Source organism: Lytechinus variegatus, chromosome 1 (genome assembly GCF_018143015.1).
Source record: "Lytechinus variegatus isolate NC3 chromosome 1, Lvar_3.0, whole genome shotgun sequence".
Taxonomy (NCBI): Eukaryota; Metazoa; Echinodermata; class Echinoidea; order Temnopleuroida; family Toxopneustidae; genus Lytechinus; species Lytechinus variegatus.
The window spans coordinates 92325556-92469734 of NC_054740.1; the positions used below are offsets into that span (position 1 = coordinate 92325556).

Below are 144179 nucleotides of genomic sequence, written 5' to 3' on the forward strand. Positions count from 1 at the left end.
ATCAAATTTATCAACAAAATTCATATTGTTTTACAACAATTAAGAATTGCCTGATAATATATCTACATGTACATTAAGTTATTTTCCCCATGGCATTACAGATATGAAATATACTGTGTTTTGACATGTTTGACTTTTCATGAATCAAGCAAAGTTTCAAAATACTGGCAAGAAATGTATAACAAACTGCACGCCATTACAATGAAAACAAAATTTTAAAAGATAATTTCAACATAACTATACTCTATACAGCACATAAAAAAAGTTACAAAACATACATATTTCAAAATGAAACTTGATCAGTAACCATTTCAAATTAGGCAATTCACACACTGTTACAACATGCAGCATACTATTACAAACAAGTACTTGCATAAATTACATCAAGTATTGTACACTAAGAATCATTTTGTAGGAATTTCATTCTAAAATAGACAAATAAATAATGAACAGTTGGCCCCAAAACAATAATGCATTTAGAATCCACTAATGGTGGCTGAACATGGAACTTTAATAATGGGTGCATGCTGATCATCCAGCATGTATTACAGGCAGTAATTAAATACCAGTAATGAAAATGCAAGTAAAATTGGTTTAAAATTTCACACAAATTCATCGTACAACACTTCTGAAGATACATATATGTATGTTGCTATTTTGCAATGCACCATCATATTAGAATTATTTGCTGCTGCTCTTCAAAAGAGAATTTACTCTAATATTTTTTACCATACTTAATCAAATGTCTCAACCAATTAACATAATACTTTACTCTTCTTAATAGTTTTGTTATATCTTCATATATAGGTGTTGATATGATAATCTAGTACTGACAATAACAAGATAAGAATATATGTATGTTGATACTGAAAGTCAACACATTGCAAATTCTGGCAAATTATCAGGAAAAATTACAAATCGATGTCAAAAAAGCAATATTTTTGGATTTGAAAATATTTACACATGCATCATTTTCCATAAAAACGTCTTGCATGATACAACATAAAAACAAAATGTAAGCCTGAAAGATATTTCACATTTGGATACGTATATATATATATATATATATATATATATATATATATATATACAATTGTATCATTTCATTGTTTTGGTGCAGGAAAGCCCCGAGCACCACACTTCCACGCACCTCATGGGTGCAGAAATGCCCTTGCGCAAAGCCCTTAAGCACACAACTAATGGTGTTACTGCAGTATGGTGCTAAAGGCATTCCTGCTACAATACATCATGTTTAAAAGTATTAAACATATTCCCAAGGCATTATATATAAATATATATGTATATACACATGTGTTGGTGCAGGAAAATGCCAATTTTAATGATATTTGGTTTGTTTACATGTGCAGCAGCGATAATGTATGAGTGAAAATTCAGATGAAGTTGGACTAAAAAAAAAAGCAGAAAATATTTTGCAAATACAGTACAACACTCAAGCTTATAACAGACATGAACTCCTTCCCTTCAATACAGATATCTAGGATCCATTCCATCTGTCCTGTAGCTTTCCCAATGCTTAGTTTGTGGGAGGTTTTAAGCCAAAGTCACCCCACATCCGTCCTGTCAACAGATCATGACTTTTAAGTCTCTTTACAAGCCATGAACCTAGGACCATACTACCAACCTGAAGCTGACCTCTGTGCCTTCCAATAGACAAAGCAAACATTGGTGATGCTGTCAATGAGAAGAGGAAAACACATATATGATTTTAAAATCTATAAATTATTAATGTATATAACCAGCTATTACCAAGATTACATTTTTTTCAGAATATACTTTATTGTCATTATCCCCTGGGGGGGGGGGGCACTTCCATTGACAAGTGGATACCATGCACAACCATGGGGTCTGAAAAAGCACCCTAAACACATATTTTCCATATTCTGAAAATGCACCCCTTAACAAGTATTGGCGTGTGAAACCCTACCCTTAACAAGTATTGGAAACAAATCGACACTCTTGGCAAGTATTCCCTGAATAAGTACAGCAATATTTTTATTGTTTTGTCATGGACGTTGGCCGTCGGTTTTACCTTTTTCTACATCATTGGGATTAGTACGGCACCACCTCCCGCACCTCTAAACATGTAGTGTTGACTGTTGGGGCAAAAATGGTCTCTTCTTGTAATTCATGCTCAGAGTTCCTCTCGTATCATTTAAGGTTCATCATTTACATATTATGCATATATATATCAAGCTTTGAGAAAGTATAGAGGGAATTATTTATCTGAGGTTGGTCTAGCAATTACCATATATCCTGAGGGGTGAAGAGTTATATTGCCAGTCCAACCCATGATTGATAATTCTCACAATAGTATGCCTTTGAAGGAAACACCTGATATATTGGGTTTTGTTTTATATCCTACTTTTAATAAATTAGACCCAAAATATATGCACTGAGCTTGGAGAGTCCGGTTACTTGAGTTGAATGACCTACTTTTCCCTAAGCCACCACGCACAGCGGAACATGGATTAGTGCCTGCGCCGTCACATCACAGGACATGCCTGGGAGAGACAGCTCTTCGACAAGCATGCCTGAAAGATTAGCTATGTATCTTGTCATCTTAAATAATAACATCAGAATATTTGCTTGGCAGAAAATATGAGGTCTGATGTCAAGCAACATCAAAGTTAGAATATATTTCATCACATGATGCTATCTGAACCAATCACTATATAGGATTTAATCTATGTAGGATATTAAACACGATATCTCTTCTTAAAAATAATAGAAATATGAAGTTGGTGTTATTCTTTAAGGATATAAGAGAGAAAATAATTGAATCAGTAAAACCTTCAATTCTTTCTTCTCAATGAAACTGATTGAGGAGTTGAGGTGGAGTACTATATACATCCATACTGAATTACAATATAGGAAAATGGAAGAGACTCTACTGATCATCCTTTCCACAAGATACATACGTGATTGGTATGGTTTGAGTGCACGGCCACTGGCATGTTGTAGGATATTGTGATAAACAGCCTTCCCTTGCTCTCCCGCTCTGTAAGCCATCTTCTGAATATCAGCATTGCAGCAGTCACCAACAGCAAATATATTTTCATGACCTTCAACCTGAAGGTACTGGTTGACCTTCAGGGCACCACCTTCATCCATCTTGGAACCTGTAAATAATTAATGATTTAGTGGTTATAATACTGAAAGAAAAAAAATAGAAAACATTTTATTTATTCATCTGCTGACATCCTTTCACATAGGAAAGAAAACATGAACGAGTTAGACCAATTTTAAAACAAAAGAAACAGAGGCTAAGGTCTTTATCCCTACGAAGTTTGTTTTGTCTAAAACCACAATGGTTTGGGGAAAAAAATGTTTTGCGCAATTACAATGTGCTGAAATTTTTCCTTATTTTCAGAGCTGACCTGGGATATACCGGTATTTCATAAGACCTGTCCTTTATTAACTACATCTTTGCTTTGTAACTACCATGTAGACCTTGATTTGTATCTAGGCTTCTAAAGGTCTGTTACCAAGATAAATACCATAAAGGCAGCTACCATAGTTCAAATTTCTAGATGAAATGGACCCCTGAATTTCTATGAAGACTGAAGCACTATCATCTTTCCAAGAAATTCATTCACTGAATATTCTATTTTCTTAATTCCAGTGGCATGTTTCATAAAGAATTTCAACTATAATAACTTTGCATTTATTGTAAGTAACCATAATTGTGATTAGCTGTTTGATATTTCTATGGTAGTTATCATAATGGCAAAGTTTGCTGTAGTTAATACATATCTTTATGAAATGGGTCCTAGTTCAGGCAAAATTTGATGACCAAAGGGCATAGAAAACCAGTGGATACCACTTACCAAATTCTTCTGCATAAGCTTGACTGTTGACTCTCAAACCAATGCATACAAATACTACATCAGCTTGGATGGACTTGCCTTTATCAGTTAGAACAGTAGCTCCAGAAAGGTCTCTAGGAATTTCATCCAAATTTGTTACCTTCTCACCTGCATGGAGATAGATGGAGTAGAAAGGGACATACAGATGAGGATAGAAGATAACAATGAGAAAAATTACAGGTTATTAATACTTATTTAATCAATTTATTTGAACAAAAACATGAAAAAGGGATGGACATGACCTCATATCATTTGATCCTTTAACCCCTATATGACATTTGACCCCATCATCCTCATGAAGACACATATAGTATTACCTAAGGAAAACTAAGTAGATTGTTTGGCACATTTATTTTGTGGTTGAAATTTGAATAAAAAATTAAAAGTCAACAGGTTTAAGAAATGTTGGTGGTGTACGACAAACAAACATTTTTTTATTTTGCCTAATAGACAATTTTGAACTCCAAATTCAACATAATTATGTCCTATATTTGTTTAAGGAATCTCCCCACCCTGTCCCCTCAAGAAAAGAGATACAGAGGTCAAGATAATATATATGTCATAAGTGCATGATCACTTTTATACACTTCTCTATTATTGAGTCTATTCTGTCAGCAAATTTGGGGAAAGTCGATTACCCATAATCAAACGCTTATGTTTTAATATTTCATTTTTTATATGTTTTTATTGAGTGTTTTAATATTTTTTAAGTACCAATATTATGATTGAATAATAGCTTAAAGACTTAAAAGAGTAGAAAAGGGTTTAAAGTATTATCAAGCTGGGATAAAACAACAGACCTATTCTTATTTACTTTATATCAACAGTTCAATCATTGTATTTAATAAATTTTACATTAAAACAAAATATTGTGGGGCAAAATTTAAGACTTTTTAATCTAATTCTGGCATTACCAACCAAATTGCAGCATGATTGTTGTCCATGTCTACCAACATATGATAGAATAAGCTTTCCAGGGATATCATAAACATGAAACCATACAGGAGAGCAAATAATATGAGTGAATTTGGAACCAGGGCTACAACCTTAAATCAAGTGCAGACTCTGTGGAGTCCTTCCTTCACAAAAACAATATAACCAATAATCACCAAAACAATAAACATGATTTCCTGGGTACATCTGCTGTCTAAAGTGCATTGATTTGTAATGACATATTGTCACCACATCGCAGTAAGTGTTTTGCATTACTGATCACCTAATGTATGTGTACATGTTTAGTGTATTATTCCCAATACCTACAGGGTACAGGGTAATCATTGGGGTGTATGGCAGATGAGAGGTGTCAACATAAAAAATGAAAGAAAAATATACACAACAATGGTAATACTTATATACACACGCCCAAATAGTCAACAGAGAAAGAAATCCAGTAACAAGGGCAGGATCACTGTTATAAAGTAATTCTACATAGTAAAGAAGATGACAGATAATGCACATACCAAAGATAATTTTAACATTAAGTTCTTCTAACTGCTTCTGTACAGAGGTCCTGAATGTATTGCTTGTAGCAGGTTCTACCAAACTATCCCTAGCATGAATGATAGTAACCTCCTTGTCTGGGAAATCTGTAGCTATCTCTCCGGCAATCTCCACCCCTACAGCTCCTCCTCCAATGATCACCACTGTCTTGGCAGCTTTCACCTACAATGGAATCAGGTATTTTTAAGAGTAACCTTGTAGGTCTACGCTAATACATGTGTATGACTATAGGAACTACATGTGAAAATAAAGTGAGAGGAGATGAATTATTTTCTTCATTCTCTAATACTGGGGACAAGGAGTGAAGCGAAAAGTTCTTTAGGGGCAATCAAATATGGAGAATGTATCAAGGAAAATCCATGCCTGATAAATGGTTTTCTACAAAACAGTAAAATGTATTTGAAGTCAAGTCTATATTTCTAATATGTAATTGTAAACAACAGAATATGATGTTTAAAATCAATTAAATTAAATCAATTAAATTGGACAAGCGATAAAAATGAACTCATATCCCATCACTTCTGAATAATATATGCATTTTTTTTAAAAAATTCAGTCTCCTAATAAAACAATAAAAATAAATGGACTGAACAGACGGAGGCAACTTGTATATCTACCTTGGTACACGCATCTGCATACAGATCCAAAGCCTGATTGATAGTGCAGTCATTTTCAAGTTTGCCTGGAAATGGACCGGATGTACCTGTAGCTATCACTAGATAATCATAAGGAATCTCCTTGCCATCAGAGAGAACAACATGACCTGCTTCCGGAGATATCTTACCCACAGTGCCCTGCTCAAAACTATCACCAAAGACTTCTCCAAGTGGTATCAGACATCTCTTTGCAAAGCCTGAAATCAAAGAGGGATAGTCCAAGGGGCTGGTTTACAAAAAGATGTGATAGACTTGAATAACAATCAAAATGGTATTGCAGTGATTTTGTAGTTAAGAGTTAAGTGATGATAGAAGGGCAATTTAAAGCACCTCTGAGCTTTGAAAAGTATCAGGAACCTTTTAAATGATAATTTCTAAACCGCAATATTTCTGTATATTGCTACTTTAAATTTGAAGTCATCAGTGGTAGGTAGGGTGGGGGTACATTAATTTTGAACAAGGAGAGGATTTCTGAATATAGAGTAATAAGTGATTACTTTGAACTTCCTTTTCAATATTGAATTATTTTTTAACACATATAAAAAGAGACAAATCAAATTATCGCTCTGAAATAAGTTACAATCTATTTTATCATTCTAGTACAGATGTTAAGGAAAGTTACTATAAAGTAAGAAAGTAGTGACATTTCAGAGTTTTGGTTAATGGCACCAAACAGTTACATGCAAAACAGACAGTATGCAAATGAGGGAATTGATGTCGAAACTCGCTACTTCTTTCATATTTTATTATATCAAATATGAAACATATCATTTTTTTGTCATTTTGAACCATGGTTAGATTCCTCCATGAACAAGTGGAAATTATACAATTGTTGTAAGTAACCATTAGTGATTCAGTCAAGAGTTTCCTTATAATAATAACAAAAATATTCTGCATTTTTTATAGCACTTAATACATCGGAACGTCTCTAAGCGCTTTACAGATATATTTCTACCCCAGTCATCGATCCTTGCATGCCCGCATATACAATGTATGCACGTTCTCCACTCCATGGGGAGCATTCCGACAAGAGTTCCAAGACTCAATTGCTAGGCATACTGCATACTGTGGAGGAGCCGTGGTGTAGTGGTTCTGACTCTCGCCTTGTAAACAGAGGGTCGTGTGTTCGAATCCCACCGTGGTCTGGCGTCCTTTGGCAAGGCGTTAATCCACACTTTGCCACTCTCGACCCAGGTGCTAAATGGGTACCCGGTAGGATGTGAAAGTCATTGTAGCTTGTCCAGTATTGTGTGTGCCACACAGGCGACTGACTGGAATACTCCCCAGGGGGTGGAGGATGTGCACACATGTGTGCGGGAATGACTGATTGAATCCGATGACCGGGGTAATAATATATCTGTAAAGCGCTTAGACACGTCGTTCCGATGGATTAAGCGCTATATAAAAGCGGATTATTATTATTATAGGCTTTTGCATACCGGGTAACCATTTAACACCTGGGTGGAGAGTGGCAAATTGTGGATTGATGCCTTGCCAAAGGACGCTAGGCCATGGTGGGATTCAAACACACGACCTCAGCTCTGATTACAAGGCGAGAGTCAGAACCGCTACACCACGATGCTTCCACTTATCATCCACGCTTATTATCAAATCTGCAAAAACTTAACTACTTCATCAATTTCATCTAAATAGTGAGATTGTGACACCAACTCTCATTTACATATCTCCTACAGTATGGTTTGAACATCGCTATTACAAATAATATTACAAATGTTACAAATAAGCGAAACTTGAAAATGTCATAAATTTCTTATTTCGCATCCTATAATTTATGAACTTTCAAGTTTCATTTATGATTGTATGATTTTTTTCCCCCTCTACTTAAATCAACTTGTTATTGGGGTGAACCATGGACATGATGCTTACTTGATCATGTACTCTGTCACACAGAAAGGCCACATAGGAAGAACACTTTTGGGTTTATTACCTGGTTCAACGCATGCTCTTGGTGATGCTATGGTAATATGCACGGCTTCACGTGGATCAATCACAATAAGCTTACACTGACCCCTGAGAGGATATGCCACTGCCTTTCCACCATAGCTGCCACCGATCACAACCACTGTCTTTTCTCTTAAATAAGTACTAGGTGATGACCCCATGATCTGCAGTGGAGAAAATACATATCACATTCAAGAGATTGTTGTTGATACTGTCGAGACATTCATGGATACCATGTGTTTAGTACTATCCCACACACCTTGCTGAAATCAGACCCTAAACATGTAGCGTTGGGGCTAAGAGTACATCCTTTATAACTGTATTTTAGTACTTTTAATCTATACCCTCGCAAATTGGACAATAAACACAGTTTTCCTAGCGAAATATATAGTGTACCTTTTTTTTTTAAATTTTAGTGTTTTTGACACTCTTATTAAGTTACATACGTAATGCATAACATGCCCCAACAACCTGACTGAATATTTATGACACCTCCAAACCTGTCATAATTTTTTTTTAATGACGTAGTGGCATCACGTGGGTAGACAATGACATACAAAAGTGCCTCAAAATTTGAAAATGATAATCTTACATAATCAATCATGGAAGTTGAAATTATATTGCAAAAGTGGGATAAATCTTTCAAAAATAATTGAACTGCATAGAAACCATAAAAACTGTTATACTCTTCAAAATCATTCATTTTGAAATAGAATAACAATTAAATTGATAAAGATTCTACTGCGTCAGGCCATCCATAATTGGACTCGTATTCGCTGTTTTCAAACCCTTATCAAAATTTTGATAAATTCTATGTCTAATTCATGCATAGAATTTGTTGAATTGTATGTTTCGGTATCTAAAGATTTAAACAATTTATGTTACACTATATTTTGATGATGTTTTGAATCATAAAAAAACGTATAATTATCATCCTTTTACAAAGAAAACTTTCATGGTTTACTTTCGTAAACTAATAAAATTTGATATCCAATTGGTACGCGACTCAACATTCACAAGTGATTTTTTAGTCATGAAATGAATTATTCATACATAAATTCATTTTCTCAGCAATTGAATGCTCAATTCTTCATAGTTCAAGCATTTGTGTAGACCAAAAGTCTCTGTATTTTGGTTGTTCCGCTGAACTGCATTGGCTCCACTCACCATGCTCATGTATTAAGTTCGGATGAAATAGGAAAGTGAAGATGCGCGACAGCCCAAGTAAGTCACTTTTTTATTCCCTTTTTTAGTTTATTTTTCCCAGTTTTGGTGCATTTTAGGTCAAAACAGAATAATAATCTTTCTTTTGGTACAGTTCTTTTTATATTCTTTTATGAAATAAAGCCCCGTAGGGGAAATTTTACATTATTCACCCCCTAACGGTGGCTGCATGATAGCGAGCCATCTGTGTACGAGGAGATATCAAAATAAAATTTGAATGTTAACAAAACTTCTCAAAACAAGACGGCTGCCAGATGTTTAGGTCGGCGGGTGCACTCACACAGAGGCCACACAGTGCTGTTCCACAAAAATTGCAGCTCATTGTAGCAGCTCAATGCGACCAAAACAGCTATACGAAAAATATGCGAAGCTTTGGAGCAGATTTCTTTTTTCTCGATAAGAATAAAATGGTATGCTCTGCCTTTGGAGCGGTGTTCTTTTTCTCAATAAGATAAAAATGCTATGCTTCAGAACGGAAATTTAGTGGTGGCCTCACGATAGCGAGCCTTTTGCATATGAGATATAAAAAAAAAAATTTTAAATGTTAAAAAAACTCCTTGAAACAGACGGCTGCCAGCTGTTTAGGTCGGCGGGTGCGCTCACGCAGAGGCGACGGTCATACGGCGCTCTGCTGCCACTTTTCACAAAAATTGCAGCTCATTGTAGCGACTCTTCTTCTTCCAGTCTGGTACAGTCCGCCACTGGCATATTATCGTACTGACTCAATGCGGCCAAAACAGCGTAACAAAACACATGCGAAACTTTGACTTGAAGCGGATTTCTTTCTTCTTTTTACTCAATAAGATTTATTTTGCCTTTGGAGAGGCTTTCTTTTTTCTTTTTCTCAAGATAAAAATAATATGCCTCGGTCGGAACAGAAATTTGAGTGTAAAAATGGGGTCCCCTCCACGGCACATACCCACCATGCTTTGGAGAGGCTTTCTTTTTTCTTCTTCTCAAGATAAAAATAATATGCCTCGGTTGGAACGGAAATTTGAGTGTAAAAATGGGGTCCCCTCCGCGGCACATATCCACCATGCATTATATACTGTGTGCCCACCCCCCCTCCTTCTACCCCAGTCTCGATCAGCCATTTTGTTACGATTCATCACAAAAATGGCCGATCGAGACAGGGTAGGAGAGAACTTTTCGTTTTTTTGAGGTTCCAGTTTGTGCCCAGATGTCAGGAAACTGCCACTCGTTAGACCTTCATCCATATAATCGTGGTAGGCTATTTATATTTTAACTATTTATTCGGAGAATTATTTTGACCATACTTCAAGTTCACGCACTCATCCTACGAACGAGGTTATAATATAACCTCGTTCTCGGTAGCATACAGTGCTGTTGTACAATTATACATTGCCCAATTTCTTCATATTCCTTACCAAAAACCATCCCGAATCAATCCGTCCTTTGATGTATATATCTTTTCAATTGTTATTTTGATGGGGACGCGGTCAAAATAAGCAGTATAATATAAAAAAATGAATAAAAACTCACCGATTTCTCCTACGTGAACCTCGTCCAACTGCCTCCATTACGTCTATGGTGTCCGACAGTGACAAACCGAAAAAGAAAAAATATGTCACGAAACCATAGATGCTCATCAACCCATTTGGACAACTGACCGTTGAGGTTTCGACGGAACTTTGCTCGTAATGCATTCTGGTAGGAAAGTCTTGATAGCCTCAATCAATTTTTAAATAACTTTTATAACTACTCTGTTCAAATAAAACGAAAAATGCTAAATGATATGATTAATTATAATAGAAATGTGGACAGCTTCATTATTATTCTGGACTACTGTGCAATGACGACTGCTCCAGTCATATTTTATGCATACTATGTATACTATGTATACATGCATACTATGTATGCATGTATGATGTATATGTATAACACTTTATTTAGGGGCGTGGACTCGATGTTCGACATAGAGGGACGTCGATTTTTTGTTCGACATTTGGGAGTGCCGAATTCATGTTTTACTTAGAGGCGTCACGTGATGCTGAAATACCTAAAATTATGCAATTTTGAGCAGTTTTATATATAATCAAGAACGTGTTTTGCGCCCATAGGTCGAACATAAATCCGGTGCCCCCTATATCAAGCTCCAATACGACACCCCTAGGTGGAAAAATAATTCAGCGCCCATATGTCGCACTTCAATTCGACGCCCCTCTATGTCGAACCTCGATTCGACGCCCCTAGGTCAAGAGTTATACATATAGTACATTCATAAATATTATACTTAAATACATAAATAGACACATAACAAAACAAAATAATTAAAAAAGATATAACAAGATGGCAAAAAAGGGTGACGAAAGCCTTGAATGCAAAAGTTAATACCGTTGAACACATGAATAACAAAAAGAGATAGAAAAGGGTATAATAAAATATTGATATGCAGGTATATACATTTGGTACTTATCTACGAAATTGTGTCATAATAACTTAGAAAGTTTTGACAGTGTTTTGGGAATTTTAGTATTAAATAGACTGTGCATTTTTAAAGTGTTTGGACGTTTGGCAAACTGACAGGGAATATATTTTCTTCTGTCTAATTTGAAGTAAGAACACTCATATAAATAATGAAATTCATCACCAATCTTACCAAGGTAAACAATACTGATTATGAACAGGACAATCCAATGCATGGAGTGTCACATACACACATTTTTTCACATTCCTCACATTCTTTCACAGGCACCCTAACTCTTTACTTTGGCGGTGGTACCAAAGGTTCGTCTGCTATCGTTTTCAAGTAACACTGAGATGAACAACCCCTACGTGAAAAACAAAAAACAAGCGAATTTCACATTATATCGCGCACAAAAAGGGGGAAATAGAGCAAAATGTTATTTTAGAAATTTGAAAATTTACTACATTCAGTTATTTCATATAAATTTCTAAATATATTATGGGGAACAGAAAATGTTGGGGATTTTAGATCTGGTGCTGCCAAAGCGATTTTAACACATGATATTATGTTATCGCAATATTACAATTAATATTTTCCCATGGGCGCAACGTATTATGATAATTGTGAGTTTGGGCGGCGCTGACGGGTTATCGCTTAACTGAACCATGAAATTCATATGCCTTGGCAAGTATTCCCTGAATTGACCCCCTTAAGAAGTATGCCTAGTAATATTTCAATCACGGACGTCGGTCGTCGGTTTTACCTTTGTCCTTTGCCTAAATTGGGTTTAATACGGCCCCACCTCGCGCAAATCGGACTCTAACACGTAGTGTTGGGCAAAAAGTGCATCCTTTATAAAACATTTAGTCTTAATTTTGATACCCCCTCAAATTTGACCCTAAAAACGTATAGCTTTCCTAATGAAATAGATACCACTTTTATAAATTATTTTATCGTTTTTGACACCCTTATTACGTTACGTACACATGGTATACATGTAATGTGCCCTATCTTGAAAAAGACATCCTTTTAACGTGTTTGTTTGGTCTCGCATGGTATCTCGTCAATATAAGTGCCCCCAGGACCGTACCCCCAGTAAACTCTAATGTTTTGGCATATAATAAATGATGATTAAACTTTTACTTTATTTCCGCTTTATTTTTTGGCAGATTGACAAGAAGGCAACAAAAGTGATTGTTGTAACGCCCTTACTGGCTATCATTAAGAATCAGATGAATGCATGGACCAAGAACGGCATTGCAACGATGCATTGGACCAAAAATGCATCTAAAGAAGGTTATCAAAGTATGTTTCATCCCATCTCCGACTTGTAGAGTAATAAGCAAAGCACATATGGGGGGGGGGGGGTAACGGGAGAAAGGTTATTCTTGGTCGCCATGTATAGTTGGAGGGACTCATTTAGATTCTGACATGGAATTTGGATCGGGGTGGTGCATGATTGAGTGATTGTGGAGTCTGATGAAAACTTTTTTTGGGGGGGTATACTTTCTCGAGCACAAAAAGGTTTATTATTATTATGACTTCACAATATATCTAGGCTTCCCATTTTGAGAGAGCGACCGATCGGATTCCGGTTTTGATGACAAAATAGAATTTAAGAAACGAAGAATGAAGGCGATAAAATTTAACCTGATATCTTCGGCATGGAGATTTGTCATGTCAATTATTGATAAGCACTGATCAATAAATACTCATTTTAGCCAAACTTTAGGGATTTCATTATTAGAACTTTTCCGAACCTGGTTTCTTTTAGTTTATTCTTTAAAAAGTCTAGGGGTGGAAAACAAATATTGTGTATTCTGCACAAACATTATTTTTGTAGCCCGATGCGGTCTGGTTATCTATGAAATATATAGAGAGAAATCAGTTTTCAGGAGAATGATCAATTATTAATCCACAACAATGTCTTAAAACGAAATAATGAATGATAGGTGTTGGATGAATGTCTTGTAATGTAGATTTTTTTTGTATTTTATTATATGACATTAGGTTTATTCCAATTTTTTCCTCCACGAACTAGAAAAATTGGATTGACAACTGACATTTAGTGCATTACATATTTATTGCTACAACTTATTCATTATTCACAGTATGAAATAATTATGATAAAACGGAAAGTAGAGATGTGACATCATCAGCCCACCTAATGAATATTCATGACCACTCTTTTCATAAAATATTACTTAACTTTAAAGTTCAATAACTTTATTTGTTATCCGATTTTGATGAAATTTTCGGCATTAACCCCCCCCCCCCCCGCTTCCGCGGCCCCTGCTTGACCAGTGAACATTTGCACCAGTGCTTTTGTCTGGCAATTACACGTTTTGTGCCAAGGTTCAAGCAACTTGTTGCTGACAGACTGTCACTTTTCCTATATTGAAAGTGACCAGGAGACTGACATCCTTGTTAGAGTCTACAACAGACATGCTCTATTATTCATTCTATTTTGACTACAAAAATATTGATACTTTCAAGACATTATCTGTCTCCCCATTACCAGATATGTATAGGTACAATGTCAATTCCTTTTTAGCAAAGTACAATTTTGTTATCATTAATATTTATTTATTTCTGCACTGAGACCCTCAACGCCATTATGTTAGTCTTAATATATCAGTAGTTGTTTGACAACTGTTTTAAAGTTATGTCCAGTAATAAATTAAGTGAAGTATAATTTGAACTGTATGTCCTCTCCGTTCAAGTAACTATGTAACTAGGAGTTACATCATTTGTTATAACTGTAAATAACTATAAATACATGTATAATGTTAATTTAGTTTAGAATTAAAGGAACACATATCCTTTATATAATGAGTATGTTAGATTATTTTATCGAGTATTGTTTACATTAGTTAATAACATAGTGTGAATGTTGTTGATTGATGGTGTTTGATTATGTGAAGTGTAATTATTACAAAGTAAAATGATTACCACATAAGTATTTTCTAAGTTCTACCTCTGTAGACGGACAGGGTGTGGATTCTTTTGTATAAAAAATCCTTCCGCTGTGCACTGTTCTGGGTAGTGTTAAGTTAAAAGATCCTCCCCCACCCAAAACGGTCCCGTGCTACAAATACATGCAGCTTTCGCCTGTATATAATGTTATTTGGTTTGGCCAAAAAGGCATAACAACGAGGGAGGGGAGAGAAAGGATAGGAGGGAAAAAGTGGTAGAAGAAAAATACTGTAATTTTCAGACTTTAATACTACGCATTTTCATTATTATTAAAAGTTCCTCAAAAAGCATGTCGCCTTCGATAAATTATGTAAGTAAACATTTTGGGAGGTTCATAAATTTTTGCAAACAGTACTTAAAATTCCAATTTCTAGTTCTGAATATAAACAAAAAAGTCTGCTTCGCTCTCTAATTATTTTATCACTATCATACCCCACCCCGGTTCGACTGCCCCTGTGTTATGGTGATTAGAAATTAGTTCCAAGACAAGGATTTTAATTTTTCTGTCCTCATTGCATTTTTTTCAGATTAACATCGGAATAATAAAAGAAAACCCGAGCACAACATCTGGAATGCACGTTATACTGAATGAACTTGTGAAGTACATTCCCGGGGACTTCCCAATATGTTTCCACGGTGATCAGAAAACTGTTGAGGCCATCAACAAGGCAAAGCTTGCGGCCGCGATGGTCCCTACCAAAAAATATCGACTAAGAGAATTTCATCCGATCCCCCAGGAATTCCATTTCCGGTCTCTTGTGATGAAGGTCTGCATTATATATTTCGTAACCATCATTAATGTATGCCTAAAAAAGAAATGAACACAATCACTCAGTTTATTTTCAGTTCGAATTAAACAAAATTCCATAAGGTTTAGACAGTATCAAATTATCATTTTGGAATTTTAACAGTTCAGCATTCTCAGTGTGGGCGATGTGATGCTTTCATAGCGGCCCCATAGTTAAGAATTTAGTCTTAAATGGCATACACGTATCTTTTATTTTCTACTATAACTCCGTTGGGCCTACTATGTCTCCATTCGAATTGGCTACGATCAAATCGACTTTCTTATACATGCAATAAAATATAAAGAAAATACACAATGTCATATTGGTATTTGTATATTGCATATCAATAACAAGTTTTTACTTTGTAAAAAGACCCCTAATATTTCAAATTACGTCTTGGGGATAATATTACGCACATATTCTTATATATATTCTTATATTCTTATATATTCTTATATATATATATATATACATATATATATGTTATGATAAAGAATTTATCTATCATTACCATCATTATTAACTTAATAATGAGAAATTTAATCTTGAAGTTTATCATAATGATTTCGTCTTTTATTACTACTTTTGGTTTATTACCATATGCATTTATATCGTATATAAATATGTATTACTTTTCTGTTGCCACGATTCTTTGTTTACACCCTCACCCCCCCCTCGCACGACTGGAATATTCGTTTTTTTTAACAAATCAACTGCGCCTGCGCACAACCTGTATGACGTCAGCTCGAATTCCATGAAAAGTCAGTGACAGACGACATTTGTTTCTCTTGCAATTTTGTCGATTTTTGGCGATTGTTCTATTAATTGGTAAGTTGATATATTTGTGAAGATCGAGTATTATTATTGGTGATTACATTGTGTGGTAATTGTTTAATGATTGTAAATTGGAATGACATGTCTGACCAATTTTGTGAATTTCGAGGAGCAAGTTTTAGTGAATATTTTCTCTGTTCTAATACTACGTCACGGTGGTATTCAGTGACGAAATGTCATTCTGAGCACTTTGAAATATTATGAGTATGTTCAATATTTTACTCTTGTACCTATTCATATCTATTGTCGTTTAGTGGAAATTCATATTATGAATGTACATCATTTTTGCTTTAAGATGATCTATTTCATATTCTTATCTTGTAAATACTCTATATCGAAATTATTGAATATGTGTCAGTTAATTATCTCTTTTCATTTGATTTATTACCGTTACGGCTGGCTTGTTAACATAAACATTGCAGGTTGATACATTCGCGCAGCCTTGTTTTCTGTTCAAAGCGCACACAAGTTCTGCAGCGCGTATAATATGATTAAGCGTTTTTTAATGATTTAATGAAGGAAAACAATGAATGTATTATTATGTCATGACAATTGTTATCCTTATATGGTTACATTATCGTATATCTATTATGACGTCAGAGCATTATTGTTGCGTAATCATATATCTATTTTGACACTTATTTAAAGAATTACCTTATATGGTTACATTATCGTATGTTTATTATGACGTCAGAGTATTATAGTTGCGTAATCATTTATCTATTTTGACACTCATTTAAAGAATTATTTTGATGTCATTTCTCATTTTGTATTCAAGATGTCCACCTTTAATTGATTCTTAATTTGAGTCAGACGAGGAGGAGTTCAGCTTCAATTTAACAGATAGCGTCAGGTAATTAATTAGAAAAGTATTTTGTTTATGATGCTTATGTAAACACACAATTTTACGAATCATATTCTTGTACAAAATATTTATTATTTCATTTATCTTATATGAAGAGATCTGTTTAAGTATAATGTTACTGTTTCTTCGATTGTAAATGAAGTTACTGTATTCCATGGAGTGATTAAATTATTTCATTCTTTGCATTTATTTACATTCAACAGGTAGATTCTGCGTGGGCAGTGTTGTGTGATTTGTAATTCTAAATTTGTTATTTATTAAATGTTGAATCAAATCTGTAATCAAAAATCAGTTTTCTTCGGTCTTTATCATTTCTGATTTTATCTTTCTCCCCCAGCTTTCCTTGATTGTATCCATAACCAGGCTAATTCTTTGAATGCTCTTATGAATCAGTAGTGTACATAACATATATATATATATTAACCACTGTTAATTTCTTTTTTACTCCATAAAGGACATTATCACAGAGTTGTACGCAAACTCCGCTCATACGGAAAAGGGCACCTTAAAAAACATCCAGAAGGCATTTGGCCATCGCTCTGTAAACGAACAAATGTCCAGTTTCAATCATACTGATAATTTTCTCTTGGTATGTGTTCAATCGGTTGCTCGAACAAGTACTAATGTACAGAACCGTGCAAGAGATTACTTTTTCTTCTTTAAAAATATAATAAAGTGAATAAACAAATAAAATTAATAAATTGATTACATGTAAACCAAATTCGTTTGTATTTTCCTCCCTCAGAAAACATCTAAAATAGGCGATACACAATATTATCATGATTGTGTTCTTTAAATAAAATATTTGAACCTCTGATCAGCATGACCAATAAAAATGTTCTATGTATTCTTTTTAACTTGATCTAGTTCATATCTACGTCGTTTGTAGTTGCCTTCGCACATGAGATAATTCAGGAACTGGCCGAAGTCAACAAAGATCCAGACCTCGACTCAGTGGCTGACGAAATTCTCAGGACATGGTTCCAATTACCCATGAATCAGGTGGCGGATACCATTCATGCAACCACCGAAGGATATGACGATAAGGCTAGCTATGCTTTTGCAAAGAAGGTGAAACTTTTTTGAGAGAGATAGAGCCCAATCTGAATCATAGAAGGGAGTGAGGGGATATAAAATAATGACGAATTTTATGGGGGTGCAAAAATTATTCAAATTGAGCAATATCATACATAGTCCTTCCATCTTATACATAAACCAGGACCCTTGGAAAGATATTTTTCAGAGGGGGGGGGGGTGCTGATGTAAATTTGAAAGGGAAAAAAAGCGTTTCATAAAAAATAAAGGTCTTTTTGACCTATAAAGAGCGTTATTAAAGTTTGCTGAACAAAATACAAGAGATGCGTATCTATCTCGATGATAATGATAATAATGGTGATGATAATGATAATCATAATAATATCTGAGTTGTACTGCATCAAATCCAATCTGAATGTAATGACAAATATGATGATAATAATTGTGATAATAATAACACATCAATGGAGTATGCATGTATACTTTTCAGAACTTGATGGAACGTCGATGCTTGAATGTTCAAATGTAACTTGCAAGGAAGGTAGATGGTTTCATATGGATTGTGTCATGGTGTCAGACGGGGAAGAAGAGACCGACTGGTTCTGCAGTAAAGAATGCACAGAATCTGGTAATGGCCAATTCTGTATATGCAGGAGTAAAGATGGGGGCATTTTAAAGTGGACTTGTTCGAACAGTTCCTGTGAGAAGGGGAAGTCCTTCCATCACTCCTGCGTGAGATCGACAACAATCTCTCACGGTAAATCTTAAAACAAAGGGCCTATTGGTCCAAGACTCCAACTGCAAGTAATGAAACAGGGATTTAATCCCGTGGGGAAATATCCCCGCTCCACCTTTCGGTGAGGTGTGATGGCATGCCATCCCCACCAAGACAGAAACAATATATTTTATCAAGGAGCTCTATTTTGAAGCTCCTTGACTTTATTATCACATCTTGTCAAAACGTAACATTTTGCTCCACACTGCGCTCATATAAGAATTGTCCATCGGACAATGTTCCCTACACAAATGTATAGCTTTATTTTAATATCCTTTGCGTCATGAGAGTATCATCACCTATATGATTATCCTTTTTAGACAAAGACTGGTTTTGCTCGCCAGCTTGCGGTGAACAAGATGATGAGTTGCTCTACTACCTGCAGCATTGTACATTTTCCAGCTTATTCAATGAGTGCTTGAGGGATGCTGAACGTGAAGGTATTAAAATAATGCATGCAGCCGAGTGCGTTAGTGGAAATGCAGAGCACACAAGGTTCTTTATAGATAGGTGCGGCACTGCGCATGAGCCGCTTGCGGCGAGTGCCCAGTGTGCATCATCTGAAGAAACCGAGCTTTCTCTGCATTTACTTTAACACACGACAGAGCGAGTTTGTTTTGTTTTATTTGTTTTATAAAATAGCAACACAGAAAAAAAAATCAAAAAAGTTATACAGTTACAATTATAATTATGTACATCGCCATGAATATTCAAAAGATGGGCTGACAATGTCAGGTACATACTTTGCCATTTTTCTGATGTTATCACATAAAACCATCATTATTTTGAATTTTCATATGCGTGAATGATAATTGTTTCCCTATCAACAAAATGAGTTGCAACGATTATTATCTCATGCTTTAAATCAGGTGCCGAACCAGTTTTACATTATTGGGAATGAATATGATCATATAATAAAATGAAAAGGAATAAGTGGGCAAATTATATCACCACCTTGCTCATTTCATATTCAAGATGAAATGCAATGGAAGAAACTCTTTTCCCGAAATGATATATCTTTGTTGACAATTTAAAATTGTCTGATTTTCGAAGTAATTTCCTTTTTGCTCTAATTTCATCTTGTTTGGTCAATTATATTTTTTCAGCCTCGACCCCTTTAAGAAAAGCTGCCCACTCATTAAAATATATGCTGTACCGTAAAAGTATTAATTTGCTCATTCATAACATGGATATATAAATGCTCATTGTTAGGTGATGGTGAAGCATCGCGCCGTTATTGGAAATTGTACATGCCTGACCTATTTTGTAAGGGACACAGCAAGTATGTTGCAATCGCACATCAGTATCTTGCAGGTAAGAGTGTCCAATGCACGAATGTGAAAAAAATAATAACTTACCCTCATTCAACGGGCTAGTCGTATAAACTTTGCAGTGTAATATAAAAAAGACACCATCACTAGATTATTTTGTTTTGAGCGGAATTGAGATTGTGGCCCCGAAATAGAACACTTTCAATCTTCAGTCATTTATAGCCAAAGACCACAAAAAACCCATAAATTTAGTTATCCTGACACAGGTATATAGAATTGGTCAACTGGTCAATCATATTAATTCTGACAACAGAAAACGACTTGTATGATATAGAAAAATGGTTTTAACAGTATGGGACCTGCTATTGACTAAAATGTTATTACCACTGTTAAAACATCTTATGATTATATACATTACACTATAAAACATCAGGCACTGCAGGGTTTTATCCACCGCGCATCCAACAAGAAGCAGTGTACAACCGCACTGTGAATCTAAGCGGCGGAGCTGGGAAAAACAAGGCGATGGATTTCCAGATGGAAACATTCAACCACCACCTGAAAGGCAAGTTCATCATTAAGTTCAAGCCCACTAAACAAAAAGAAATTGTCTAATTACGCTCAACATCTCCCATGAATCTGACGCAGATATCATCCGAAATCGTCCATACATACACATACATATCCTAAAAATGTCAGCACATTGAGTGATTTCCATAAAGTCGAGGTTGGTCTAATCTCCCTCTCACGTCCTTGGTCTAATCATGGAGCTACCATCCGAATTACATATGGGTACCTCTAAGCTCTTCTATATGAAAGCAGCTCACCGCGGTCTTTTTAAATTAGCACAGCCACATTTTACTCGTCCTCTACCGGCCACAGTTATACGTTCCAAGAGTTAACGCCCTATGATTGTGTGCCGAATCCATTTGTCATGATCAGTCCATCAGAAATTTGACGGACACCGAAAGTTTTTTAACATAAGGTTGAAGGTTGACATTATTTCCAGATCAGTCTGTATGAAGTTATTTATACCAATCAACAACTATTCACAACCGTTATTCTATAATTTGTTGATTTATAGCATCATAGTGTAACATTTTTTTGGCAGCCATGACACAAACACACAAATAAAAAGCAGATAAAGGTCCGATGACGAAAAAGTATTATATGCCACGAAGAATAAGTTTTCAGTCAGACATTAACTTATTTTATTGATAGCATATTTTTAATCTGCAATTAGCAAGAAATTCAGCGATTAGTTTAAATCCAGAAAACATGAATGATAAAAGTATTCAATAGAGATTTCGACGTGATAACATTTATTTAGAAATGTTCAGAAAATATATCAGCCTTACTACCATAATTATGAATATGCATAATACCAATAGTTTTATTTTATCAGCGTCGATAGCCCAGTATATGACCTCGGAAACTTCTTAAAGGTCAAGTCCACTGAAGGAAAATGTTTACTTAGATCCATAAAGATTGGAAAATGTCATCCAAATCGGATATAAAATAAGATTTTTGTATCATTTTTACAAATAGTTGCATGCACAATTTAGTCACATGCAAATGAGAGAATCGATGATGTCCCTCATTCACTTTTTTTTCTTGTTTGAATCGTGCAATATTTCTATTTTTTACAGATTTGACTATACGGACCAATTTGACTTAACCATAATAAATCAATGTTAAACAATGGTAATTCCACAAGTTCAGGGAGAAATATAATATTCTATGTAATATATATAGTTTTATATAATAAGATACAAAAAAAATAGTGAGTGAGCGATGCCATCAGTTCCCTCATTTGCGTACCGACCGGGATGTGCATAGTACTATTTTGTGAAATGAAACGAAACTTAAAAATGCCATACCTTATTATCTGTCATAGCTTTGTTATTTTACATCCGCTGTTGATGTTATTTTCATTGTTATGTCTGTTGAATGTGTCTCTTTTTATTCAAATCAACTCTTTGTTGGGATGAATTTTTCTTTTAAGGACAGGCAGAACAATTATTTTGGGTTTCATCTGTGTTTTGAGGATAAGGGGGTAATATGCTGGCACACAAAAAAGAAACAAACAAAAAAAAAAGAAAAGAAGCAAAACCCCCCCAATGTTTTACGTGAATGCCAATTTAACAAAAATCTGGAAGAGCTTTCCGATGGCATTTACATACATGTGCAACATGAGACCTGTCAAATCGGGACCATAGACCTGTAAGAGAGCTTCAAGTGACCACATTTCTAACAACGGCCTTTCATCCTAATTGTCTAAAATGAAATTTTATTCCACTTTACAGATTCCGTGCGACAGTTGAAAGGGAATCAGACCCATAAAAGTCTGAAAAGGGCAGGCAAACTCGCCGGATGCCTAGGAGCCCGGATGGAGGAAGAGTTTGCCGAAGATGTTTGTCTTGGAGAAAAAACAAAATCCCGAAAACCGAGCCCAAGATTTTCGAGGTATAAAGAGGATGTAATTGAATTCCAGTCAAGGTACGGCTACCTCTTCAAAGAAAAAAAAGGAAGAAAAATGACCTCTGTTAAGATAAAAGCAGTTGGGAAGCAGCTCTCATCGGATGAAGCGTGCGCCATGAAAAAGACATTGGTGAAATTAAGTAAGCAGTTTGATAAAGAAGCCAAGATGGCGCAAATTGACGCCCCTTACTATTAGAATTGAAGCAGTGAGTTGTCCAAACCACCATGTGACGATATGACAAAACACCATTCATATGATAACAACATGTTATGTTCCTTGGCAGTACGTGTAAATATTATATCCCTCGTGATTTACGCCAGTGAAGTTAAGACTCAGTGAATCCGTTGTGAGTCGATTTTCAAAGAAATTGTTTCTATATCACATGAAACAAACGTTTCATAATTGTTTTCAAATCCCAAATCGACCTTTTAAACAGTTTGGTCGTTTCTAACATTTGCTTGTTTATTATTTAGTATTTTCAGCAAAACATACCGTATGAATTTCAATAAAATACAATTTTACGGTATATTATGACTGTTGAAGAATATTGGATAACGATTGGTTAATTTTCTCTTTATGCTCATCATGTGTCACCTAAAAAAACAAAAAGTTTTCCAATGAACTTTTTTACAGCGGTTTTTAACTTTTTTTTTATTAATTGCAGTAGATATAAAGGAAGAAATGAATAAATAAATAATGAGACCTATTTCATTTGTTTTGTATCAGTGCATTATATTATTTTCAAATATTCAGCTAAACAAAACTTATGTGTGATATAACATGGCGGTCATTTTATATCGCTGTTTTAAATTGGAATCACAAAATTTACTTTCTGCTGATGTCTGCTCCAAAGACTTTAAGTAAATAAATATCATATGTTATTAATGCAGACGGCGAACTAAGACATAAACATGACAAAACTGATATTAAAAGTTTATTTTGTGATTTAATTCTACCTTAGAACATTTTTTTACAAGAATGATATAGCAATACATATCTCTGTGTCTATAAAAGTAATCATAATTATGATTTATGACTTTAAAATAAAGTTCATCATTATGATAATGACAGTTTGTATTAGTGTTCTAGATTATACTTGTAATCATTCAAAAAGTCTCTTGTTATAATATTGAAAACTGAAACAAGGAAGTGAAGATGATGCAACGAGAGAAAGGGTTTGTCGCTGAAGTGAGATAAATTGTATGAAGCGAGAAAAGGAGAGGGGGAGAGAGAAAGGTACGGAGAGGGGGTAAGGGGGCTGGAGAGGTGAGCGAAGAGGTGAAGTCTAACATATAAATTTTGAATTATTCAAAGATTATTAGTAGAGAAGTGAGAGGTGGCATGCAGTTTTGTGAGCTATATACCAGTTAAGATCTTTTGCTTAAAAACTTCGAAAATTCCCCTTGTATGAAATAAAAAAATAAAGGAGAAATTCAGTTGTTTCGATTTAGTTCATTTTCTGGTATGGGTCTCTTGATGAAGAAGCCTCTTTTTCTTTTCTGATTTTGAACTTGAGGATAGAAAAATACTTTTAACACAGTTAGGCATTAATTTCCGAATTATAAATGTGACAGAACTTCGGAATAACGAACTTTACTGTGGGTCTAATCTGGGGTGAGTCCAGGGTTTTTGAAAGGGGGAAGGGGCAGTTTCTTTTACAGAAAAAAATAACAAGCCCCGGCCCCCCCCCCTCTCCTACATGAAGAAGATTTATGCAACGAATAATTTCATAATTTTCATAAGAGCTCCTCGCTATACAGTATGAAGTTTCAAGTTTGTTTTCATTGATTTAAAATCCAAACCAAAATGATTTTCCTTAATAAATAAATAAGGTTAAAAATCTCTTACCAAGAAGGCTATTTAGTGGTAGACTCCAAATTTTCAAGGGGAGGGAAGTTTTAAGTTAATTTTATTGATTTCAAATCAAACCAAAGGATTAAAATCAAATGAAAAAAAAGGTAGACAAATTATCACAAAAAATGGATGCAAAATCTGTTCTATGGCTTTCGAGGGGTGGGCACGAGACTGATGTGCTCCCCATCTTGGATAAATGAAATAAACTCATTAAAACTAATTGGAACGTACATGTAATTATCATTATGTAATAATAATAATAATAATATAGGTATATTTACCCAGGGAAGCCGCTTCAGTTCCGAAAACTGTTCTCCCAGCGGGCCCTGCTATTATTATTACCCCGGCTTTAGCTGGATTGCCTAGGCGCTCAAAGCATTCAAGGAATTTTTTCCTACCGGGTACCCATTCATCTCACCTGGGTTGAGTGCAGCACAGTGTGGAGAAATTTCTTGCTGAAGGAAATTACACCATGGCTGGGATTCGAACCCACGACCCTCTGTTTCAAAGTCCGAAGACTAATCCACTGGGCCACAACGCTCCACAATTATTATTATTATGTTCTGTTTCATAACTTTGTAATTATGTTCTGTTTCATAACTTTGTATTGAGTTCCTTGCCCCTTTCATTCTTTTCATATTTCACTCTTAGATTTACATTTATTTATTTCCTTCCGTTCAACAATTTATTTTTTCAATATAATTAAAGTAACAATACATATTCAATATAATGAAAATGAATATTTAAAAACAATTTGAAAAAAAAAGATAACCAAAATAATAACATTAATAATTATCCTTTACAATGATAGTAATTAACAAATAGAGAGGGATCGAGAGAAGAAGCAATAACCCCCCCCAAAAAAAGGCATCATATTTCCTTTCAGTTTCACCATACGACAAGATGCAGTTCATTATAGAATAATTATAGAATAAACTAAGGTGATGGCGCTACAACTATTATTCTTGTGTATAAAATAATAAAAAAAATATTGTGTGTCAGGGGAGAAAGAGACTACTATCGCTGGATATGGAGACTCGAAATAGAATCATCACCGGAAACAGATATTTGTGGAGAGAAACATTTTTATACAGCTCTGTAGCTAGCTATGTCAGTGGTGTGGTCGCTTCTGTTAGCTTTCTTTCATTGAGCACAAGAGGGCGTGTTACATCCTACGTCACAGAGATACGATCTTACGTAGAAGTCTATGCGCTACTGACAATCAAGAAAAATTTCCTGACACATTCCGACGATATGTGAAGGAGTCTTGCAGTGACTTAAGGGAACCACTCCTAGTACCAATGAGGTCCAAACATTAACATGTATGGACCTCATAGGCGACATTACCCAAAAATATGGGTTAGACAATGCTGTTCTGATTTCCAACCCAAGACTTTGGTAAATGTACGCCTTAATACAAATTGGAGTTACGTGATATGACTTTCATTTGTTTGGGAGACATTAAAAGTATTAATTAAGTAGTTCAAATTAAAATATATTATCATTAAACTTACATTTCAGGCCCTTTTTGTTGATTTTCGGTGAGCGTTCCACACAGCTGCGACGAGTGATCAACTCCGAAGTGATACGCGAACTGGTCAGCTGATCGGTCAGCTGATCGGTAGATTATCTTTTTGTCAGACGTTCATAATTTATGTAAAGCGTATCAATCTTCAGTATCTTGATTCCAAAGTATCAGTATTGCAGATAAATATCATTATTGATTGGAATCAGTGGCGGATCGGGGGGGGGGGGGGGTGGGGGTGGGGGTGAGCATTTCTGCCCGATCCCCCTATTGAGATTTGTAGTAAATATTTTGGAATTAAATACGTTGTTCATACTAGTTATGCGACCCCTCCCTTATGATGATCACAGCATTATTTGTAATGGGGATATTTCGTTCATAATTATTCTTGTCTCTTCTTTCTCCTTTTTAGCCTTTTTTTGCTTGTTAAAACCTTTTTTCCTTTTTTTTTTTTTGGGGGGGGGGCTCGCCAAATTTTACGTGGGTCAAAATTACCTTCATTTTTTTAGTGACAATCTTTTTCATTTGTCCAGTTCTACGCGAGACAAAATTACCTTCGATCATTATTATAGTTAAAAACTTTTTTTTATTTTTTATTTATTTATTTATTTTTTTTTTGGGGGGGAGGTTGCCAAATATCACGCGAACGTTTGTCAGCTTTTACAGTTTTATTCGACTTATAATCAAATATTAAATGGGGCTTACCACAGTTTTTTTTAAAGTCAATTCATAAGAATATTCCTCCTCGGGATTTGAGCTTTCTTTCATGAAATATCAATTTTTTTCATGATTACCAAAAATACTTAAATTTTTTTATCGGTGTATGCCTATAAAGCTTTAGCTCATGCGTTGCGCCTGCCATATTTTAATGCTGATCAACTTTATGCTTTTAATGAATTCCTAAAAACAATAAATTCTCAGATCATCAATTTTGTCGCAATCGAATAATTCGATTGCGTCTCTCTATCAGTTTTGAATATTCATAAAAAATATCAGCTCGTGCTTTTTGCTCATAATATTTTGATAAGTAAATTCTTCTCTTATATAATCGAGTCGGATAGATAGATAACTAGAGAGAGAGAGTTGGGGGGGGGGTCCCTCAGCTACTTGTCCTCGCTTATTTGTTATTATTTGTTATTATGCTCAAAGTGTGAGAGCTTTGTGTTTTCACATTTTTTTCTTTTTCAACCTTTTTATTGTCTCGGAGCTTCCCTCTATTTCTTTACACTATATTATAATGTAGTCCTGTTTCAATCATTGGCGGCGGAAGCCCCAAATTTTAGGAGGGGACAACCTAAAAAATTTTGACAAGCAAAAAAAAAGGCTCTCAACCCAAACATTTTAGGGGGGACGTAGGAAAATAAATTGACAAGCAAAAAAAAAAGGTCAACAGCAAATTTAGGGGGGAACGTCCCCGCTTCCGCCGCCTATGGTTTCAATTCTTTTTTTGTTCTCATTTCAATGAAAACATCATTATTAAACTGACGTACATGTAGAAGACTTTATTACGAAATTTTGACATTGTTTTGTTTCATTTGTTTGGCTTTCTTTTTTTCTTCTCATCTTCTTTTTCTTCTTACTTTTTCCCTTTCCTTATTTTCTCTTCAGTATTTCATTCAGGTATCCGCCAATTTATACAACACCAAGCATATAGAGGCGGATAATCAGTGAGGGAGCATGACGGTGTGCCGCTCTAAAAAAAAAGGAGGAATATTGGAAGAAAAAAAAAAGAAGAAGGGATGGGGAAAAAATAAAGAAAAAAAAAAGATGATGATGGCAATGACGATGATGAAAATTATCTTGGTGATGATGATGGTTGTGGTGACGGTTGTGGTGATGATGATGGTGATGCTAATGATAGTGGTGATGATGATGATGACGAGATGTAATTTTGTTATTTTGTCTTTGAAAAAATTAAGTAGTGCAAAGTTGAATTCATTTAAAGTTTATTATGAAAATAGCAGAAAAAAAATTGGTATGCGTTCGAGGAAAATCCATCCCCCACCAATCTTTTTCAAAGGTAAGATTTTTTTTTTGCCCGGGGGGCCACTTCCATTCACGAGTGGATACCATGCGCGACCATGGGGTCTCGAAAAGCACCCTAAACACGTAATTTCCATATTCTGAAAATGCACCCCTTAACAAGTATTGGCATGTGAAACCCTACCCTTAACAAGTATTGGAAACAAAACGATACTCTTGGCAAATATTCCCTGAAATGAACCCCTAAACAAGTACAGGAATGTTTTATTGTTACGGGTCCTTCGGTCGTCGGCTTTACCTTATTTGGTTTAGTACGACCCCACCTTCTACACCTCGCGCAAATCGGACTCTAAACACGAAGTGTTGGAGCAAAAAGGACATCCTTTATAAAACATTTTGATTTTGTTTTATCATCCCCGCAAATTAGACCCTAAACACGACGGTTTTCCTAGCGAATTAATAGATACCCTTTTTTCGTTATTTTTTTGTTTTTGACACCCTTATCACGTTACGTAGGTAACGTGCCCTATCGTGAAAAGGACATCCTTTTTACGTTTTTTTTTGGTCGCGCATGGTATCCACTCGTCAATGTAGGCTAAGTGCCCCCCCCCCCGGCCCCCCGGGTTTTTTTGTGACGGCGTAGGCCTTTGCAAGCAGCTATTATTATGGTAAAAAAGTAAATGAAATATCAAGAAATACATGATAATGATTTTTATGGTACATTTTAGTAGGCCTATATCAATTCATACTTGTTATCAAAAAGAAAAAAGTGGGTCGTTACGGACCATTAAAAATGGGAAATTTGGGCATTTTATATTTAGGATAGAGCAACTGCTCGTTATAGACGTCACAATAAATCAAGCATTCTAAATTCTATCAACTCCATTTTTTGTCAAATAACACCTTCATCGATATTTTGAAATGATTTTTCTCATATTTTCATCATCTTTTTATCAGGGTGAAATTCCCCTTTAATTTACAAAACAGATTCGCAAACAATATCAAGAGTAGTGGGAGGCAAGGGTGGAAATCTAAGGTAGGGGACCAGGGGCTGGAAAACAGGCAAAAAAAAACAAAAACAAACTAACAAAAAAAAAAAAAAAAGGAAGGTTTATCACCCCCAAAAGAAGGTCGTCTCGTCCAAAATACATGTTTTACTTCGATTTAAATGATGTGGGCCTATTTCTTTCCATCATATATAAAAGAACAAAAATAGTAGGGGGACATTTGATAATGTGCCCCTACTATTTTGGGTTAGGGGGAAGTGTCCCCCTGGGATTTGCGCCCATGTGGGTGGGGGGTGCTGCACCTCCTTTCGGAATCATTATGGAACAGTGTGAATAGTCGCTGTGATTTCGATCTCATACCTATAAAAAAAATAGAACAAAAGAACGCCTTGACCACAGGCCAAAATGCCTAACAATTTTTCCGCGGCATTAACAACTCTCGTAAGGGGCGCTCCATTTATAAATAGAGTTGCATGTGTAGCTGTCTATGGCAACAGAATCCATCGCAGAATTGAAGCCAGAAGCGTGGGAATTTGGCAGAAAATTCAAGAAAAGAACCGGTGAGTACCGATTTAAGAGTAATTATATATTCATTAACATTTATTGAATCATAAGAATAAAGATTTTTTACGGAAAGAAAGCTTAGTTCTAAGCTAGGGCTGCCCAAATGCGCGTGAGTGGAGTCTCAGTTTCTTAACACGGGTAAGTATTGCGGTGTCGCCTAGAGTGCTTGCAGCTGCAGTAAATGACAATATATCGTTATTTCCAGGAAAAAATACAAGAACGACGGAAGGAAGATCAACGTTTGGTTGGAGGGGAAAGACTGGTAAGTCAAACTCTCTTACTTTTACATTTTTTATACAAAACTTTGTCTATTACTACGGCTCACATGGCTCTAGTCCCGTCCCCTACCTTTTGCTGTATGGCAAATGGTCGGGGACAACCAGTGAGCTGAGTTCACGCTAGTCCGGTGAGTATGGTCAATTACACGGTAAGCTCTGAGTCCTGGGGCCGATTGCACGAAAGGGTCTTTGACTTTGCAAGGACCGTCTTTCGTGTCGCCCATCTTTTATGATGCGCCATGTGAAACGCATTTTAAATAAATCATCTGCCAACGTATTTCATTCGTCTGTTAAAATAAACAAAATATTTATTTATAAAATGTGTGATATATCATAAAATTGTATAAAATTTGATTTAAAAGCAAGCTAACGAATCTTATTCTTTATCATAAATTTAAGAAACACCCCCGCTTATAGCGTATCATAAAAGATGGGCGACACGAAAGACAGTCCTTGGATTTGGAAAGACCCTTTCGTGCAATCGGCCCCTGGGCTCCCGCCCGCTGGCCTGGACCTGGGTCAGTTGGCGTTGAGACTTTGGTCTAAGTTACTTTGGTCACGCTTATCGCATATATATGGAAACACAACATGAATTTGACGAACAGAAAGTTACAAGTACAAAATTGAAAGACGGTTCGGTACTTACTTCTCACCACTACTATCCTAGCACTGAATACATGTAGATCTATATCCAATTTATTGAAGACAGAAAAAAATCGGAGAGGTGCACTGGGTCCGTCCGTCGAATGTCTGATTGAAGGTCACGTGCCTCGTCACATGATGCGACCGTCCAGAGGCGACTAGTCTGCAAACACAGACTTAAATTTTACAGTTTAATAATTCCATTCTAGCATCGGGAGCAAAGGCGGATCCACCCAGGCCTTCCAGGAGGGGGGGGGGGGGGGGGGGGGGGGGAGAGAAAAAGAAGGGGAATGAAGAAAAAAAAATAAGAAGGGAAAAGAGGGGAGAAACTAGGATCGGAGACGCATGAATGAAATAAGATGAGGGGTAGACTTGGAAAATATTTTTTTTTCATGTCACTATATAGTATCATGTCTTGATCTAGATGTAATACAGTGCAGGACCATTGGGTATAATGCACTGGTTAAGTTATTCAATTTTAGGTCAGATTGTCAGAATGTAGATCAGCTAGCGCTTCACGCTCCCATTTTGATTGGTGAGTTATATGTATCTCAATATTAATTCTATATACTTAAAATCCCCATTTCATGACAGTTTATCAAAGATTTCGGCTTGCGATTTGCACTCACATTGATTATTGAAAATATATTAACTCATGCATCTTATTCATAACACAAAAGTGTTTTAAATGTATAGTTTTCAGGACATGATATTAAATTTTTTTTAGATTAATAAAGATATCAATTTAATAATCAGATTGTCCCTTTTCAGAAAGGAATATCAACTAGTTTCATCTCACGCTTGGGAAGAGAAATAGAAAGATAGTGATCATTATCATTACATGTCAAAACTCAAAGTAATCATAATGAAACATTTCAGCACTTTTTAAACTGTGATCCATATCCACCTCACAATTTGCCTACAAAGTGCTTAAAATACAGAGCTTGAATTGACCTTTTCAAATCAGAATATCAAATAGTGAAGCTCGTGCTTCGCACTCGCTTTTATGATTTTCATGATAAACAAGGCATAAGCGATTTTGTGTCTCGCCCTCTTTTGAAAATAACCAGAAATATCGTGATTTGCGAGGGCATGCAACAGATTTGTATCAAAACTTCATTGTAAAATGGAAAAACACTTGTCATAAGAGTCTTGGAAATAAACTTTAATATTGACCTCAAAATTAACTTGGACCATACCATGTGACCTCCCTAAACGCAAGTCCCCTAAGTACATCTACCATCTAAGTTTGGTTGAAACGTAATATACAGTTGCAGACGTCAAAAGAGTCTTGCACGAAAACTTTAACGTTGACCTGAAAATGACCTTACCATGTGACCTGCGACTGCAGCATAACATGCAGGTCCCTTAAGTTTATCTACCATCCAAGTTTGGTTGAAAAGTGACTTACGGGTTAGGTGTCATAAGGGAATCTTGCATGTAAACTTGAACATTGACCTGAAAATGACTTTTAACCCTACCATGTGCCCAAATTGTTAGAATTTAGGGCAATATACAAGAAATAAAAAAAATAGATCACTCTTCGCGCTAGCACTATTTAAATAAGGCTTATGGGATTATTACATATTTTTTTTATTCATAAGAATAATTTTGAAGTCACTACTATGACTACCTCTTCAAAGAAACAAACATAAATCAACTTCGAGCGGCCGATCGCGGAAAATGTGGCTGAAAAAAAAAATATAGCCCGCACCCAACCCACCAGTGGCGAAGGCTGGATCCACCCCTGGACCCTGGTGTTGTTGGATCTATTGCACTTTTGCTTTCAACCAGACTTAAATGGAGACAAACCAATATAGGATGTACAGTTTATATACACATTTATTAAAGGTTATTAGAAATTGATAATGACGAATACATGAGTAAGTATGATGGTGACTGTACTCTGTAGCTATATCTCTAATCTATCTGCATGCTGGGACAATCTCTCAAGTAATCTGAGTTGGGTTCAGACGTGAACTCCTTTTATATTGATTCGGTCAAGACTCTCTACAGCCAAACAGGTGACGTACAGATTGTTGCGGTCAAGTCAAAGGTTGACCAACACCCATTTGGCCTTAGATTCTTGACCAGACCAATATAAAATGAGCTCACTTCTGAACCCAAGTCAGATTTTGATTCCAGATTGCTCAGAGATTGTTTCCAGCATGCAGATATATAAGAGATCGAGTTTTAGAGCTACAGAAGAGTTTAAATATTATATTTCAGAGTTGATCTTCATCTTCAGAGTAGTCACCATCAGACTTACATGTGTATTATTTGTCATCATCAACATATTTACAATCTTCAATAAAATGTATACATGAACTGTACATGCTTTGTATTGCTTCGTTTCATTTATGCTGGTTGAAAATAAGAGAGCATTAGATCCAACGACAACATAACAATAGCCGTGTAGAAAATTTATTTCACCTGGCTGCATATATGTATTCAGTACAACATCAATATCCAATAATAGACACAAATCCTTCATGAATGCTTTATACAAAGATATGATTTTAATAAAAACATAATTCCAGATTCAATGTAATGTACAAGGAAGCGATCAATCATAAAACTTCCTACTCTTTTCTTCAAAATGAGTCAATGAATGGGGAATGTGGAAAACACATTACATGTTTGAATAAAATTGATTATTAGTTAACAGTTATCAGTACAAGAAGTCCCTTTTCCTCATGTGAGCAATAATCGTACTCAGTTATCCAAAATATTGAGCATTCTTTGTCACTATGAAAATAGTAAAATGGGATGAAAATGCACAGCTTCTCAATGCATTGTCCTCAAGTATCAAGTAAAAAAAAAATCCTTTAATTACCATAAACTATAATGTAAAAATAGTACAACTGGGGCCTATCTTTAGTTTTGATACATACAAATCAAACTGCGATTGATTTAAATTGACGTAGTAAGAGAAAGGACTTATAGCAATCACAATTATAGTATGATTTTAATCCATCTAAGCTCTTTGTAAGATGAACCATTGTTTGCCATATGGATATTGTTAATGCATATTCACCTTATTTTATAGGATATCAATTAAAAGACATTCTTTGGTTTACCACATTAATTATGATGGTAAAGCGTCAAGTGATTTTATGAACCGGCATAAACCTAATTTTGGTCAATTTTTTTTCAAATGATTTTTTTTGCATATTCTGAAAGCCTGTCATAAACTCTCTAGAATGACAAAGTTTCAGATCCAAAGTCGCATCATAAAAACAATGAGAGCAATTTCAATTTTGCATGAAACAACAAATACCCCTCCTTTGAATTTACCAAGTTGCACAAACCATTCTTTCTGTACTGTAGCAGTCTCCGGAATGGCACACAGAGGTCAATAACCAAACCTAGATATTGCGTGTATGCTGCACGTATGCATTTATCGATTTTACCAACTAGGACAAACCGTGGTTTGTGCAGCTAAAAAACACTGCACTTGATACACATGGTTTTACAAAGTGACCTAAACCCTGTTTTTCATAAAAAAAATAGCAGTTTCTGAAATGCATCTTGGCGCCTCATTTCAAATATTAAATAGAATAAGAATATATTCTAATTGTGGACAAAATTTTGCATTTCATGAAAGGATTGGTGTAAAAAATTGCTCTGCTTACTTACAAAGTGTAAAATTAGGAGCATCAGAAAATCACCCAAACTTTGAACGCCATCATCTTTAAAGTGTATTTGTGCCAGTTTGTAAAATCAATAACGAAATCAGCTTCTTTGTTTGCTCTCTGCAATGTGACGACAGAGGAACAAAAAATATTTGGAGGATTTAATCATTATGGTACGGCTACATACTAGTTATAGTGCTGGTGTAATGCAACTCAACTACATCAAGTTCATATCGGTTATAAAAGATGAAATAAATTGAAGGATAATCCTGGTTAAAGTGAAAGCATTATCATGATCAAAAGAATAAAAGTAATCTTGCTAGATTTAAGACAAATTGAACTTTCTTTGCCATTTTCATTTAAGAAGGAAATCATTATACCATGTTATAATAAAAAATACATAAATGATGGATGTTACAAATTTAATTGTATGTTATAAGAATATCAACTACTGTATAATCATTTACTGGTAATTCCAATGTTGCCAAGAAAAAGGAAGAAATCCAGCATTGTAAGTCAATTTACCTGGTCTGCTTAATAGGGGATCATCTGTTCCTACAGGATTATAAGGTTTTGCTGAATTCTATTGGTTGTTCATCACAATATATCAAAGAAAAGCACTTCAGCCTTTTACACTGAAGGACTGAACAAGCACATTTTAAATAAAATAAAGATAAAATGGAAATTCTTTGCTTTAACTAAAAAGAGAAGAAAATAAACAATAAAATATGTACACAGATTTTAAGAAGCACTTAGGCATTTGAACTTGATAAAAGTTATTAAATACAATTATTTACCTTTGGCAAACTGAAAGCTTACAAATTTTCCATTTGTCTCCATGCCCTCTGGACACCACTACACATAAAATCATACCAGAATCATAACCTAATTTTAGTGAATACTGAAAATATCTTTGACATAGTCTATGGCTGTGGAAACAGTAGCCTCCGGGACACCTACCATTTTGTTTTGCTGCTGATTGATGCATAATTGGTATTAACTTGCATTTAAACTATACACAAGCTGCTTCAAGGCTCAAAACACGGAAAAATTTGTTTCCATTAAAGCTCCAAATTGATGATTCCAGACAGACATCTTAAAAGACAGAAATCTGTAATCAACACTTGACAATGCAGCATAAGTTGGCCATGTTTCATAAAATATGAAGTTACAAATGCGATAATCTACAACATATTTTCTCTTGGCCAATCAAATTATATGATTTAAGTTCTACATGGTTTATGAAACAGGGCCCAGATACATTGAATTGTATTCTTTGCGATAGAATCAAGGTTAAAGTGTAGAAGCAGTATCATAAAATTATGCATTTACCTAAAATGATGAAATAATCAAGTGTAGAGTAGGAATTACACTTGTCATGAAGAATTACATAACTGTGTCTGGTCAAATTTGAAGCTTTGAAAAAAAAAAGCTGGCCACATTTATGCTGTCCATATATGCTGATATCACAGAATGAAAGTGCTCAAAGAATATATGACCTCCAATAAAAATTCAGAATTTTATTAATCAGCTTTCAGTCATCTTCTGCTACACTTTTCCTCTTCTTCTTTTTCTTCTTTTCTGAACTTGGCTGCAGGAAGTAAAAGTAAAAGGAAATTGGATTATAAGATAAAACTTTAATAATCATGTTTCAGAGTTGATAAATGATAATATACAATTTCAAGTTAAAGAAGAGCCCTATAGCAGATTGTTGGTGCATGGAGCATTTACTTTCAATTAAACAATATATATTATATTGCACAAGTTGAATATTTTCCAGTTTAATGATTCAACAAGATTATGCAAAACAAGTTTTATAGCCCTTCTAATTAGAACTTTTCCCAAGTTGAACAAATTTCTGAGGTCCTACAATATTTGCCTTTAGCAAAATTAACAGTATTCACCTTACTTAATTTGTACTAATTGTAATGACAATGACATATATATAAACTATATAGTGTAAAATCACTGTGTCCTTAACAAAGAATAAACATTAAGACAATTCAGAATTAATTTATAAAGTGTCGTAAAATATTCAATAATGTAAAGTATGTTAGGTAAAGCTTTGGCCCATGAGATTTCAACAACAAAAATGGTCTCTCACAAGTTTCAACAAACTAAAAAAGGTCAAAATCTACATGAGAATTCTCTATTAATTATTCACTTCAAACTTAGTCATGTAAATAAAATGTTGTGTAAGCAGAAATTAACAACTAACAACATATATAGGTCAATGTGTACTTACTGTTTCTGGTTCAATAACTTCTTCTTTTGGTTCTACTTTAACTTCCTGATGTTTCTTCTTCTTTTTCTTCTTTATCTCTGGTTCAACAACTTCTTCATCTTCTTCTTCTGGCTCTTCTTTAACTTCCTGATACTTCTTCTTTTTCTTTTTCTTCTTCTCTGATGATGGTTCAGGAACTGAAAAGAGAGAATAATACCAAATGATTTCAGAGACAATCTTAAGTAACTGCAGATATCATTTTTAACAAATGGAATGCCTCTGGCAGTCTTGCCTGCATCACATGATTCAAAATAGCAGCAGTGCTGACTTTAAAATTAAAGGGGAATGAAACCTTTGGAACAAGTAGGCTTGTGTTGAAACAGAAAAATCAAATAAGAACAAAGAAAGTTTGAGAAAAATCGGACAAATAATGTGAAAGTTATGAGCATTTGAATATTGCAATCACTAATGCCATGGAAATTCTCCTATTGGAAATGCGACAAGGATGTGTGATGTCACATGTGAACGTTTTCTTTGATTGACTATAAAATACCCCCCAAATTTCTCTCTTTGCTTTTTCTTATGGTGATACAAACTCTTTATCCATAATGTATTCTTTAAAAAGCTGTATTACATACCCTCCTATAGAAAGAACACATGATCTACTGATAGATGTGATAAAAGCGGCAGTTTAAGTGAAATATATACTAAAGTAATGGGGAGAAATGTTCACAGGTGACATCAAACATCTTTGTCACATTGCCGATGTGAGGATCTCCTTAGCATTAGTGATCACAATATTCAAATGCTCACAACTTTCTCATTATTTTTCATATTTTTCTCAAACTTTTGTTAATCAGTTTCTTTGATTTTTCTATTTTTACACTTTCTATCTTGTTTCAAAGGTTTAATTCTCCTTTAACTATTGAATAATAATTCATAAAAAACACCATTCATGATTGTCATTTTTCATCCTTGCCATGAATGAACATGCATCAAATGAGAAATTCATTTAAAACAACTTTTGGTATGTAACAAGATATTCTAAAGATAACATCTTAAGTTGAAATGATTATTATGTAGTTTTGAATACTCAATAAAAACATTGCTTCTTTCTGACTTTCACATTCATCCCTTGAACCAGAGCGACCCCCATCCCCAAAATTTACAAAGCCAATTGTTTTATTGATACAAATTATTGACCTTTTAATGAAATCAATACTTTCATCAGAAAGAAATGAATGAAAGGAAACACAAAAATACAATCTTAGGATAATAACCAATGCAAGGCAAGTACTCTTAAAGTAGTATCAATGTAATATAGTGAACTTGATAATGAGTACAGAGTTCAATCTTGATGTTTGCCTTACCTATTTCCTCCTCTGATTCTTGCTTTACAACTTCTTCTGATTCTGAGACCCTCTTCTTCTTTTTCTTCTTCTTCTCTGGTGGTGCTGTGGTCTCCTCTCCATCATCATCTCCATTTAGTTCTTCTATCTTTCTTTTCTTAGGGACAGATGGAAGAGTGGAGTCCATACCAGGGTCATAGGTTACGACCTCACTCTTGTGCTGGTATTTCTCAAACTTGGCCTTGGCTTTCCCTGTCCCTGAAATCCGTCTTTCCTGGAAGAATTAATTTAGCAGTATAACAACTCAGGTAAAGCTCTTGATTAGATTGATTCCTCCAATTTTGAGGAAAACCAACGACAAGTATGCCATCAATGGTAACTACAATATACGCAATATACTTGAATGTACGGCCAAGAGAGGATCGGGATTTAAATTAAGGAACTCAAATAGACATGATCTAAAAATTTACTATCAACTGAATGTTTATTCAATGGATCAATACTTATCTTTGAGCAATTGTTTATGATGTGACCTTCATATCTGCCTCAGAGGTAGTGACGAAGTTGTGTAGAATAATCACAGACAAATCATGATTGTACACAGTTCACATCATAGGCAGAAAAGGCACACAAAAAATGCTTTCTAGGATTATAACAAATCCATCATTGTCAGGCAACAAATATAATAGCAAAAACACTATGTACATTTGTATCACAGAGCATTAATGTGTCTATGTGTGCTTGTGGAACAAGATCAAAGAAAAGGTCAGAGAAGACATGTTTTAAACTATAGATCTAAATACACAGTAAGAGTGTTCTTTGAGTTTGGTATATCATTTGCATTATTTTCTTTCAGTATAGTTTTTATCAACTAGTGTCAGTGAGTTTGGGAGGGTATTTAATTAAATATGGGCGACACGAACAAATTTCTTTGCATGAGTGAAGGTGTCTCTATCCTAAAGCCATTTTTTTTTCAACTACAGACAACTTATATCGTGTTTCACAAATTCCCACACTGATCCACTCTCTGATGAATGAACTGAACTTACTTCTCCTTGTTCAAGACTTCTTAATCTTGATTCAATCTTGGCTCTGCTCTCCAACCCTAACTCACAGCTTGCATCATCTCCTAAAGCATCATATCTGATTGCTAATGACGTTTTGGCCGCTAACATTCTTGACATCTATATGATAAAAAAAAAAGAAGTGAAATCGATATATATCTCTACCTATATACATACATAAATAACTTACTGGTAGTATTTCTGAAACTAAGCTCACAAAGAATGCTGCATCAACTGTTCACTTTTGTCCTCATAAAGGATGGTAAAACTGAAATTATTTCATTCAGTCAAGGATGAAGTGGAGTTGGCATTAAAGTGGATAAAAACCTTGCTCCCCATTCATCAAGATGGGATGTATGACTGAGCCTGCAGTGTAATGTGCCACTCCAATAATTAAAGTTTATTTTATTTCCAAGAACAATTCCTAACAATATCTAGATCCAAAACCTTACTGGAATGATTCATCTCCACTTTGTGCTTCAAATGAAGAGATTAAATGCTCTATATGTATCATGAAATGAGTAGTTCACAAAGTTAAAGTGGGAAAATGGGTGTCGGATGTACAAATTGAAACTGCCCCACCCCCATGAACAAAGAGTAATAACATTGCTAATTATTCATACCTTTCCTTTGTTCTTCGGATTGCTTTGACCAACCAGTGATGCATGATAGATAAGACCATATTTGGGTGTGTCTTTCTTGGTCTTAAGTGCTCTGAATAAGGCCTTCTCAGCACCAAGGATCTGAACCGTAGAGGCAGGATGCTTGGCAAGATTCATCAGTGATCCTGGAGAAAAAGAAAAACACATGAAACGGGGCTCAATAAAGAGTTATTCTCTCCACTAGATTCAGTCTTCTTGTCTTAATACCAGTCGGTCTGATTCTGTATTTGTGCTAGATCAACATAAAATTGCCATAATTCTACAAATGATAAATGGGGTTTAGTAAAGCAGTGAGGGACCACAAAGTTATTACAAGATGAGATGGTATTAGAAAGGGATGAGACCAGTGGCGAGAGCCAATATCTGACCACTGCCCTGCGTTTCTGTGCGTTTTCTCTTCAAATTTTACGTACATGAATAAGGCACATGACTTTGAATTTATGCAACATTTTAGAAAGATAAAAGCCAAGATTTGCTAGGAATGTGTGAACCCCTTTCTTGTCACCACATATCTTAATTAAAAGCAGTGTTATCAATTAAAGGGGAATCTAGCCTTGGCCATAGAATGTTGTGTTGGGAAGGAGAAAAATGAATTAGACAGAATGGTGAAAGTTTGAAGGAAATCGGACAAGCAATAAGAAAGTTATAGCTGCTTCAAAATGGAGATCACTAATGCCATGTAGATATCAAATTGGCAACTGGGTAAGTAAATTATGACAAGGGGCAAGGACAACTTTCCCATAGGCCATGTACTTTATTATCAGGGATTTGTGGTTTTCTCCTAATTACCCATATTCCCCTGGGGCAGTAATCTAAATTTAACCCAGGTAGTATATTGTTTAATGTCCTCATGAAAGAAAAATACAATTTGAAATAAAACTTTTGGGGAAAATGACATTTTAGCCATAATATGTATTGAAGTACATGGAAGAGTAGTCCTTGCCTTACATCACTATGACATCACATAAGCGGCCAATTTGAAGTCTCCATAGGTATAGTGATTACCAATATTTACAACTTTTAAAAATTCATAACTTTCTTGTTATTTGTCCAATATTGTTCAAACTTTCACCTATCAACTTGTCTGATTTTTCTTTTTCTTATAAAAACAAGTTTTTATTTGGGTTGGATTCCCCTTTAACGATTTTAATATGATGCAGGACCTGGGGGTGAGTAGGGCTACGTTTGAAAGTAATAGAATGCGACAAATTGAATTTAACAGTAGATAATAAAATCAAGCTTCATGGAGCAACTGACCTGCATGTGATATCAACCTCGCACCAACAAGCTCTCCTACCATAGTTGTGAGGTTAGGTGCAATGGCAGCCATTCTGTTCTTGAGGTAGTCATATAGCTGTGTCCTGTAATCAGTAATCTCAATCACCTTCATGCAGAGAAAGAAGAATCAAGAACTTAATGATAATAAAAAAAGTGATTTTTGGTAGATGTTTTTTCCCTTGCCAATACAGAAAAGTTGCATCTATGCATGTCTTTGCCTCCTGTGCATTATTCTACGTAAGCTATATTCTCAGATATATCTACTCCTAATGTAATTTTACAATCACTAACAAAATTGGCTTACAGACAAATGGTACATCAAGGCCTAGGAACCCTTATGTGTTGCATCAGGTTCAAAACAATTTGATGGCTAGCACTCTCGATCAGCAGAAGACTAGAACTCTTCAGGTCAAACATATGGGGACCCTACCTTGATTCATGTCAATTATAACTTTAGTCTCGTCCAGATGTGGTCAAAGTTCAGCAAACTTTCAGTGAGACGAATACCCCATTTATACTTATCAATGACTATTATATTCTACAAGCCCCCCCCCCAATATTGTCCTAAGTTGAATAAACAATGCACATCATAACAAATTCATCATATTATATATAATAAATTCAGTATGAGGCAATGGGTTTGTCCACAATACTTCTGCAACTTTTAGCAGACTTAATTTTATGTTAACCTTAATTAGGAATATCAATTGAGAGACTGATGACCTTTTGATGCCTTAAACCCAAGTGAAATTGAAATACAAAATGTTGCTAAGCCTTGTATCGCCACAACCGGAAGAGGCTTTGAATGCATTTAATCTCAGACGTGTACTTGAGATATCAGAGTTGATATCAAGTTGAAAAGTATGACTGGCCTGAATTGATTGCAACTCTTATTCAAAGAGGTTCCAGAAGTAATTCAAAACTCAACCAAATTACTGTCTCTAAAATGGTAACAATGGATTTGACCTCAAGTAGGCCAGGATATTTTGGTACCCCCCCCCCCAGCTAGTTAGGGTTAAGTCACAAGGCCAAGAGTTTGTTTAAAAAGCTTGACTAGAAAAAAGATCATAAGAGAAGAGTATTTTCAATTTCCATTTCTGTCTCAGAGGTAGTGACGAAAGAGAATTTGTGATAATCAGCATGATTTCATATTTCTACATTCTATCTGCATCATTGACAGAAACGGTTTTCATATAATAAAGAATACTCCTCCAAAAAATAGACACATCTGTATGTATAGGCTTAGTCCCTTATCTTCAAATGTAACCTTTGAGGGACAAGACACATCACCATTCCTGAAATTCCAGGGGATAATTAGTCTTCTCACCTGTTCACATAGGTACTTTATGTTTAGGATGTCTTCTTGAGATACTTCTGTTCCCATGGAGATTTCAGCGGCCAATTTTAATTGCTCTTCAAGTTCCTCAGGGAGGATTTCTGAGAAGTCTGTTTTAGCTGCATTGGTTCTCACACCTTCAGAGGAAAGGATAAATTACCCTTGCAATCTTAGTCAGGGGGAATGCGTGGGGACAGTAATAGAGATGGCAAGCCATTACAGACACTCACTACACTTGGAATTACAGTCTATTTAATATACCTTAATCAGGACATGAATGGCCTGCCATAGACAATATCAGATATCAATCAATATTAATCTTTGTGAAACATCTCCAACATTTTTTACATTAAAACATGACATGCCATGGAAAAATTGGCTCTATCAGAGCTGCCAACCTGAAAAAGAACATTTCAGTATTTTAAAGCCGAAAATCAATATTTCGGTGAAGAAATCAATATTTTCAAAAAAATACCATAGGACAAGACATAAAGCTGAAACTTTAGAAATCAGTATTTTAAATGAAACTATCAGTATTCTTCTAATTTTTCAGTACTAAATACTGAAAATCAGTACTACTTGGCAGCTCTGCTCTATTTAAAAATAAAAACACAATAATAAATAAATGAACACAAAAAATCTAGAAAGACTAATCTGAGACTAATACATGGTGCCTTTTAGCAGTAAATGTTTCGATGGAATTGTTGCTGCTTGTAGAAGTGATAATATAGGTGCGACAGTGAAATGATATTCATACGAAGCTTACCTAAATATACGCAATTACATTATACTCATGATAAAATTAGCTACAGAAAATAAAGATCACTTCTTTGATCTCGAGACTCATTAGGGAAGTCAATGATCTTGAATAACTTACCCATATGTAGTACTGTCTTTGCAAATGCTAGATTGTCTGTGATGATTTTACCAAGCTCTGGGAAATGCCAGCCATACCATTCTCTGCATCTCATCACATAATTATTCAGCTCTTTGTCTAAGTCATCCAATAATGCTAAGTGAAAAGAAGGGAAAGGAAACATTTATAATCATATTCCGGAAAATTTCACATGTATTTCAAGAGAGCTCTATCCTATATGTGGAGCGTTGTGGCCCAGTGGATTAGTCTTCGGACTTTGAAACAGAGGGTCGTGGGTTCGAATCCTAGCCATGGCGTAATTTCCTTCAGCAAGAAACTAATCCACAGTGTGCTGCACTCAACCCAGGTGAGGTAAATGGGTACCGGTGGGAAGTAATTCCTTAAAAAGCTGTGTGCGCTATGAACGCCTAGCTTAGCAGGGTAATATAGAAGCGCCTTGAGCACCTAACAAGGTGGATATATAAATATAAATACCCTATATTATTATTATATAAACACAGGGCTGATACATATTATTTGTATACTCATTTCAATTAAAAAATCTGGATGCAGTGTCACACAATCTACACATATTTTCAAGTGTTTCAAACTTTGCAACTCTTTTCAAACTCTACAACTCAAAGGAGTTTGACCACTCATTCCGTTTAACGATAATGGCAGGGTTGGTATATTTCTGTTTTTTTGTCACTGACCAGACATTGTCTAATATTTGTGTTGAAAGACAATAGGAGACATCTATATTTCCCACTAATTGACATCATAGGCATTTCGCAAAGATATTAGTATGATTTAGAGTCACACGTTGATGCTGATGCATATACGATATGCAACAATCTTTTGAGTGCAAGTCTTCTTCGCATGATCTGACCAATGCGGTCATACCTTTTGTACAGCATATAACTAGACATTTAAGTGCGACTCTTAAGTCATACTTAAATCTTTGTGAAACATCCTCAGGAAATAAACCTATGGTAAGGTAAACCCTTATCAATAGCAACATTCATACTTACATATGGCTTGAACGATCATGGTGTCCACTTTGTCTGGGCTGAATTTTAACTTGTACCTTGATAAACTGAAAGATAATATACAAAAGGGATTCTATTATCTAAAAAAAATCCCCCATTACATAAACAATCTTATACAACCCTTCCCCAAACTACATATACAAACAAGTAATATTTTATTCAAGGACCAACTCCTTTAGATCTGTTGGTTGCAAGAAGCACAGCCAGTCAATCTTTTGTATCTCTGTAAAAAATTTTCATCACAGGCGACAGAACCTTGAACCTGAAGAGAGTGCCAGTCCTTGTTACAGACAATGATGTGATGTATCGGCTAGGTTTGAATAAGACACAAGGCTGACTTTTATGACCGATTACAATGATCATTATGTAAGATCAAATGTACAAATCAACCGTGTGATCAATCATAAAGCTTTGCATTACAGGTTCCATGACATTTGCCCTTGCAACAATAGCTCCACTGTAAATTCCATGAAAGGAATGACCAACTTTAACCCTGGATTTAACTCTAAACATAACATAAAACCTTATTGCAATCCTAACGCTAACCGTTAACCCTATATCTTAGATGGAGCAACTGTCAGCGGAGCAAATGTAGTGTCACCCTATAACGGCCCCTTGTCAATGAAAAAAGGAATTTTCCCAAATCAATTTTAGATAAAGCATCTTAACTTACCAAGTCTTTTTTTCAGTAAATACATAATGTATTTATCTTGGTCCTACTAATAACCTAACACATAGGCTAGACTGAGTGACACATCAGTCCCCTGTCTGCATTTTTTTACCGAAACCAAACAATCAAACTGGGGCCTGATCTCACTCATCAGTTCTTAGTCCTACCAATAAACTAACCTGTGAGCTAGACCCAATGTCATAGCAGTCATCTCTCTTCCAGGTAGACCAGGAACCAAACTATCAAACTGAGACCTGATCCCTCTCATCAGCTCTTGGATTGAAGAGTTATGGACGCAACTCATGCTAAGTTTATCCTGACATCAATGAGAAAATAATATTAAATGAAAGAATAAAACATACAATATCCTAGTACATGTATGCATATAGCAGCATTTTATTGCACTTAATATCCATCAATAGGACTACATGAAATCAAATTAACACTATTTTCTTAAAATGGAACAATAAAATATTCTCAGTATATTCAATGTCTCAAATATTCAAAATTCAATCTTGAAACCAATTGAAAGCAATCACAGGTCCATAAACCTACCCCAAATACATCATTAATTTTTTGAGGGAGCCAATAACTATAACTTTTTAAAACCTGTCTTGATAGACATGTATTTCAAAATCTGCTGATAATCATGAAAACTAATTAAGATTATCTCGCATCCTAGGACATTCCTGACTAATTTACACATCTACTACTCAGTGAAATACATGGTAATGATTGTCATATTTTCCCTCATGTGAATGCCTCTATTGAATGAAAGCAAGGGCAATTGACATGAATGAAGTGTCTATGGTGAAGAGCTTACCTTGATAATATTTCCCAGCTTGGCATCAGCGACAGCAAGCTCTGCTTGAGCATCTTTGGCTACTACTTTCTTCAATATCTTTTTCAGTCCTTTGCCTAGCTTGCCTTCAACAAGGGCGGTAGCAGCTGAAAGTAAAAAATAATAGAAATAATTACATTTATATAACACTTCATACATTATGTTTCTTAATGTAAAAGACAGAATAATTCATTACCAAACAGTGTTGACAGATTAGTTAAAGCACAAGTCCACCCCAACAAAAACTTGATTTGGATAAAAAGAGAAAAATTCAACAAGCATAACACTGAAAATTTCATCAAAATCGGATGTAAAATAAGTTACGGCATTTTAAAGTTTCGCTTGATTTCACAAAATGGTTACATGCACATCTCGGTTGGTATGCAAAATTGAGGAACTGATGACATCACTCACTATTTCTTTTGTATTTTATTATATGAAACATTTTTATTTTCTCGTCATTGTCATAAGAAATGAAGTTTCATTCCTCCCTGAACAGGTGGAATTCCATTATTTTAACATTTTGTGCTTCAGGCAAGGAGGTCCTAATCGTCAAATTCGTAAAAATTGAAATATTGTATCATTCAAACAATAAAAAGCAAAAGAAATAGTAAGTGACATCATTGACTCTCTCATTTGGATGTAACTGGCTCGTTCATATAACTACTTTGTTGAAAATAAGCGAAACTTTGAAATGTCATAACTTTCTTATTTTACATCCGATTTTGATGAAATTTTCAGCATTGTGCTCGTCTGATTTTTCTCTATTGATTCAAAACAACATTTGTCTGAGGTGGACTTGACCTTTAAGGGGTGAATTCTGATTTCACTTGCCAAAACCAGACAGTCATAAAAATTTATTATAACTTTTAAGTTATCATAAATCTGGAAACCAACTGCAACCTCTGACTGCAGTCTTTGAATTTAACTTGATCTGCATTTTTGTGTCATTTACTCACAAAAAAATGTTTAAATCTGTCCAATATTATCTACGTTATTGAGTAGAAACCATTTGGGAGATATCCGTCTGACAGGGGCAATGCTTATTATGCCCTTTGGAATTTTCTGCAGGGAACAAAAAAGCAGGAATGTCTCTGGTAGAATTGTATAACCATACTCTTTCCCGCCATATATTCTGTCTCAGAGGTAGTGACGATAAAGTATGATCTTAATCACTCTTTATCATAGATTACTATGTATGCATCATTGACAGAAAATATATGGGGGCTGTTTTACAAAATTGTCTATAAATTTACACATGACTTTACAAGTCAACTTGAACATGCTCTTGTGTAAAACCTTATATGACGGTGGGGGGTCCCTTCAGTCCTCAATACATTTCAAACAGCCCAGTCCTTTAAGGGTTATATGAGATAACCCTTATTTCCCCGGTATCTACAAAAGTGTGCCTTAAATTTCTATAACCATAATCAAATTTTATCTAATTATAAGCTTTGAATTCAAATGATCGTTATCAACAATTTCAACCTACAATATGGGACTTAAAATATCACCAATGAATGGCGGTTAAAAGTGAAATCATTTACATTTCTACTTTAATCATCAAAGATATTAAAATGACGATAAGGACCAGTATGTTCATGAGAGATTTACCTGCCAAGGCTTCAGTTGTGTCTTGAAATTTCTCAAACTGTTTTAGCTTCAGTCTATAAAAAAAGGCAAAACATGAAATCGTAACATAAATCACCACTAGGTTTCCTGATTAAAATTAAAAACAATCAAGAGTGTACTACATGACTTACTTCACACATATTCTCTGCATCTACACACCATTTGTATGCACATGTCAGATTATGCATTTTAAGATCCAAGTGAAAATTAATCAAATACCCCTTTACATTCCCCTGTTTGTACATGTAAATAATCAATAAAGCCCATACAATTTTATTTTCAGAAATCAAGACTACTCATATAGCCTACAGTTTAAATCACAATAATTCATAAAAACATATTTAAAAGATGCAAGCTTAATTATTTAAAGTAAGACTTGGTAAATCTTACAATCAAAATGTCTTAATTAAAAAAAGCTGGGTCCTTCACCTTTTTAACCACTCCTTGTCTCATATCCATTTAAAGCAACTTAACACGCAAATACTTGATTGTACTTCCAAATATATCTCAATCTATAACCTTTTGAACTATTTTCTCCAGAAAATTATTAACATTATCGAGACAACTTCACACAAGGCAATAACAAATTAATAGTCAAATTTGAATTTAATGACGGTCAAGACACTTTTGTAAGATTTGTACATTACAATGATAGTCACATGTAATTTGGATAAGTTAATCTTTACCAAAACTTTAGAAAGGCTTCCTCCTTTTTCGTCTTCACATATCAGGAATACAATTTGAGTAAATTTCCAATTGAAGTTCCAAAGTGTGTTATACTTACACCTTGCTTGCTTGTTCTGGAGAGTCAAACGATTTGTACAGATCATCAACCTTCTGAAGTTTCTTCTCATCAAGAAGCTGCAATAAGTAAAATATTTTCACAATTTTTTTTTGTAACTTTGATGTAAAATGTTGATTGTAGTAAATCGTGTTCCATAATATATCATCTATTCATCACTATGTTTATCAATAAAACAAGAAGCAATTATCACTGTAGAAGTACTTTTGGACCAGCGCCTCTACTGTTTAGATCTAGATCTACTCATTAAAGAAGTTCACCCTGACAAAAAGTTTATTGTAAAAATAGCAGAAAAAAATAATAAAAAATATTGCCAAAGGTTTGAGAAAAATTCATCAAATAAATAAAAAGTTATTAGAATTTCAATTATTTGATTTGTGATGTCATATGCGAGCAGCATTCCTACATAGCGAATGGTAAAAAATCAATGAAATGTCATTTTCTCAGAAAAATTGAAAATGGTTTTCACTGAAACTTTTGTATATCAATAGACAAATCATTTCACACCCGATCATGAAAAGAAAACAAAATTAAGTCATCAGGAACCATACAAAATTTGAAATTCATACATTTTATATTACATAACACATGGGGCAGCTGCTCGTTGAAGACGTCACAAATCCAAAATTTGGAACTCTAATAACTTTTCTACTCTTTAACGGATTCTCCTCAAACCTTCACCAATATTTTTACTATTTTTTCTGCTATTTTTACAACAAAGTTTTCTTCAGGGTGAACTTCCCCTTTAAGACCCAATAAAATGCTCAAAACAAGACATTCTTTTTCCCACCAAATTGGTGGAAGGTTTTACCCATGGGGGCTCATTAATAATTATAATAATTATTTATAATCACATATCAAATTTTAAATAATAATTCTTATCTATAAATTGTTCTTCAAAACTGCATTTTCCATTGCACCACACAGTATTCCACCAAAACAAGTGTGCAATTCTCTATCACTTCGTACTAAAATCGATCTAGAATTTCACTTTCCTATATTTTCTAAGAATTATGAAAGATATTCTCGGAGGATCTATTTTGACACCGATACCGCACAGGTAAGCAAATTCCGATTACTTCTTGCTTTTCCGTCAAATTCTTACGAATTAGCCGCTTGTTCACTGCTACCATCCTGCCTGTGGAGAATCTACAAGTAGGACTATGGTATGCCAATGCTGTATTGAGCACACACTTTAAAAATCATTAAAATTTCAGTTTTGTGACCAAAATTACTAATTTCCATACAGTTGCAATTTATTTTTCATTAGTAACTTGGGAATAATTTTTGTATTCACCAAAGCGCTCAAAAACTTGAATTTTGGGCATATTTTTGTGTACGCCCTCTATTGGTAGAAAGTAACATGGCAAGAAAATTTTCATTTTTCAATCTCTATTTTTAATTAAGAAAAAAATAATTTAGAAAATAAAATTTACATAAGTCAAGTTGTATGATGAATAACTAATAAAAACTGACAGTGTAAGTAAATCAAGCATTTGTCCCATAAAAAAAAAGAGAAAATACGCCAAACATTGCCACCCTTATTTTGCCACACATGAAGATGTAACTGAGAACAAGGTTATATCTAGACCAAAAGCTTCGGTCTCTGTTATGTTGGTTGTTCAGCTGAACTCCGTTGGCTTCATTCACCAAATACAGAGACCGAAGTTCTAGCGCGATCTGTACAGGGGACTCAGTGGCCATATGTTTATGTACTTTAGATCGGATAAAACGGGGAAGTGAATTTGCGTGACAGCCGAGGTAAGTCACTGTTTTTGTTCTTTTAACTTGATTTTTCTCCGTTTTTTGGCACTTATTGCCAAGAGGGAATATTAATTTGCATTTTTGTCGCGTTAATTTTCAAAATTTTTATTCATTAAAAACAAAAATTGAAGAGCCCCGATGGGGGGATTTTGCATTGCAAGTCCCCTAATGGTAGCTGCACGATAGCGAGCCGTCTGTGTACGAGAAATTAAAAAAAATGTTAAAAAACTCGAAACAGACGGATGCCAGCTGTCTAGGTTATATCATAACCTTGTTCATTGAATGAGTGGAATTAGCGTTGATATGGCATCGCGTTCGTTGGAGTTTTTGTAGTCTACAGCAACGCGCACAAAGTCAATAGATTTCTGTGTTTCAGAGTGTCGCGTGAATATGCATGAAATTGCCGAGTCTCAATAAATTTCTATCGATCATACTGGAGCAATCCGATTACGAACCAAGACCATTTCCGGCATACAATGTGACTGGACATTATTGCTAACAATACTTTCGCATGCAGTTCAAAGGAATCATTTTGGTGACCAAGTAATCATGATGTGATCTGTGCGATTGACGTCACTGAACTTCTGAAGACGTGACGATGAAGTCTGCACTCCCCTTTCAGTTTCATGCCTTAACTAATGTTTATATATTTTTTTAAATTAAGAATAAGAATTGTTAAGTTAGTTCCAGGCACCCCAATCTTCGACTTTGGTGTGGCACATAGGTATAGACCTTATCGCAAATAGCGTTTGTCGCCTATGAGGTCCATACATGTAAATGTTTGGACCTCATTGGTACTAGCCATACATCACGTCTCGAGATCTAAATTACATCTACAACCAACACAAATGTGAAGCAATGGGACTGAACTAAAGAATGCTTCTTTCTAGTTAATCACCAATATACACAATCCATTTCATGCGGCTATCACATCACTTCACATATAAGTAATACAAGTTTAGCTAATATGCAAAATATTCTACCTTAAAAATGGCATATCCTGCCGGTGATTCAAAGAGGACCAACATAATTGCAAGCTTTTCGTTCGTGGTTGAGAATTTTGATCAGCCCTCGACGACCACGCGGTACTACCGTAAACTGCAGTGCATATGCATGCGCATATGGCCTGTACTATACTGTAGCCACATGTGTACGTACTACGTGTATCTTGTGTAAAGAAAAAACGCAGCATGTGTAAAGAAAAAACGCAGCATGTAGCTCAGCTCCTAGTCTGGTATTCAGACCCATCATTGTCTTCAATTTTGCTACAACTTATCAGTCCACAGTGATGTTCGTTAGAAAAAATATAGATTGGTCTCGAATTTCAGTAAGTCAGGCGCATATCTGGTCTAGTGACTAGCATGTACATCTGAGTCACATATTTTTTGTATTGGACAGTGTTTATTTCTCATATAACTTTAAGGTCAAGTCCACCTCAGAAAAATGTTGATTTAAATCAATAGAGAAAAATCAGCCAAGCACAATGCTGAAAATTTCATCAAAATCAGATGTAAAATAAGAAAGTTATGACATTTCAAATTTTCGCTAATTTTCAACAAAATAGTTATATGAACGAGCTAGTTACATCCAAATGAGAGAGTCGATGATGCCACTCACTCACTATCTCTTTTGTTTTTTATTGTTTGGATTATACAATATTTCAATTTTTACGAATTTGATGATTAGGACCTCATTGCCTGAAGCACAAAATGTTAAAATAATGGAATTCCACGTGCTCAGGGAGGAATGAAACTTCATTTCACATGACAATGACGAGAAAATATTTCATATTTCATATAATGAAATACAAAAGAAATAGTGAGTGAGTGATGTCATCAACTCTCTCATTTGGATGTAACTGGCTCGTTCATATAACTATTTTGTTTAAAATAAGCGAAAATTAAAAATGCTGTAACTTTCTTATTTTACATCCGATTTTGATGAAATTTTCAGTGTTATATGCTTCTTGAATTTTTCTCTTTTTATTTAAGTCAAGTTTTTGTTGGGGTGGACTTGTCCTTTAAATCCTTTGACATTACAATAAATGACAGCTCGGGCTTATAATTCTGATCAATTTCAGTTTACTTTGTGTTTTATATATATATATATATATATATATATATATATATAGTATATAATTCTTCTTTCTGAAGAATTAAGGACAAGTCCACCCTAGTAAAAACTTGATTTGAATAAAAAGAGAAAAAATTCAACAAGCATAACACTGAAAATTTCATAAAAATCGGATGTAAAATATTTCACAAAACATTTATATGCACATCTCGGTCGGCATGCAAATGAGGAACTGATGACATCGTCACTCATTCACTATTTCTTTTGTATTTTATTATATGAAATATTTATATTTTCTTGTCATTGTCATAAGAAATGAAGTTTCATTCCTCCCTGAACACGTGGAATTCCATTATATTAACATTTTGTGCTTCAGGCAAGGAATTCCTAATTCGTCAAATTCGTAAAAATTGAAATATTGTATAATTCAAACGATAAGAAACAAAAGAAATAGTGACATCATCGACTCTCTCATTTGGATGTAACTGGCTCGTTCATATAACTATTTTTTTTTAAATGAGCGAAACTTTGAAATGTCATAACTTTCCTATTTTACATTTGATTTTAATGAAATTTTCAGCATTGTGCTTGTCTGATTTTTCTCTATTGATTCAAATCAACACTTTTCTGAGGTGGACTTGACGAAACTAATTAAAGTGGAATATTTGAGCATTCTTTGACTATTCTTCATTTAGTTTGATTATTATTTTCTTTCTGTGACGGGGGACATACTTCGTTATTTCATCGTGTATAATCATTGGCATCTGTCTGTCTCGAGAGACAATAGAGTTTGCGCTGGTAGTTTCTTCTGGTTCCGACTCATAAAGTGCAGCTCCTGCGATGACTAGATAGTCCAATCCTTGGAGGCAAGTCTTGTTGCAGTTGCTCCCGCAGTTGCTGCATACAAATGTCACTTGTATATATTATATATGCTAATTTGATATGATTATGACAATTGTGCCAGGTAAAAATACCCAAGGTTGCCAAAGTACCATCCAAACTGAATTTAATGCAATACCATTTACAATCAACCAAACCACCAAGTATGCAAACTGGACTATGGGGGGGGGGGGGGGGGCAGTCAAATATTTTGCTGTCACATGCATGACAAAAAAAAATCACATTTAAAGGTGTACTTTTTTCAGTTTTGGACGTGGGCCACATGTGCACTTGTTAAGGGTACTATCAAAAACACTGATTTAAAAAAAAGAGTGGTTTTGAAAGACTGGTCAATAGTCAAACTTAGGATCAAACAAATTTAAACATATTTTTTCCAAAGTTTTTTTTTTTAAGACTAGCCAAACCTGTGTAGGGTATGCTTTTCCTCAGGCTCATATTCTGGAGAAAACTTGTTTAGGGGCCAAAATGTGCAAACAAAGTCTGCAAAAAACTTGTTTAGAGAATTATTTTGCACACAGAGAAACACTCAATTAGGGAGTATTTGGAAATAATTTAGTCATGCGTGTGTACAGCATTGTATTTGACTGGCCCCAAGGACAGGGTACCCATTTTCTTTATCCTTGAACTACAATAGAAGTTTAATGGCAGCTATGCCAAGGGCTAGGTATGTGCTAGCTAATGCCAGTAGTGCCATATCTGATCAAAATGATTAATATGTAAGATCCCACTATTATCATTGTTTTAAACATGCCTACTGACCACAATTATTTAATATGAAATTTTACTTTAGTCCATATCAATTCACACACACACACAGCAAAAGGAGAAATTTCAGAATTGATTTTTGAATTGGTTGATTTTCCTTTTGCCCATGCAGCCATCAATATTCTAAAATCTCTCACAATTCATATCAGTTCTTTTTCTTTATCTCATGGTCCTCTTGTGATTTGAAAATCCTCTTTTTCTATTCCGCAATGCATCTCTTCCTTACAACTCATATCATGTCTTGCCAATAAGAATTAAACCCCATGACTAAACTTCCAAACCCCTTCTCATGCAACTTTAATAATTCACTAACCATTTTTTTTCCCTCAGATGTCTTTCTCAAGTTTGTCACTTTCATCTTCCTTTTCTCTTTTCATCTGCTTCATTATACACCTTTTTTAAAATAAAGACACGAGACAAAGTTTTTGAGAGGCATAATAATCTTTTTTTTTATATATCAATAATCTTTTCATGGCCCCTATATAAGAAATAAACAAAAAATAACATGATATCATAAGAATGAATAATAAAGTAATGTTGAATAATGAATAACAAATAATACAATAATAACAATATTGAAATAATAGCAATAACATCAATAAGAAAACAAAGTAATAATAGTGGATAAACAATAATCATGGTAATGTAAAAAAAAATGTTCATAATAACAACAATAATGTGTAATAAAGAGTCAATTCATTTTATTGTTACCATTCCTACCTGATTGCTTGTGTAAAGAGAAGTCATGGTGTGATTATATCTCCAAGCAAACGATGACGCAAGAGCGCCCAATCTGAGTCGCAATCAGCCCCTATCACTTGCCAGTAAACTGACCAATGACAGGGGCTGAAAGTTTTCCAAACTGGGCGCCTCCCACGTTCCCTGCGTCATCGATTGCTTAGGGATAAATCGCACCATGACTGCTCTACACACACGCAATCAGACAGGAATGGCAACAATATCACAAAATGACAGGGGCTTTTGATAATAATAAAGTAATAACAAAAAAGGAATTAATTGTTTCATTGTTACCACTCCTACCTGATTGCTTGTGTATAGACAAGTCATGGCGTGATTATATCTCCAAGCAAACGATGACGCAAGAACGCCCGGTCTGAGTCGCAATCAGCCCCTATCACTTGCCAGTAAACTGACAAATGACAGGGGCTAAAAAGTTTCCCAAACCGGGCGCCTCCCACGTTCCCTGTGTCATCGATTGCTTAGGGATAAATCGCACAATGACTGCTCTACACACAGGCAATCAGATAGGAGTGGTGACAATGTCACAAAAAATGCCAATAATAAACCATAATAATATTGCAACAAAAGAAATAAACAGTAATAAGATCATAATATGAAAATAATATCAATAAATGCCTCCATAACGTAACAAAGCACTGATACAGTGTATAAAATATATATCATGTCAGTAACGAAAGTTACTTATAGACTTAAACCTACATACCCAGACTTACTTACATACCCAGACTTACTTACATACCCAGACTTACTAACATACTCAGTGGTAAAAATACCACAAAATAATGAAAATAATATCTCAATAATATTGCAAAAAAATTATAAGGCCATTATGAACAAAAGTAAAAGGATTTAATTGTTTTATTGTTACCACTCCTACCTGATTGCTTGTGTATAGACAAGTCATGGCGTGATTATATCTCCAAGCAAACGATGACGCAAGAACGCCCGGTCTGAGTCGCAATCAGCCCTTGTCACTTGCCAGTAAACTGACCAATGACAGGGGCTAAAAAGTTTCCCAAACCGGGCGCCTCCCATGTTCCCTGCATCATCGATTGCTGAGAGATAAATCACAACATGACTGCTCTACACACAGGCAATCAGACAGGAGTGGCAACAATATCACAAAATCATCCTCTTATTGCAAAAATAATACAAATAATATCTGAATAACATTGCAAAAAATGATAAGGCCATAATATAAAAATTAAAATAACAATAACAAAGTAATAATAAGGAATTAATTGTTTTATTGTTACCACTCCTACCTGACTGCTTGTTTATAGACAAGTCATGGAGTGATTATATCCCCAAGCAAAAGATGACGCAAGAACGCCCGGTCTGAGTCGCAATCAGCCCCTATCACTTGCCAGTAAACTGACAAATGAAAGGGGCTAAAAAGTTTTCCCAAACCGGGCGCCTCCCACATTCCCTGTGTCATCAATTGCTTAGGGATGAATCACACCATGACTGCTCTACACACAGGCAATCAGATAGGAGTGGTGACAATGCCACAAAAAATGCCAATAATAAACCATAATAATATTGCAACAAAACTAATAAACAGTAATAAGATCATAACATAAAAATAATATCAATAAATGATCATAATTAAACTAAGCACTGATACAGTGTATAAAATATATATCATATCAGTAACAAAACTGACTTACAGACTTATGTACATACCCAGACTTATACCTACATACCCAGACTTACTTACATACAGAGACCTACTTACATACCCAGACTTACTAACATACTAAGACTTAACTACAATGAAATATAAATAAATAATAACAAACAATACAATAATATTATACCCATGTGAGCAACTGTTTCTGGAGTACAACAAAAAGAGATAAAAGATTAATTCATTACATAATTACCACTCCTACCTGATTGCTTGTGTATAGACAAGTCATGGCATGATTATATCTCCAAGCAAACGATGACGCAGGAACGCCCGGTCTGAGTCGCAATCAGCCCCTGTCACTTGCCAGTAAACTGACAAGTGACAGGGTCTGAATTGTTTCCCAAACCGGGCGCCTCCCACATCCCCTGCGTCATCGATTGCTTAGGGATAAATCGCACCATGACTGCTCTACACACAGGCAATCAGACAGGAGTGGTAACAATGTAATGAGATCATCTTTTACTCATCAGAAAAAAAAATAACAGTGGCAATATTAATAATAATGAAAATAGTTACAATAGTGAAAAAAATAATAATACCAAATAAAAACCCCAAAATAATAATAAAAACAAATAAAAACCCAAACAATAATAATAAAACCAAATAAAAAACCCAATAATAATAATACCAAATAAAAACCCAAACAATAATAATAAAACCAAATAAAAACCCAAACAATATTAAAATAACCAAATAAAAACCCAAACAATAACAATAAAACACAATAAAGTAATAACAGTGGATAAACAATAATAATGAAACCAATAATACCAAATAGCTGCAGCGCTGCAGTGTAAGGAAGGAAATAATCCTGCTATGCAGATACTGGGTGAAGTGCAGCACAGTGTGCTTGCTAAAAGAAAACATGCCATGGCTAGGATTCTAACCCACGACCCTCTGGTTTGAAAGACGAGAGTCAGAAACACCACACCACAGCGCACCCATCATGGGAAAATAAAAAATCCTCCTTTTCGGATACTCATTCACCTAACCTGGGTGAAGTGCAGCACAGTGTGCTTGCTAAAAGGAAACATTCCTTGGCTGGGATTCTAACCCACGACCCTCTGGTTGAAAGATGAGAGTCGGAAACCTTACACCAACACGCACCCATCATGGGAAATTTGAAAATATTGATAATAGTACCATGAAAATAAAATTCCCAACAATAATAAGAAACCACAAAAAAGTAATAAAGTAATAACCACTACATCAGGCAATCTGACATGCTAAAAATACCCTCCAAAAAAAATAACCCACTTTTTTGCAAAAATAACAGTAATAATATCTGAGTAATAATGCCAAAAATAATGCCACTATTGCAAATATAATGCAAATAATATCAGAGTAATAATGCAAAATATAAAATGTGAAAATAACAATGCCACTATAACAAAAAAATGCCACTATTGCAAAAATAATGTAAATAATATCTGAGTAATAATTCCACATATAAAAAGTGAAAATAACAATGCCACTATAACAAAATAATAATGCCATAATAAACAATATCTGGAATAACAAAATCATCCTCCATTCTCAATAATAATGTAATAATAGCAACGTTCAGCAAAATTTAAGTCAGTTTTAAATAACACCAAAAAAAAGCCACAAAAAATTGAAAATAAATTTTGATGGACAACAGACACACAATAAATAAATAAGAGACAATAATTATAATAGATTCCATAATAATAACATAATGGAAATAACAATTCAAACAAATAACATAATATGGGACTAATAATAAGTCACATAATAATGTCAAAAAATGACAGCAACAATATAAATAATTACAATAATAATAATAGCAATAAAAACAACAGGAAAACCTGAATGAAAAAGTTTCATCCAACTAGGTTAAAGGTAATGCACAGTGTCGATCTCCACCACTTTGGTGGAAAAAATAATTTAAGAATATACCTGTTTGGTATTATACGTAGAGACCTGATACAGTGATATATGATCACCAGAAACTGCTTTAACAAAAGCATTAAAAAAACACATGCATGCACTTTACATGTATGTATAATGTGCTACTATCATATTTTTCTCAATATTTGCTATTTGCTGTATTATGATAACATAATAAGCCTGCAAATATTAACATATCCACTGTGTGAAAGATGGACTAAACATGCTTGGGGGAAAAAGAATATTACTAACACAAATGGATTTTCGGTATAATTCTCATAACATAATAGTGCATGTTGACAAGATTGAAGGCTAACATAAATTTTAGCCGGAAAATACACGTATCAGGTCTTTGCTGTCTGAGATGGATTATATCCATCTTTTAAAAAAATGACACTATATGGATTTGCTTATCTTATCTTAAATATGCTATTCAACATTGTAAGCCTAGAAATATCAAGGTCTACATTGTGTGAGGGATGGACTAAATATACATTATATCCATCATGTAAAAAGACATTACTCCATATGGATTCTGTGTATAACCATGGAGACGTCACTCTTCATAATGATAACATATTATCTTATCTTATGCATAATAACAATTGCATATTGTTGACAAGATTGTAGGCTACCGAAATAAGCCTCAATATATGAACATTTCCACTATGTGAGAGATGGACTAAACATTCATTAAATCCATCATATAAAAGGGCTTTTAACATCAAGGATGGATTCACAGATAACCATCAAGCCCAGATTTTAAATCCTTTATGATCAAGGAGGATTACTATATACTCTGATCACTGTGTGATCCAAATGACACTGTGCATTACCTCATCTCGATTAGGAATGGTCAGTCAGAATTATATATGAGGGTTGCTTTTGAGACTTAGGTATATATATATATATATATACAAACTCTGCCATTATGTCTCATAAAATGCCTGCTCTGCACCCTGGGGTTTAATGGTGTTAGAGTCAATATTCACAAACTCAAACCTTAGCATTTTGGGCTTAGCTGTGCACTGACGGGGGGAGGGGGGGGGGCACTCAGTATATAATGCATAGTGGGTATGTGCCGCGGAGGGGACCCCAATTTTTACACTCAAATTTTTCCGTTCCAAGGCATAGCCTTTTTGTCTTATTGAGAAAAGAACAGAGAAAGCTGCTCCAAAGCATAGCATCTTCTTTGCATATATTCCGGTACGGCGTTCTGGCCATATCGATCTGCTACAATGAGCCGCAATTTTGTTAAAAAACGGCCGCAGAACAATGTCCGACCATCGCCTCTGCGGTAGTGCTACCGGCGCCCGTGCCACCGAGCTAGCTGCATGCACGTTTCATAGGGATGCATACGCACTCACACGCAGGCGACCAGTTCCAAGGACCCCCATTTTAACAAATTTTTGTAGTTCCGAAGCCTGTTCTGAGGACCCTCCTTTTTACTATAAGCCTGCTCCAAGGCCCCCGTGGCACATACCTACTACTTTTTTGGTCGAGTGCCCCCCCCCAGGCTGTACATTGCCTGAATCCCGGGGAGGGGGGGGGGAACTTTTTCCATTGAAGAATGGAATACCATGCAAGACCAAAAAACATGTGAAAATATCGAACAATATATGTACGTAATGTAATAAGGGTGTCAAAAACACTAAAATAATGAAAAAAGGGCATAATTTTCACTCAGAAAACTATGCGATTACAGTCAATAGTCCAATCTGTGAGAGCAGAAAAAGACTAAAATATCTGTTTGCCCCAACACTACATGTTTAGGTTCCGATTTTGCTTCTAATACTTGTTAAGGCTGGGGTGCATTTTCAGATCATGGAAAATACTTGTTTAGGGTGCCTTCTGAAACCCTATGGTCATGCATGGTGTCGACTTGTCAATGAAAGTGCCCCCCCCCCCCCCCCCCCCGGTTTAGACCAAGACAATCTTCATGTCTTACCAATGAGCTAATTTTTGCCTAAATATTTCCTTGGTAGAACATGTTTTTTTTCAGAAATACCGAACAGAGAAAGTAAGAAGAACATGAATATGATAAAAAAGTAAAGCGAATCTAAGAAAATAAAAATAGGTAAAATTAAAAAAAAATGTATGAAAATAAAAAAAGGATAAAAGACATTAAAAATTAAATAAAACATTAACTAGTGGATCTTCTCTGATGGTCTCTCCTGTATTACTCAATGCAATATAGCAGCAGTGCCTTTGAAAACGACTATAAAATAACTATTCACAAAAACACCATTCGTATGATATTCATTGACCCTAAATTACATTTGACCTCGATCGAGTGACCCAAGTCTTGTTCAAGACAAGAAATGATATTTGATTACCCCTATGTCCACATTTCATTAACTTTATCCATAAACTTTCAAAGTTAAGATGGCAATTCAACAATTACCTCTCAATAGACCAAAGTTTATCGACTTTAGATGACCTTTGACCTTAGTCATGTGATGTGACACTTGCATGGATGTTCGGTGATACTTGATTACTCTTTATGTCCAAGTTTTAGGAACTCGATCCAATGATATTTGATTACCCCCATGTCCACATTTCATTAGGTTTATCCATTAACTTTTAAAGTTAAGATGGCAATTCAACAATTCCCTCTCAATAGACCAAAGTTTATTGACTTTAAATGACTTTTGACCTTAGTTATGTGATGTGATACTTGCATGGAATGTTCGGTGATACTTGATTACTCTTATGTCCAAGTTTTAGGGACTTGATCCAATGATATTTGATTACCCCTATGTCCACATTTCATTGATTTTATCCATAAACTTTCAAAGTTAAGATGGTAATTCAACAATTACAACCAAATAGGCAAACGTAAAAAATACTTTTTAAGTTATGACATTTCGAAAACTTGAACTTAGGTTAAGATTTCAATGTTGATCCCTCCCCCCTATGACATATTTTTGTTTTGTTATTTGTACATCTTACTTTAGTAATCCTTCATATTTATCTTATTTTTGTTTTTATTCAATCCAATTATTCAAGTCAACTTTTCTTTGGGTAGACTTTACCTTTAGGTGAATAGTATTAAGAGTGTCTATATTTTATATCATACATGATAACTTAGGAGTAAGAAAATATAACCTGATTTCATGTGACCTGAAACTTGCATCGAATGATCAGTGATGCTTGATCACTTTTATGTCCAAGTTTTCTGAACTTCCTCCATATACTTCAAAAGTTGTAATGATATTTCAAAAACTTGAGCTGAGGTTACGACTTTAATGTTGACTTCCTCAACATGCCATATTTTGTATCTTATTTTTGTAATTCTATATATTCACCTTATTTTCGTTTTTATTCAATCCATTTATTCAAATCAACTTTTGTTTGGGTAGACTGCCTTTAAATGAATTGTAGAGCGAGCATCTCTATATCATATTATATAAGATAACTAAAGAGTCAGAGAAATACAACTTGATTTTATGTGACCTGAAACTTGCATGGAATGTTTAATGATACTTGATTACTATTTTGTCCAAGTTTTGTGAACTAGCTCTGCATACTTTTTAAGTTATGAAGACATTTCAAAAACTTAACTTTAGGTTAAGATTTCGATGTTGATTCCCCCAAATGACATGATATTTTCTATCTTGTTTTTGTAATCCTATATAATTACCTTACATATGTTTTCATTCAATCCAATTATTCAATCAACTTAAGTTTGGGTTGACTTTACCTTTACGTGAATTGTATGAAGATCGTCTTTTTATTTAAAAATCATACAGGATAACTAAACAGTCTGAAAAAATATAACCTGATTTTATGTGGCCTGAAACTTGCATCAAATGTTCAGTGATACTTGATTACTCTTATGTCCAAGTTTTATGGACTTGCTCCATATATTTATGACGTTTCAAAAGCTTGAGCTTAGGTTATGACTTTGATGTTGACTCCCCCAACATGCCATATTTTGTATATCTTATTTTTTTGTAATCCTATATATTCACCTTATTTCGGTATTTATTCAATCCATTTATTCAAATAAACTTTTTGTTTAGAGTCAGAAAAATACAACTTGATTTTATGTGATCTGACACTTGCATGGAATATTCAGTGATACTTGATTACTATTTTGTGAACTAGCTCCATATGCTTTCTCTAAGTTATGATGACAGCTCAAAAACTTGAGGTTAAGATTTTGATGTTGATCCCCCAACATGACATATTATGTTTGTCCATATTTGTACATCTTTTTATATTTTTGTAATCCTATTCAAATCTTATTCAAATCAACTTAAGTTTGGGTCGACTTTACCTTTACGTGATTTTATTAAGAGGATCTCTTTTAAATAACATTACATAGGATAACTAAAGAGTCAGAAAAATGTTACCTGAATTAATAATTTATGAGATAATTCAATGTATCTACCCATTATATTAGTTCATTCATGAACTAATAAGCTGAAAGAACATTTATACACAAATTATTTGAGCACAGCGACCACATGCGCCCACTGTCGATCGTGCGTCCTACGCCATAGTAATATTCTGAAAAAGCTAGCATCACAAGCGAGGTAGGTATGCCAAACCAATGGGAAAAGCTCCCAGCCAGGACTTGGGCAACATCATTCTGGCCTCCTCAGTCGAGGATGGACTACTAATGAAGGAGCTTTCTGACCAGCCAGGACATGGCCGACGAAAATCACCAGGGCTCTGGCAAAGATTCCATGCCTTATCCTCCTAGATTTTAACTAGGTCCAAAGGAACAAGGGAGCCCTGGGGAAACAATATTAGCAGGCCAAGCCAGACTAGAGATGGAGAGAAAAAAACCACCTCTAACAGAACTAGCCTCCATCACACTGGGTACAGGAAAAGCTCCGGACTGGCCAGGACTTGGTCGACGAAATCCTGGCCTCTTCAGTCAAGGATGGACTACTAATGAAGGAGCTTTCTGACCAGCCAGGACAGGGCCGATGAAAATCACCAGGACTCTGGCAAAGGGTCCATGCCTTATCCTCCTAGATTTTTAACAAAGTCAAAAGGAGGAAGGGAGCCCTAGAGAAAACAATATCAGCAGGCCCAGCCAGACTAGAGATGGGGAGAAAAAAAACCCACCTCTAACAGAACTAGCCTCCATCACACTGGGTACAGGAAAAGCTCCGGACTGGCCAGGACTTGATCGACAAAATCCTGGCCTCCTCAGTCGAGGATGGACTACTAATGAAGGAGCTTTCTGACCAGCCAGGACAGGGCTGATGAAAATCATCAGGGCCCTGGCAAAGATTCCATGCCTTATCCTCCTAGATTTTAACTAGGTCCAATGGAGCAAAGGAGCCCTGGGGAAAACATACTTTCAAACACTGGCAGGCCCAGATTATCACAGCCTCCGTCCCACTGGGTAGAGGGGTTCCCTTCAAGCCAAGCCTACAAAGAAGTGGGGGGGGGGCAGTAGGCTGGTAATGGCCGGTTCGGGAGCACCAGGCGAGTGGGGGGGCAGGTTTTGTTTGAAGCAACTGTATGCGAGTCACGAGATCTCGCTCATAATAGCACCAAGGCATTTGGCAGGAACATGAAGATACCTAGTGTCACAGCAAGGAAGAGCGGGTCCGTGGGTACCTAACACCTAAATAATGAAAAAGTACAAAGGTAGAAAGAAGAAAGGGCAAAATATAAAACAAAAATGCAATATTCAAACGCAATTGCCGGGAGTGTACTGATAATCACAAACACGTCCAATACACAACAGCTCCAATGAATTGAGAGTAATATTACTATGGCAACAGGACACATGGTCTACAATGGACATACGTGGGCACTGAGAATTCATTTTAGTTATATGCAATCAGCTTACTCAATGATGAACAAGCATAAAAAATAGATACATCTAATTATCAAAGTAATGTACTTCTTTCTTATATCTTTTATTCCTTTATCTTAAATTTATTTTTTCTTTAAGGTTAAATGTTTTCTTATATAAATTGTACTTTTTATAATTTTTTTTATTATATTTTTAAAGTAGATATATCAAATTTTTGTTGACTTGTATTTTTCTGTACCTAGATATATCTAATTAATAAAGTATTGGATAAAGGATATTTTTTTATTGTACTTTTTCTTTCTCTTAATAGATATATCTAATTATTGAAGGTTGTACTTCTTTTATGCATTATTTTTGCTTTAAATCTTAATATTTTATTCTTTAAGGTTAAATATTTTTTTTGATAAATTGCAATTTTTCTTTTATGTTAAAGTGTTTTTTCCTTTGTTGAATTGTATTTTTTTATTAGATATATCAATTTTTTGTTGAATTGTACTTTTTTCGTAAGTAGATATATCTAATTAATGAAGTACTGTACTTCTTTTCTTTTACGTGTTATTTTATCTCAAAGTTTATTTTTTCTTAAAAAGTTTTTATTTTTCAATTGTAATTTTTCTTTCTCTGTGTTATTTTTTTATATTGAAATTTACTTTTTCTTTAAGGTTAAGCATTTTTCAAAAATAAATTAAGTATTTTTCAACAAGTGGTACTTTTTCTTTTATGCTAGATTGTTGTTTTTTTTTGCTCACTAATGTTTTTTATATTTTTTTTGGGGGGGAAGTAGATATATCTAATTATTGAAGTATTGCACTTCCTTTTTTTTTCTTCTAAGTGTTATTTTTGTCCCTTTTTAAGTATTATTTTCTTTCTTTTTACCTTAAATTTTTTTTCTTTAAGGTTATATGTTTTTTTTCTATAAATTTTACTTTTTCTTTTATGTGAAATTGTTTTTTCCCTTTGTTAAGTTGTATTCTTTTTAAAATAAATGATATCAAATTTTCGTTGAATTGTATTTTTTTCATAATTAGATATATCTAACTATTGAAGTATTGTACTTCTTTTCTTTTCATTTAAGTGTTCTTTGTTCTTTAAATATATATTTTTTTTCTTTCAGGGTAAATGTCTTTGTTTTAGAAATTGTACTTTTTCTTTTATGTTAAATGGTTATTTATTTTGATATTTTTAAAATTAGATATATCAAATTTTGTTGAATTATGATTTTTTGCAAGTAGATATATCTAATTATTGAAGTAATGTACTTCTTTTTTCAGAATTTTTTTTTCGTTCTACCTTAAGTTTTATTTTTTCTGTAAGGTTAAATGTTTTTAGTTTTATCTATAAATTGTACTTTTTCTTTCATGTTAACTTACTTGTTTTTTAATTGTTTTGTTTCTAAATTAGACATATCAAATTTTTGTTGAATTGTATTTTTTTTCATAATTAGATATATCTAACTATTGAAGTATCGTATCTCCTTTATTTTCATTTAACTGTTCTCTTTTTTCTTTAAATATGATTTTTTTCTTTAAGGCTAAATGTTTTATTTAATTGTACTTTTTCCTTTACATTAAATTGTTGTTTCCTTTGTTAAATTGTATTTTTTCTATTATGTTTAATTGTATTTTTTTTTCATCTACACATGTTAATATCTTTGTTTTCGTCAATTTGGATTTTTATTAAAGTTAAAATGTACTTTTTTTCTTAAATGTTGAAATCATTTTTTAAATGTTAAACTGTACTTTTGTTCTTTTAAGTTAAACTGTATTTCTTTCTTTTGTGTTAAATTATATATCTCCAAAAATATTGCCAAAATATAGTCAATTTCTTTGTTTTGTAGAAATTTTGTATTTTTTTTTCAATGAGCTTTGTCAGGGATAATTTTTCAAACATTAATAGAATAAAATGAATCAACTTAAACTGGCAAAAGTAAGAATAATCTCACATAACACAATTTGCTTTGACTTTGTACAAGAAATCACTTTTGAGCCATTTGGGGTTAAACATGCACTTACAAAAATGTTAAGTACTTTTGGTACCGCAAATTTGGTAAAAAGTCACACACAAAATTGCAGAAGAGGGTCAATTTGGCGACACCCCTGTTAACTGTCTTCTTAATTTAATAAGTGTACTTTGTCACCAGTGACTTTGGTAAGGACTATCTCCGTTTCCATGGGCATTCCTATTTCAGTATTGTGATATTTTCAATACAAATCATGTATCTTTCATGTCAAATCTTGAAATTAATTTAATCCAATATAGAAATATTCCTAAAGGTGATTACTACCTGCTACCCCATGTCGTTACTATGGCAATCAACTTTCCAACATAATTGAGAAATCAATCTTGCATGTCCCTTAGACAAATATTTTGGCCAAATTTCATAAGCAGTTGTCACAAATTGAGGAAGTTCTACAATCATCAATGTGTTTTCTTTAGTATAGTGCCATAATAAGCTGCTAACAAAGAAATACAATTTCTGACACATTCAAAACACTGTGTCTTGCACATTAAGACCAATGAGTGTGTTCATTTAATGAAAATAGGTTATAAACTGAAAAAAAGTAGTGTGATATGCCAGTTTTGTACAATTCATTGCTGTAATATGCCAATTTCAACTTTAACTCACATCAAAAACGCTAATAGAATGCTGCAGATCATTCTTGATTTTTTTTTTGCCATTTCGAACAAATATCTCAAAATAAAATGCCAAAACAGTATCAACTTCCTATGCATTTTATTGCTAGCTGAATTTTGCATGTATTTGTTTGTTTCTTATTAAAAACCTTTGTTCTACAATTGACTTTTTCAGTGACCCATGGCAGCACAAAATAATCCCATTTAAACAAGCAAACATAAATAATCATACACTTATCATTTTTGGTTGAAAAAAACAATTATGTTTTTTCATAACTTTAGAGTTGAAATGGATTTATAAGAATTTGTAGATGTGTGTTCGATTTTCTATAGAAAAAAATAGGTCTCAAAAGATGAACAAGACTTAAAAGTAAAATGCTGTTGAGCAGTGCAGTACAAAACTTTGTGTGGCAGCATTATTGCAAAATTAACTAGAGTTTGAAGACTGACGAAGTTATCAAATTCTCAGGTTTTTAGCCAATTTTTGCCGAACCATATTGCCAAGGCAGCACAGACAGGAAATGTGTAATTCTCATCTTTTTCTCAAGACCAATGTGTGTGCTAAATTCTGTGAGAATTGGTAAAAGGAAGCAGTTCAGTCAGTAATATTTGTAAATGTATACTCCTTTAAAAACTTCTAATTAGAACATGAATTTTATAAATTTGAAGAACAATTGAAACTAAATAATTCCCCACTAGGGGTAACATCCCTCTTGATACCACCCCCCCCCCCCTCATCCCCCTCCTTCTCAAATCAGTTCCTCTGACATTGCCCATTCACCATTTACACTTCCCCAGCCAACATTACACGATCTCATAACAGCCTGATTGTGGAAGAATACATAAAGGGCTTTGGAATGACCTTCCCATAGAATCGAGGGATGCCTGTCATTCGAATCACTCAAAGCTTCCCTCAAAACTAACCTTTGAAATAATTTGCTTTTAGATTTTAAGTATAATCTTGTCAATATCAAACAAATATTCCTGTATTTCATCAAATTGGCAACTGGGTAAGAAAATTATGACAAGGGGACAACTTTCCCATAGGCCAGTACTTAATTATCAGGGATTTGTAGTTTACTCTCAAGTAACCATTCACATGGGGCAATAAGAAAGAAGAAAGAGTTTGAAATAAAAGTTTTGAAAAATGAAATTCTAGCCATTTTATGAATTGGTACATGGAAGAGTAGTCTTTGCCTTACATCACTATGTCATCACATATGCGGCCAATTTGAAGTCTCCACAGGTATAGTGGTTACCAATCATAACTTCATTATGATTTATCTGATACTGTTCAAACTTTCAGCTGTCACATTTTCTGATTTTCTCTTTCCTCTAAAAACAAGATTTTATTTGGGTTGGATTCCCCTTTAATATCTTATGTCAAATCTTCCTCATCAAGACTTCAAGTTTTACACTTCAAGAAAAGCAAAATCCTTGGAAAGGAAGATTAGCCTGTTCATACTTTGGTATTTCTCCCAAAATCAGGTTGTGATGAGATCATGCAATGTTTGCTGGGGCTCTCACCCTCACACACACCTTTCAGGTTACTGGCGCCATATCCTCCTCCTGTACTTCTACTCCATAAGGACAGTCTCTGACAATCCATGATCCAATGACACAGAAGGCAGTCTGCATTTGAAGCCAACAAATGCTCTCCTGTATCCTGCTTATGGCCTACAACTGATAAGACCCAAACAAAAGGTTAGACACTGAATGGATGATGCAAACTTCAATGAACCAAGGTTGTAAAATAGTCATGTAAAAACGCATTTGCCCCCTTTTGGCCCTAATTTCCGTACCGTAAAATCAATCCCTACACTAAAAAAAAAGGCAGAAAAAATTGAATAAAAATCTACAAAGTATACTTACCCACTTCCACTCTGCTCCTCCTTCACAAACGTCATCCCTCTTCCCATGCCATTCTACCCTCAGTCAATCTCTAAACCAAGTCTCCCACCTACTACATTATCTCTAATTGCTAGCCCTATACTCAATGCTTCCATTCCTTCCCAAAATGATTAATCTCTACATTAAACATATTTCCTATTTCCTTTCCATTATAAGATCATACTAATGACCAGCATGAATCAACACATCTCACTCAAAATGAGTGATTATTAACAAAAATGCATATGAATCATTATCATCTAATGTCGGCTAACATCAGTTTAATCTTAGTGGAATTGATAGCACAAATACTCCTATATTGCTTTTCTATACTCTGGTTAATGTAGGAAGATACCTAATAACCCATACTGAGTAGAGTGTCCCGATTTTAGGTCTGAAATCTCAATTTTTGTTTCCATGGTTAGTGCACATGGAGTTCAATTCAAGATATCCCCCCTCCTTTCATATCAAATTCTTAAGATAGATAAGCAATGTCTTTGCACATAGATTTCATCTGTGGATAAATATGAATTGTCATTGCATAAGAGTTCATCTCCACATGGATATTCCCCATCCTTTTCATGTAGACTACTTCTCCAGATAAATATGCATTGTCCTTGCATTTTTTTTTGGTGAAATGGAGATGTAGAACAAAGTCTGGAATTCTGCAGGCTTTGAATTCTATGTGGATTTAAGTTTGATTACATTTGTTATGTAGTTTGGAGCCTAACCGATTAAAATAACATCTTAAAATTAAATTCTTTGACTTCTAGGAAGCAGCTGAGCTCCGAGAAGAGGTATGGAAGTCAACTGAACTTATTAAACGGTAGACAAGTATTTGCATGTTAACTTTATTTTACTTGGTCTTTGTATAAGTGATTAAATTATATTTTTGTACAGGGACTGCTGATGCAACAAAAAATTGTGATGCCATTTATTAGCTATAACGGTTATTTTGCCATGATAAGTAGGATTGTTTGTTTTCCAAAAATTAAGCAGTTTTCCCTGTTAATTGCATACTTTCCAAGCTTAACTAAACTATTTACGCAAACGTATGTGCATCACACGTGCCCTCACCAATTACTTTCCCACCAGTGTGAGACATATAGCTACCATCGGAAATCTAGGACATATTGCTACACAAAGAGAGAAGACGGGGGAAGGGCACTAGTAGATATATCCAATTATCATGTAAATAATTAAATCATTTTGCTTTTTCGAACTTATATCAATGTATCTATATGTTATGCCAGACCAGCATGGAGTACCAGTATTCATTTGCCGACCTGTCCTCAAAAGGAAAGAGCTTATGAAAGCTGGCGGCAGAGATTACTGACTCAAGGGAATAAAAGGCAATCTGTCTTGGACAGAAGCATATCTCTCTAGTAAACTACAAGGAAGAAGTGACATGGCATCCAAGAAAGTCAACAAGGGAGACGACCTAGATGAGTGCCCAGCACTGACAATTTAGGCAGTGCTTACATCTTTAATGAAATACCCCTGAGATACCAAGTAGAGACTGAGTGGTGTCAATGCCATGGAAGGGATGGGGCTAGAAAACACTGATGTAAGTAAATAAAGGGTACTATTACAGGTAGTAAGACTATGTCCTATACTATCACTTTCAAGCTACAGAAAAGGCAACAAAATTGGAAAAATTGACCAATTAGGAAAAGCAAGAAGCCTAAGACAAAATGAGTGTCCTTCATCCTCACATTCTGTGGGCGGATCATGGTCTAGTGGTTCTGACTCTTTCCTATCAAACAGAGGGTTGTGGATTTTTAATCCTAGCCAAGGTGTATTTTCCTTCAGCAAGATGTAATGCATTTCACCCAGGAGAGTGGAATGCACTGAGAGCCAGTGATGGCAGCTCGAGCTAATGCTGAAGTAATATAGCAAGCGCTTTGTATCCTCAGGAACAAAAGCTATATAAATCCAGCTATCATATATATATATATACTGTGTAAAGAAATGGATGGAGAACAATGGTAGGCGTAGCTTAAATCAAGGTTCCCCAGAGTTATCTACCCTTTGGAATAATCGGTGATGCCGAAAAAATGTCTCTGCCGGGGAATCGAACCCGGAACCCCAGCTTTGAACGCCGGTGCCTTAACCACTAGACCACAGAAACGGGTTAGTGGTTAGGCCGACCCTGATCCAATTGACCGTCAGATAGACAGATTTTCGACACCATACCAATTATAATTTCCTTTGTCGGGTGAAGTTGGGTTTTGAACAATGACAAGCCGCCATGCCTCAGCTGGATCAAAGCTATTGCTTTGATACAAAGCTAGTGCTTTGATACAGTACACGTATGGGAGAAAGTATACAAATGTGTGTGAAGCTATATATACATGTATATACATTCATATATAGCCGCAAATCATTCCTCATCCACCTAGTGTGAGAAATAGGGCCAAGTTAACAGCCTTCTCCCTCAGAGCGTCTGTGCCGGAGAGGCCTGTGAGGGTGTACTCGAGAAGGCAGGGCCAGCGAGAGATAAGGTAAGAATGGAGCAGGGTTCAACTAAAACAGAATTGAGCATTTTCAAGATGAGAGCACCTGATCAGAAAACTGTGATAAGAGTAGTAGGGTCAGTTAACAACCAATGATGATCAGTACATGACGTCGCCGAATCCACGAAGTGGCACACGCGACCGTTGATGCATGAAATCACTTTTCGAGATAAATGCGATTAAAGATTTTTACATTTTCAATTGCTAGTTGCTATAGGATTGTGAAGTTTAACAGAATAAAGAAAGCACATACCACTAGCCAAGTATTTACTCATGCTTCCCATGTAAACATTATATCGAATGAACATCAAATCTTGACATAGCAGTGATTCAAACACAAGCATGACAAGTGTTGTTTTGTAGAAAATATTACTTCAGCGTGCGTAGAAACAGCGTGCACGACACGTGTGTGCCATTTCGTGGATTATTTAACAATGGATTTTGAGGCTTGTGTAGCTTTTTCACTTTGATTATCTCATTAATTAGAGAGAATTGGGTTCTGAATTTCAGTGAAATAATAGACCATGACTACAGAATACTAAAACTGAAAGAAACTAAAAATTGACTTTTCATGTGATTTTGGGACGTTGTGCCACTTCGTGGATTCAGTAATGATAAGAGGGAATAATGGGCAAAACAGTGCTATAAACTGAGACAAGTTTTGAGTATGAATTGTATTTCAGCTAAAGATAAGGAATTATTCTCTCCCTCTTTTTATTACAATTACATGTGCTTCAACCAGATAAATTACATCCAGTCATAAACTGCCTGTTTCAAACAGGCAGAAATTACAGAGACAAAGGCCAGGAAATCTTGATCATTAAAAAGAGCCCTGAAAATGAGCTGGTATGGGCATTCTTCTGTCCTAATTCTTGTACATAGCAGCTCCAGAGACTTGCAAAAGTCAGTTGTCTGGATTGTCTTAGAGCCATAGCTGCAAAGAGCCTTATTTGTTTACTTGCATCCAGTAATCTCATCATATTGAGTGGACACTGCCTAACCGGGAGGGGGAGTCTCTTTGAGAGGAGAAATACCGGTAAGCCACATTTCTACCATGAAATAGTGGTCTGAGCTGGGTAGCAAGAAGAGGTTGTAAGCAGAGTAAGTCAGTTTGGGAGAGCAAGGCTTCACTCAAAAACTAAGAATGCCTGAGAATAATCCAACCAAGGCAAAAGACCTTAGGAGAGTGGTGGGTGTGGGTGCCAAGCTCCAATATACATGTACACAGAGCTCAAGAATTCATCTGCAGGATAAACCTTGCCCACAGAAGAGCTCTCCTTCCTAAATCTAACCCTGTCCAAACGGATGAAAATGTGTCTGTGTCTTACCAGCGGAAAAATAGTCATGCCCAAAGATACTGTTGTGTAATGTTGTGGGGAGGGGGAGGGGGGGGGGTAAAAAACACTGCATTGAAAAGGGGAGGCTCAGTTTAGACCATTGACTTTTGAATTCTATGATTCATAAAGGCAATGTACAGGACCACCCCAGTCCAGTAACCAATGGGTTATTGAAATCATTTTTGGTTCATCACTAATTATTGAATTATCCTTTTCATCCATGAGGGGGAAGATGGAATCGTCATCAGATGGCCCATCCATCTGCCCTTCATCTTTACAGTATGGCGGAGAGCTCGAGCCACCTGTCTCCGCAATGGCAGTAAATCTGAGGGTGGCCAGGTTTGGAAAGGTATGATAAGGGTCTACACAAATCAGTTGGGACCAAGATAGCAGACAAGGCCTACAAGAGGAGAAGTGACCAAAACAATGAGCGGTTCAGGAATAATGGACTCATGACCTTAAAGGAATCTGCCTAGCTGTGGCATGGGGTCAAAATAGGGCTTTTAAGACACCAGGATCAGGACACACAGGAATTGACCCATAATGTAATTACACAAGTTTGAGAACTAAAAACTCACTCATCTTTCCGTTCACCTGTGAAAAAGAGCTCACCAATATATAGGGTAAAGGATGCCTTGTCCTCTTTCATTTCAGTTCTCACAATTTCTAACATATGCAGAAACAAAATCTTGCCCATCTTTACCACAAGGCCAAACTTTTTGTCAAATATTGGAAGTACTGGTGAAAAATTGAAGTTTTTCACACTAAAATATTTTCACTTTTTTTTTGCTATGATATAACCATTTACCGCAGCAACACAATTTCAAACACATGTACACAAAAATGTGTGCCAAATTTCATGATCCCAATAATCACACCTAATTAAACTATGGTAATTCTTTTAGCCATAATATGTTACCATCCAAAAACAACTTTTGACATACATTTATTCAAAAAATATGTCTAATTACCTCATTACCATTGTTTGGGTCAAATTTCATGACTGGAGCATTGGTTAAAACCTGAGGGAGTACTTTGATCTGCAAGATTTGAAATGGACCAACCACCAAACCAACCATCTGTTCAAACACTAGTTGCTATTGCTATATAATCCTTCAAAATAACTTTGGCAATAATTGACAGAAATTTACTTCTCTTGGCTTGAAATTTCCCTCCTCCAGGGCATAGCCATCTTGGAACAACCTTGACCAATGCAGAATCTGCCTGTGTCATATCCCAGCAATCGGAATGGGCTGGTTGAGTTGGAACACGAGTCCAGCTCTCACACTCAAAGCAGGATGCAATTTTCTCTGGTATGGACCAATGCTGCTTTTCCACAGTTCAACTCCTTATTCAGACCCAATGGTAAGTGGACAACTGACAAAAAATGCCCCAAAATCAAAAGATACATGCAAATTAGAATATGCAAATTAATTTACATACAATTCCTGAAGAATAAATTGAAAAAATTGAAAAAAGTATGTCAGTTCTTTTTGTTAATCATGCGAACATACAAACTAATTTATTAATATGCAAGAGGTCAAGGGCAAATAATATGCAAAAATGCAAACTAAACAATTTAGATGAAAGAAGCTGAAGCCTACTAAGACAGAATAAAAGGCAATAACATCAAGAAGATAGTAACAAAGCCAATGCCCAACCAGGCATCAAGGAGGTCTGACGACATACCAGATAAAGAAAAGAAATTATGGCTTAACAGTTTCTCTTAACGATAGAATGGGCAAAATAAGGTTCCTAAACCTTAATACTATAACCCTTGAAAGGAAAAGGTTAATGACAAAACTATTCAATATCAAAACAGAATTATATTACAACCAATTTAAAAGACAACCTGGCTGCATTTCTGTATCTGAAGGTGGATGGAGAATGAAAAGGAATAAATGGTGACTCATTCTGCTGATGGGTAGATAACTGATAGGGCGCAAGTGACACCTCAAAGATTGTGTTCATTCTTCAGGTAGGCATGTAAGTTAAGAACCTAACCTAGCAGGTATTAAAGTGATAAATGCAGACCACTATTCAAAATGACAAGTCATATGCACCTCTGTATATAGTCCACTCCTACAAAGAACATACCTCAAACTTTGTTATTCACCAACTTCCTCATAAATCATAACGACATAAACTATCCTGAAGGTGTGTGGAATAATTGTATGATCCCTGCACAATTCAATAATTTTGTCAAACATGCAATTTATTTGAGAATCCTAGAGCAAGGTTTAAAAATAGTTTGTAAAAAGAAGTGCATACTCACGTTTAGCCCTGAAGTCCACAAAGCCCCAATGACCTACTCTAGGTATGTAGAATACTATTTGGATAATTTTTTTGAAGTACAGCCTTGCCAAATATTGCCATGTTACAGAAGTCATGACATAAAAAGGGTGTATTCTACATTTTTTTGGCCAACCCTAAAAATCCCATAAAAAATAATGGCAAATGCTTTTAAACATGACTTTCTTACCACCCTAATCCAATGAAATTTGCTTCTCATCCATCCAGTGTCGAAACCTGATGCCTGGGTCCTCACAGTCTAGGTGACAAGCAGGGTACAGGAGAGTAATTGATGACCTCAAAAAACAGAATACTTCCTGCATCATCTTCACATGAAATGCCAGAGATTGCCCTGATGGAGTAGAAGAAAAGAGAAAAATATTAACCCTGGTAACCCATAGGGGCATGAGGGTGATATGTAGTATGAATATGGACCAGAGGTCTATGTCAAGAGAACCGAAGGATTTTTGTTCGGGGGGGGGGGCAAAATCAAGAGAATCGGGACAAACATGATCTTACACTGGTGGATTCAGATGGGGGGTGGGGATGTACACCCCTTTTAGAATGAAAGATCAATTTACGGATAGCTTCAGTGAAGAAAAAGACCATTAGGGTGACAAAGCAATATTTAAGGGGTTGTTTCCATTTTAAAATTTTTTTCCAAATTGTTTTAATAGATTAAAGCATTTTTAATCTATGAAATTTATTTTTCATGTCCTAAATTAGAATTATGATTTTTGGCTAGATTTAGTTTTAAAATAGACGTTTCCCACATGTATAGAAAATCAATTTTGCACGTCTTTACCCCAAGATGTACGTATATGGCAACTTTCATGTGCAGTAGCAAAAAAATACAAAAGGGATCCTTAATAAGATTTCCCGGTTTTGGACAATACGTGGGTACCATATATGCTGAAAAAAATTCTTTGGACAAATGCAAAAATATGTACTGCACATCTTTAGCTCACAACAAATGAGTAAGCCAAATTTTATTAGGAATTGTTTAAAAACTGATGTAGTAGTGTAAACTACAAGATTTTTCCTTTATTTTTCTCCCTATATGCTGTTACCATGGCAACACAATATCCAACACACATAAAGAAGTCTTGCACATCTTTACATAAAGACCAATGGGCATGTTAATTTTATCAGTATTGGTTAAAAACTGAGATTTTTACCTAATTTTAACAATATATTTTGAACATGGCAACACAATTTCCGACACATGCGGAAAATATGTCTTGCAAATATAACATCATTCTGGTGACAAAGCAAATTCTAATGGGGTTGTTTTATGTATTATTATACTTTTTCAAACATGAATCGTTCAATCTATGAAAAAATTGAATGTCCTGAACTATAGTTATTATGATTGACAGATTGGTTTGTCACCAATATGGCAATTTATGAAAAAGACCATTTCTGTTACAAACAAAACAAATTGGTTTTGTTTTCAAACATTTTTCTTCCTTATAAAACAAAATCTATGAAGTTAATTTTTTGAGTCATGATTTATTATTATGATGTTTAGATAGCCTTAGTTCTGAAAGACACGAGTGACAAAGCAAAATAAATAAGACCATTTTAGGCCCCATCTTACAAATAGTTACTACTGATCCGAACAATCGTAACTCTATGGAAGTCCATCAGTGTCATAATTTTTTTGCACAATGTCCTTTGTCTGCAAAGAAAAGTGCTAAGAATTTTCAAGAAAACAATGAATGCATGAATATACATCATAGCTAGAAAATATTTTGAACAATCATGCATAACAGAAGTTGACATTGCTGGCCGTCCATAGTTGTGAATGATCAGATCGATTAACTGTTTGTAATAAGGGGCCCTGATGACAAAGCTATTGAGAGTGGGTTTGTACATTTGGTTGTGTTTTCAAAAAAATTGTGCTTTATTAAATATGAAGCTTTAATCTATGAAGTTAATAAACGCCCCTGCGGATTTCATTTGCGGGGGCATGAAAAGTTTTGTTGTATTGTTTTCATTTTTTATTAGTTACATTTTTTAACATTATGCTTTTCAATATAAAATTTGATTTTTTTACTCTATGATGCTAACTCTTTAACATGCTGAACTGTAATTACTTTACATGCTACTATTCTTGTTTGTCTATCAATGGGTGGTCCACAAGGATATGGTGATCATGACTTTTGTGCATTACACTTCATCAGGTATCTGTTGAGCACCCAATATGAGACGAGCAGGAATAGTAGCTAGTATCATTATCTGCAATGAATAATTTTCCTAGCCTTGTTTTAATTTATACATATATGCTTTATAGCCACCAGAGTTCTAAAAAGACGATTTTGGTGACTAAGCACGTTCATAAAAAAAATTGTTTTCAAACATTGCATTTTAACAAGACTTGAGGTATCTAATCTAGATGAAAAAAGAATTAAATGTCCTGAAAGAAAATTATAATTTACATATAGGTTCATTTAACAAAAACAAAAGCCATTTTGGTGACAAAGCTAAAGTTTGTGGGATTGTTCTTCATTTTGTTAATGTTTTCAAACATTGAGTTTTTAAGAAAAATGAAAGAACCTGATCAAAGAATCTAAGTTTTGAATGTCCTGAAATGTAATTATGATTTAAGATGGCTTCAGTTATGAAAACTAAAAAATAGTGACAAAACAATATCTTGTGGATTTGTTTTTCATTTTTATTAATGTTTTCAAACTTTTTTTTAACTGGAAGCATTTCTAATCTATGAAGTTATTTTTCAATACCCTGAACTGAAATGATCTTTTTGATAGCCTTAACTCTTTGAACCATGAATTATTTGAAACGGTCGTGACTTCCATTCACGAGTGGATACCATGCGCGACCATGGGGTCTCGAAAAGCACCCTAAACACGTAATTTCCATTTTCTGAAAATGCACCCCTTAACAAGTATTGGCGTGTGAAAACCTACCCTTAACAAGTATTGGAAACAAAACGATACTCTTGGCAAATATTCCCTGAAATGAACCCCTAAACAAGTACAGGAATGTTTTATTGTTACGGGTCCTTTGGTCGTCGGCTTTACCTTATTTGGTTTAGTACCGGTTTAGTACGACCCCAACTTCTACACCTCGCTCAAATCGGACTCTAAACATGAAGTTTTGGGGCAAAAAGGACATCCTTTATAAAACATTTTAATTTTGTTTTATCATCCCCACATATTCGACCCTAAACACGTAATTTTCCTAGCGAAATAGATACCCTTTTTTCATTATTTTTGTGTTTTTGACACCCTTATCACGTTACGTACGTAACGTGCCCTATCGTGAAAAAGACATCCTTTTTACGTGTTTTTTTGGTCGCGCATGGTATCCACTCGCCAATGTAAGTGGCCCCCCCGGGCCCATAATTATTTGCAGATATCAAGCTTATCAGCAAATTTAATAAATACATGACATTTGAAAAAGCTTTTCTCATGATTAAAACCCCAAGCCATGCCAGCGGCACCATCCGCTGGTACCCCACCTGCCCAAGTTCACATTGCCTTAAAATGACTGCTTTGACTGAAATAAAATTTGTGTGTTATTGCACAAGCCTCAATATATATTTTGGCCATTGTTTATGCTAAAAACCTTACAAATGAAAGTCATTTATCAATTATAAAGTGATGGTACTGGATGAATATCTCCAGGGTGAGTTCATTTTTAAAAGGTCACATAACATATAAAACCTTAAGTTGCTTTTTGAATGACATGATGCTGTTATTTCGGCTTTCTGTTCAAGGTGTTAATACTTCTTACATAGCGTTGTGATTGATACGATCAATCGCAACTATGGACAGCCAGCAACGTCAAAATATAAACTGTATGTTTGTTCAAAAAGAATTTAATGATAGAAATGTATATCCATAAATTCCTTATTTCTTGACAATTTTGTGTGTTCTCCAACAATTATGCAAATTTTTGGTAGAAAAATTATGACACTGATGGATTTCCATCGAGTTACGATTCAATTAAATCATAGCTCTTTGTAAGACGGAGACCAGTTAGTTCACCTAGAAATATATTGACGAGATCAACATCGCGGAGATAGATCCTACTCTCTTTTAAGTTTATTTTATTTTTTCTTCAAAGCAACTTGGAAGAAAGCACATCATCCGCATTGCAATGTCCTGATACGCGATGGGTATGTCTACGCAGCCACTGCTCTGTTGCGTATCATCATAGATACACAAGATAAAGATAAAATTTCAAATTTTATCTGAGAGATAAAATATCATCTCAGAATACCAATTTCATTTTAAGGGAAAAAAATAAAATATTTTACAGATAAAATTACCTCAGAATACTGCCCCTGATTTTTGAAGCTAACTTTGAATGTCTTTACCGGAAATTATGATTTTCAGATAACTTCAGTTATAAGAAAAAACATTTTGGAGGAAAATATAAATTTTGTGGAGTTGTTTTTCATTTATATTTTCAAAGTTCTAACATTATGTTTTATTAATCTTACGGCTTTTAATCTATAAAGATATTTCTAATGTCCCAAACTATAATTGTTTTTGGATAGCTTTAGTTCTAAAAAAAGACCATTTTCGTAACAAAGCAAGCTAGAGTATCTTTTTTTTATTTGTGGTTTTGAAACGTTGTACTTTATGTCTTTATCAAGACTTGAAGCTTTTAATCTATGAAAAAAGAATGTCCTGAAGTATTACGATTTACAGATAAGCTAATTCATGAAAAAGACCCTTTTGGTGACTAACCAAAATTTTGTGCAGCTCTTTTTTTATTATGATTTTTGTTTAATTTATTCCAATATAGGGAACATTCTATGTAGAAGCTTTTAACTAAAAGAAAGCATAGTCTATATACAACTTGCCATGTATTATTACAAGCCTCCACATATATTCTGGCTGTTGTTTATGCCAAAACCTTATAATGTCAGTAATTTAACGACAAATAAGCTTACATTATCAAATGGATATCTCCAAAAAAATTAAAGGATCATCTGACATTTATAAGCCTTGATTTTCGAGAAACATGACTTGATGCAGGTATTCTAGCTTGCAGGTTCAAATAATCAATAAGTTTTAAGACCATTTTTGTGACAAAGCAAATTTTTCTCTTTGTTGTGGGGGGGGGGGGCTCATACATGGTGCTGTAATAAAAACTTGAAGCATTCAATCTATGAGAAAAAATAAATGTCTTGAACTGTAATTATAATTTAAAGATAGTTAAAAAAACGTATTGGTGACAAAGCTAAATTTTGTGCGACTGTCCTTCATTTTTTGTTATGTTTTCAAAGTTGAAGTTATTTTGTGACAAGAATTTTGAGGTGTTCTTATTTTAATTTGTTTATTTTATTTCAATATTAAGGATTTTTTTTTATATGTAACAAATGCTTTTAACTAAAGATGACTTTTGTTTTCTCATTTGCATTTTTCAAGATAAATAACATGTGCTCCTTGTTTTGCCATTTAAATTTTTAGATAAAATGACCCTGGATAAGGAAAAAAACATTTTTAAGAGCAAATCCACCCAACTCAAGTTGATTTGAATAAAAACAGAATGACCAAACGAGAAAAACGCTGTATTTTATAAGAATTCTGAGCCATTCTTCACTCTCACTATATGAAGAAAAAAAATAAGAATTGCATGCCATTTCTGCAACCTATTGGGATTCAATAAAGTGGCTTCCTTGTGGTCAAAACTGCAGAAATAAATATTGTATAAATGTATTTCATAATAAAATATGAGATTTCCGGAGTTCAGCTTGGTGACATTTATACTGTATATGCCTTTTGGTGATATTTCTCAGCCGACAACCCTGAACCTCATTAAATTGCCAGGCAGAGTTTAAATAACATAATATTGTCATAATTTTGACTGGTTTGGTTTTCTTTCCAAGAATTAGGGTCTTTCGGGGGAGGAAATTATTTTCTGGTAAAAAATGATTCTAAAAATTGCTTAAATTACTGTCTTTCCTCTCTGCCCATGCTTGTCAACCTTTTCACAGAATAGAATGGAAATTGCCCATTTTTAATTATTTATCATTTCAAAACTTTTACTATATTCAAAATTCAATAGTCATTATTGTTATTTCCATGTTCTATTACCTCACATGAAATCACTAACTAATCAAAACACATGTCATTATTGTCTATTTCAAATTATATCTTTATTTTCATTTATATGTTCGTTATAAGCTTATTTGAATTTTTCATGATTTTTTTTCATTTCTTATGTAATAAAAAGGAGTGATGGTATAAAATCTTTAAAAGTATTTAAAAGAGATAAAAGGTGAATTGGGTATCCCCTAGATAAAAACAAATAACAAGTGATTTAAAAGAAGAGCTAAAAGCAACTAAGAAATTAAAAAAAAAGAGTTAATTTTTTTACCCATTACTTTATCAATGGTTGTGTTGAATTGTTGCCTTTTGGTTGTTAAAAAGAGAGTTAATTTTGTTTACCCATTACTTTATCAATGATTTTGTTGAATTGTTGCCTTTTGGTTGTTAATTGTTCCCTTCTGCCATTCTGTAATTAATGACATTGTCTCATATAGAACTAGTTTAAATTTTTGTACAGGCTTCCTGGGATCCATGCAAATATCATACACACAAAACTATATGAGCCAAGGTATAATGACTGCAGAAGGGTAAGATGAAAATATGTCACTTTGACCTTGGCCTTCGACCTTTTTACCTCAAAATAGGCTTCCTGGGATCCATGCTAGTATCATACACACCAAATTATATTAGCCTAGGTTAAGTTCATCTGAGTTATCACGTTTACAAGGACTGCAGAAGGATATGATGAAAATATATCACCGTGACCTTGACCTTTGGACCTCAAAATCGTAAGACTTCCTGGGATCTATGCTAGTATCATAGATACAAAATTATATGAGCTTAGGGTAAGTTAAGATGAAGTTATCACGTTTACACGGAAAAATTAATGGAAGGACGGATGGGCGTAAAAAAGAAACATGTAATTTTTTTGGCCCAGATTACAATTCCAGGCATTGAGAGAGAACATACATGTAAGGCAGATTTTGTATTGTTTTAGTAAGCAACCCTCAAAAACCAATTTATATAGTTGTTATCTGACTGAATGAATAATTACCAATACCTTAAAAGAGACTTTAGGGATAGGGGTTACTACTGGATACCAATATGCAAAACATTCCAAAGATAAATACCTTTTGTCCAAGCTTCATGAACAAGCTCAATACACTTCAAAGTAATGAAAACATTTCAAAAACTTAACCTGAGGTTAAGCGTTTGATGTTGATTCCCCCAACATAGTCTAAGTTCATTGACCCTAAATAACATTTGACGTTGGTCATGTGACCTGAACCAAGGCAGGATGTTAACCGTTACGTCCAAGTTTCATGAACTAGGTCCATAATATACATATATATACTTTTGATACCATCAACCACAACATGGTCAAAGTTCATTGACCTTGGCCATGTGACCTGAAAATCATGCACACTTATTTAATTACCCTTAGTCAAGTTTTATGAAATAGGCATATAATCATGATGATATTTCACAAACTTAACCTTGGATATGATTTCAATGTCTTGCAGTCTTGCTCTGATATGTCCAGGGAAGGCAAAATTTATTACATGACTTTACAATAAAAAGGAGATAGAATTACTAAAATCAGCTAAAATAATAAGTGATAATTAAAAAAACAGTTAAAATAGTAAAATTTATGAAAATTATAAAAAAATAAATGTTAAAATTATTCAAAAGCAGGTATAGGTAATAAGTGAACATTTCATTCATTGAAAAAATCAAGCCACGGGGCCAGGTTCCACTGACCGATGGACACAAAACATATTCACAACGGATATAGTGGAAAAGCAAAATTTCGCAAGTGGCTTCATCTGTTTTCATCCTCTCCACACAACGGACGAAATGGGCGAACAATGAAATCACAGTGGACGGATGCTTGATGGATATAGAGCATATGAAATATGTATGCAAATAGTACACATTGATGGATAGCATTTTCCAATGGATGGCAATATTCTTTTCCAAGTGTTTTTAAAAGGAGATATAAAACCCAACTTCTCAATAAAGTTGAAATGATGTATAATCAGGTTTTTTTTTTATAAATTATCGTTGATATATATATTTTTTGTCATTGTGTCATAATTTGTATTTCCCACTTTTATGTTCAATGTTTATAATATCATATATATTCAACTTCCAGATGTTGACAGACCAGTTTGTTATTTGGGACTAGGACAGCAATGCTGTTCGAAATATAATATTTTAATTGTCAATATATCTTGTAAACATATTGATCAACATAACAATGCTGAATATCTGGAAATATGACTTGATTAAAAAATAAATTTAATATCTTTATATATTCAGACAAAGATGCAAAAAAATCATCACAAAAGGCAGAAAACTGAGATTGAATATATCTGATCTTGTTACACAAGTAAAAAAAAAACCCTGTAAATTGCAGATGATATAGCGTTAGATTTGTCTTTATTATAAAAACAAGTGGAATGCCTCTGGCCGTCTCACCTGCATCACGCGGTTCAATATAGCAGCAGTGCTGACTTTGAATACTACTCTAACTCGCACAAGATGTTCAGTGATACATGGTTACTCTTATGTCCACTTTTTATGAACTAGACCAATAAACTTACAGAGATATGATGGTTATTCAACAAAAAACCCCAACATGGCCAAAGTTCATTGACCTTACATGACCTTTGACCTTGATCATGTGACCTGAAACTCGAACAGGATGTTCAGTGATACTTGACTACTCTTATATGTACAAGTTTCATGAATCAGATCCATAAACTTTCAAAGTTATGATGGTAATTCAACAGATACACCCAATTCGGCCAAAGTTCATTGACCTTTGACCGTGGCCATGTGACCTGAAATGCGCACAGGATGTTCAGTGATACTTGATTACTCTAATGTCCAAGTTTAATGAACTAGACCAATAAACTTTCAAAGTTATGATGGTAATTCAACAGAAACCCCCGATTCGGCCAAAGTTCATTGACCCTAAATGACCTTTGACCTTAATCATGAGACCTGAAACTTGCACAAAATTTTCAGTGATGCTTGATTACTATTATGTCCAAGTTTCATGAATCAGATCCATAAACTTTCAAAGTTATGAGGGGAAATCAACAGATATCCCAATTTGGCCAAAGTTCATTGACCCTAAATGACCTTTGACCTTGGTCATGTGACATAAAACTCACGTAGGATATCAGCGATAATTGATTAATCTTATGTCCAAGTTTCATGAACTAGGTCCATATATTTTCTAAGTTATGATGACATTTCAAAAACTTAACCTCGGGTTAAGATTTCGATGTTGATTCCTCCAACATGGTCTAAGTTTATTGACCCTAAATGACCTTTGACCTTGGTCATGTGACATGAAACTCTAATAGGATGTTCAGTAATGCTTGATTAACCTTATGGCCAAGTTTTATTAACCAGGTCCATATACTTTGTCCTCAGGTTAAGATTTGATGTTGACGCCGCCGCCGTCGGAAAAGCGGCGCCTATAGTCTCACTTTGCTTCGCAGGTGAGACAAAAATTGGTTTTGAAAAAGATTTATATTAATTTTGAATAACGTGAAATTCATAGCTGATCATGCGTTTATAAACTAAGTCTTAATGTTGACAGACCAGTTTGCTATTTGGGACTGGGACAGCAATGCTGTTTGAAATATAATATTCTAATTGTAAATATATTAATCAACATAACAATGCTGAATATCCGGAAATATATGAATATCTTTACGAATTTCAACAAAATATGCAAAAAAATACTCAAGCAAAAAGCTTTGGAATTACCTTACACATTTTTATGAGAATCCAATTTGAATCATGTTATCATTTTAAATTATTTTAATATCAAATTAGGATGGCAGTCTGTCAAATCAAACCGTAAAATAAATTAAAATATGGGACACAAATCCCTTCAAACTAAGTAATATCTCGTCTAGAGAAGCCTTTCTAATATTGCTATTATTGCAAAAAAAAAGTTTTTTTAACAATCTGAAACTAAGTGCATCTATGGAAAGTTCAAATAAAGAGTTAAGTTGCAAAAGGGGTTAGGTCAACTCTGAGAAAAACAACGTTTTTTTATTCTCACTTATTGCAATATTCTTGAGAAACTAGATTGTCGTGATGTATTACCCTATCATGTGAACATAAAATTGGGTATAAAAGAAATCTACCTCAAATCAATTTTTTTCTATATATTTTTTTAAAATTATCATTGTGGACCTAACCCCTTTTGCAACTAAACTAAAATGGACCCAACTCCTTTTTAAAAAAAAGGTGATTTTTCTTTGCCATTTTAGTTCACTTTTTAATAGGAATTTCACCTTTCCTTTGGAATCATCTTATACTAAAATCTATACATTAAGACATAAAAATCTCTCGAAAAATGGACCTAGCCCCTTTTATAAGTGAGCTCTTCAAATACAGAATTAGGACCAAACCAGAGATACTAAGATTTTGAGATTTGGGGGAAAAAATAATTATAAACCTGTATAATTCAGTAAAATAAAAAATACAACGCTTGTTTTCAGTATCATTTGAAATCCTCAATTATGAATCACTACCAATATGACTTTGTACAACTAAATTTCAAATAATGCAGATTTAATGAGATAAAATAAAATCTCTTTATTATTTAATTGTCGCATGCAATATTATTTTTGAATATGTGTCAGTTCATAGTGTTTATTGATGATTGTATTATCAATAATTATTTGATTATCTATTCCTTTTGAATGCAAATGAAATGCTTGGGGGAAAAGGTAAAAAAAAGAGAAAAATATTGCAATTACTCATAATCTTTCCAATCACAAGGAAATTTCTCATACCTAACAGCAAATGCTGCCGAAGAACAGTTTGTATAAAGTCCTTATCAATGAAAAAGTCACCCTAATTGAAAAAATAAAAATGGGCATAATCTTTTTCACATTCTTAGGCTTTAGTCTCCATCTGCCAGATGAAAGTTTAAATTTGAGACTCTTATGCTTCAGTGAGCATTGTCCATTTGTGTAAAGCTCACAGAAACTGGTTTGCCCAGAAATTAATTTTACATTGAGTCAATGGGAAAGGCAAAAATACAAAGTGACCGTGCTGCATATTTAACATCCTGGGGGCATTTTCGTTCAATGAAAATGAAATTTCATGCCTGGGTAAACAAACTTTTAGGTTCTTTAAAACATTTGGATATGATGACATAAAATGAAACAAATGCAATGTAAATAAAAAGTTCATTTCAGACATCTCAACCATTTAAAGGGGTGTTTCAATTTCATACTTCATGTCATACTAGTTTCTTGATTCCCCAGGCATGACAAGAAATACTAAAAGAAAACTCAAGCCTATTACTTTGTGCACATCACTGCTCCAGGTAAAGCAGATATCATTGCAATGGTACAGTTTTGTGCAGGTATGGGGGTGAAGCTTGAAGGAGTGTTTTGGTGACCCTCATGAAGCTCTACCAGATGGATGAAAAAAAATTGGTCAACAAATTAAGTAGAAGAGGCATTTTCTGTGATTTATGAATAAATTTTGAATAAATTAAAATGATTTTCTACTAAAAATGTCAAGATTCTGTGTAGGAGTTTAGTGAATATCATGACGTTCACCAGATGGAAGAAAAAAAAATCAAAATTGGTCAACAAATAAAGAAAAAGCTATATATGTGAATTTTTAAAAATAAGCATACAAATTTTTCTAGTCAAAATTGAGTAGAAGTTTGGTGAACCTCATGAATCTTTACCAGAAGGAAGCAAAAAAATCAAATCGGTCTAACAATAAAGGAGAAGCAATTTTTGTGAATTTTGAAAATGCACATTAGCATATTAAATGAGTTTTGAAATTCTCTGAAAAAGTTTTGAATTCCCCACCTAATGCTATCATGTAGAGCAAAGAGAAATGGGATCTGACTTGAAATGACAAAGAAACATTTGAAAATTAGATCAACAAATGAAGAGGCATTTCCTGTGATTTATGAATTTTGCATAAATTAGAGTAAATAATTTTCTCCTCAAAATTCCAAAATTCTGTGTAGAAATTTGGTGAACTTTACGAATCTCTACAAGATGAAAGAAAAAAAATCAAAATCGGTCAACAAATAAAGAAGTATTTCATGTGAATTTTATAAATGCGCATAAATTAGCATTTTCAATGAGTTTCAAAATTTTGTGTAGAAGTTTTGAATCCCCCACCTAGTGCTATCACATAAAGCAGACAGAATTAAAATCCGGCGGACTTGAAATACAAAGAAGCATTTTGATATTGTGGACGGACAATGGATGACGGATGCCACGCCATGACATAAGCTCATCTGAGCTATAAAGAAATTAATTGAATGGAAAGAGACCTATATCATGAACTAGATCAAAGTCAAAGTTATGAAATTTCATCAAAACACTAAAAAAATGTCAAAGTTCAAGAGCGCAAAATTATGTATGACCGTAGCCATGTAACCTGAATGGAATACAAAACAATTACTAATACTTGAATACTTTTATATCCAAGTTACATGAACTGAATTGGTGAAAGTTATATCATTTAAAAAACTTTACCTAGTTTAACCCTAACTAGGCCGGGCTTTTTTGGGGGGGTTGGGTTGATTCAACCCCCCGAGATCTCGTGCGCTATCGCACGAGCACCGCAAAAATTTGCAAGCTGGTAGTGTGTGATGTAATTTACAAGGCTGTATGGTAAAATTTTCAAAAATAATGAAATTTTATTTTATATTAATTATGCTAATTTATGCATAAATCATACTTTTTGCTCTAATTCACTAAACAAAGCTCCTAGAATGCTAATTTTTGGTAAAAATATTCTTCCTAGCATTCTTAACAATCACAATTGAAAAAACTTCGTTTTGGAAATCAATTTCTTATGTATTTTATTGTTTTATGAATTTCTTATGTATTTCTTTGTTTTTCAACCTTTTGTTTTTCTTTGTTTTTTCACCAGATTTATTGCACAACCTTTTTTATGCTAATATCAATTGATTTCAGCTGTGTAAAGTATAAATAATCATATCTTTATGAATAAGATGACAAAACTCAATTTTGACTTTGTACACAAAATCACGTTTTGGAACAATTTTTGGTCTGACATGCACTTACAAAATGTTACGTAATTTCGGAACCACATACCAGGGTGTCGTAAATTTGGTCTCAAAAATCCGCAAGACTTAAAAGTATAAACTCTGTGAGTGGCGCGGTCAAAAAAATTTGCGCGGCGGAATGATTGCAAAAAATGTTGAGGGGGGTTGATTCAATCCCCCTGCCATTTTAGGGTTAAGATTTAAATGTTGATACCACAACAAGTGGAATGCCTCTGGCCGTCTCACCTGCATCACGCGGTTCAATATAGCAGCAGTGCTGATTTTGAAAACTACTCTAACTCGCACAATGTGTTCAGTGATACTTGGTTACTCTTATGTCCACTTTCTATGAATTAGACCAATAAACTTACAGAGGTATGATAGTTATTCAACAAAAAACCCAACATGGCCAAAGTTCATTGGCCTTACATGACTTTTGACCTTGATCATGTGACTTGTAACTCGCACAGGATGTTCTGTGATACTTGATTACTCTTATGTCCAAGATTCATGAATCAGATTCATAAACTTTCAAAGTTATGATGGTAATTCAACAGATACACCCAATTCAGCCAAAGTTCATTGACCTTTGACATTGGTCATGTGACCTGAAATGCGCACAGGATGTTCAGTGATACTTGATTACTCTAGAGTCCAAGTTTAACGAACTATACCAATAAACTTTCAAAGTTATGATGGTAATTCAACAGATACCCCCAAATCGGCCAAAGTTCATTGACCCTAAATGACCTTTGACCTTAATCATGAGACCTGAAACTTGCACAAAATTTTTAGTGATGCTTGATTACTATTATGTCCATGTTTCACGAATCAGATCCATAAACAATCAAAGTTATGATGGGAATTCAACAGATACCCCCATTTGGCCAAAGTTCATTGACCCTAAATGACCTTTGACATTGGTCATGTGACATAAAACTCACGCAGGATGTTCAGCGATAATTGATTAATCTTATGTCCAAGTTTCATGAACTAGGTCCATATATTTTCTAAGTTATGATGACATTTCAAAAACTTAACCTCGGGTTAAGATTTCGATGTTGATTCCTCCAACATGGTCTAAGTTCATTGACCCTAAGTGACCTTTGACCTTGGTCATGTGACATGAAACTCTAATAGGATGTTCAGTAATACTTGATTAACCTTATGGCCAAGTTTCATGAACTAGGTCTATATGCTTTCTAAGTTATGATGTCATTTAAAAAACTTAACCTCAGGTTAAGATTTGATGTTGACGCAGCCGCCGCCGTCGTCGGAAAAGCGGCGCCTATAGTCTCACTCTGCTTCGCAGGTGAGACAAAAATGGTAAAAGTTCATTGACTGTAACTGTCCTTTTTCGTGTGGCCTGAAAATCAAGCAAACTGATGAGTGATACATGATTATTTCAAAGTTTCAGGGAAAAAGTCCATATACATTTTAAGTTATGAAATTTCAAAAACTGAACCTTAAGATTTAAAATTTGGATATATTGCCGCCACCATCAGAAAAGTCGCACCTTCAATCATGCTGTGCTCTGCAGCCACAACAATGAATTCATTTGTTTTCCCTAAACATTTCTTTGTTTATCAACTTTTTGTTTTTTTATTAATTTATATGGAAATCGTTGCCATTTTTATTCTGATCTAATATCAGATAAAGTTGATTAAGCTTCAATCAGAAATATATTTGGCTAAAACACAATTTACACTAGACTTGTAAATGAATTCATGTGAGCTTTTTTAGCAACTTTGGGTATGACATTCACTAAAATGATGAATATAATAAAGGGGTGGCAAATATGGTTTCAAAAGTTGCACAAGTCTTAAGAAATATTCACTGGAATATTTCACTGAACCTTCAAACAGCCTCATATCACTTTCCCATGATAAACAATGACAAGAACTGTTATCCTCTCCAAAGAATGAACCTATTTGGCCTTCAGTCACTTTTGACTGTAATTGAAAAAAGAATCTGTAAAACTAAGCCTGCTAAATATGAGCACTGTAAACAGTGCACATACATAACATACATTTCACAAATTCACTTTCAACATCATACACTCACAAACATTACCATCAGCAGCTGGTACTTTGAATCTTTCTCTGTTTGCTCTCTGACTTCAGGGGTGTCTCCATATAAAGTCCATGTTCCGATTGTACAGAAGGAAACCTATAGTTCAAGTCACCAACACTTTCCCAAAAGCCTCCTTGTCACTTTAACCTGATGAGACTAAAACAAAAGGTTAAACACTGCATGGATGGTACAAATTTCTATGAATCAAACAGCCAAGAAAGCCATGTGCAGAAAACAATAATCCTGTGTCCCAAATTTTCTGCTGTTAAAAAAAGTCCCTAAAAGGATAAGGAATATGACTTACCTCTTTGTCCTTCAGCTTCAAAAAGTCCACAATCCCTAACCAAAGAAACATTACTCCATTGCTAACTCTTTTCATTCCCATCTCTTATCCTTTATTTACAACACCATCATAAAAATTATTCTCTTTCCATCATTCTAAACCTACTAACTAGTATCATCCCCTACTAGCCCTATACTTCAACATCAATAGGGCTAAGCAAATCTCTATCTAAAATACAATTTTGTAAAAAAATAAAAATAAAAAATGAATGGAAAAATAGAAGCCAGACTAGTGTATAGTACTTAAGTCAATCTAAATTGTGGATGAAGCAAGATCTCCATATGACTCAGTCACGTTGAATTAAAGCTAATGTACTTTTCATGACTAAAAAGCAAACTGGAATCAAATCTAAAAAGAATCAATCACCCTTTTAATCAAACATATATATATATATATATATATATATACTGATCAAAAAACAATTCATTAAGGAGGCTTGTAGCACATGGAACACTGACAAAGAAAATGAAAAAAAAAAAAAATATGCATTTAGCTCTATTTCAACTAGGCTACTTCACACCAGAAGGAGGACTGATTACCCCCCCCCCTTTGGCAACCAATCAGATGATCAGGTTGGGTTAATCTATCATGAGTTGTAGATGAATGGCATATGTAGCCGAAGATGGACAGATACTGATAATGTACGTGATAACTTCCACCCCCCCCACCAAAAAAAAAATCTCCACAAACGGTGATAAGAATTGTGTTTGTACAATATATACATTTTTTTCTAATCTGGGTTTACTATGAATAAAATTATATGCTGAAAATAACACGATTTTCCAGCTCCCATGCAGACAATAGCACAAATATAATCTTTCATCACTCACTGGAATTCCTGGCTTAATACTCATGGGATCTTATGCACTCATACTTGCTGCTCCGTTCACCGACAATTTAAGGGACAAGCCCAGTCAGCCCATTACTCACAGGAGCTCTAACAAATAAGGGCACCAGCCCCCAATAAGAAGCCAATCAGACAAGTGAGTGATGACAAAATAAGATTTATAAAGCTGGCTTAGCATGCTGTTTGCCTTCATTCCTGACCCAGGTCCATCATTCACAGGTCATGATCTCCCAACCAGAAATAAAAAAAAAAACTTTTCTCCTCCCCCCCCCATAAAAACATAACTAGGCATGGTGTTTACTAATTTACAGGTTACCATCGTCCAGTTAGGAATGAAGAAAATATTGTTGTATAAATTGAATAAAAATAATATAATCCACCTCCTGACCCCCACAAACCAACAAAACCTGGACCCCCCCCCTTTGCAAGCATCCCAACAGAGTTGACTGAGCATGCCGTTCACCTACAGATTAAGGGACTTTGCCCTGTAGGCATCATTCACAGGTCACCATCTCCCAGTCAGGCATAAAAAAAATCACTTCCCCACCCCCACCCTCAAAAATCAAACACAAGTCACTGGGCATGCTGTTCACAAAAGAATCAGCATTTACTGGTTATCTTGCAGTTAATAATAAATTATTATTGATACTTATTAATGACTTAATACTCATATAATTCCATCCCTCCTGCCCCCCTACCCCACATGATCCAAAGAAATCAACTGACTGGGCATGTTAGTTAGGAATAAAGATATTATTGATACTTAATATTGAATAACTTCATAAATACTCTAAAAATTTGATAATTCCTACCCCAACCCCCCCCCCCCATCCCCAAAATTAACTGACTGGGCATGCCGTTCTCCTACAGTTTCAGGGACTTGGCCCGGTAGGCTCATCATTCACAGGTCACCATCTCCCAGCCAGGAATAAAAAAAATCACTCCCCCAATCCCTCCCCCCCCAAAAAAAATATATTAAACATAAGTCACTGGGCATGCTGTTCACCGAAGGATCATTATTTACTGGTTATTCTCTAACAGCAGTTAGGAATAAAGATATTATTGATACTTAATATTGAATAACTTCATAAATACTCTAAAATTTTGATAATTCCTACCCCAACCCCCCCCCCATCTCAAAAATTAACTGACTGGGCATGCCGTTCTCCTACAGTTTAAGGGTCTTGGCCCGGTAGGCTCATCATTCACAGGTCACCATCTCCCAGCCAGGAATAAAAAAAATCACTCCCCCAACCCCTCCCCCCCAAAAAAACCAAAAAAAATTATTGAACACAAGTCACTGGGCATGCTGTTCACCAAAGGATCATTATTTACTGGTTATTATCTAGCAGCAGTTAGGAATAAAAATATTATTGATACTTAATATTGAATAACTTCATAAATACTCTAAAAATTTGATAATTCCTACCCCTAACCCCCCCCATCCCAAAAATTAACTGACTGGGCATGCCGTTCTCCTACAGTTTAAGGGTCTTGGCCGGTAGGCTCATCATTCACAGGTCACCATCTCCCAGCCAGGAATAAAAAAAATCACTCCCCCAACCCCCCCCCCCCCAAAAAAAAAATTAAACATAAGTCACTGGGCATGCTGTTCACCGAAGGATCATTATTTACTGGTTATTCTCTAACGGCAGTTAGGAATAAAATATTATTGATAATTAATATTGAATAACTTCATAAATACTCTAAAAATTTGATAATTCCTACCCCAACCCCCCCCATCCCCAAAATTAACTGACTGGGCATGCCGTTCTCCTACAGTTTAAGGGTCTTGGCCCGGTAGGCTCATCATTCACAGGTCACCATCTCCCAGCCAGGAATAAAAAAAATCCCTCCCCCAATCCCTCCCCCCCCAAAAAAAAATATTAAACACAAGTCACTGGGCATGCTGTTCACCGAAGGATCATTATTTACTGGTTATTATCTAGCAGCAGTTAGGAATAAAAATATTATTGATACTTAATATTGAATAACTTCATAAATACTCTAAAATTTTGATAATTCCTACCCCAACCCCCCCCCCCATCTCCAAAATTAACTGACTGGGCATGCCGTTCTCCTACAGTTTAAGGGTCTTGGCCCGGTAGGCTCATCATTCACAGGTCACCATCTCCCAGCCAGGAATAAAAAAAATCACTCCCCCAACCCCTCCCCTAAAAAAAAACCAAAAAATTATTGAACACAAGTCACTGGGCATGCTGTTCACCAAAGGATCATTATTTACTGGTTATTATCTAGCAGCAGTTAGGAATAAAAATATTATTGATACTTAATATTGAATAACTTCATAAATACTCTAAAAATTTGATAATTCCTACCCCTAACCCCCCCCCCCCATCCCAAAAATTAACTGACTGGGCATGCCGTTCTCCTACAGTTTAAGGGACTTGGCCCGGTAGGCTCATCATTCACAGGTCACCATCTCCCAGCCAGGAATAAAAAAAATAACTCCCCCAAACCCTCCCCCCCAAAAAAAAAAAAATTATTGAACACAAGTCACTGGGCATGCTGTTCACCAAAGGATCATTATTTACTGGTTATTATCTAGCAGCAGTTAGGAATAAAAATATTATTGATACTTAATATTGAATAACTTCATAAATACTCTAAAAATTTGATAATTCCTACCCCAAACCCCCCCCCCCCATCCCCAAAATTAACTGACTGGGCATGCCGTTCTCCTACAGTTTCAGGGACTTGGCCCGGTAGGCTCATCATTCACAGGTCACCATCTCCCAGCCAGGAATAAAAAAAAAACATTCCCCAACCCCTCCCCCCCCAAAAAAAAATATATATTAAACACAAACCACAGGGCATGCTGTTCACCAAAGGATCATTATTTACTGGTTATTATCTAACAGCAGTTAGGAATAAAAATATTATTGATACTTAATATTGAATAACTTCATAAATACTCTAAAATTTTGATAATTCCTACCCCCCCCCCATCCCAAAAATTAACTGACTGGGCATGCCGTTCTCCTACAGTTTAAGGGTCTTGGCCCGGTAGGCTCATCATTCACAGGTCACCATCTCCCAGCCAGGAATAAAAAAAAATCACTCCCCCAACCCCTCCCCCCCAAAAAAAAAAAAAAATATTAAACACAAGTCACTGGGCATGCTGTTCACCAAAGGATCATTATTTACTGGTTATTATCTAGCAGCAGTTAGGAATAAAAATATTATTGATACTTAATATTGAATAACTTCATAAATACTCTAAAAATTTGATAATTCCTACCCCTAACCCCCCCCCCATCCCCAAAATTAACTGACTGGGCATGCCGTTCTCCTACAGTTTAAGGAACTTGGCCCGGTAGGCTCATCATTCACAGGTCACCATCTCCCAGCCAGGAATACAAAAAATCACTCCCCCAACCCCTCCCCCCAAAAAAATTATATTAAACATAAGTCACTGGGCATGCTGTTCACCGAAGGATCATTATCTACTGGTTATTCTCTAACGGCAGTTAGGAATAAAGATATTATTGATAATTAATATTGAATAACTTCATAAATACTCTAAAATTTTGATAATTCCTACCCCCCCCCCCCATCCCAAAAATTAACTGACTGGGCATGCCGTTCTCCTACAGTTTAAGGGTCTTGGCCCGGTAGGCTCATCATTCACAGGTCACCATCTCCCAGCCAGGAATAAAAAAAATAACTCCCCCAAACCCTCCCCCCCCAAAAAAAAAATTATTGAACACAAGTCACTGGGCATGCTGTTCACCAAAGGATCATTATTTACTGGTTATTATCTAGCAGCAGTTAGGAATAAAAATATTATTGATACTTAATATTGAATAACTTCATAAATACTCTAAAAATTTGATAATTCCTACCCCAACCCCCCCCCCCCATCCCAAAATTAACTGACTGGGCATGCCGTTCTCCTACAGTTTCAGGGACTTGGCCCGGTAGGCTCATCATTCACAGGTCACCATCTCCCAGCCAGGAATAAAAAAAAAACATTCCCCAACCCCTCCCCCCCAAAAAAAAATATATATTAAACACAAACCACAGGGCATGCTGTTTACCGAAGGATCATTATTTTACTGGTTATTATCTAACAGCAGTTAGGAATAAAGATATTATTGATACTCAATATTGAATAACTTAATACTCTAAAAATTTGATCATTCTTGCCCCCCATCCCCCCTTTCTTAAAAATCAACTGACTGGGCATGCCGTTCTCCTACAGTTTAAGGGACTTGGCCCAGTAGGCTCATCATTCACAGGTCACCATCTCCCAGCCAGGAATAAAAAAATAACTCCCCAAACCCCTCCCCCCCCAAAAAAAAAAAATATTAAACACAAGTCACTGGGCATGCTGTTCACCGAAGGATCATTATTTATTGGTTATTATCTAGCAGCAGTTAGGAATAAAAATATTATTGATACTTAATATTGAATAAATTCATAAATACTCTAAAAATTTTATCATTCCAGTAAGGAAAATAAACACTCCCCTACAACCCCTCCCCCCATCACTGGGAATGCTGTTCATTGAAGAATCATCATTCGCAGGTTACCATCTGACAATCAGGAAAAAAACCCATTATTGATGAATAAAGTTAAATAAATACTCTAATAATCTAATCCCCATGCTCCTGCCAACCAACCCAAACAGCCTGCCCCCCCCAACCATCCCAAAAAAGCTGACTGGGCATGCCGTTCGCCTACAGTTAAAGGGACTTTGCCCGGTAGGCACATCATTCACAGGTCACCATCTCCCAGTCAGGAATAAAAAATATCACTCCCTCACCCCCCTCCCCCCAAAAAAAGTCACTGGGCATGAAATTCACCTAAGAATCACACTTCACACTTAATACCATCCCATCTCCCAGTTATGGATACGTACTTTAAATACTGAAATAATTTGATAAATACCCTCCCCCTGGCAATGAACCTAACAAACCGACCCCCCCCCCCACAACCATCCCAACAAATCTAATTGGCCGTACTATTCACCCACATTTAAGAAAAATTATGCCCGGTAGGATCATCATTAAAAATTCAATATTTCCCTGTCGAGATTGAAAAAAATAACACTCCCAAATTTCCCCCTCCCCCTATTAAGTCACTGGTTAAACTCTATAACATACAAAACAAATCAGTAGACGAAAGAGAATATAAAAACAGGGTCCAAGTAATAAATGCATACTTACCATCTGTTCCCTTCTGAAAAGGTCTTTAAGAAGAATGAAACACCAAAATTTTGGCAGATAATCTGATAATATATGAACTTGTTCTAGGGGAATCTCAAACCATTGTCAACGATCACTTATCTTCGGGGAGCTATCTCTCAAAAGGGGAGAAGAGAGATTGATCACCTTAGTAAATAATCAAATAGTAATAGCTGAAAGATTTTAGAACAGACCCACATTGTAATATCAGATTAAATGTCAATGTTTGGCAGTTTCATGCTTCTTAGAGAAATGCAATCCATCTACACAGAATCCACACAGCCCTTTTATTTTATGTTTCCCTGCAACATAATTTACAAAAAAAAAACCATGGTTTGCAAGAGGGTGACTCATAAAAAAAAAGCCCAAGGAAAATGTTTCATGCTTTAGGCAAGAAACAACCAGAAAAATGTGGATTCTGTAATTTGGCCCAAACCCTGAAAGACCATAACAATTGATGCACATGACTTTCTTACCAGTCTGATCCAATGAAATCTGCTTCTCATCCATCCAGTGTCGGAACCTGATGCTTGAGTCCTCACATTCTGGGTGACAAACAGGATCCAGAGAAACTGTTGATGACTCTAAATACAGATTTCAATCTGAACAATCTTCACATGAGATCACAAGAGATACCCCTGAAAGTAGAACACAAGAAAATAAAGATTAAATCAACTGACCAATGGCATGTAGGTGAGGGGATACAATCTGAAGGAAGAAAGCCTATAGGAGCACACCCTGGACAGAATGCCCCAGGGGGCCACTGCCATTGACGAGTGGATACCATGCGTGACCAAAAAAAAAAAATTTTAAAGATGGGGCACATTATGTAAGTAAGGTAAGGGTGTCAAAAACACTGAAATAATTTTAAAAGGATACATAATTTGCTAAGAAACCTACATGTTTACAATGCAAAAGACAAAATTACCTTATAAAGGATGTACTTTTGCCCCAACACTACATGTTTCAAGTCAAATTTGAGGGAGGTGTGTCGTGTGGTATTAAACCCATTGAAAGTAAAGTTAGGGCCAACATCTGTGATCATGTCCGCGAGAACGCGCCATAACAATTAAGATATCATTGTACTTCACGTTGTTTAGGGGGTCCAATTAGGGAAATCCTGTCAAGGGTACCATTTTGTTTCTGATAATTGTTCAGGGGTGCATTTTCTGAACATGGAAATTATTTTTAGGGTGCTTTTCAAAAGCCCATGGTCATGCATGGTATCCACTGGTCAATGAAAGTGCCCATCCTCCACCCCCTGGTGCAGAAGGTTAACACCGCCTTGGCATCATCATATACTGGGGAAGAATTTGCACTAACAGCAGAGGTCAATAGCCCAATTGCTTTCGACTGACATATTAAGGAAACTGTTCTTTTTCAATTGGCATATTTTTGTCATTTAGTAAGATATAATTTCACAGGGTTGTGTCCTTTTGTTATTTCATGGCATTATACACTGCTATTGAGTACAACCACCCAATTTTCTTCAAAGAATTTTTACCAGATTCGAGCTGTTTTCTTTGCATATTCAAGTTAATACAACACAAATGAAGACAAGTTCATTAATAAAATACAGAATAATAAAAGTGGAGCGCCTATTACATATTGAATACACATCGCATTCAATAAAGCAGCAAGTGCTGACTTTGAAAATGACTATAGTATAATCATTTACAAAAAACACCATCCATATGATGATAAATACTATGTTCATTGACCCTTTATGACATTTGACCTTGATTGTGTGACCAAAAACTTGTACAAACAAGACAGTCAGTGTACTTGATTTCCCCTGTCTACATTTCATGAACTAGATCCAAAAAACATTCAAATTTGTCATTGCAATTCAACAAATACCCCTAACATTGCCAAAGTTAATTGAACTTGGTCATTTGACCTGAAACTCATGCAGGATGTTCACTGATGCTTAATTACTCTTAAGTCGAAGTTCCATGAAGTAGAGTCATAAAATTTTAAAGTTATGATGGAAATCAACATAGACCCCCAGCATTGGCAAAGTTCATTGACCCAAAATAAATGTGACCTGTGTGTGTCATGTGACCTGAAATTTAAGCAGGATGCTCAGTTATACTTGATTACCCTTGTGTCAAAGTTTTATGAGCTAGGTCTGTATACTTTCTAAGTAATGGTGACATTTCAAAAAATTCGGTTAAGATTTTGAAATTGACTACCCCAACATGGTAGAAGTTAATTGACTCTAAATGACCTTTGACCTGAGTTACAAGACCTTAACCTCTCAAAGGATTTTCCATAATATATGGTTATTACGTCAAAGTTTCGTGAACAAGACCCATGTACTTTCAAAAACTAAACCTTTGGTTAAGATTTGTTGACAACGCCACTGCCGTTGTAAACGCAGCACCTAATGTCTCACTTTACATGTAGATACTATGCAGGCGAGACAAAAATCATGTCCTACACTTCATCGGCATGATTTTTGAAAATTGTACTAATACAGTCTAAATCCAGCTCTACTGGCGTGAAAATTTTCAAGGTAATGATATGATCAGCAGCCAGGATCTTAGAGAGGGTTACACTCATCCCCCCCCCCAAAAAAAAAACGTATTTGAATAATTACACCATTAATAACTATAAAAAAATACATTTTTAATAATGAAAAATCATAGTATTCAGTTTTGTGCACGTGCATATTTTGGAGGTGATCACAAAATCAGAGTGGCTGAGATCTGAACTGGGGGTCAAATTGACCCCTTTTCCTCAAAACAAAGCTGGTCATAAATAACTTAGTTTACGTAGTGTTACAATGAACAGTAACGGGAGGTGCATATTTTTTCAGTGCACCATTAGCTGACTTTTTTTCAATTTTTTTGAGACGCAATTTGCAACACCCAGGTACACAGTTCCGAGAGCAACCACCATTTGCTAAGGGCTTGTCAGACCAAAAATTGCTTTTGCAACACACAGGTACACACTTCCGAGAGTAACCACCATTTGCTAAGTGCATGTCTGATCCAAAATAAATTATGTGGAGCTAATCCCCCATCTTGCAACAAAATTTAAAACAATTTTTAATTGAAGCCCAGTTGACAGTTTTTAACAGAATTTAAATTGATGAGGAAATGACAGAGAACAAGCGATATACGTGATTTATGAAACAAATTCGTATACATTAGCATAATTTTCTAGTCAAAATTTCTAAATTCTGTGTAAAACCTTGGTGAACCTCATGTAGCTCTCAGTTGAAACAAAAAAAATCAGTCAACAAGTAAATAAGTATTTCTTCTGAGTTCAATTAGCATATTCATGAGTTTCAAAATTCTGTGTAGAAGTTTTGTATCCCCACCTAGAGCTATCATATACAGCAAACAAAATTGAAATTGATCAATATTGAAGGAGAAAAAGCATATAGTGATTTATAAATAAATTTTGCATAAATTTGCATGAATAAATTTCTAGTCAAAATTTTAAAAATCTATGTGGAAATTTGGTGACCCCCATGTAGCTCTACCAGATGGAAGAAAACACTAGATATTTGACTTTTTTAAAGAATTTGGATGCCCCCACTTAATGCCATCAAAAATTTATTCAAAATGATTGAAATATCGTGCAGAAACCAATATATAATGAAAAATTTTAGACCTTTGACCTAAAGACTCACCCTTCCCATAATAATATCTGACAGAAGATATGACAGTCAGGTCATTCGATTTGACCTGACTGCATTTTCGTGTCATCTACCAAGACACCAAACATTTTAAATATCTAGTGAATATTTCCAAAGTTATCATGCGGAAGCCAACTCACATATATAATGACCTGTGAGCTTTGACCTGTGGACTCCGATTTTAAATGTAGCCTGTATTTGGGTGTCATCTCCCAAGGCACCAAACATTTGTAATATCTGGTGAATATTTCTAAAGTTATCATGCGGAAACCAACTCGCATACATAATGAGCTGTGACCTTTGACCTACAGATTCCAAATTCGAACTTGGCGTGTATTTTGGTGTCATCTACCTGCATACCAGTTTTTTTTTTATCTGTTGAATATTTCATAAGTTATCAGCCAGAAACCAAATTGCATATTTTATGAACTGTGACCTTTGACCTGCGGCCTCTGAATTTGAACTTGGCCTGAATTTTGGTGTCATCTACCTACACATCTAACATCTTCAAAATCCATTACATATTTTTCAAGTTATTGCACGGAAACCGAATGGGGGACGGACGGACAAACAGGGGCAACGCTTAATGCCCCCTTCACAAGTCATCTGCGGAGGCATAAAAATTCAAAATCGGGTAACAAATAAAGAAGAGGAATTTTCTCTGATTTATGAACAAATTTCACATAAATTAGTATAATCATTTTCTAATCAAAATTTCAAAATACAGTGAAGTTTGGTAAACCTCAACCAGATGGGAGAAAAAAATGAACATCTGTCAACAAATGAAGAAGCATTTTAAGTAAATTTTGAAAAATATGCACGAATTAGCATAAAAAAAATTCTAATCAAAATTTCAAAATTTTGTGTAGAAGGGTTAAATCCCCCGCCTCGTGCTAGCATATAAAGCAAACAGAATTGAAATTGGACTTGAAATGATGAAGCACTTTGAAATATTTTTTGGATGACGCAACTCACACAACGGCATTTTTTTAAGCTCATCTCGCCCTTCGGGCCAGATTAGCTAAAAAATTAAAAGTATATACAAAAGGAAATAATAGATTTACAAAACACTTAAATACCTATTAGGAAATAAATCATGTTTGAATTTTTTTATAGATATTGTTACATTGAAAAAAAATATTAAGCAAAATAGCATTCTGCTACACGTAGTTTAAGTGAGTTAAAGGCAAAACCAATAAACTTATCAAAAATAAATAGAGTTCAGAATTTCAAATTACAATCTTGGGGTAATATTGTAAAATCCATTTTATATGTAAAATAAAATATTTGATCATAATTAGTGACATAAAATAACCCTAAAATCTCTCTGAAATGTCTGACTTTGTATTCTGAGTACTAGTTTATCTTCATTTTACATGTATCTCTATAAGACACACCTATTATTTAAACAATATCCAATGTATACTATCTCATTCAACCAATGAAAATCCAGTCCGCCAGGAGGAATGTGGCAAAGAAGTGACATTGCCAAATGAAAATCAAATGTGCTTGCGCTATATTAAGCTAACGCATCTTTACAGGGATTTTTTTTTAAATGACAATAATCTGTGTAGGAATGATTAGATAGGTGATGGATACAAGTACTATGTAAGTATGTCCACGCAAGCACTGATCTGCTGCATGTAGATACACAGAAAAAAAATCAGTCCTATAAATTCATATAAATTTAAGTTGTAATTAAGTAGTATTTATACTATTTTTCTCACTTTCTCTGTTTGACATGCATCAATGCCTTCTAATTGGAAATGTAATTGTTAAAGGCTTGGTCCCACTACACTTGATGATGCAGAGAGGATGTAAGACGTAAAAGATTCTTGCCCTCCATTGGAAAATGTTATGTATCTGTCGTGTACTCTTTGCGTACATGTTCCATACGCTCTATATCCATCGGGCATTTGTCCACTGTGATTCATTGTTCGCCCATTTTGTCGATTGTCTGGAGTGGGCGAAAAGGGATAGAGCCACCCCAAAATTTTGCTTGTCCGTTGTATCCATTATGAGTATGTTTGTGGCTGTCGGCATGGAACCAGCCTGAGGCCTTAAGCCCTTTCCAATAGTGATGTGCCCCATAATATTGATTCATCATGGCCATTTTTTAAATCACTTTCTTAAAAAGGATTTACCAAAGTATATCTGAATATTAATGCCAATATAGTTGACTTTAGAGATATATATGCTAAAGAAATAGTAATAAAGGATGCTGCATTTCATGAATGCGATGAACAGATTTCAATTCTGTAGCCAAACTCAGTCCAGAGAGATGATGGTTTGATCATACAATTAAATTTGCCCTGCTATAAATCATGACAATTTTAATTAAATCAAGAGCTGTCTGTCATCGCTATTCCTTACCACAACTATACAAAAATATTATATTAAAAAGAGCGAATTTATGTATTCTTCATTTTAAATTGATCCTACAAAATTGAAAGATTCTCGGCAGAGTCACATTTAACACAGGGGTTATATCCAGCAACAACAGATGCAAAAAATTGATCAGTTTCTGATCAATGGTTTTAAAGGCTTCACCCCATAAAAGCCTCAACAGTTTTCAAACATTGAGTTCAATAAATATAAAGATTGATTTAAAATGAAAAGCAAGGTATCCAGTAGTAACCCCTTTCAAAATTAACCACAGTGTTCCATATCTCTAAGTGATTCATTTATAGTACATTACAGAGACGTCAATCTCCACCTGAGTAGACTTTCATTAATGTTACTACCCTGTTTGGCGTTCAACTATTAAAGGGATAGAGCCTCGTTGATCTGGCGCTGCACAGCGGCTGCCAGGCCAACAATCAATTGGGCAAACTGGTAAATTTTTGAAGTATTTAATCTATGTATATTTCGAACAATATGGATTTTCTTTTTTTTTCTAACTTGTTGAACATTTCAAAGTCAAGGAGAGTAGTCAGGTCCGACAACCTGTCAGACAAAAATATTGATGATCTCATATTCATTTTCACCAAGTATCACTTTGACCAGATCCGAACATGCTATGTCATGTTCTTTATTTGACTTACAGTAGGTAGAACACTGTGGTTTACTTTGAACCCTATAACCTAGTAGGATGAAACTTTTGTCATATGTAGTTCTATTGCCCATCAAAAAAAAATGATCACAGTGACTTGTTTGTGATAAAAAAAATGCTTAAATATAAAAGAACATAATAAAATAAGTGGCAACAAATAATTCTCCAGAAACATATTGCTCACATGGGTAGTACCCTGAATAAAGTCTAATTAAAAAAATTTACGACAAACCCCCAAATCCCCCTGACACCCGCTCCCACCCACTCCACCACCATCACCGCCCTACGGATAAAAAAAAATCTATTAGGTCCCCCCCCTGCCACCACAACCCCCTGCTCCTCCACAACCTCCTCGACCTCTTCCCTAATGACATATAACATAAATCCGAGCTCCGTCGCAGTCCTCCCCCTAAACTCCACCACCTCCCTTGCCCATGCCCGCCACTCCTCCCCCCCTACCTCCTCCTCCCCCCCTACCTCCTCCTCCCCTCCCACATCCTCAACCACCTCCTCCGCCCCGACCTCCATTACCCCCAGATCCTCCCCTCCCTGCTCCCCCAGCACCTCCCCTACCACTCCCTCCCCACCTCCCACCTGCTCTACCTGCTCCACGTGTCCCTGTACTTGTGCATTATCTCCTTGTTGCATGTTGTCTGGAAAAGAAAAGAATAGATATCATTATCATTATTAATCTCATATTACAGGAGCACAAAGTCAACATCACAATGTTATCAGTTCCAAGCTGAACAAAATCACCCAGATAAAACATGAAAAATACACAAAATTTAACAAGTGCTTTATTTTTAAAAGCATTTAGAAAAAAATAGTAAGAATAATATAAATATTCAGGAATTGAAATAGAAAATATGAAAAAATGAAGAACACAATCAATGTGTGAATCGATTCACTTATTAAAGTTCAACCAATACTGATAATTGAGATCATAACAATCAAGGTTATGTTAGATTTAGAAACAGAAAAAGCGAAAGCGAAATATTGAGTGAAAATCAATTCTATTTTCAAGATTTAAAATAGAAAAACAGTCATTTTTGCCGCGGCAATATTTTGATTTGAGAATTAAATATGTAAAAACGTGAAAACAGCAAAAGGTTTGTTTTTTATTTTGATTTTTAGTTTTCCCTTTGAAAAACAACAAATTGAATTGAAATCTCTTTCCTTCTTGTTTCGAAATTAGACACACAAACTAGAGATGCCTGGCTGGTTGCGCGGCCGAGCACATGTATCCCCCGAACAATATATAGCGATATATAGAGCTCACACAGATATTTGACAAATACAATTGTCATGGCCACAATGACCATGGCCACATTTTGCCTGTGGGTACCAAATTTGATGACAATAATATGACATAGCAGCAGAACTCTGCAGTATCACCTGTTAGGGAATACAATTATAGAGTAATCTGGATATATTTTATAAACCTAACCCTAAGACTCCTTCCCCCCGACAAAAATGATAGGCATCTTCATTTCACCTTCTTATTGCTTCTGTGTGCCAACTGTTATGACAAACTGGAAGTTACAGGTTTTACCAAATTTTCCACAAAAATGTGGATACCATGGCAACCATGTCTCCAACCACTTCAAAATCATTAGGTGTTTTGCTTTACCATAATGGACCTTCATGACAAATCAGAAGAAATTGGAGAAGAAATGCAGCCAGTAGAGCACTCACAAGGATATCTCTGCTATTTTCACAAAAACTCTTGAAAAAGTGCAACACCTCCGACTGTCCTCCGGCAGTCTCGCCTACATTACTCTATTCGATATAGCAGCAGTGCTGACTTTTAAAACAGCTATACAATTATTCACAAAAGGAAACACTCATATGATAATAAAGTACTATGTCCATTGACCCAACATGACCTTTGAACATGATCTAAGACAGGTGCAAAACAATCATTCATACTTGATTACCCTTATGTACATGTATATGTTTTATGAACTACATGTGTAGATCCATAAAGTTATGATGTCAATTCAACAAATACCCCTAACAAAGTTCATTGACCCTAAATGTCCTTTAACCCTTTGCGTGCAATGGGCTTCCACAAAGGCCCAGCGAGTCATTCTCTTAGCTACGATGAGCTTCTACAGAAGCCGAGATTTTTTTTGTTTAATTCGATGAAGTTTTCAGCTTTTTCTAATTGTTATGCACTAAAACCTCTGCCACTATTTCCTTAATAAACCTATTTCGATAACAGCATGAAAACAATATACAGCTACAGGGGGAAAAATCCCGAAAATAGGAAATCATTTCAACTTTACCCAATTTTTTTGTTGGAGTCAGACGGGGAAGAATAAATTTGGTGACGAGCACGTACACACACGCAAAAGGCCTGATCACGTGATTTGATCCACATCGTGCACTACCATCTTTTTCTGTAAGATCGTCACGTAATAACCAACGCGTTTATTCACCATTTTCATCTTATTATTTGTTTCATCAAGGAGATTTCACTCTAGAATAATATATCCTTGGTTTCATCGATCGATTATATTTTCAGAAAAACAAAAAAGCTTGTAAGAGAGTAAGGTCTTAGTGCTTTGAGTTGATCTTGATACACTTTTGAACTTTTTCCCTCCCCGCATCATCCCTCTTCTTTTCATTATGTTTGTCTACTAGCTGTTAAAAAAAAAGAGAAAAGAAAGCAGTTTAGCACACCATTCATCTTATGCTCTTTTCAAAAGGGAAACATATGTATTTCATGATATCCGCACTACCCAAACAAAAGAATGTCTCGGCGGCCACTCAAACAAATTCCTTCCGAAAAGAGCGAGAAACAGTTGGCCAACGACCTGAACAAAAGGAAGATTAGTGTTTATCAAGAGGATGACTTATTGAACGCCTTTCGTACTTAGCAATACAAAAAGATTTTATGAATACTTTTTTTCTTTGCATTTCGACCAACATACCGGAACTAAAAACAACAAACTTTGTCTCATTTACCAACAACACGTATAGTGCTTATGACATCCATCAGTGATTCATTTTAATTGCATAAAAGCGCTTTTCCCTTTGTGATAAGAATGAAAGAACCATTTAGGGAAATTATAGAAAAAATGTTCAGATGTCACGGACAACGAGAGAGAATGAGAGACAGAGATAAAAGGGTTAAAAGACAAGTGCTCTTTTGCTAACATTCCATGAATATCCACTTAAATGAATAACATGACTTTATTTTTTTGTTATAGATAAAAAAAAACCATGTTTGTCGCAACTCGGTCCTCAGCCCCTTGTCAAAGTGATGACTTTTAATTTTCATGTTTGACCTACCCCCCCCCCCTCCATTTAGAAATGTTCTGACCTGCACTCTAATATTGCTTGTTTGTCTCCTCTCGCCGATTTTCTGTTTTTTTCGCCAATTTCTTTTTTTTAGCCGGCGAATAGCGTGGTAGAAAAGATTCATTTAGAAAAAAAAAACGACCTGCACCCGTATTTGTTCCCGTTACTGCAAACAAACATTTGGGTCGCTTAACCCTGGTTAGCATCAAAACCAAAATATATGATTTCTTACATAAAAAACAGGGGCCGCTGAGCGTTTTTGATAATGGAGGGGTTCAGCCGATAGTGGGAGGGAGTGGACCGGCCAAAAGAAAAATCACAAATTTATATAGACTTCGGATTTTGTGTACATGTTTTTTTCTCAAGGGGGTGAGGACTGAAACATCCTACCAACTCCATCGCCTCTGTACTATTAGATTGAATGATTAAAACGATAGAGACAAAAATTAATTCTATTATGATTTGTTTTAATCATTTATTTATTACCATGATTACTTCATATATTTTCGGTTGTGAAATAATGGAGACAAATAAAAAGTAGAACAAAACGAAAGAACAAATAAAAAACACTTGTGATAGTGGATGTTATACATGTAGTTTATTTAAGAAAAAATAATTTCCCTTACTTTCAGTAGTTGCTAGCATGGCTCTTTTTGAGGGAAAGTAAGACAAAGAAAGAAACGCAGAAAGTGACAAGGAGAGAATGATTTCAGACTTACAATTTTAGTCACTTTTACTCATATTACAAATCGAATACTGATGCGCAAACTTGAGGACGAAAATTATTTTACTATTACAATAGCTGCGTGAAAAATCGAATTAAATGAGACATATAATTTACGAAAAACTCTATTAAAAATGACTTTTAGTGAAAGATGGAGGCCTCTGTCTTGCCTTAACCCTAAGCCCTAATTTCACAAAAAATAGTTTAGTCGTGCATTTTTATACGATGATCATTATCATCATATTTCGTTTTGCGATATCTATCCACATTATTGAAATAGAGAAGGGAAGATGAGAGAGAATTTATTGTGAAAAGACAGTTACAATATTTTTCGGGACTTTATTTGAGAATCAGGGAGAACCCCCCCCCTCCTGAATACCAATAAAACACATAATTAAAAAAAAAAAAGAATGATAGATTACTAGTCCCCCACCTCAATTTGTAATTCACATCATTTTATAGAATGAATTTGTCATGTTAGGTTTTGGAAGCTCTTCATCCCATTCTCTCGTTCTCTGCCAGATGAATATTTTTGCACTGAAAATTCGACAATAGCATAATCAGTTCAAATGCTAAAACTAATAAGGAACTAAAAGTTTCCTCACTGGAAATTGAGGAAATAGAATGAGAATTTACGGTGAGGCATCCACCTATAAAAGCACATTTGTTTGGCGTGTCCGACAAACCCCTCTCAATCTTCCACCTACCCCCCCTGTTACACCCACAAATGTAATAACCGCCCACAAATGTAATAATCGCCCACAAATGTAATAACGCCCACAAATGTAATAACACTTTACCCACAAATGTAATAACGCCCACAAATGTAATAACACTTTACCCACAAATGTAATAATTTTTGATCGCCCACAAATGTAATAACGCCCACAAATGTAATAACACTTTACCCACAAATGTAATAATGCACTTTACCCACAAATGAAATAATGACTTTACCTACAAATGTAATAAATTTGAAGTGATTTTTGGCGAATTCGTTCTAAACTAATATCCTATAGTAATGCGTTCATATAGCACAAAAGTTCAAGTCTTTTTCCAGACCCGGTTTTTCAAAATTATAATATACGTCCAAAGTCTTTTTACCAGACCCGGTTGTTTAAAAATTATAATATACGTCCAAAGTCTTTTTTCTAGACCCGGTTAATTCAAAAATTAATGCAAGTCCAAAGTCTTTTTTTTCAGACCCGGTCGTTTCAAAAGTTATAATATACGTCGGTGAGGGGTAAAGACAACACTCTAAGCCCAAGCATTTCAAGTGGGTTTAATTTTGAAGATTGGTCTCAGCTGTCATTTTTTTCAATATTTCTTTATCTTTAAAATAACCGGGTCCAGACGAAAGACTAAGCATAATACTCGTGTTATTCCACAATAATAAGAATATGAGTCTTTTGTTTTTAGGATTGTTTAAATCATTTTTAAATCAACGGGTCTGGAATAAAGACAACGCTCTAAACATGTGCTTTCCTACATGCATGGTCTTAATTTGGAGGATTGTTGGTTCTTAGATTCGTTGTTGGGGGTTGAGTTTTATTGATTTTTTTATTCCTGAAATAATTGTGTCTGGAGGAAAGTCGATCTTCGACAATCGGTCTTCATGTTGTTCCACAGTAATTAGATTATTGGGTATTCGTTTTAGAATATTTGTAAAAACTATTTTGTTTTTCAAATAGTAACCAAGTCTGGAGAAAGGATGTCTGCTTTACCCACGCGTTATTACAATGTTTTGTAGGGGTAGTAGTATTATTTAAAAAAGACATATTTTTACTAGGTGAAACCTTGGAAATTTGGTCTTAGATTCGAAGTTTTTCAGTTACTTTTTTTTAATAGCCGGGTCTGGAGGAAAGAGTACGTTTTAAAACTCGTGTTATTCCACGAGAATAAGAATATAAGGTCGTATGTTAGAAGATTTTTTTCGTAACTGTTTTAGGTCTGGAATAAAGACAACACTCTAAACCTCTTTTAAAACAGGTTCTTAGGTTGAAGGTTTGTTTGGTCTTAGACTTTGATTTTTTTAAATTCTTACTATTAGCGTTTTTTTTGAAGAAAAAATGGTCGGGCTGAAAGACTACGCTATATCCAGCATTGATAAGATTATGGGGTCTTTATACTATTTTTAAACTGTTATTCATAATGTTTAAATAACAGGTAACCGGGTCTGGAGAAAAGACTACGCTTGATTCTCAATTTACTCTTAGTGCATATATTCACAATATACACCGTATAAGTTGAAACAACAACAAAGACATTAATTCCACCAGTTTTAATTAACTGGGTCTGGAGAAAAGACTAAGCTCGATTCCCATTTTTTTCCACAGGAATATCAATATCGTATCTTAGCTTGGACTTATATTATACATTTTGAAATAACTGGGTCAGGAAAAAGACTTTGGACTTATCAAAATTCTTGAAACAACCGGGTCTGGAAAAAAGACTTTGGACTTATATCACAATTTTTTTAAACGACCGGGTCTGGAAAAAAGACTTTGGATTTATATCATAATTTTTGAAACAACCGGGTCTGGAAGAAAGACTTTGGACTTGTACTTTGATGTTTTATTAACCCGGTCTGAAAAAAAGACTTTGCACTTTTGTGCTATATGAACGCATTACTATAGGATTTTAGTTTAGAACGGATTCGCCAAAAATCCCTTCAAATTTATTACATTTGTGGGTAAAGTCATTATTACATTTGTGGGCGATCAAAAATTATTACATTTGTGGGTAAAGTGTTATTACATTTGTGGGCGTTATTACATTTGTGGGTAAAGTGTTATTACATTTGTGGGCGTTATTACATTTGTGGGTGCAACACCCCCCCAAAAAAAAAATATGTTAGCAATTTTCCTATTTTTTGGTCAGTTTCTTCTTTTTTGCCTTTTCTTTTTTTCTGGCGAATAGCGTAGTAGAAAAGGATCCATATACAAAGGAAAAAAAGACAGGTTCACCTTTTATTTTTCTATACAGCAAACATACCATTGAGGCGCTTATTCTGGTAAGCATCAACACCAAAATAATTGAAAAACATGTATAAATAACAGTGGCCGCTGAGCATTTTTGATAATGGAGGGGTTGAGCTGAATGTGTGACGGAGTGATCCTCCCCCCCAAAAAAATATCATAAATTTATGGACTGACGCCTCCTACCGACTCTAACACCTCTGTACTATTCGATTGAACGATTATTAAGATAGAGACAAAACGGGATACAAATCTTTCATGATTTATTTTGTTTTCGGTTGTGAAAAAACCCAGAACGGTTAAAAAATGAATAAAATGGAAGAACATAATAAAACACTTTTAATTTGGATGTTACAATTTCATTACATGAAAATAATTTACTTTCTCTAATTGTGATGAACAGTAGTCGGTAGCATGGTTTGGAGGGAAAAGGGAGATAAAGAAATATGAGATGTAGAATGAGAAGAGGAAAGCGTTGGGAGGTATGATTTCAGATCCACTATATAATTTGATTCACATTTAGACCCTTCACTCTTTGAAATTGCAACGGAAAACATATCAAATACTGGTATGCCATCTTCAAGAACATGTTTTTTATTACAAACTATAATTTATGAAAGAAAATACCAAAGACGATTTTTAGTGAATCGTTGAGGCCACAGTCTTGCAGCCCCCCAAAGTCACAAAATAGTTTCGAACTTTCGTTGCGCGGTGTTATCATCATCATCACACTTGCAAGGGAAACTTCACGCTTTTTATTCATTCTGGAAAATAAAGGTATTTGGTATGTTGTGATTTCACCCAAAACAGATTATCGTTGTAATTATACACTTTGCAAGTAATCTACAATTAAGAAAGAGACCATTCATGAGTAGCGGGACAATAGGCAATGAAGAAAGCACCAGAGCAGACAACAAAGCGGTATCGATCGAACCTACCCTGTCTGCGCGTGCTGATTGACCTTACGCATTTTTATACACAGTGCCTATTGACTTGGGAAAAGTGAAGATTGTACAAAATAACACAACTTTTTCCTCATAAATTTCTTAACTATTCTGTTGATTTGAGAAGCAAAAGCTTTATTTCTAGGAAGAAAAATGTCTGATCTTTCATCTTTACTAAAAATCCTGAAAATACATCACATCAGTTTGGCGCAATTAGCAATTGATTGGGAAAACACCGCCTCAGATCCAAATATCAGCAATGTACCAAAACGGCTACGCCGCAGAGAGAAGTATCGGGATTCGCAGGTCCGCATGCAAAGGGTTAATTTTGGTCATGTGACTAGAAATAAGCACAAGATATTAAAGGATACACGGTTACTCTTATGTCCCAAGTTCATGAACTAGATCTATAAACTTTAAAGTTATGTTGACAATTCACCCCAACATTATTAAAGTTAATTAACCATATATGACCTTTGACCTTGATCACGTGGCCTGAAACTCGTACAAGAAGTTCAGTAATACTTGATTACCCATATGTCTAAGTTTCATGAACTAGATCTACAAAATGTCAGTGATGATGACAATTCCACAAATACTCCCAACATGGTCAAAGTTCCTTGACCCTATAGAAGTGACCTTTGACCTTGGTCATGTGACCTAAAACTCAGGCAGGATCTTTAGTGATACGTTATTATCCTTACGTCCAAGTTTCATGAACTACATGTAGGCTCATACACTTTAGAAGTTATAACAACATTTCAAAAGCTTAACATTGGTTAAGATTTTGATATTGATCGTTTCCCCCAACAAGGTCATTGACCCTTAATCTTTGGCCTTGGTCAAAAACTAAGGGAGGATGTTCAGTAATATTTAATTACTCTTATTATGTCACACTTTCATGACTTTCTAAGTTATGATTACATTTAAAAAAACTTAACCTTGGTTAAGATTTCAATGTTGACGAAGCAGCCGTCCGAAAAGCGGGCCTCTAGTCTTGCTCCGCTATGCAGGCAAGACAAAAAAAAATTATCTAATACCTTGATTCATAACTGCTCAAATACTTAAAGGTCAAGTCCACCTCAGAAAAAATGTTGCTTTGAATCAATAGTGAAAAAACAGACAAGCACAATGCTGAAAACTTCATCAAAATTGGATGTAAAATAAGAAAATTATGACATTGCAAAGTTTCGCTTATTTTTAACAAAATAGTTATGAATGAGCCAGATACATCTAAATGAGAGTCGATGTCACTCACTCACTATTTCTTGTCTTTTATTGCTTGAATTCTACAATATTTCAAGTTTTACGAATTCGACGATTAGGACCTCCTTGCCTAAAGCACAAAATGTTAAAATAATGGAATTCCAGGTGTTCAGGGAGGAATGAAACTTCATTTCACGTGAGAATGACGAGAAAATAAAAATATTTCAAATTTCATATAATAAAATACAAAATAGTGAGTGATGTCATAAGTCCCTCATTTGCACACCAACCAAGAAGTGCATATAAATGTTTGGTAAAATGAAGCGAAACTTTTAAATGCCATAACTTTCTTATTTTACATCCAATTTTGATGAAATTTTCAGTTTTACATGTATGCTTGTTGAATTTTTCTCTCTTTATTAAAGTCAAGTTTTGTTGGGGTGGACTTGTCCTTTAATACAATTGAAGTCAGGCTCAAATGGATTCGAATTCTGGTCTAAAGTTGTAGATTAACTATGGATAGCCAATTTTGATATTTTGACTCTCATATCATATTTTGACTCTCATATCATTCTTAAAGAAGTCCACGCCAGATAAATTTTATCAAGGGGATTTTCATCAATAGGAAAAATTAAACAAGCACATTGCTGAAAATTTCATCAAAATCAGATTTAAAATGAGAAAGTTATAAGTTAAGTTTGACTTATTTTTCCCAAAACAGTTATGCATAAGTCACTGACATGCAAATGACAGGGTCGATGATGTCCCTCACTCACTATTTCTTTTATTTTTATTGTTCGAATAATACATTTATAATATACTTTTTACAAATTTTAAAATAAGAAGCCATTGAGAAGGTACAGAAGAGAACAATAAACATGATCTATGCCATCAGAAACTGCTCATACACAGAGAGATTAAAAGCACTCAATCTTCTTTCTCAGGAAGATGACAAGGAAACAAGATATTAAAAATAATCCATGGTTTTGAACAGATTCCACATAAGTAGTCGGGTAGATATGATCAATATTGCATGACCATCAAGTTGGGTATGACTGCAATTTTTTTTGCTGGAAGTTGTAGCATGGGGTATCTAATAAGCCAGTTCGTAGTTCCTTTCTGCGCATGATCAAAAGATTCTAGGCATGATCAGAAGGTCATTTGTACTAAAGTGACATGGAGATTTAAATTCTAATGAGATAAGCACCAACTTTCATGTCTTGATTATTCATATATTCTTTTGAATTGACGTTTTCATTTAGATCCACAAAAAACAACAATGCTTTCACGAACGACTGGTATTTTCACAGTTTGTCAAGTATATGCATTCAAAGTAGGAATGCAACAAATACCTTCATTAAGTGTTCATTGATGTGCTATTCTAGTCACCTGGTCTATTCAATTTCTTCATCCTGCTATGTAAGGCAAGCTTACGTAATGTCTTGCTTTGAAATCTGCCTATCATGATGAAAGAAATGAAAGGTCATTTGACCAAAATTTCCCATGAAGTAACTACGAACTGGTCTATTCAAGAATCAGATGGGTGCCAACTGGGCACCCTTGGGCATTTTTTGTTATTGACATCATAGGCCAGGCCCACTTTTTCACATACCTCTTAAACATGAATTTCATATTTTACGGAATAAACATGTCATGTTTGGTATCAAATTAAAGCTAATGTAAATTTATGGATCAATGGACATCTGAATTATGCATACATGTAGGTCAGTTAAAGGTCATTATAAGTCAAATTGCCTTACAAAATGTAAGTTATACATGAAATGCGGAACACGTTTTAAATACAAACAAGTTGGATACTTGATGAACTAATTGGCAAAGGTTAAGGTGGGCTGATGATGTCTCATCCCCATTTTCCATTTTCTTATGTTATTACATAAAATCATACTTTTTTCATTATTTAATACTTTTGTAAAAAATATGTCTCCCTATAATGAAATAAGTTGCAGTAAAAAATATCTTAATGCAAAAAAATCAGCTGTCAATCCATTTTTCTAATTCTTGGAGGAAAAATTTGAATGAACCCAATTTCATAGAATAAAATACAAAAGAACAAGTGGAGCTGTGACAACATCAGCCAACCTAATGAATATTCATGAAAACTGTTTTCACAAAATATTCGTGGGTTCGAATCCCAGCCATGGCGTAATTTCCCTCAGCAAGAAACTGATCCACAATGTGCTGCACTCAACCCAGGTGAGGTAAATGGGTACCGGTAGGAAGTAATTCCTTAAGAAGCTGCGTGCGCTATGAACGCCTAGCTTAGCCGGGTAATATGGGAGCGCCTTGAGCACCTAACAAGGTGGATATGTGCGCAATATAAATATCCTATATTATTATTATTATTTCAAAAACTTAACCTCAGGTTAAGATTTCGATGTTGATTCCCCCAACATAGCCTAAGTTCATTGACCCTAAATGACCTTTGACCTTGGTCATGTGACATGAAACTCTAATAGGATGTTCAGTAATACTTGATTAACCTTATGGCCAAGTTTTATTAACTAGGTCCATATACTTTCTAAGTTATGATGTCATTTCAAAAACTTAACCTCAGGTTAAGATTTGATGTTGACGCCGTCGCCGTCGGAAAAGCGGCGCCTATAGTCTCACTCTGATTCGCAGGTGAGACAAAAATCATGATTCTATGTAATAACATAAGAAAACGGAAAGTGGAGATGTGACATCATTAGCTCGCCTAATGAATATTCATGACGACAAAATATTGCTAAACTTTAAACTTCAATAACTTTATCATTTGTTATCTGATTTTGATGAAATTTTCTGCGTTTTGCTCAGTGAATTCTACTCTATGTATTGAGATATAAACATTTTCAGCATGGACCATCCCTTTAAACAAAAAGTTACTCGACTATCAACTGTCCACTTCACTTCCTCCCCTATCAATTTCACTTCTTCATTTCCTCTATCCACTTTTTCGAAAACTCCACATGGTGTACCGTCAACCACATCCGCTATTGGAATGTTTTCTTCTTCATAATGTTACTTAAAGAACATTATGAACTTTTGAATTTGAAAAGACATTCATTAGAATTTATTTTGGTTCTGTTGTTACGCTTTTTCTGCTTAATACACTCCTTGTTCTGACAGGAATTAAAAACTTATGATGATTGTGCTCTCTCGCGTTGTCCGTGTATGCAAATGTACATAAATAAATATTTCTGAAAGGATATTGCATGAAAACTGTAATTTCTTGTATTCTGAGTTAATATAAGTGTAATATGCAATTTAATTATGCAGACACAAAAAAAAACATTCCAAAGCGATCGTTTTGCGCGTAGATTTCATTAGGTTCTCATAAATTATGAGCATAGTCTTTCGTAATGAATTCTATGTTTAATTCTCAAGAAATGTATTTTAAAATGCTCATAGAAACGCAACTTTTATACTCCATTTTTACACAAAGTCCTTACCATGGGGGGGGGGTCCCACACCCTCTCCCGCTCGATCGCTTCGGTATCTCACGCTGTCAAAAATATTGTGCCCCCTTCGGGATTATTCCCCCCTAAAACTGAAAGTGTTCCAGCGCGCCAGCACACATACATGTATGCCTGAACATTTTTTATATTTCCATCTAAAAAAATGAGTTTAATGGACGTTTTTACTAAGGAACAAGATATATATGGAACAAAAGATTATTGCATATCGAAGTGGGAGTTCTATTGAGGTTTAGAACTGAAAAAATGGACATTCTATTCACCTATTTTATCATGAAAAGCATGGGTTTTTGCTACAGAAATGATGTGAGCGCAAAGCGCGAGCTGAAATTTTTTATATTCCAATCTTAAAAGCGGATATTTTGAGCACGATTTTAGATAAAGAACGAGTTGTGTATCTCAATCTCGCTTGCTGATTTCTGTGTAACATTACAACCTTGTTTTATTTTTTGTCCATGCGGAATTATTGGGGGGGGGAAAAACAATATGTTTGCCCCCCCAATATTTTTATTGGTGGGTGATCGCCCCCCCCCTACCCCCCAGGATCGACGCCTCTGCTAACAGGGTTGCTAAATCTGATTTAGCTCTGCCCACTTTTTACACTGAGTTGGAGGGATTCACGTACGTGCCTTATTGCCTCAGTAAAACTCATACAAATTAGCATATATTCAAATTACACAAAATCAACCAATGAAAATAAAGAGAATGGAGAAGCCAATTGAAAGTGGACAAGTCTAATTCATAAAAACAACCAATAAGAGATAGGGGAAGGAGATGATTACATAATAAGAATGTTGAACAAAAGAATCAAATGTGAGAATGTAATGAATGAACACATCTGAATAGGAAAGGAATGACAGGAGAAGCAGGTTGAAAGTCAAATATAAATGGATGACAACAGAAGCATCAAGAATTTAAATTAAGCTGAACCACAACTAGAAAACAAAATGTCAACATAAGTCCTACACTAGCAACAATATTTTGATGAGATCCTTTTTCTTCCACACTAGTGTAACCAAGCCTTGAAATAAGCGGGCGCTGAGCGCAAGTTCGCGCTCATAACGCCATCAATTGCGTCCATGAAGCCCCAAAATCATCAAAATTTTGACGACCGGGCGCAAATATTTTCCAGGTAATTGCGCCTGCCATGAGTGAGCAGTGAAGCCATATCATACATGTAATTTAAATATCTGTAAAGCCAAAATCAAATAACTTTCAATTTACGATAAACACAGTTTAAAATTGCCAAGTGCATTTTTTTTTGTACCATAAAAAGTGAGCTACGTCCGTCTTTTTTTCCCTGTAATACATGTGCGCGCGTTCTTTCGGTAGCAGTTTTTCCATACTTCACCATGTGCAATTTCTAATACACACATTTCCAGTTGGAATATAACAATTCTGTGATATTGTAATTCGAATTCCACAGGAGATAAATCCCTGTTCACAGCACATACGATGTGCAAGTCTTTTATCCTCACAGTCGCCGACCTTGCTTGTCAAAACGGAGCCTTAATAATCCAAAATAAATTAGCTTATAGTTGTAAATTGTAGCTTTTTAATTTCTTTTTTCCTGGAGAGGGGTAAATATCAGACAATAAATAATCAAACAAGGCTCCATCTAAAAAAAAATAGGACGCCGCGTGCACTTGAGTGTGGTGTTAGCAAGCCAGTTTTGAGCTCATGTCTGCCTGAGCTCTAGGTGAGAATTTTATCAGTAATGGCCTAAGTGATGGTGATTTTCCGTTTGAGATAGAGTTTAGATTTCATGTTAATTTTTGAAAACTGTCAAAAAACTTTATTATTTCTTCATTGTGATGAATATTTAAGTTATTAATGAATACATTTTCACCGAATTCAGACTCTCCCAGAATGAAAGGCATTTTCTGTGAAGATCTGCGTTTTCAAATAACTTGTGAAAAACTTAAGGTACGTGAACCTACAATACATATGTACATAGCCTGTGGCTATGTGCTGGAATTTGAATAGACTGAGTTATTTATTGATTTTGTTTCTTAATTTCTTTAACATAATTTATATGCAATCCAAGTGCACCTCACAGCCACAATCACACACAAACACTCACCCACTCCCGTGATTCAAACCATAAACAAGTGGAATGCCTCTGGCCGTCTCACCTGCATCACGCGGTTCAATATAGCAGCAGTGCTGACTTTGAATACTACTCTAACTCGCACAAGATGTTCAATGATACATGGTTACTCTTATGTCCACTTTTTATGAACTAGACCAATAAACTTACAGAGATATGATGGTTATTCAACAAAAACCCCCAACATGGCCAAAGTTCATTGACCTTACATGACCTTTGACCTTGATCATGTGACCTGAAACTCGAACAGGATGTTCAGTGATACTTGATTAGTCTTATGTACAAGTTTCATGAATCAGATCCATAAACTTTCAAAGTTATGATGGTAATTCAACAGATACACCCAATTCGGCCAAAGTTCAATGACCTTTGACCTTGGTCATGTGACCTGAAACGCGCACAGGATGTTCAGTGATACTTGATTACTCTTATGTCCAAGTTTAATGAACTAGACCAATAAACTTTCAAAGTTATGATGGTAATTCAACAGATACCCCGATTCGGCCAAAGTTCATTGACCCTAAATGACCTTTGACCTTAATCATGAGACCTGAAACTTGCACAAAATTTTCAGTGATGCTTGATTACTATTATGTCCAAGTTTCATGAATCAGATCCATAAACTTTCAAAGTTATGATGGGAATTCAACAGATATCCCCAATTCGGCCAAATTCTTTGACCTTGGTCATGTGACGTGAAACTCATGCAGGATGTTCAGTGATACTTGATTAACCTTATGTCCAAGTTTCATGAACTAGGTCCATATATTTTCTAAGTTATGATGACATTTCAAAAACTTAACCTCAGGTTAAGATTTCGATGTTGATTCCTCCAACATGGTCTAAGTTCATTGACCCTAAATGACCTTTGACCTTGGTCATGTGACATGAAACTCTAATAGGATGTTCAGTAATACTTGATTAACCTTATGGCCAAGTTTTATTAACTAGGTCCATATACTTTCTAAGTTATGACGTCATTTCAAAAACTTAACCTCAGGTTAAGATTTGATGTTGACGCCGCCGCCGCCGTAGGAAAAGCGGCGCCTATAGTCTCACTTTGCTTCGCAGGTGAGACAAAAAAATCTTAAAAATTATTACTTTTTTCTAAATTTGTTATTTGATCTGAATTCTCTCTTTCTCCATCTCTCTCTCTTTTTTTTAATTTTTATTTTATTCATTTATTTAGATTTTTTTTGGGGGGGGTTCATTGATCATGGTTTATCAAAGACGAAAAATAAATAAGCCCATGTGTGTATGGTAATTGTAAGGGGATGTGGAGTGAGGGTGTCAAAACACTTAAACATTTAAATCTGATTTCTTAAATGTTTGAATAAGCCCAATACTTAGCATATGCTATTCATTTACTAATTAAAAAATTGCAGGAGCTGCGCTTACTATAAACAAATTTGCGGTGTGGTTCACGGTTATATATATTTTTTTCAAATTGCCCCTGGTTCCAGAAAATTGCCCCCGGTTCCTGTAAAAAGCCCATGAGCCGGGGGCAATTTAAAAAAAAAATTGCCCCCGGCTCACAGGTGCTTATTTCAAGGCTTGAGTGTAACTGGACAAATGTACTTGCAGAATATTTTTAATATGACTCAAATATATCAGCCCTCTAGATTTGGATTACTTTTTTTCTGAAATGCAATGTATCCCGTTCAAATTTTTTTTTTTAAATGCTATAAACCAGGGTAGGAGATAAATTTTATTTTAGGGGCTATTTTTCTTTTCCACATTAGGGCGATTTCAGAATTTTGGGCCATTTCTTTCATTTAAAGGGCTACTTTTAGAGAAAAATTCAACAAGCATAACACTGAAAATTTCATCAAAATCAGAAATAAAATAAGAAATTTATGACACTTTACAGTTTCGCTTAATTTAAAAAAAGAGTTATATGCACATCCTGGCTGGGATGCAAATGAGGCGATTATGACATCATCCACTTACCATTTCTTTTGAATTTCATTGTATAAAATATGAAATATTCTAATTTTCTCCTCATTATCAAGTGATTAATTCCTCCCTGAACATGTGCCATTAACATTGTTTAATGTTTCAGTCCAGTTGGTCCTTATTGTCAAAGCTATAAAATATGAAACATTGTATAATTCGAACAATAAAGAACAAAAGATATAGTGAGTGATGGACATCATCAACTGACTCATCTAGTTGTGCATACATGTATCGCTGATTTGTGAAAAATAAGCGAAACTATAAAATGTCATAACTTTCATATTTTACATCCAATTTTGATGAAATTTTCAGCACTATGCTAGTGTGAATTTTCTCTACTCTTCAACCAGAGGGAATGTCAGCATTTTCCTGGGGTGGACTTGACCTTTTAGAGTAAAAAGTAACTGTGCAGTAATACAAATACTATTCTTCTGCCACAGTAGAATATGATTTTTCTAAATAATCTTGAATTTTGTTTGGAACAGATCTTGGGGCAACTCTAGAAAGAATGGTCACCACAAAGCATGCATTGGGGGAATTTTAGGGGCTTTGAGGCAGTCATGAGGTCAAAATTGCCCGCTGACCTCATGTATTTCCTACGCGGCTAAAAAAAAAAGGTCGCTTACGATTTCGGCTCAATTTGAAGAGTTTCATATCCTCTTCATGAATCCAAATGGTGCTTTTATGGAAGGTCCCCCTTTTCAAGTCAGAATTTCAAAAAATTTTCAGCTCACATTTGACATTATGAGATACCTAGCTATTGTTAACTTCACACTACTAGATTTTTTTTAATGTGGATGCCCCCACATTAGACAAATCTGGATCTGCTCTACAACATCCAAGAATCATATACCATACCACTCTGAAATGTGCTCCAACAGGGCCTAAATTACTGCACTCTTGCTTTTCTATAGGGTCCCATACCTCATTTGAATTTTAAATCAAATGAATTTTTATTTCTAGCTTTGTCTCACTGCCTCATATCTGGAAAAATGCTATCCCACTTTGACTTAAACTTAATTGTTACAAACAGAATTCTAATCAAACTCCAGGTCATTCGTTTGTATTATTTAGGAATTATGTTAGAGTGACACATGTTATGCTCATTTTATTGATTTTGTGTACACATACATGAAATGAACCAATCTTGGACTTTATAAAGCCTGATTGTTTGTGGAAGATTGTAAGTCAGTTATTTGTGGATTCTCACTTTGACAATTAAATACAAACCAAAGTCTTTGCTACATGTAATGTACTGTACATGTCAATAAAATAGTACATGTAAAGCAGATTTATAAAAAGTTAATTTTCATTCCAGTGCTTTGTTTCTCCCATCAAAATAGTGATTTAGGAAGAAATCAAAGAGGGTAAGGTAGCGCACCCTTTTTAAACAGATGCTCTAGTTTAGCGTCGCGCAATTCAAAATCCTTTGAGGAGGGGCGGATCCTGCTTTGCCAATAGGGGGGGCCCTGGAATTTTTTCAGCCATATTTTCCCCGATCGGCCGCTCAAATAAGATTTTTGCCGGGATTTTTTGTTTCTTTGAAGGGGTAGTCCTAATGGTAACTTTTTAGCTTTATTCTTATGAAACATAAATGTATAATACCATAACCCTTATTTATATAATGCGAGCGCGAAGCGTGAGCTAAATTTTTTGGAAATCTTATGTACTTTTTCTTAAAATTTTGAACATTGTGGGAAATGTTTGTCTTCCTGAATAAAAAGATGTGTATGCAAGTTAATAATTACTACGAACGTAAAGAGTGAGCAGAAATGAAGTGATGGAGGAATTAGCCATGAAGACGTTACACATTTTTAAAAATCAAGTAATGCGAGCGCGAAGTGCGAGCCGAATTTTTTTGACATTTTTACCTAAGGAATGGAAATTCTTAGCACGTTTTGTTTAACAGAATAGGTATATAATTAAACATGCGAGCACGAAGCGTGAGCAAGAAATTTAGAGATTTAGACCTACTGAACAAGACACTCTATTCAATTAGTTTTGTAAATCATGAAAAGGATGAGTAAGTGGGGATCTTCCTTACATTAATAATGCGACCGGTAATGCGAGCGCGAGCAGAAAATTTTTGTATACGTTTTGAACTGCTCAAAATTGTACCTGTTATGGACTGCTTGCATTTAGCCATGAAGACGTTACATATTTCAACATTCAAATATTGCGAGCGCGAAGCGCGAGCTGGAAAATTTTGACCTTTTTTTACCTGAATAATGGAAATGCTAAGCACTTTTTGTAATCTTGGAAGGACTCTAAGTATTTAAACAAAACTTCATTGATGCGAGCACGAAGTGCGAGCGGAAAAATTCTGGACACTCTATTCATGTTTTGTAAATCATGAAAAGGATAAGTTATTTATCCGCGAGCAAACACTTTTTGATATTGTGATCTGAAACTGGATAATGATTTAAATAGAGAACAATTTGCATATCTGATTTATGCGTGTTTTAGACTTCGACCTAGAATTTGGTATTCTAAGTACCTTTCTTATCATGAAAATCAATAAAGCGAGCGCAAAGCGCAAGCTAAAAATATATGATATTCCCATCTAACAAAGGGTCAATTTCAGCTCTGTATTGCAAACACTTTGTGGGAAAATTGTGAATCGTGATGGATGACAGTTAAAAAAGAGCTGATGTATTTTATTATTATTACTTTGAGTTTTTAGGACCGGGACATTATGTCATCATAAGAAAATGATGACTATCTTCCTATTTCTCTTCCTAAGCATGAGAGCGCGAAACTTGTTAATATTATGGCCTGAAAACTGGACATTAAAAGCACTTTTGTAATTATGCATAAAATGCATGATATCTATCAATGCGAGCAGAAATCGCGAGCCGAAATTTTTGATAAACTGTCATCAAAGTAGTTTGATTTAGAAATAATATTGGGATACATAACTCACTAATCAAAATGCTAGCGTGCAGCGCTAGCTGATACGTTTTGACAATCTGACCTGAATAGGGAACTTTTTGAGAACTTTATGGAATGCAGGAAATAATAGGTACAAATCAAATTTTGCGAGCGCGCAGCGCAAGCAGAAAATGATAATGTTCAGACCATAACACAGACATTTTTACAGAGCACTTTTTTAAAATCAATTTGTAAATCAAACAAAATAATGAAAGTTCAATTTCCCAGCTGAAATATGTTTTGTATATTGACTTCAAAGTTTGATATTTCAAGCTCCATATTGAGCAAGATATGCAAATCCCCTAAAAGACAATAAGAGCGCGAAGCGCGAGCGAAAATTTTATATCCTAACAAATAGAATTTTCACAAAATTATTATCAAGGTCTTCCCCTCATGTTATTTTATTCAATCATGTTCCTTTTCTTATGTTTGCCTTTCTTCTTTTCTCCTCTCTTTTCCCTTCCTTTTCTTTTTTCCTTTCTTTTTCCCTTTGTTCTTTTTTTTTGCTCCGCCAATAGGGGGAGGGGGCCCGGGCCCCCCCTTGGATGTAAAAATGTAAAAACTTCTCTGAAACAGCAGATTTTTCAGTCCAATGATCCACTTGTTCACTGCAACGACCCTGCCTATATGGTGAATCTACATGTACATGTACATGTCGATCTATATGCAACATACAACATGAATTCAAAATAATTCTTTAAAATATCACTTATGGAACCAAAAATACTCAGTTCCGTACAGCTATGATTTTTATTATTAACTTGGGCAGTGCGTGACACTGGCACTGATCCGACGGTAAGACCGTTAAAAATTCCTGTCGGACCAGTAACTTTTCAGGAAAAGCCAGATTTACTGGTCCGACATGACAAGATTATAGCCTATCTATCTGATTCAAAATGTATTTACTTCTCTTTTGTAAATTATAACAAGTGGAATGCCTCTGGCAGTCTCGCCTGCACTACACAGCTACTGAATAATTACGCTATTCACAAAAGAAAACACTGATATGATAAAAAAAAGTCCATCGACCCAACATAACCTTTGACCCTAATCATGTGACCTAAGACATGCATGTGCAAAACATACTTCCTTACCCTTCTATCTACGTTGCATATACTACATATGTAAATCCATAAACTTTAAAGTTATGATGCCAATTCAACAAACATACCCAACAAAGCCAAAGTTCACTGACCTTCGATCTTAGTCATGTGACGTGAAATGCATACAAGATATTCAGGGATACATAGTTACTCTAATGTCCAAGTTCAAGGAACTAGATCCATAAACTTTTAGAATTGTGACAATTCCACAAATACCCCAAACATTATCAAAGTTTGTTGACCCTAAATGACCTGACATTGGTCATATGACCTGAAACTCATGCAGGATGTTTAGTCATACTTGATTACCTTTATGTCCAAGTTTCATAACTACCGTAGGTCCATATACTTTCTAAGTTATGATGACATTTCAAAAACTTAATCTTGGTTAAGATTTCAATGTTGCCGATGCCGCTGTCGCCATTGGTGAAGCAGCGCCTATAGTCTGGCACTACAATGCAGGCGAGACAAAAATTATTCACAGGTTACCGATTTAAAATAAATTGCACCTGTGTGGAAATTAGTATTTTGGTTAATAAAAATTAATATTTTAATTAACTTTTTAAGTGGGTGTTATGCACTGCATATATTGGCAGTGCCAGGTAAAAATTGCAGAGGTAGATATGGCAGAGGTAACCCAGCCCCGATTTTTTTTTCATTTTGGCATTGAATAATAAGTGACATTAAAATATTTTGGAACAAACAAAGTTGACTCAAACTCCAGTGGCTATAGAGCAAACTAACACTTCACAAACATTTCTCTTCATACTGCAGAACAATTTGCCATTCTTCTTGCTCTTAAAGAGTGCATGAATAAATCTTCTTCCAAGGATCCATGCAACAAACACCGTCTTAAGAGAGGAAGAGGGAAAAGAAAGAAAACAAAGGAGAACGGAAAATGGGGAAAAAGAAGAAAAAAGAGGAAGGAAAAGAATATTGAAAAAGAGAGGAAGATGGGAAGAAAGGTCAGAGAAGAGAGAGAGGGAGGAAAAGAGGAGAAAAAAAGGAAAGTAAGGGGGGAAAGGAAGAGAAGAAAAACAAGAGAGAGGAAAAGAGAGAAAGAAAAGACGGCAAAAAGAGAAGAAAAGGGAGAAAGAAAAGATGGGGAAAAAGACAAGGGGGAAAGGAAGACAAGAAAAAAGAGAACAGGGGAAAATAGAGAGAAGAAAAAGAGAGAGAGGAAGAAGGAACAGAAGAGGAGAAAAGGGGAGAGGAAGAGGGGAAAGAGAGAAAGAAAGAAAGAAAGAGAGAAAGAAAGAAAGAGAGAAAGAAAGAGAAAGGAAGGGGAATGAGGATAAGAGAAAGAAAACAAAAAGAAAGAAAAGGAGATGGGAAAAGAAAGAGGGAGATGTTGACTCGGACGTCGATTTGATGTTTGAACTAGGCGACGCCAAAATGACTTTCGAACTATGGGGCGCCGAACTGATGTTTGAACTGGGAGGGGGCGCCAAATTGATGTTCGCATTATGGGAGTGCCGAACCGATGTTCGATCAAGCGGGACACCAAATTGATGTTCGAACTCGGGGAGCGCTAATTTCAATTTTGACCATAATGTGACAAATAAATGTTTCAGAGGGGGAGGAGGGCAAAGTTATATTCACATAGGGGCGCCAAGTTTATGTTCAACCGAGGGCGCCAAATTGACCTTGAACTTAGGGGGCTTCATGCAAATTCATTTTCGACGGGGGGCGCAAGATTGTTAATATTGCCTGTTTAGAGTGAAATATATGTCCTGCCCAAAAAGCTTAAATGCGGCTGAATTAAAATATTGCGTTTTTACGATATTAGACAAAAACAATGTTTAGCAAGATATCCTGTTCAGGATAACAAAAAAGGGTCATTATCAAATTCAGCTCGCGCTACGTGCTCGCAATATTTGATTAATGAGGTATGCATCCTCTGCATCAATCCCACATATAAGTGTGTTTTTCAAGTCAATAGGCCGATCCAAGGGGCAAAGATTTTGCCCCCCCCCCCCCATGGTGGCGCAAAAAGGGTTAACAGAAAAAAAGAAGAGAAAAAGGACAAGCAATTAGAATAGGAATCCTTAAAAGAGTCCTTAAAAAAAGTCAGTATATAAAAAAATTGAGCTTGCGCTTCGCGCTGGCATCAATGAATTGTTTAGTTATATACATGTACGCATCCCGACCTCACAGTTTTTTATGCGAACGAGAAGCACAAGCTGAAAATATTTGAAATTCTAACCTGACAACTGAAAATGTATTTTTCATTTCATCATTATAAAATTTTTCAGCTAGCTCTTCACGCTCACATTCATTTGTTAATAGATATGCATTGTGTTCATCATAACAACTACTAACATAGGCAGATCCAGGGGGCCCGAGGGCCCCCTACCCCCTATTGACAGAGCAAATAAATTGGGAAAAACAGGGGGAAAAAAGTGGAGAAAAGGAGAAAAAAAAGAAGACAAAACATAAGAGGAAACGAGTGAATAAAATAAGGTCACGAGAAGACTTGGAAAACAATTTTTGAAAATATTTAATGTCACTATATTAAAGTTTCACTAGCGCATCGGGCTCGCATTGCCTGTTCGGAGAGACATAGGCTGATATGTTGTTTAAAAAATCAAGTTTTGATATCAATATACAAAACATAATTCAGCGCGGACATCGATCTTTCATTATTAGGTGGTCTGTCTATGACAGATCACCTATTGTTTTCGTCAGAATTTTCTTTATTTCTTTCTTTCTTCTTTCTTTATTCTTGGCACCTATGTTTGTCGCCAACTTTTCTCGGAATTGGCTGAATCAATTTGGCTGATTTTATCGTCATACATAGAATCTATCATAGAGACGACATACTAAGCTTTTCAAGGTCATCTGGTCATGATGACGTCATCTACGCGCCATTTTGCAAAATTCTTCATTTGATCATATCTTCATTATCAATTATAAAAAATTAACAATATTTACATGACATTAACTTCAGGTCAAGAATCAACTGTCAATGTCATCAAAGGTCATGACGCGCGCATCAAAGGTAAAAAAGTTGTCCAAATGGCCTATAAAAATTTTTGGATACGTTTCAGGTCATTTTAAGCATTTCAAAAATTTGCGCGCGCGTTTCCGCGCATAACGCCTGAACGCAACGCAGAAACACCGTTTTTTTTTTAACATCATTCCATTGCTAATGAAATTCTGAGCAATTTGATACCCAATTTAGCTCTCTGTGGCCAATAGTAACGAAATTAACACCCGTTAAAGTTTGCAGCACGTGTGCGCGCGAGCTCTCACTATAGGCCATATATGGGCAAAAACATGCCTATTGAAAATTCACTGTAGCTCTTTAAATAGTCCATTGACCCCCAATTTTTTTTTATATATCGATAGAGTATTAGTTGTAGATTTGATTTCATGTCACCAATGTCCCTCAATATGATCATGACGTCATCAAAATGGTGCCTAAACTAAAATTTCATTTTTTCAAAAATGACGTTATGAAGTTTATGCAAATTTGGTTGTAACTTCTCGAATATAGATTATTTTTCGCCCAGATATTGATACGTTATAGGTTAGAATGCAGAGATGCCAACTTTTGGAAATCAGAATTAGGGAGGATTTGCAACCGCCACCAAATTATGTGCGCATAGCGCACATCTCGAGCGCGGAGCGCTCGACCCTTGCGGCCAAGGTCCAGCTCTGGGTTTCTAGATGCTCTCTGGTGCAATCTGACCCTTATTTTGGGGCATTTCACATGTTTTGAAATAAACATTGTTCCCACTTTTTTAACATAAAAAATATCAAACATGTCAAAAATGCATTTTCACATGTAAAAAATAATGAAGGGACAAATGAAGTACCTGTCATGCCTGTTCAACAACAATAATGAGGAATTATCACTATCGGCTATAGGCAGGTTGTGTTCCACTATATTAAAATCCAGTACAGAAAAGCTCAGCGCTGGTCCCTTGCTTGGTGAAAAAACTGAAATAAAGACAACAGGGTACTAGTGGACCTCGAAGAATCACGAAGATCTTGTCTTCGCAATTGTCCGTAGGCCTAGGCCGTTTGCTCCCGAACGTTTGTGCTTCCGAATTATCATCACGACGTCCCTGCTAAACTGAAATGTCCACGCTGCAAATTGCGCAAAATGCATGGTAAATTCCTCTATCCGAACACACAGGTTCTGGAGACTGTATTCAGTCTTATACTTCTGAGACAATTTCTTAGTCTTCTTTTCGCCATTTCGTGTCAATATCAACCCATCAATACGCCGAAATCACACACCGATATTCCACCGCACGACTCGACAAATCCAGTGGCCGCGAGCGCACACGCCTCGCGAAGCTAGCCGGGCCTACCGGCCTGGTGCACAGTGGATTCCCGTTGGGCATATCACATGCACCAGCTTTTCGCTGCTCCTTATTTGTCTACCTTTCACACAGAATTAAGTAGCAGCGAACGTAATGGAGTTACTACATGCTAAAGTTAGCAGACGATACATGTCCTTCCAATCCAATTTGATGATTTTGATCAATGCAAAAAAATCGTAATTTCGGGAGGATAAGGATGGTAATCGTAAGGGCGGGAGTTGGGATGAATTTTCGGGAGCCTCCCGATGAAATCGGGAGGGTTGGCATCTCTGAGAATGTACTCCTTCTCCTCAGTTAACATCAATTTTCATTTTGAGAATTGCATCATGGCGTAAAACAGCGATGAAAAGAGGCTTGTCATTTTTCCTCATTTTGCGTGTAATCTCTATGGGACATGACTTTTTCTCAAAACTGGATTCGACATTCCTCTATTTCGTGAGCCATATCTCCATTTTTTAGTGTCTTGTTTCCCTGAGCTTTTAGTATGATATAGCTGAGATCCTAAGCTTTTGCAAGTGTTCCCTCCATTTTTTGATCAGATGCCGGGATCATGCCCATTTTTCACTTACAAAATTGGAATTGTAAATCTCAAAATTGCTTACGTGTAATCTCTATGGGGAATATCGTGGCTCAATGGATAACGCATTTCACTTGCTTTCTCGAGGGTGTAGGTTCGAGTCCTGGGGTAAACAAGATGATTTTTTTTCCATTTTTTTATTTTTACCACCTCGTACATGATCCTTTATGAGAATTTAAAGGTACAAAAGTTAAAATTTAGCAAGATAAAACAGATTATAATTAATTTTTTTCATATCACATGTATTGTCATACATCAACGAGACCCTTTTACAGTGCTTTATCATCTCCCATCTTCCACAAGTATTCTATCCATAATCAACATTCAGTTGTCATCATGAAGATCACATTGATCTGCATGAACATGGTAATAGTGATCATGATGGCAATAATAAAGACAGACCACCTAATTCGTCCGCATGACGAATTAAAATCTAGTTTTGTTTGATTTACCAATTTGTTTTTTTAAGTGCTCTTGAAAATGTCCGTTTTATGATGTGAATCAACATTTGCAACATTTTGTGTGCTCGCACTATTTGCCAAGTAGGCCTACCTAGTACCTATTGTCTTTTTGTGTTTCGTATAAGATTCTTAAATATCCCTTTTCAAGTGTCTCGATTGTAAAAAAAAGGCCTATTTTGATTGGTGAGTTATGTATACCTAATTCTATAACAAAGTACTAAATTCCCCCATTAAAAAATTCTGGATCGCGATTTGCACTCGCATTATTTGCTAAAAATATAGCAACCAATGAGTCCTATTCATGATTACAAATATACTTATAATATCCAGTTTTCAGGCCTCATGCACTGTCAACAAATTTCACACACTCATTAGGCTTAATAGATTAATATGAAATAAAATTTGTATGAATTCATAACTAAATTGTCCCTTTTTCAGAAATAAATATCGACAAGTTTTAGGAAAAGAAATAGAAGATAGTCATCAGTCTTATATGACAAAATGTCCTTAGGCCTAAAATGTCTCGATCCTACCTTAAAATAATAACATATCAGCTCGCGCTTCGCGCTCGCATCATTTATATAGTGCTATCAAATTTCCCTATATACACAGTGCTGTAAACAGTGCTTAATTTGACCCTATATATCAGAATTTCAAATATTATTTTCAGCTCGGGCTCTGTGCTCGCATTATTGATTTTTATGATGAACAAGTGGAATGCCTCTGGCGGTCTCACCTGCAACACGCGATTCAATATAGCAGCAGTGCTGATTTTGAAAACTACATGTACTGTAACTCGCACAAGATGTTCAGTGATACTTGGTTACACTTATTTCCATGTTTTATGAACTAGACAGAGATATGATGGTAATTCAACAAATACCACCTGTGGCAAAAGTACTTTGACCTTACATGTACATGACCTTTGACCATGATCATGTGACCTGAAACTTGCTCAGGATATTCAGTGATACCTGATTACTCTTATGTCCAAGTTTCATGAGTCAGATCCACAAACTTTCAAAGTTGTGATGGTAATTCAACAGATACCCCCATAAGGTCAAAGTTCATTGACCTTTGACCTTGATCATGTGACCTGAAACTTGCACAGGAAGTTCAGTAATACTTGATTACTATTATGTCCAAGTTTCATGAATCAGATCCATAAACTTTCAAAGTTATGATGGTAATTCAACAGATACCCCCAATTCGGCCAAAGTTCATTGACCCTAAATGACCTTTGACCTTGGTCATGTGACATGAAACTCAGGCAGGATGTTCAGTAATACATGATTAACCTTATGGCCAAGTTTCATGAACTAGGTCCATATACTCTAAGTCAGGGGTTCTCAAACTTTTTTCTTTGAAGGGCCAGATTAGACTCCAAGTAAACCTAAAATTGCCAGGGTGAAGTGGATACTTAAAAAAAAATGTGCGCAAAGTGCAATGACCCTTGCGGTCGGGTTCCAAGATGCTCTCTTGTGCAATCTTGCCCTTGTTTTGGGAGCATTTAATCCAACAAATTTATGAGAGTTTAATATGTTTTGACTGTCATTACTTTTATTACATGGATACACAATGTAATCATATATGAGCTATGTTTCATATTGTGACTTAAAAATGATTGAAAAAACAGCAGTCTCGCGGGCCGGATCGAGAAGTTCCAAGGGCCGTATCCGGCCCGCGGACCTTAGTTTGAGAACCCCTGCTCTAAGTTATGCTGTCATTTCAAAAACTTAACCTCAGGTTAAGATTTGGTGTTGACGCCGCCGCCGCCACTGTCGCCGGAAAAGCGGAGCCTATAGTCTCACTCTGCTATGCAGGTGAGACAAAAATGAAATGTATTCAGAATGCCATGATTCTGTCTAACTCTAAAACACGCACACGCATGTTTTTTGAGATACAAAGCTTGATCTTATTCAGGATGTGCTAAAATTATCCAGTTTCAGATCAGAATATCAAAAAAAATTTGCTTGCTCTTTGCGCTCACATTATTAATGTAGGAAAATACTAAAAATTACCCACCCTTTTTCATGATTGACAAAACATGACTTGAGTGTTCCATTGGGGGATTTGAAATCTCATCTTTTCAGGTTGGAATATCAAAAATGTTCAGCTCGCGCTTCGCGCTCGCATTATTTAATCGTTGAAATATGCATCGTCTGAATGGATAACTGCAAAAACATACCTAACAGGTCTCTTTTCGACCAGGCCTGAACGAATATTTAACATTTCTGCTCGCGCTTCGCGTTCGTGGTAATTATCTAGTTACATAAGCGTCCTGTTCAGGTTCACAAACATTGTCCAGAATGTTCAATTTTCAGGACAAAATAATGAAATTTCATTTTTAACTTGCATAGGGTTTATGAGATTATTACACATTTATGTTGCTCATAAAATAAATCTAGAAAATTACTGTTAGGACAAGGGTGTTTTCCCCCCCCCCCCCAAAAAAAAGAGAGAAGACTAAGAAAAAAATATTATTATTTATTTAGGCCTTGTGTGATACCTCAGTGTGTTTTTAAGAATAAAATCTCAAATTTTCTTTAACCTCTATCCCCCCCATTTCATTTTTTTTATCTTGGTGCCCTTGCTCCCCCCCCCCCCCGTGCACCCATGCTGAATAAATATGCCACTGATGAGGAGAATGAGTCGAGATTGCCTTATCCCCAAGAGGTAACCATTAATATTATTGAAGGGTATACTCAGGCTGCGTTTATGCGACCTCAACCCAGAATCATGATTTGAATCACGATTTGAATCATGATTCAAAACAGCAACATGAATCACGATACGACAGAATCAGCGTTTATACGACCGTCTTTCTAACGCTGTTTCTCCCTGAATTCGGGCCGATCCAGTGCGCATCACAGTGCGCAGTTTGACCCAGGAAGTATAGGTCAACATTTTCGCGCGTGTTTCTAACTTCACGTCCGCTACTAGATTTTTGCTGCCGCCAGAGCTAACCGCAATTGTTCTGTTAATTTTGTCTCGACAGGCGGTGCCACATCTCTGTTGAAATCCCTCCCTCGCAAGCGCCACTGAAAGGGACTCGTCTTATTTCTGTGAATCCCGGTAAGGGATGCTTGTGCGTCAGGCTGAGCCGAAAGCACAAGCAGAGCCCTGAGTTCGTCGTCAGTCCAATATGTGCCTTTGGAACTTGAAGCAGGGTGACCAGATTTCACAAAATGAAATACGGGACAATTGACAAAATGGATCAACAAAGATACACATTGTTAGACTTGTGAAAAATATAAAGAATTGAAAGGGAGGGTAAACGAAAGAATGAAGGAGAGAAAGAAAAGAGATGAATTGAAAAGAAATAAAGAAAAAACGAACTGAAGGGGAAAATGAAGAGAGAAAAAATAAGAAAGTTTGAATAAAAGAAGGATGAAAGAAAGAATAAAAGAGAAAAAAGGTTTCCCTCATTCTTTGAAATGAATATAGAAAGAAAGAAAGAAAGAAAATGAAAGGAAAGGAAGACGAATAAATGTGTGAAACACAAAATAAAGGAGAGAAAGGAAAAAAGAAAATAAGAAAAAAGGGTGGAAAAAAACGAATGAAGGAAAGAAAAATGTCTCATTCTTTGGAAGAAAGGAACAAAGAAATTAGAAAACAGGAAGGAAGGAAAAAAAGGAAGGAAGGGAAAGAAATGATAAGGGAAAAGAATTAGAAGGAAATATAATATAAATAATGAAAGGTGGAAAGAGAGGGAGGAAAGAATGAGAGGAAGAGAGAATGAAAGGAAGAGAATATAATAGGAGAGAAAGAACGAAAAAAGAGAGAAAGGGAGAAGGAAGCAAAGAAAAGTTTAAGGAAAGAAAGAATGAATTCAGGAAATAAAAAATGGAAATTTTATAAAGGAAAGTAACAGAAAGAAGGAAAGAAAGACAAATGAACAGAGAGAGAGAGAGAAAGGTTTAGGAAAAAAAGAGATCGGAAATAAAGATAGATGGAACAAAAAAGGGCAAGCAGGAAGGATACAGATGAACAAAGAAAGAGGAAAAAGTTCAAACTTCAAGCAAACAAAAAATCCAGTCATCTAACAAAAATCATAATGATATTTGGTGCTTTTTAATACATTTTTAGACTTTTGAAAAACTAAAATGTTTTAGATAATAAAATTTCAAAGTGAAACATTGTCAAATTTAAAAATTAGATGAAACATAGCGGCATCATACACAATAAGACTAAAAACGAAACCTGAAATAACAAGATCTAGCTATGAAAACTCAATAATTTTTTCCACCGATTACATCTCCAAATGACAGTAGTTTCATTGTTATCTCTGCTTCGGTCGTCATCTGTTGGTTATTTGATGAAAATTCATCACTGTTAATGTATTAACTAGTTTGTTCAATATTCTTAAATACGGGACAATCCAGGGAAATATGGGACGTCTGGTCACCCTGAATCCCGGGGGGGGGCCACTTCCATTCACGAGTGGATACCATGCGCGACCATGGGGTCTCGAAAAGCACCCTAAACACGTAATTTCCATATTCTGAAAATGCACCCCTTAACAAGTATTGGCGTGTGAAACCCTACCCTTAACAAGTATTGGAAACAAAACGATACTCTTGCATGGCAAATATTCCCTGAAATGAACCCCTAAACAAGTACAGGAATGTTTTATTGTTACGGGTCCTTCGGTCGTCGGCTTTACCTTATTTGGTTTAGTGCGACCCCACCTTCTACACCTCGCGCAAATAGGACTCTAAACACGTAGTGTTGGGGCAAAAAGGACATCCTTTATAAAACATTTCAATTTTGTTTTATCATCCCCGCAAATTCGACCCTAAACACGTAATTTTCCTAGCGAAATAGATACCCTTTTTTTATTATTTTTGTGTTTTTGACACCATTATCACGTTACATACGTAACGAGCCCTATCGTGAAAAGGACATCCTTTTTACGTGTTTTTTTGGTCGCACATGGTATCCACTCGTCAATGTAAGTGGCCCCCCCGGGCCCTGAATTGAAGACATGATTGATGAACACTAAAATATACAAATGACGCTACAGTACAACCCCGGGGTACAATACACAGAATGATAATTCCTAAATGCATGTGACAGTTGGCATATACCGGTACTAGTACACTGGCAATACTGCTGCACGAAAATTAACCTGCACGAAACGCAGCACGCGCCTTTGAGTTGAACCCGGAAGAAGCACGACACAATGACATCATAGAATCCTGATTCAAATCACGATATCGTTCATACGACCTTTTTTGTTCGTGATTCTACAGAAGCGTCTTTCAAAACGCCCCTTTTTCCGTGTTTCATGTTTGTGATTTGAAAGACGTTTATTTCCACTTTCGACTAAACGCAATCGTGATTCTGCAGAATCGTGATTTGAATCATGATTCTAATCATGATTCTAGGGTAAAAAAGTGTTGAATAAACGCACCCTAAAACAACAGTACAGAAACTACAGCTCCCATTCACACAATATTCTATAATAATCCGCTTTTATAAAGCGCTTAATCCCATGCTGAATAAATATGCCACTGATGGGGAGAATGAGTCGAGATTGCCTTATCCCCAAGAGGTAACCATTAATATTATTGAAGGGTATACTAAAACAACAGTACAGAAACTACAGCTCCCATTCACACAATATTCTATAATAATCCGCTTTTATAAAGCGCTTAATCCATCGGAACAACGTGTCTATAAAGCACTTTACAGATATATTATTACCCCGGTCATCGGATTCAATCAGTCATTCCCACACACAATGTGTGCACATCCTCCACTCCCTTGGGAGTATTCCTGTCAGTCGCCTGTGAGGCGCGCACAGTACTGGACAAGCTACAATGACTTTCACATCCTACCGGGTACCCATTTAGCACCTGGGTCGAGAGTAGCAAAGTGTGGATTAACGCCTTGCCAAAGGACGCCAGACCGTGGTGGGATTCGAACACACGACCCTCTGTTTACAAGGCATGATTGAGAACCACTACACCACGGCTCCTCAACAATTGAACCAAATTGAACCCCCCCTCGCTTGTGCTTACATTATATATTCATGGACTTTTTTTCAAGAACACATTAAAAACACTTTTTAAATGTGATTGTAAGATAATTCAAAATGCATTTAAGGCACTTAAGTTAGCCTGGCCGGGAGGGAGTGGGCGCCATTTTTCAAAAAGTACACATGGGCGTCAAACAACAGGTCAAATTTTATTTTAAGTGGACTGACTTGGCAGGATAACGTATCTCGTCATGCGGATATAATAAGCTTATTTAGTCGATAAAGTATCTCGCCATGTCGTCAAGTCGATTGCATTTTAGAGGCTCCGTAAAGAGGGTAAATTTCCGGGGGGGGGGTAACAGTCCCCGATGATAAGAATATGGGGATAACATTTTCCTTGTAGTAGATGTCAGGGGGCAATTGTCCTTAGGGTCATCGTTATAGAACCCAATGGACTCGTATCATTGACCTTTTGATGACATTGGATTGCACTATATCCTGATCATAATTTTACACACCGTGGACTATCAAACTCGCGGACTATCGGACCTGCGGTCTATCGGACCCGCGATCTAACGCACCCGCGGTCTAACGCACCCACGGTCTAACGGATCCGCGCTCTATCGGGCTTTAACCGACAAATCCCGTGATTTGAGACAAATGAAATCATTTCTTATTCATAATAACCACAGCAAATATATTATAATATGCTGGTTAGTTTTCGCAAGTGTATTTATGCAACTAAATGCAAGACTACATAATACTTTGGGGTAAATCAAACATTGTTGCATATTTACCAGAAAAAAATGATGTGAAAGATTGTCCTAAAAGATGATCGTGCCAAATTATTTTGGTAAGAGTTATCCCTAACAAGTTGTATATCAATTGAAAGGTCTCACTCTAAAGAGTTGAAATGTACATGTTACGTTCCTATAAGGTGTAAAGTTTATTTGCTTCTGAGATTTATTGGGAAGTATATTTTCAGTTTTCCCCATATTTTGACCTTTTTACAGGATTACTCTATGCCTTTTCTGATTGCATTTTTGAATTCCTCAGACAATTTCCTTTCAGATTATATATACTTTTATGGGTATAGGATATCAAACATACATGCAAGAAGAAAATGCAGTCGTTTGAAACATGCTATTTTGGAGGAAAATATGAGTTGTAATGGAAATGGGCGCAACTCAAAACGCATGGCCTTCAAATAATGATGCTTCGCATATACATGTATATCAACAAATAAGCTTTGCTTCCAGTCCAATGCAGTGGCATGGTTTATTTGGTGATCTGTCAAGTATTGACAGATCACCGAATAAACCATGCTCGAATTTTCTTTACTATTCATTATTTATTTTTTCAACCCTTTTCTTGTTAATTCAACAAACACCCCCGACATGACCAAAGTTCATTGCCCTTCAATGACCTTTGATCTTGGTCATGTGACCTGAAATGCGCACAGGATATTGAATTTTCTTTTGCTTATGCCAAGATACTGAAATTTGACATTTTTTCAACGACTAACTTTGACTTAAAATTCCAGTGGAATAGTGATGCATCAAAGGTGGATAACTTTCTCTTCACTTTTGGAGTGGTATTTGACTTTAACTTTGCTTTCATCGTTAAATGGATATTGATGCCACATAAACTTTCACAACTGAAAGAATGGCTGATCGTTTTCTGGCAAGTTTCATTTACTGACATTGCTATCGTTTTATGCCTGTAACCAGCCATGCACTGACTGGTCCATTTCTTGCAATTTTCTTTTACTAGGTGGTTTCAGACCGCCTCGACATTGGTCAGTTCCAGGTATTCTCTGATCAGGAATTAACTATCCCGATCAGAATGCAGGAATAATTAATGGGTATTTTTCAGCCGAAAAAAGTTCTCGTAATTTAACAGGGATTCTTGTGATCGAGGCGGTTTGAAACCACCTAATGACATTTCTATTGTTTAAAGCATTTAACCACCCATGCATGACTGGTCACATGAAAGTTTCATGTCATACTAGAAGAGGAATATTGTCTGGTCATGTTGACATACAATAATTTGCCTTTAATCAAATATCTATATGGAATATTTTAACTTTTATAAGTGTCCAAGAACTTTTTTTCATACAGACACTTTGGTGGTCATTTCATTGGATTCCGTATGAATTCATTTTGATATCGTTACCAAAACTAGCATTTACCTTTAACAATTATGTTCAGTATTCCACTTGTTTATGTTAATAACACTCAATCTTTTTTTTTTGGGGGGGGGGCCCCGGCCATTGCCATTGTACATAATACTCTTTGGGCCAGTGGCGGCTATTTTAGACATAAAAATGCAGCAATTTTCCCATACATGACATAAAGAATATATCTCGATAGTAATGATGATCTGCATATTACTTTGTTCATACATTGCGATTTTTGCAGTTTAGTGCTCATTTTTGTGAAAATTAGTTTTCCCTATTCATATTGTACATAAACAATGGCCATAGAGATATATACTTAATAATGCTAGAGGGCGTACTTCGTCAAATCGCTGTGATTACACGGAGACCGGCCGCCATTACTCCATAGGTTTTGGCAGCCTGCCATGCGTGTACAGTACCTATGGGGCATGTACATGGATGAGCATAGAACCGGAACAAAATGATGACATATGAGAGCGAAAGCAAATGGAAAAGCAAAATTGCAAATATTGTACTAGATTAAAGTTCAAATGAACAAAAAAAATGGAACAAAACGGAAGACAGGCATGCCTATATAGGCCCATCTATAGCACATACCGGCTTACATTACTACATGTACATGTATAAGCCAACGATCAATAGGCTCTGACATCCCCAATAATTTTTGCTTGGGTCATAACATTTTGATATGATATGACTTCTATTTTCTAATGATTTGGAAGTGATGAATAACATGTAGGCCTAGGCATATCGTTCCAGCTCCTCATTAATAAGTTTTAATTTGGTATTCAAGTACGTCAAAAATTTCATAGGCCCTATCACAATGTATGATGCAAAAACATGACTGCATTTTTTCAAGTATAATTTCCTAATTACTATGATGCTGATGTCTGATAGTTTATTTCTTCACTTGATAATTGTTATAATTTGTTTTATATATCTACACATAGAAATCATAATTTAGAAAAGGGCGGGACTCCTTTATTCCTGTGGGCTAAAACGTCGATGTAACTAACATCACAATATCTCGTATCATAAAATTACTTTTTATTGATATTTAAAAGTGATTTACGCATTGGTCCAGTTAATTGATGATTAAGATTTCCAATGTAGGCAACCATCGATGATATTGATTAATTTCTTACATGCGATGAATGTAGAAAAGTTCGTTGACAGCAAAATTTGCATATCAAATGCGCACATTCAGTCGTACAATTTTGCAATGTACAGGAGGCCTAAATGGGGGGGGTAGGATACAGTGTATTATTGACATGCAAACATTTCAAAATTTCGGGGAGTAAACAAATTACAATGTGCAACATAAAAAATTCACTTTGATTTTCTGGAAAGTCAGACTTGATTCAACCCGGCTGAAATACTATGCTGACAGGCAAACCAGCTGACTTATTCTGTTGATATATAGCTGGTGCTTGTGATCCTATCATGATTCCAATGGACCAATATTATATGAACAAATCAAGGACAGAATACTAGTAATATACATGTAAGGAGAGGAAGAAGAAAAAGAAGTATAGGGGAAGAAAAGGGGCGGTTCAGGAGGATATTATAATTTGTATTTTTACTACAATTAAAGAATATTATTTCTAAAACTGAGTGTATAAAACCAATTGCTAACAATGTCAGACATGAAAGAGATAAATTTTGCAAACTTAATGAACTTATCATATAAAATCGGTTGCAAAATTGTGAATACAAAACCAAACATATTAAACAATAATATTGATAATAAAACTGACAAATACTTGGAATACGATTTTACAAATTGTCCGCTGTTGAGTGATCATCCTAATTTATAATCTCAGCTGTATATTCCTTTCTTGAAATTATTGTGTTAACTGTATCGCTTGAATATTAACTTTATGGCAAAGATTTCCAAAACGTACAATTAACAGATAAATACGCATATCGCATATTCAGTTTTATTTGTCATTTTAAAAGTATATGCTGAATTTGATTTTTTAGTTATCTTCTTTTGATTTCAATTGCTAGTCTATGGACCTGAGGTTTATTATTCATGTTTGTAATTTCCATGGATGAAAAAATTTATTTTATCATTTTATGTGGGGGCGCGGAATGGTATTGGAATTGGTGGGACAGTACATGTTCATTTTCACTTCAGGTACATGTAGGTGTCCGAATGCGCCCCCTGTATTCTTTTTTTATCAGTATGTTAAAGCAAGGAGCTTGGTTAAAGTGAATTTGTTTGGGTGCTCATGTCACTTTAATTACACCCATGCATCCCCTAAACAGCGAATTTGAAAAAAAAAATTGTTTTAGTAACTTAAAGTGAAGAAAATTAAAAAGCAAAATATTGGAACAGTAAAAAGTCATTCTTGCCATTTTAAATTTCATTTTCAGTGCCATATAGGCTGGCAGGTTTTGAAATTTATTAGTTTCCTGTGGGAAAAATTTATCACATAGGCCTACAAGTTGTACCAATAGCACAAGTTTCAACATCATGCTTACTATTAAAGAACAATAATGAGATGCCCTGCATACAGTAATCAAAGATCAAAACCGCTAACTTATACAAATCATTGTACAATAAAAAATGATATATTTCAAAAAAAATAAAGCAAGGTACACATGTAAGTAGGCCTACATGGATATTAAAAAATCATATCCAATTTAACAAATTGGTCAAGAGAACATGGAATCAAAGGACGTGAATGGAGGAAATTCAATTCAATTTATTCAGGTCCATACAGGAAATTTGTTTTGGGATTTACATACATACATTTCATGACAACATCTAAAAATACATAGGTGAAAGACATGCCAAAAAAATGTGGGAAAACGACAATGATTTTTAATAAGGTCGGGAAATCCAGAGAAGATGGGCTAATTCACTGTCTTTTGAATTAATTTCTAATCTTTCCATTAATGTACGTTGTATATTTTTATCTGATATAATACTCATTGTTATCTATTATTATCTAAAATAGGCATATAAACAGAGAGGTAAACTAAAAAAATCATAATAGAGAATTTCATCCCGACAAGTCGGGTATAAATACCAAATTCACAGCCTAATCCCCATGTAATCACACTAATAGCATGACAAAAAACTTCCATTTGAGAACATATACCCCAGTTCCCCTTCTCATCAATTCTCTTCTCCAGCCGTAACTGCCTCAAGCAAGCAATTTAAGTATCAAAACACCCGTTTATACAGTCACAGCAGGGGGCCAAACACGATGGGATGCATGCGCAGCGCTGAATGCGGTCCCTGTAAGCATGCCGTCATTTTTATTCGCTTACTTTCCTTATTCCGAGGTCGATTTTCTTAATTCGAAATTGAAAATGGACTAACATTGGGTTACTGAATACAATATGCCTTTGAAAACGTGATTAAATATGGAATACAATAATTTCATTCCGAAGGTCCTACTACAGGCAGAGAAGTCCTACGTAATAGCACAGCTGTTGTTTATCTTTTCGTCCTTTGCTCAACGTTCATATACTGGCCTGTGGGGGTGAAATTGAGACAGCAGGGATTATACCCCTGGATTACTTGGCCAAGCGCGGTTGATAAGGGCTTGGAAATGATTTTTACGAGATCCAAATGGAAAATGGGGTACACACCGCAGTTCGCAATCTGAACTGCGGTATTTTCTCAAAGGGAGGTTTGACGCAATGAGTTAATTGAGATGCAATTTGTCATTAATATTTTCGATTGTAATGAGGTTGGATTCTATGTGTACATCCTGGTACTTCTGCAAATCAAGACCTATCGAGCAATGGCCGACCAAGCTCCGCGCAATCACAGACGTTACGTTCGCGCGCCTATGGCGACACTGCACTCTTGCCTAATTAGTATACATCTCTATGACAATGGCCTACATGTATGGCGGCCATTTTGAATATTAGGAAAATAAATATTTTGTCAAAAATTATTTTTTAAGATTGAATTTCACTCCTGCCACACAATTTAAATGCATTTCACAGCCAATGTACGGACAATTTTATGATTTTCATGGGTAATTTGCATATTTGGCGGCCATATTGGATTTTGCCAATTTACAGAAAATACTCAAGGTTACACGAGTGTCATCATCCAGTTTCGTAATCAGCACCTTCAAACTGACAAGATACAAGGTTTGGTAAAATTTTCCAATCCTGGACTATAACACAAACATGACTGGCTGGCAACAAACAATTGGTGAACCCGACACTGGCTCTTTGAAATTAAAATTTTGGATTTTACATACATATTTCCATAAATGGTAAGCTGATTCATTAAAAATGTTAATAAAATAAAAATTGTGAATTAGGAAGAAATCAAAGAGGGTGAGGTAGCTCTATATGCTCTTGTTAGCGTCGCACGAACTACAAATCTTATAAAGGAATCTCTGTCTAGGTGTAGAAGGACTGAGAAAAAAATAAAATGTTTTATACAACTTCTCTGAAACAGCAGATTTAAAAAAGGACAATTTTCACTGCAACCATCCCAACTGTTGTGGATACATGTAGATCTGGTGGTGGTGGATCAATGCAACAGAACATACAACACACAATTAAAAAAAATCTTTTAAAAAGTTTCACTCTTGGAACCGAAAATAATAGTTCCATACATTACAGGAATAAGATTTGTTTTCATTAACTTGGGGGTCTTTTTATATTCACCAGCATGCTCAGAAACTTTAATTTTGAGCATAGTTTTGTGTGGGCCCTCTGCTGGTGGACATTAATGTTGGTCTGAATTATCACCAAATCTTTTTAATTTAGAAAAAATATTATTTAAAAATTAAATTTACTTTCGAGACAAGTTGTATGATGAATAACAGCAAACTTTATGTTTCACTTTTATGTGATTGGTGACATCACAAGGAACTTTCAACTTGGTGGCAGCAGAATCTTCAAGGAATAGTTCATGAACGTTACACAGTGATTTTCTCTGGCAATTCTAAAAGCTACTGGAAATCCCTGGATCCAATTGGCTGAGAGAAAACTAGTCATTAAAAAATTCCTGACAAAACTCTTCATGAAATGCTCCTCCAGCCAGACAAAGGTTGGGAGGGGGCACTTCCATTGACAAGTGGATACCATGCATGACCATGAGATCTCAAAAAGCACCCAAAACACATATTTCCATACTGAAAATGCACCCCTTTGAAGTATTGACATGTGAAACCCTACCCTTAACAAGTATTGGAAACAAAATTATACTATTGGCAAGTATTCCCGGAATAGAACCCCTAACAGGTAGTAATATTTCAATGTTATGTCGGTCATCAGTTTTACCTTTACCCTCATCATTGGGTTTAGTACAGCCCAACTCGCGCAAATCGTACTCTAAACACGTAATGTTGACTCCTAGAGTACATCCTTACTAAAACATTTTAGTCTTGATTTTTATACCTTCACAAATTTGACCCTAAACACATAGCTTTCCTAGTGAAATAGATACCCTTTTTTCATTATTTTAGTGTTTTTGACACCCTTATTACCTTACGTACATAACGTGCCCTATCTTGAATAAGACATCCTTTTTACATTTACAGTTGAATAGCCTCAAACTAAACGGTGAAAATACAGAGTTTGTACACATTTCCTCACGTTTTCGAGAAACAGAATCAATCCAGATATTAAAACTTGGTGGAATGGACATGCGCACAAGTACTTTTTGTAGAAATCTAGGAGTTATATTCAATGATAAATTGACAGATGAATTTATATCCAAAAACTGTCGCTCTGCATCATATGCCTATAATGCCTTATTGGTAAACTTCGTGAATTCTTGGACAAACCCACCACTGAAAAATTGGTACATGCTTTTATTTTATGTCATATGATTTCTGCAATAGTCTCCTTTCAGGATTACCTCTTAAACAAATTAAAAAAAACATTCAAAATTCAGCTGCAAGATTAGTAACACGAACCTGCAAGTATGAAGCAATTACTCCAGTTCTCAGAGAATTACATTGGCTCGCTGTCCGTTCCCGGATTGTATTCAAGCTTCTAGTTTTTGCACACACCGGTTTTTATAAAATTGCCTCGTCCTATTTACACAATTTAGTATCATATTACCAGCCATCCCAAAATCTTAGATCAAGCTCAAAAGCACTATTCATTGTTCCCTCTGTCTTTACAAAGTCATATGGTGAGCGTGCTTTTACTCATGCGGTTTGCCTCTGCTGTCCTCTGGAATGCTTTACTTAATTCAATGAGATATCAAAGTGATCAATGCATAAAATACCAACTTTGAACTAATGGTCCAATATAAATATCTTGATTACTTTATTCTTACCTTACACTATTTCTTCTTTAAGCACAAAGTGACATGCTATGTGTGATGCGTAAATACAAGAATTGAACATTATTATTATTTACGTGTTTTGGGGGTCGCACATGGTATCCACTCGTCAATGTAAGTGCCCCCCCTCCCCCGGGGTGGGACCCAAGTCTGCGCACCTAACAATTTGAGTTAAGATTTAACATGAATTTCTTCTTATTTCACAAAATCTTTCAGTTAATAATGTTTCCTTATATTATTAAAAGTGTACCAAATTTCTCATTAAAAAAATGAAAGAAAATATAGGATTTTCTTGAAAACCTTGGGCAGTCATTTTCAGATAGAAAAAAAAGGTACCCCATGTGTGCGCACTCATTCACTTTGCACACTATTCAGGATTTTGATGAGAAAGGCATTTTGAGGCCGTCACATATAAAAAAATGCCCTAAAATTATTTTCCACCATTTCGAGTCAGATTTTTTAAATGAATATCTGTGTGTAAATCTTGTGCTCGTTGCGTATTCTTTTACTAGAATCACACAGATACACGTGTGCAGACAAGGGGGACTGCGCAGACTTGGGGGAACTTAACAGTTTTACATCTGGGTGAGATAGCATAGCAGCAGTTTTTACTTTTGTGAGAATTTAAGTAGGATGGGAGATCAGTTGTACTGTCTGGAAACGTTCTTTATATTTATGAAGCCTTTTTTTTTGTCATTGTATATAACAGTTTGAATTCAATAATAGTTGTAATCATCTTCGATTTTGTTCTTTATATTTTTATATTTCCTAATAGCAATATTAAAATTGATTGATGAAACATTGCTTGTAAATTTTTCCAAAATAACTTTCTAAAATTTATCAGCCAGACACACAACTGGGTAGGCCTACCGTATACAGAATGATCAGACAGGTGCATGTGCCAACGACATAAATTCACGTTTAGACACTAGCCCTAGCTACATGTAGATCTACATCAAGCTAGGCCCTAAACTTACGTGATAGAGAGAATTGCTGCAAACTGGGCAGAGTAAGCATTAACGTTAGGCCTGATTAACCATGCTAACGTGAAGTTGTTGTAACTTGGAGAATTTAAATTTTGATTGCATGTGTCT

The 144179-nt window shown here is 35.3% G+C and overlaps 2 protein-coding genes, 2 long non-coding RNA genes and 2 other non-coding genes across 9 annotated transcripts; 2 read left to right on the forward strand and 4 right to left on the reverse strand.

Annotated features, from left to right (window-relative positions):
- Positions 1–1068: 1068 nt before the first annotated feature.
- Positions 1069–30667, reverse strand: LOC121428713 (ferroptosis suppressor protein 1-like). 3 transcript variants are annotated; one of them, XM_041625541.1, is made up of 8 exons: positions 30541–30667; positions 10733–10775; positions 7992–8169; positions 6005–6240; positions 5348–5549; positions 3849–3995; positions 2940–3140; positions 1069–1692 (listed from the first exon to the last, which is right to left on the reverse strand). In XM_041625541.1, exons 3-8 carry the CDS (start codon positions 8164–8166, stop codon positions 1535–1537), a joined length of 1119 nt encoding a protein of 372 aa, XP_041481475.1. In that variant the 5' UTR covers positions 8167–8169; positions 10733–10775; positions 30541–30667; the 3' UTR covers positions 1069–1534. The 3 variants fall into 3 exon arrangements, with proteins under 3 accessions (XP_041481475.1, XP_041481460.1, XP_041481467.1); XM_041625526.1 differs by having other exon boundaries at positions 10733–10953; XM_041625533.1 differs by lacking the exon at positions 10733–10775.
- On the forward strand, positions 15953–18337 carry LOC121428742. 2 transcript variants are annotated; one of them, XR_005971830.1, is made up of 4 exons: positions 15953–16249; positions 17034–17108; positions 17575–17709; positions 17988–18337. It is a non-coding gene; the product is annotated as an uncharacterized LOC121428742 (long non-coding RNA). The 2 variants fall into 2 exon arrangements; XR_005971827.1 differs by lacking the exons at positions 17575–17709; positions 17988–18337 and adding an exon at positions 17324–17520.
- Positions 18413–20798, forward strand: LOC121428735. The gene is made up of 2 exons (XR_005971826.1): positions 18413–19370; positions 20143–20798. It is a non-coding gene; the product is annotated as an uncharacterized LOC121428735 (long non-coding RNA).
- Positions 30668–33033: 2366 nt separating the features above from the next.
- On the reverse strand, positions 33034–50820 carry LOC121428750 (nucleolar protein 58-like). Its single transcript, XM_041625570.1, has 14 exons — positions 50682–50820; positions 47917–47993; positions 47115–47167; positions 45483–45607; positions 44839–44975; positions 43972–44036; positions 42962–43096; positions 42076–42221; positions 40728–40854; positions 39432–39595; positions 38794–38928; positions 37766–38018; positions 36417–36592; positions 33034–35762 (listed from the first exon to the last, which is right to left on the reverse strand). Exons 1-14 carry the CDS (start codon positions 50724–50726, stop codon positions 35706–35708), a joined length of 1695 nt encoding a protein of 564 aa, XP_041481504.1. The 5' UTR covers positions 50727–50820; the 3' UTR covers positions 33034–35705.
- LOC121406655 lies at positions 41839–41935 on the reverse strand. The gene has a single exon (XR_005968851.1). It is a non-coding gene; the product is annotated as a small nucleolar RNA SNORD70 (small nucleolar RNA).
- LOC121406654 lies at positions 46629–46720 on the reverse strand. The gene has a single exon (XR_005968850.1). It is a non-coding gene; the product is annotated as a small nucleolar RNA SNORD70 (small nucleolar RNA).
- Positions 50821–144179: the final 93359 nt, after the last annotated feature.

Bases quoted from the DNA above. Each gene is read 5' to 3' on its own strand.
- LOC121428713 (XM_041625533.1), bottom strand. From the start codon at position 8,166: ATGGGGTCATCACCTAGTACTTATTTAAGAGAAAAGACAGTGGTTGTG. The intron at 6,241-7,991 runs GTAATAAACCCA...CTTTGATTTCAG, and splicing joins AAGAGCATGCGTTGAACCAG to GCTTTGCAAAGAGATGTCTG. The intron at 3,141-3,848 runs GTAAGTGGTATC...AATTATTTACAG, and splicing joins AGCTTATGCAGAAGAATTTG to GTTCCAAGATGGATGAAGGT.
- LOC121428750 (XM_041625570.1), bottom strand. From the start codon at position 50,726: ATGTTGGTCCTCTTTGAATCACCGGCAGGATATGCCATTTTTAAG. The intron at 44,037-44,838 runs GTTAGTTTATTG...ATTATCTTTCAG, and splicing joins ACATTGGGTCTAGCTCACAG to TTTATCAAGGTACAAGTTAA. The intron at 40,855-42,075 runs GTGAGAAGACTA...CTCTGCATGAAG, and splicing joins TAAAGTACCTATGTGAACAG to GTGATTGAGATTACTGATTA.